The 122,703-nt window shown below is 45.5% G+C and overlaps 1 protein-coding gene across 1 annotated transcript; it reads left to right on the top strand.

Moving 5' to 3' along the window:
- The first annotated feature begins 53,317 nt into the window (after positions 1–53,317).
- On the top strand, positions 53,318–121,376 carry NIPAL4 (NIPA like domain containing 4). The gene is made up of 6 exons (XM_078653716.1): positions 53,318–53,773; positions 98,235–98,483; positions 111,920–111,976; positions 112,163–112,253; positions 117,587–117,747; positions 119,536–121,376. Exons 1-6 carry the CDS (start codon positions 53,737–53,739, stop codon positions 120,144–120,146), a joined length of 1,206 nt encoding a protein of 401 aa, XP_078509842.1. The 5' UTR covers positions 53,318–53,736; the 3' UTR covers positions 120,147–121,376.
- The last annotated feature ends 1,327 nt before the right edge of the window (positions 121,377–122,703 follow it).

Below are 122,703 nucleotides of genomic sequence, written 5' to 3' on the forward strand. Positions count from 1 at the left end.
CATCTCGTGAGAGTAATTCTGTGTAATCTGGCAGGATAAAGGAATTCCAAGAGGCGTCATTTTTGGGAAAGCGGCTGAGACAAAAGGAGACTGTCGAAGGAACCACCAGCTCCTCTGGAGATGTGATGAGGTTTAGAGGTGGCACCAAGAGACTGACAGGTTTGAGCTCCAGTTAAATTGTGTACGTTTATCGCGTGATGTACCCTACAAAAGACAACCACCACCACATAGGCCACTCAAACTATGCTTAGCAAATTGGGCCTGATTCATTCATGGCAACTCTCACTCCCACTCCAGATAGACTTCTCCCATTTCTCAGCAGCTCACCAAACCTATGCATACATAGATCATGTCTTAATTGACCGAAGACTGGCACGATTAACTCAAAATGTAAACCAAAGACCTCAAGCAATATCAGACCATGGCACAATACAACCTGTAATAGACTGGCTTGAAAAGGAGAGCAAAAAGACAGGGGGAATCTGGTGAATGCACAATGCTCTCTTGGGGGTGGTGTGGGGCATTCTTAAAGCAGAAGTGTGGGGGCACTTATTCAAGTGCCATGTTGCCTATGTTGCATACGGGAAATTTAACATGAATGACTTCATTGAGAGTTGGATCCCATTGAGACCCCAACTAGAAAAATTGGGAGCCAGCCGGCTTCAGTCAGGTGCCTAGCTCTCATTGTGGAATACAATAAAGCTAACTACATATGGCCAGAGTAGGCACGTGTTTTCATGAGGGAGGCAACACAGCTGTAGCCCTGCTCTCCACAATATCTTAGCAAAACAGGTACAGAATTATATTGTGGAGGTCAGGGAAGAGAGAGAGGTGAAATACAAGCAACAGACAAGGGCAAATTGCAAGCTTTTAGTGCATTCTACAAATGACTTTATATAGCAGCTTCAATAGATGAAAAGGCTATAAATTCATATTTGTACTCGGACACCCTTACCACTGTGCCTCTTCAGGAGGACACGCAATTGAACAACTCAATATCTGTAGCTGATGTCATTAAAGCAATCAAAAGCCTCAAAGTAGGCAAATCCAAGGCCCAGATGGCTACACAGCAGCATTCATTAACAATTTGCACCCCTGAAAGCACCAATACTAATGGAAGTCTACAATAGCATGTAACACTCCTATGATCTTATCCGCTCTTCAGCTGGTGCAACAATCTCCTTGTTAGCTAAACCCAGTGGAGAACCCCTTTGTGCGCATCATTACACTCCATCTTCTGGTTGAGTATGGATAGCAAAGTATTTGCTAAGGTACGGGTGAACCGCGTGGAGGAGGTATCGCCACTCCTGGTACACGCTGATCAGACAAGCTTAATCTGGGTGAGATCAACTAGCAACAGCACATCAGAAGGGCTCTCTAATTAACAGCTTTAGGGTGGAAACGCCCTAAAGAAGCAATACAATTATCACTAGATACAGAAATAGCATTTGACAGGGTAGATTGGGACATGATGATGGTGACACTGCATAGAGCAGGGACTAGTGACAGCCTTAGGGGTTGAACCAATGCACAATAAGCCATGCCATGGGCCAGAATCTGAGTAAATCACAAAAATACCTTGCACAAGGAGATACAAAGAGGCACATGATATGGTTGCCCTCTATCCCTTTATGTTTCTCACCCTCTGACTAGAACCACTATTTCAAAATATAAGAGAAACAGCAATGTTTTGACGGACTCGACTCACTCCAATATAATTAAAGGAATCATTTTTCACAGATGATATATAGCACTGTTGCTTACCACACCCGGACAATCCCTGTGGGAGTTGATCTCATTATTAGAAGAATATTGTGTGTCGGCTGACGTTCAAACTAACCTTCATAAATCAGGGGGGCTAAAATTGAGCTGCCAATATTGGTCAGAACGAAACTCCCTTTTGGTGACACTAGATAGATTCACTTGCACTGTGAAATGTTCTAACCAACCTATGTGATTGTGCCAGAAGCAAAATAAAAATATTTTTGAAGGGAATCTTTTGAATTCTTGGCGTAATCACACATTGTTGATGGCTGAGGAGAATAGCGTCCTCAAAATGACACTGCTGCCTAAAAGCCTTTACACTGGCCCTGCCTCTTTCCCTCTCTAGAGCTGAAATTACTCAGCTGCAGGATTTATGCAATACTTTCATCTGGGAGGGAAGAAGCACGGTCTGCCGAAGCATGAGTCTATGGCACTTCCTAGAAATAGGAGGGCTGGAGGTGTCGGATCTGGGCTACTACTACAAAGCCGCCCAGGTGTGTTATGTATAAAAGGGTATACAACCTTTACAACGCAACTTTTACAACGACCTACCATTACCACGCATTTTTTACAACGCAGGATCCATTACAACGCATACCATTACAACGCATGTATTTACAATGCAGGTACCTTTACAACGCATACCATTACAACGTAAGTATTGGTAAGTATATCATTTTATTAAAAATATTATAAGTTTGGGTTTTTGGGTAAAGGGGTATTTTTAGGGTTCAGGGTCAGTTTTCAGTTTTTGGGTAAAGGGGTATTTTTAGGGTTTAGGGTCAGTTTTCAGTTTTTGGGTAAAGGGGTATTTTTAGGGTTCAGGGTCAGTTTTCAGTTTTTGGGTAAAGGGATATTTTTAGGGTTCAGGGTCAGTTTTCAGTTTTTGGGTAAAGGGGTATTTTTAGGGTTCAGGGTCAGTTTTCAGTTTTTGGGTAAAGGGGTATTTTTAGGGTTCAGGGTCAGTTTTCAGTTTTTGGGTAAAAGGGTATTTTTAGGGTTCAGGGTCAGTTTTCAGTTTTTGGGTAAAGGGGTATTTTTAGGGTTCAGGGTCAGTTTTCAGTTTTTGGGTAAAAGGGTATTTTTAGAGTTCAGGGTCAGTTTTCAGTTTTTGGGTAAAGGGGTATTTTTAGGGTTCAGGGTCAGTTTTCAGTTTTTGGGTAAAGGGGTATTTTTAGGGTTCAGGGTCAGTTTTCAGTTTTTGGGTAAAGGAGTATTTTTAGGGTTCAGGGTCAGTTTTCAGTTTTTGGGTAAAGGGGTATTTTTAGGGTTCAGGGTCAGTTTTGGGTTTTTGGGTAAAGGGGTATTTTTAGGGTTTAGGGTCAGTTTTGGGTTTTTGGGTAAAGGGGTATTTTTAGGGTTCAGGGTCAGTTTTGGGTTTTTGGGTAAAGGGGTACAGGGTAAAAAGTAAATATAATTACATTTAAATTACATTAAATTAAATTGATTAAATTAAATTACATTAATTAAATTAAATTAAATTAAATTAAATTAATTACATTAAATTAAATTACATTATATTAATTTTAATTAAATTACATTTTAAAAAATATTATATACTTACCAATACTTACGTTGTAATGGTATGCGTTGTAAAGGTACCTGCGTTGTAAATACATGCGTTGTAATGGTATGCGTTGTAATGGATCCTGCGTTGTAAAAAATGCGTGGTAATGGTAGGCGTGGTAAAAGTATGCGTTGTAACGTCATACATCCGTATAAAAGGGTTCCGCGGAAAGACAGAATAATGCGGTGCTTCGTAGATGATAATCTAACAGCTCACACGCTGGGGGAAGTGTTTTGGGGTTCTGAAGAAGCGACGACTCTAAAATTTGAATATTCACCCATAACCAGAGCAACGCTAGAGACCTGGGATAATCTTGTAAAATGCAAAGATATCACCACATTTCCATTCCCCATGACACCAGGGGGCATATTTACAAGGTGTTAACACCACCAGAAAGTCACTTTTTGTGATATTCTGGCAGCGTAAAGGACTTAGAGTGGCTTAACGGTGCCTTGTAAATAATGCCTATTTACAAAGCACTTGGCGTGAAAGGGGCAGGCAATGGGTGTTGCAGTGGGCATTCTGCCGCAACACCCATTGCTTTTTGATGCTGCCCCATATTTACAAAACCAGAAAATACCTAGTCTTAAACAGGTGATACCATGAGAAATCTTTTATTTCTCCTCGTGTATTGGTCTTTCCATGTGTGCTGCATTCTGCAGCACACATGGATAGAGCAAATTGCATGTAAAAAATGTTTATGTGTCCCTTCCTGCACATAAACAATCCCCCTTGCAGCTCAGGCACACTAGCAAAATGGCGCTAGGGTGCCTACACTGGGGCTAGGCAGCTTCTTTAGCGCTAGGGGAAATGCAAGGGTGTGCCATATTTTTGTAAATATGGCACATCCCTGCATTTTGAAATTAAGAGCGGAGTAACCTATTTGGGCGTAACACCGTGTTCCGCCAGTTTCTCGTACGTATGCCCCCCAGTACTGGGAACTTACATTTTATCTCGGCTCAACTGAGTTCTCTTCTGGGCATGAAAGACTCAGGGCTAATTCAGGCTCTGGGACTACTACTCCAGTGGGGCTCTCTGCACATTTGATAATGTTAATACTATATATGGAATCCTGGAAGGAGAGAGAGATTACACATCCCCAGATAAGACACTGGATCACACAACCTACATGAGAGAGGGAGCAACAGTGTCACTTACAAGTTTAGAAAAATTCCCAAAATCGCTAACATCCATGCAACACTAAGGACCACTTGTAAGTAGATTTCATTTTGCAATTACCTAATAGCATTATTTGTTTGCGCTTCACTATTAGGTAATAGCAAACACCAATGTACTAATGTGTCTTTGACACATTTAGCAATTCCTATTGGGGTCGCAATTGACCTACCTCATTAATATTCATGAGGTAGGTCACAATTGGCGACCCATTGGGAATCGCTAAAAACACAGGGATGGTGGCTTGCTGAGGACAGCAGACCACCATGTGTGTTTGTGCTTTTAAATAAAGCAAGGTTTTGTGTTTTTTGAAATGCAGCTCATTTTCCTTATGGGAAAATGGGATGTGCTTCAAAAACAAAAATTAAAAGTTTGCTTTTGGACCCCTGCTTGATCTTAAAAAACATTTTTGCAACCATTCACAAAGGGTAAGGGGTCACTTGGGGACCCCTTCCTGTGCGAATAGGTAACCAAATACTTGAATTAGGCAGTAAAATGTGAATGTTTAGGACCACATTTCAGTTGCTAATCATTCTTACAGACCACTGTGGTTCAGTATTAGGAAGGGACTCCCTAAACCCGCCCCTTCCTAATACCGAATCAGTATGTATTCGTAATTCCAAGTTGCGATTCAGTAACATGTTACCGAATCACAATTTGGAAATGATATATACCAAAATGCATTTTTCGGATCGCAAACAGAAAAATGCTTGATATATCTGGCCCAAAATGCCTAAAAATATTATCCAAAATGCAGAAAGAACATCGAGGATCAGTGGCTATGCAGTGGGAGGCGAAACTCTCCCCCTGACGGGCCCTGAATCACTCCAGGTTACCCATGCAAGACAAGAATGGCCATGTTGAATATGCAAGTGAACTGCATGGGTGTAGGGACACATAAAAATGAGATTTCGTCCAGGAGACTTCTGAAAGCAAATGTCCTGATTGGAGTCTACTCAGAGCGTAAATACTGAAAACAGTCCTTTGTGGCGGCTATGAGCACTTATCAGAAGCCTCCTCCAAGAAGTGACATGTTCAGGTCATTAACATACATGCTAAATGGTGGGAGAAGGAACAACTTCTTTGTTTAAATGGATTAGACATCCCATCCTTTACCTCGTAGTATAGCACGAGTTACGCTATATAGACATTGCAAGGTGCCAATCAAATTTTTACTCGTACCTTCTACCATCAAGTAAGACCACTAAATAATAGTGTGAAAGAGATCAACCAATATTTAAGATTGAATTAACCGTGTAAACTTAGTAAGTATGGATTATGGAGAACAGGAGTACTCTACACTCAATACTCGTTTCCATAAGCCAGCTTGCACACTTCAAAGCTTTCTTCCTCTAACAACAGTTTAGTTCTATTAAAGGGAATTATGATGAACCTTTTGATTATCGCATCAAGCCATGAACGTGGACCACAGTTGTATGGGTTTTCTTTATCTCCCTTTTGTGGATTTGACTTGAATTGCAAACAGCATCAACAATGGCAAACACTAAGGCCTGGTTACGAGTTTAGGTGTTATTTACCATACATGATAAATAATGATACCACGGAGTACATTATTTTTCGTGTGCCATAATTAACACCTATCACAAGTTTGTGGGGAATAACGTGGATTTTGGTCTTTAACACACCAAAATCAGTGTGGTACGGTAAATACCATATAATTTCCCCAGTTAAATTTAGAAAGGTTTAACCTGCCGAAATTTCATGGCAGCTGAGGTATTTAACGCATCCGATAATTATCGGATGCGTTAAATACAGCAAAACTCATAATTCTGACTCGGGCATTAACAAAGGTTTAGGTACGGGTCGAAATTTACCGGCCCACTCGTAATCAGGGCCTATATGCCAGAACCCCTTTCAGAGGCCACGGGGCATTCAGGGGCTTCTTGGCCCCAATCGTGGGGCTTGAGGCCTGTTACCCTTGATGTCCTGGGGCCTGATCATCTATGGATCTTGAGCAACAGGCCAAGTACCCCTCCTGCTCTTGACTCTCAGTGGTAGCTGTAGACAAGCAGTCAAAGTCTCCCTAAGGGGGGTGGAGGTAGTGTAAATACAGATGTGTGAACACTATTCATAACTCAAAGTGCATAAAGTACTTACAATAAATCAAGGTCCAGCCAAATAGTGACTTTTATCAAAAAAATCTCCTCCTTGCATATGGTGTTACTGCAGTACTTTCAGTTGAGATGCAGACTCCTCTGGTGCATGCGTCCTACCCACGGTGGCCTCTCCTAGCATACAGGGTTGCCAATTAAGGCAGACACAAGTCTCAACACTCTGGCAACAAAGAGTTCAGCAGTGGCCCCCTCTGGCATGCACGGTCACTGCAACGAGGTGTGCGGACCTGGCGCCTCCTGCACAGCGCTCACTACACAGTTCAGGTCACAGTGCCCTCTCCTGCCATACGGGGGTCTTCTGATCGCTTTTGTACATGGGCAACAATCTGATTGGTGCACAGCTGTTCTCTCACACCTCTCTCTGGTAATCTTCTTGGTAGGGCTTCCTACTGGACCTCGCTTCCTCCTACGCTCGCCTCTTCCTCACAGGGCACACTTGTCTTGGCAAATAGGCAGGCGCTGGTGCTCCAGGCTCCAGGGCAGCTGATTTTGGATTTCCTGGGCGATGTCCCCCGCACCCAGCAGGGAGACTAGCAGGCATTTGCCCCAAATCCTGGTCATAGGCAGAAGTATTGCAGAGCTTCCCCTTCTCATATAGCCTATCGGCTGCCTTGCAGATGAAAATTTTAGGGACTCAACCTTCCCTTCTTATAGTCCATTTACGGACTGGGCCTGACTCTCTAAAGCTTTCTGTTGGGGGTTCTGCATCTTTTGAACTGTGCATTTTTCATATTCTTCTTCCCTGTTGAACGGCTGTCTGGCACAGCAGGAAAAACTCTGAAGTTGATAGACCAACAACAGAGTTCATGGGAGGGACCAGCGTTCACACCTGGATGTCAGCCACGGTGATATGTGCTTCAAAAGGTTAAACTTGAGCTCCCAACCCTACTCTGTATGAATCCCCTATCGGCCTCATTTCCTTCCTGAGATGTGTCCAGGTACCTTCCTTGTGATCTATCATTAAATAAAAGTGCAACATTTTAAAGTGTAAAGGGGGAGTCTCCTCCTCCCTTCCTCCTGTGTGTGGGCTGCTTGTGGTACACTCGGCAGCACTCAGTAGGTGCAGGCTTTCTCCCTCAAGCAGCGATCAGAGCTGCTCCAGCTCCACAAAGACAAGGTAAGTCACTCTTTCCCTCAAGGGGAGGGGTGGGATTCGATCCTCCAGCTCCTGACTGGAGTCCAGCAAGGATACAGGTCCTTTACAGGCCTCTGGGCAATCAGTCAGCTGCAGATCATGGTGTGCAGGCTTGAGCCACCGGCCACAGCTGCAATATTCCATCTGGGTAACAACCTGAACTGTCAATGTTGTTGCCAGCAACCTCTTCTGGCATACAGGACTAACACAGTACTTCCAATCGAGGAGCAGACTCCTCTGTGCTCTGGACCTCACCACGGCAGCCTCTCCTGGCATAAAAGGTTGCTGATTAAGTCAGACACAAATCTCGATGCTCTGGCAACAAAGAGTTCAACTGTGGCCCTCTCTGGCATACGGGGTCACCGCAACGAAGCCGTGCCTGCCTGGGGCCTTCCGGCACAGCACTCACTACTCGGCTCAGGTCACTGTAGTCCTCAACTAGCATACGGGGTTGTAGGATTGCTCTTGGGCACAGGCAACAACTCAACTGTGCACAGCTATTCCCTCACACCTTGCTCAGGGAGTCCTCTCAGATGGGCTCCCCACTGGACCTAGCTCCCTTCAGTGCTCTCCTCTTCCTCACAGGGCACACTATTCTTGGCAAGCAGGCAAGCGCCAGTGCTCTAGGCTCCAGGGCAGGTGATCTGGGTTTCTCTGGGTGATGATCCCTGACCTAGCAGGGAGAGTAGCAAGCCTTTGGCCCCAAGCCGTGGTCACAGGCTCAAATCTTGCAGAGCTTTCATTTCTCATACAGCCCGTCTAGCTGCTTTGCCGATGACAAATTCTGGGGACTCAGCCTTCCCTTCTTGTAGTCTATTTCCAGACACCAAAAGTGATTTAGGGTCTGAGTCTGTGAAGCTTTATGTTGGGGTTGTGCTCTTTTGAATCTTTTTCATTTTCACTTAACTCCCGAAAGGCTCTCTGTCACAGCAAGAAAGTATCTGAAGTTGATAGACCTACGACACAGTTCATGGGAGTGACTAGAGTTCACATCTATATGTTCGCCACAGTGATATATGCATAGAAAGGTTAATCTCAGGCTCCCAGCCCTACTCCTTATGATTCCCTTATCAGCCCCATATCCTTCCTGAGATGTGTCCATGCCCCTTCCTCGTGATCTATCACTGAATCAAAGTGCAACAATTTGGAATGTAAAGAGGGAGTCTCTTTCTCCCTTTCCTACAGTGTGTTTTCCTCCCAGCTCACAGGACTGCAGCAATACACAAATCTGCCTGGGTAATTCCTTTACTCCTCATGTCTTCAACAGGCAGGCCTTGGCATCCCAAAATGGAACCCAAGATCCTTCATGTAATGTACCATTGGAGGCATATTTGCAGTCAGTGTACGTTCACAGCGCACGCATTGTCCAGCACTGTTACCTCCATGCATTGTGCTATTACAGACACACATACATTCAGCACACACATTCGGTCTATGTGCACTGTTAAGTACTGCAGCTTTTTTGTATTGTACCAGGGTGTGCAAGTTGCAAACACACACACTCACATATATGTGCTGCACAACACTTAACCCTTCATGTATTGTACTTCACGCATGCACACATACACCCATATATCTCTATATACATAGGGAAGGGAAATGAATGGATATACTCTAAGAGTCACATAGGAATGGTAGAGAGTACAATGGTCTACTGCATATACTAGTGATTAGAGTTATCTCTATATACATAGGGAAGGGATATGAATGGATATACTCTAAGAGTCACATAGGAATGGTAGAGAGTACAAAGGTCTACTGCATATACTAGTGATTAGAGTTATCTCTATATACATAGGGAAGGGATATGAATGGATATACTCTAAGAGTCACATATGAATAGTAGAGTACAAAGGTCTACTGCATATACTAGTGATTAGAGTTATCTCTATATACATAGGGAAGGGATATGAATGGATATATTCTAAGAGTCTATGGAAATAAAATCTATAATTATGCCCCTTCGCTGCCCTCTGCGCGATCTAATTATGCCCCTTTGCGCGATCCCCTTTGCGCGATTAATAATTGCCCACATTAAAAGCCGGCACCATTTTGTTTTTAATTCACCCTTTGGTGTCCCAAGACCCCGAGCACGAGCACGACACCCCTGCACCTGGCCTTCCTCATTTTCACCATCTGTCTCTGTGGTTTCTGCCAAGTCCGGGAAACCAGTACATGAGTTCCTGCTCCCCCGCAGAGATGGTTCATGTTTCTGACATGAAGCACGAGCACAAACTCCCAAATGAGGAAGCCTCCCCCTTCCAACTGTCAGACTATTTCACATCGCAAGTCCCCTCACGAAGCTTAAGACACGCCCCCATTTCTTCACACTCTGCTCCTCTTGCTGATCTTTGTTCCTCTATCTGCCACGACCTGTTTGTTCCTCTATTTTGCCTCGTGACCAAGACTGTATAAATATTCTGCTGTTGAAAATAAAGACACCCCTACTTCAAGAGAGGGACTTAAGAGATTGCTCCTGTGCCCGCTTGGTGCTGGAAGCGCTCCCCTTAACTCGAGTTATTGGTCTTCTCCTCCTTCATTTGAGCACCACAGACTCCTCGCTTTGCTTTGACAAGAAATTATGATTTATTAAGCATAGAAATTCAGAAATGAGGTAATAAGTAAATTTAATTTACCACATTATTTGGCGCCCGGAACAGGGACATTCCCTTTCCCCCACGCGCCGGCGATATTGGACCCGGTACTGTCCCCTCCTGACCGTTGACGGACTTCAAAAGTGCACAACGCGGGGAATTCCCGCTAACTCCCTCGAGGCGAAGAGGGGGACCGACTGCGGCCCAGCATCCACACGAGGTAGTGAGGAAATAGCGGAACGTCCTGAACCAAAGCCCAACCTGCGAAGCAGACGAGTCCGAGGTTCTACAAATCCCACCTTGAAACTGCGCGCCGCGTTTTCCCAAAATCTTCAAGAGGCCTTCCAGTTATTTTTCGGTGAGTACTGCTGAAAAGTATAAAAACTAACCCACAGCTTTTGTGGGGGCGGTAAAGATACGCGTTTTGTTGGTTTCTCACCTATCTTTGGTGAGGACTACTAAAACTAGTCTTAAAGACGGACTCACTACCTTGTGGGCACGGTAAAGATACATGTTTTTTGTGGGTTTTTCACTTATTTTGTGAGGACTACTAAACTAGTATAAAAGACGGACTCACCTCTTTCGTGGGTACGGTAAAGATATTTGTTCTGTTTGTGTTTTTCTCACTTCTAAAATCTTTGAAAGTCTTGCCATCATGCCTATTTTCTCGAAAATACGTAAGATGGCAACCAAAAGGAGTATTCTTGAGAAGGAAATTCCCCTTCCTCCTCGGGATACTCCAGGACACTTCATGTATGCAAAACATGGTGTCGGTGCACTTATTTATTGTGATCTATGGGTAGAATATACTAAAGACCTAGAACTCAGATATAGATGGCCTGAAAATGGTAGTTTTGATACGGAGTGTATTATGAAATTAGAGGAACAGTTATGGAAGAAAAAGAGAGTCCGCCAGTCACAGAGTGACTCAGTAGAATTATGGAGAAAAGAAGCCCATAGGAGGCAACAGAAGGAATTGCATAAAGTTGAAAAGGGTAAGAGAATGTCAGAGCAGGCCAAGAAAGAACAGTTACAAGAAATAGGGAAAGAAGTAGTTAGTGAAAGGAATAAAAGGGAACAATCAGCCATTTCTACTGGTTTTTATCCTGTATTGCCATCTTCACCTGAAAACCTTAACATTGCATCAGCACAGCCTACAGCCCCACTACCAGAGGATACTTTTACTAATTTTCTCTTAGATACTTCATCACCCTATGAAGTTCCAGTCATTCAACACCCTCTGCCTCCGCCACCCCTTTCACAACATAACGCACCACCTCTCACTCCAGAAGGGGGTGCCGTAGGTCCAGACCCAGGTAAAACAATTCCCGACTGCCCCTATGACCCGACTCCGAGCAACACAGGGGGGGCGGGCCGAATAAGTAAAATACTTCATGACTCCTGGGAAGAAATAAGACATCTACCAGCAATTGACACGTTTCTTCAAGCGTCCTCTGAGTTTCTTCGTACTGGAGAGAACTCACGAGCCATTAACGCTATGACTACAAGAAGATCACACCCTGTAAAAATGCACATGTATAGGTTCCTCCTTTGCTGTTTCATAAAACACATACAAGCAGAGGAAAGAAATTTACTAGTTTCACTTTTTGACTTATTAGATTCCGCATCCGACCACACTAGTCTAGAACTTATAAATGATGCACTAGACAGGTTCACCCGTAATGTGACCCGTATTCTGCAAAACTTGCAAACAAATGAAGAGAATAAGAAACTTGAGGAGGAAATTACTGAACCTACTAAAAAAGTCCTACCCGTTCGTTCTTCCGCCCCTAATTCACGAACACCCCCGCCTACATTCCTCCAAGGTCACTCTGAACGGTCATCTCCAGATGAGTTATTTGAAAATACATCCAATGCATTAGAATACTGGTTAGACCAGGAACCTCCGCTTACACCGGAGGAGGAGGAAATAGCCAGAACTGCGACCCTATGGGTCTCTCAATATAAGATATATGACAATGATCTCATAGCCCAACTTTTTCTAGCATTACCTTGCTCACATCAAAGATTAGCAAGTCTCTACATGGTACAACATCTCATCACACTCAATGACACTCATTTCAAACATGATCCAAGACTCGAAGATTTTCTGTCTGACTGCGCTGATAACATGTTCCTCCACAATAGTTCAGTTTTTCTCAACACATTTAAAGATTTTAGACAGAAATACCAGAAAGTGACTGGATATAGATCTCCCCATAATACGTGTGGATCAACTAATAGACTTCCTCAAACACGCCAGTTCCCCATGAGAGAGGTCCACCCCAGAGCTGACACAAATGGAGCGCTACAACGCGTCTTCATTTATGTACCCTTGACAAAACTTGAGTTACTAAGGATGAAAGAGATGGTTCCCTCCCACTCAAAGTATCCTGCTGGATTCTTTAAGGAATTAGGAGATGTATTAATGATGGGAACATATACTCTTTCTGATATCACAGCAATTCTGAAATTATTGTTGCCATCAGGTATATATGACAAACTAAGAGAAAAAGATTGGGAAGTAGCAGGTGAACACATTAGATGGACTGAACTTCAGAATGACGAAAATACTAGAGTAGCAGGTCAAGGTATAGGAGACAGACTAAAAGCACTTCCTGGCACTATTTTAAAGGCGCTACCACAGTTACTAACAGTGAAAAAGGAGGACTGGGATGCCATTTCCTCCTGCAAACAGAAACATGGTGAAGACATAGGAGAATATTACACTAGACTTGAAAAGTGTTTTGCGGTAAATAGCGGCCTTACACCGACAAGTGAAGCTTACCCGCATCTGTTTGTTTCCAAATTAGTAGATAACGCCTTGCCAGCCATTAAGGACAGAGTACTAAAAGTAGAAAGTACCTGGCAAGCACATACACCTCAACAGGTGTTACAAATGCTACAATATCACCAGAATCGCATTAGGGATGAAGAAGAAAATGATAAGAAACGCATGAAAGACACAAAGATGAAAGCATTAGTAGCCCAAACTGCACCCCAGCGTCAACAGACACCAAGTAGCCAGACAAATATAAAAAGCACTTGTAATTATTGCAAAAAGATGGGACACTTCGTTAAAGATTGCCCTGTCTTAAAGCACAATTTGGCTACTGGTAAGACCCAGCCACGCCCATATCAGCCAAAACAGAATGGTTCCCTAGACAGTTCAACACCTTCAGTTCCACTGACAACACAAATGGCCCAAATGAATATTATAGACAGCGCCTACACTGAATATTACCCAGATTTCTCATGATGTTGCCCAGAGAGAGAAGATGACAAACTGCCCCTAATCCCCATTCCAGTAGATCAGACAGGTCCATTTATAGAGGTCTGACTTCTTGGGGAGGATAGGAAGTTTCTACTAGACACTAGGGCCAGTAAAACAACAATAAGCCATCAAGAGGTCCCAGAGGCTCCTCTCTCGGGTTCAAAAAGTATTTCTCTGGGTTTCTCGGGACAACCTGTGACAAACGTCACGTCAAAGCCACTGCCCTTGCAGGTTGGTCCCCTCATGACAACTACAGATCTTATATTGACAAAATCATGTCCAGAAAACTTGCTTGGTATAAAAACATTGAAAGAATTAGGAGCTGTCATTGTTTGCTCACCTACAGATGTCAGACTATTTCTGCGAGATTTCAAGGGCCACTACACAAGTGGAGAATTAGATGAGCGTTTGAAAGATTTGCCACACGCCCTGTGGGCCACTGATTCCACCACAGTAGGATGTATGGAAATAACACCTCACAAGGTTACACTGAAAGAGGGAGCCCAACTACCACGCATAAGGCAATACAAAATTCCACCTCAGGCTGAACAAGCATTAATGTTAATTATTCAGGACCTAATACAGTCAGGTGTGATTAAGGAAATAACTTCTAACATTTGCAATTCCCCTGTTTTACCAGTTCATAAAAAAGTGCAACCAGGAACACCACCTGTCTAGAGACTAGTGGTGGATTTGAGAGAGCTCAATAAATGTGTCGTTCCACAACACCCTGTGGTTCCAGACATCTCCACCCTACTCACAGCCATAGATGCGGACGCAACGCATTTTTCAGTCATTGACTTGAAAAACGCATTCTTTAGCATACCTATTCACCCAGACAGTCAATACCTTTTTAGCTTCTCCTTACAAGGACGAAGTTTCCAATTCACAAGAGCTCATCGAGGTTTCACAGAGAGTCCAAGCGTATATAGCCAAGCATTAAAAAGACAACTAGATACTGTTCAAATGCCCACGGATACAGCCGTACTACAATATGTTGATGATATCCTCATTACGGCCAGATCTGACGCAGCATGTGCTGAAGCATCACTACTAGTACTAGAATTCCTAGCTGCAAATGGCCATCAAGTTTCCCCTGGTAAGCTGCAATTTTGTTTACAGCAAGTGGCATACTTAGGGCACTTGCTGTCAAAGGAGGGTAGGCAGCTTACACAGGAACGCATCCAACTCATACAACAAATACCACAACCAACAACACAGAAACAAGTTCGAGCTTTTGTTGGTCTCACCTCATATTGTAGACAGTGGATCCCACAATTTGCACTCATTTCCAAACCGTTAGTGCAGCTGACAACACTCGAAGCTGGCGCTACTCCACAATTACCCTGGACAGATGAACACACGCAAGCCTTTCAGTCTCTTAAAAAAGCTATGTGTCAAGCCCCAGTGCTGGCAACACCTAATTACACCAACGATTTTACATTATTTGTAACAGAAAACTCAGGTACAGCACTATCAGTTCTGACCCAACTTCAAGCAGACAAACATAAACCATGTGGTTATTTTTCAAGCACATTAGATCCAGTAGCACAAGCATTGCCCGCATGTCTAAAATCAGTAGCAGCTACTGCACAAGCTATTAGACAAAGCGATTCTATTGTATTGGGACATCATTTGATAGTTCAGGTCCCACACGCTGTAGAACTTCTGGTAAACAGAACACAAACACAGCATCTGACAATAGCCAGACTCACCGGATATGAGATGACACTTTTTAAGCCACACATTGAGATTAGACGCTGCAACGTTTTAAACCCAGCAACACTGTTGCCACTGACCTCTCCTACTGAAGAAATTCACGATTGTATTGACATAATTGATTTAGTGACCAAACCAAGACCAGATTTACAAGATACTCCCCTTGCTAAGGCAGAAATGACACTCTTTGTTGATGGTTCATGTATGAGACTCCCCACAGGAGAATTATCAGCAGCCTATGCCGTCACAAATGGTACAGACACTTTAGAAGCACACAAGATAGAGATACTGTTGGCACAGGCAGCAGAACTCATAGCCCTAACACGAGCATGTCACTTAGCAAAAGGAAAGTCAGTTAACATCTACACTGATTCACAATATACCTTTGGAGTTGTACACAACTTCGGTACATTATGGAAAGAGAGAGGATTTCTCACATCACATGGGTCCAGAATACAGCATGCTACACTCATCACTGCCCTCTTAGAGGCCAGTCAGTTACCAGAGAAAATCGCAGTGCTAAAATGTAAAGCGCACACAAAAGGAACAGATGAAATATCAAAAGGGAATGATTCTGCAGACAGTGCAGCCAAGTTAGCAGCAAACACAGAATTAAGTATACCACACCGTCAATATACAATACGAGACCCCTTTTCTGACATCCAGGATGTCCAAAGTCACGCCACACCACAGGAACTGCTAGAATGGAAGGAAAAAGGAGGGGTCCTTACAGATCAAGGCTGGATGACACCTGAAAGAGCAGTATGGTTTTTACCGGATGCCATGGTACAGGTTATGGCAAACACCATACATGGACCAGCGCATCTGGGAGAAAAAGCAATGTTAGACAGCATACAGAATATATGGCACAACAAACATTTGAGAGCTGCAGCCAAACAAAAAGTTAAAACGTGCATGATTTGTAATCAGTTCAACCCCGGAAAAGGCACAAAGGTGGAACAGGGAGGATTCCAATCCCCTGACCATCCATTTGAAGTTCTCCAGATGGACTATATCCAGATGGAGAGATGTAGAGGTCACAAGTATGTGCTAGTTGTAGTGTGTGCTCTGACCAGATGGACAGAAGCCTATCCCGTCCCAGATTACACTGCAACGACAACTGCTAAACAATTAGTTAGAGAATTCTTCCTGAGGTATGGGTTGCCCGTGTCATCTACTCAGACAACGGTCAGCCCTTCTCCTCTGAACTCATGAAGCAAGTGTCTCTTCTGTTAGGGTACACTTGGAAGTTTCACTGTGTAAGACATCCTCAGGCAGCAGGTCTAGTAAAAAGGCACAACCAAACTTTGAAGACAAAATTGGCCAAGATATGACCTGACAAAGGCGTGGACTGGATGGTAGCCTTACCGGGTGCCCTCTTCTACATGCGTATGGTAGCACATTCCAGAACTGGCTTATCTCCATATGAAGTGGTCTTTGGCAGACCACCAAATATGTGGGGTACGCCAAGGCCTAAAAGAATAACTGATGTTGACAGTACTATGCTGACTGACTACCTGGCTTCCTTGATGTCTGCACTCCAATCTTGTCGTTCTCAGGTTGCTGCCACCTTCCCTGACAAAACCAACCCGGAAGAACACGCCATCTGACCCGGGGACTGGGTCCTCGTGAGGAACTTCGACCGGACCAGTCCCCTCCAGCCCAGGTGGAAGAAGCCAAGACTCGTACTACTAACAACACGGACAGCAGTGAAGGTCGAGGGCAGGAAGGGCTGGCTCCACGCAAGCCACTGCCGGAAACATTTTGGACAAAAAGACACTGTTGCTGATGGCCCTGCCAATCCCAATGACATTGTGACTGAACAATCTTTATTGCCTTTGGAACTAACCCCACAACAGGATTACAAATCAAAGTTAAGGTCTGCCATTTGGACTCTGGCTAATTAAGTCCATTGGGCGTCGGTCCAGTGGTGAAGCGGTTGGATCATGGGAAAGGATTTTAACACCTTGACTATGTGGGAGGAAAAAAAAATGGACTCTAGAAAAAGACATAATGGTCCTATTATATGTTTGACAGTATTATTTTTCCTCATGGCAGTTATGACGTGTCTTGGTTGGATTCTCCACACTGTTTTTCCTCCAACACAACACACCTCTCATACACCCAACAGCACTCAGGAACACACCTATCACGACCTACCCCCTCATGAACAAGCCCATAGACTAGCCTTGCGAAACAATACCTTCATACAGATGCTACACCACACTCAGCAGGCCAGTAATAGCACCAATTGTTGGATATGTGGCCGCATCCCACCTCATCAGAAAAAGGGAGGGATGCCTCTTTTTCCTTTCCCATTCTCTTATAATGGAACTTGTGAAGCCTGGTTCGCCCTAATAACAGCTGACGATACTACCCCCACCTCCTGCCCTGACGGAAATAATTCATGCAAGAATGGGTGGCCTTGGGGGGATTTAAACAAGGTACTCAATACTGCCTGTTACCCTAATAAGGAGGGAGATCCTCAGTCGACCGGTACAGTCCTAGAAAGTGAAGAATACAAGCAAGGGAACATGACCATGTCCTACAAGATGTTAAATACCAAACCTAAAAAGAAGGCTGGTCCCCCTTCCATCTCGGTCTCACCAGTAAAAGGACACCTGTGCATTCAGAAAAAATGGCTCTGTTCCATTAGGACACAGTGACTGTCATACCACTATAAGTTTTGAAGACAGAGGAAAGTCCTCATTTCTAGCATCTCGCCATACTTATTTCATCTGTGGCCAAACGGCCTATGTGCAGCTGCCCTTGAACTGGGGGGGAACTTGCTATATAGCATTCCTGTTACCCCCTGTCTTTGTGGCCCCATCCACTTACCACCGAGACCTCCTAGTGCCCCATGTACATCAAGAACCTGGCACTTGGACGTGGTCTAACTGGTTCTGGAAGATAATATCGTCCTGGGGATGGCAACTGCTGTCAGCAGCAGGTATAATATTCCTGATAATAACTGGATGCTGCCTTTGCATCCAATGTGGTCCTGCACTGTGCGGTCTATGCGCTGCAAAATGCATTCCTAAACCACTTGTCCAGCAGAGAGAAAGGGAAAGAATCATGTTACAAGAATGTATAAATGATCTCATGCAAATTGAGATATAATGTAGGTACACTCTGGGGCAAGGAGGGAATGGGGAAATAAAATCTATAATTATGCCCCTTCGCTGCCCTCTGCGCGATCTACTTATGCCCCTTTGCGCGATCCCCTTTGCGCGATTAATAATTGCCCACATTAAAAGCCGGCACCATTTTGTTTTTAATTCACCCTATGGTGTCCCAAGACCCCGAGCATGAGCATGACACCCCTGCACCTGGCCTTCCTCATTTTCACCATCTGTCTCTGTGGTTTCTGCCAAGTCCGGGAAAGCAGTACATGAGTTCCTGCTCCCCCGCAGAGATGGTTCATGTTTCTGACATGAAGCACGAGCACAAACCCCCAAATGAGGAAGCCTCCCCCTTCCAACTGTCAGACTATTTCACATCGCAAGTCCCCTCACGAAGCCTAAGACACCCCCCCATTTCTTCACACTCTGCTCCTCTTGCTGCTCTTTGTTCCTCTATCTGCCACGACCTGTTTGTTCCTCTATTTTGCCTCGTGACCAAGACTGTATAAATATTCTGCTGTTGAAAATAAAGACACCCCCACTTCAAGAGAGGGACTTGAGAGATTGCTCCTGTGCCCGCTTGGTGCTGGAAGCGCTCCCCTTAACTCGAGTTACTGGTCTTCTCCTCCTTCACTTGAGCACCACGGACTCCTCGCTTTGCATTGACAAGAAATTATGATTTATTAAGCATAGAAATTCAGAAATGAGGTAATAAGTAAATTTAATTTACCACAAGTCACATAGGAATGGTAGAGAGTACAAAGGTCTACTGCATATACTAGTGATTAGAGTTATCTCTATATACATAGGGAAGGGATATGAATGGATATACTAAAAGAGTCACATAGGAAAAGTAGAGCACAAAGGTCTACTGCATATACTAGTGATTAGAGTTATCTCTATATACATAGGGAAGGGATATGAATGGATATACTCTAAGAGTCACAAAGGAGTGGTAGAAAGTACAAAGGTCAACTGCATATACTAGGGATTAGAGTTATCTCTATATACAGAAAAGCAGAGTTCCATTTAGTGGGGTTAGAGGGGGATGCAGTCACAGCACCAAGGGAGGGGCAGAGAAGGGCAGGAAAGTGAGACAAACGAGAGAAGGAAGCAGATAGTAATGAGTAAGACAGTGAGGAGTGTGTCAGAGGCAACAGGAGAGACAATAGAAAGGTCTCTAAGACAAAGGGGGAGGTCAGAGATCGCTAAAATGGCGGAGGAGACAGGTAGAAGAAGAAGCGAGTCATAAAAATAAAATGGCGGGGAGCATAAATGTCCAAGTCCGAAAGGCCAGGAAGAGGGCTGCCATAGCCAGCAAGTCCGGGGGGAGAAAGGCAGTCCGCAGCAAAGTCACAGCCTCATCGTCCATGAGGAGCTGGGGCAGAGGTGTTCAATTCGGAGACCAGGGGTCAGGAAAGAAAGACCACAGGCGCCAAGGCAGCTGATCGCAGAACGGGAGGCAGCAAAGTCTAGAACAAAGTTTAAAGGGAAGGAGGAGGGGGCCTCTCACCAGAGCCCAGTTAAACACGTGTGGGTGGTGGCGTTGTGCGTGGGGGGCACAGTGCAGCTAAAAGCAGGCTCTTGGTGGTCCGATAGTCCCTTAGTCTGCCCCCAAACTGACCTGGTGAGCTTCGGAGCTTCCCTGCAGAAAATGGCACCGGCCCGGGTGCTGAGCTGTTGGTGGTGGAGGAGCACGGGGCCTGGAGAGGTGCAGGAGCGCTGGGCTCTCCGTGGCGGGTCGCTGGCTCGCCTGCATCATGGACGCGGTGAGGCCCTGGCGCGCACGGATATTAGCAGGTTGTGGTGTTGCCCACTGCTGAGCGCTGTCAGTGCTTGTTGGACCTTGGGGAGGGCACAGAACCCCTCCTTCCTTACATCTTTCTTGCTGGGCTGAGGTGTTTGGCATCGCCGAGACACTTACTTTGAATTCCCTCTAGTTTAGTCAATTTTATGCTGAGTGCCGGCTGCCATTTTAGGGTCAGGCACGATCAGGCAGGGCTTCGGTTCACTACTGTTTTCTATTCCTGGTCTAGTTGTCTGGTACTGAAATTGCTTCCCGCTGCCCTTTGATCACACTAGGCCGTATTATTGCGTCCCCGCCTCACCAGCTGGTAGTATTGCTCCCTTCAGTGGACCACGTGTCTGCGCCGATGGTCCCTGTTCATACACTCAGTACATGCACTAACCACACATATACTGCACAGCACTACTTCATCCTTGTACTGTACCATTCCTAGGCACACATATATCCAGCGCAGAGTCCCATCTAGATGATGTAGGCCAAGAGAGAGTCAGACACACAGCTGGGGACCTTTTAAAATGGTGAGTGAACCAGTATTATTGTGCATTTGCTGCCTGGACAAAGGATGCATAAACCTGAACTCACTGGAACATATAACACTTGGATCAATTGATGCATATGCTGCCGGGACCTTGCCTTCAATTAACTTTATATAGGGGCGACTGATGCATTTAATTTCCTGGCCCATATATGCACGTTGTTGTCAGGGGACACTGACACAATACTGTCTGGGAAAACTGATGCTCATTACTGTATGGAGCCATGAACCCATGCTGTGGGCACATTCAGATGCCCCTCTCTTCTTTGAGTCCATCTGTAAGGAATCTTCATAGACTCAAAGAAGTGAGGAACTGGTTGTCTAAAACTACGTAATGACTTTAGCGTACAAGCCCAGCCAACATGCTCACTGTTGTGGCCCTTCCTACATTAGTGCACCCCAAATTTCCCTTCAAATTGGTTCAGACCAGCTATGCCTTAAATATAATACAAACGCTGAAGGCCTGTGAATTACTACAAAAACATAAGAGGAGTACCATCAGAGACTGCTTAGAAAAAACAATCTGAGTGGGATGACTACAAAAGGAAGAGAGTTCTTCTTTTGTTTAAAAACCCCTCACTCACCAACCTGGTTGGTGACATGCTTCATCATCGGGGTCCACCCTGATAGCCGAGTGCCATCAGGGTGTGCTGCGACACCTGAATTACATTGGAGCTGGTATTTGTGTGTGTGAAGTGAACAAAAAAATGTTAAAAATTGCCCTGGTATACTTGTGTGAAAAAGAATTTTATTTGCAAGCTACTGGACAATATTAAAATCAAGTGTGTGGATACAGAAAGGTATATTATGACCATGTGTATCACTATGTGTAGGGTCTACATGTTTCAACCCGTTAGGTGGAAGTACCGGGTTTTTGTCAGGACCAAAAGGAAGGTGGGTGGTCAGGACACACTAACGTCCTGCCAGTCCTAAATTCCTTGTGACTACAGACAAAAATCTGTCGTAGTCAAATACTCACACCCAAATGGGCGGGAGAAAAGCAAAAAAGACTGCTGCTTCGGGTCTTTTGGGCTTCACGGGGTAGAGGGAAGGAAAAAACCTCGCAAAGTAACGTATTAGTTACTGCGTGGTTCAATGGCCAAGTACCTACTCGCCTCTCCGTGTCTCCCCGCCCATTTGGGTGTGAGTATTTGACTACGATAGATTTTTGTCTGTAGTCACAAGGAATTTAGGACTGGCAGGAGGTGATGATGGACGCTCACCCCCAGTCATATGCCAGAAACCGGTCCTGGGAAGCTTGATTCGTTGTATTGTCAACGCTCCGTCCATAACCACCTTTAATTTTTCTTTGTTCGCCCCGATTTGCATATGGCCATGTCTGAACTGGGGTGGCGGAGTGAGCTAAAGAACGGTGATGGATTAAACCCAGATCAGTTGACTGGGGGTGAGTGTTTGTATTGTCAACGCTCCGTCCATCACCACCTTTGGTTTTTCTTTGTTCGCCCTAAGTTGGCAGGGTATGCTCAGACGTGAGTCCCTTGCTCACTTTGCCACTGGAGTCAAGCAAACCCAGCTGAAGACGGCTGTAATGCCAGAAACCGGTCCTGGGAAGCTTGATTCCGGTCCAGGGAAGACATGGCTTGGCAGTTCGGACTGGACTGTTCCCATGAGGCACAGGGTCAGACTGATTTGCATATGGCCATGTCTGAACTGGGGTGGCGGAGTGAGCTAAAGAACGGTGATGGATTAAACCCAGATCAGTTGACTGGGGGTGAGTGTTTGTATTGTCAACGCTCTGTCCATCACCACCTTTGGTTTTTCTTTGTTCGCCCTAAGTTGGCAGGGTATGCTCAGACGTGAGTCCCTTGCTCACTTTGCCACTGGAGTCAAGCAAGCCCAGCTGAAGACGGCTGTAATGCCAGAAACCGGTCCTGGGAAGCTTGATTCCGGTCCAGGGAAGACATGGCTTGGCAGTTCGGGCTGGACTGTTCCCATGAGGCACAGGGTCAGACTGATTTGCATATGGCCATGTCTGAACTGGGGTGGCGGAGTGAGCTAAAGAACAGTGATGGATTAAACCCAGATCAGTTGACTGGGGGTGAGTGTTTGTATTGTCAACGCTCCGTCCATCACCACCTTTGGTTTTTCTTTATGCAAAAGCAACAGCATGTCCCGTCTATAACAGTGACCCCACCCCAATTTGCATGGCTTTTATAGGTTTTCTACATGCATTGCTTCAAATGAGAATACAGGTGACAGAAACTGATCAGATAAGCAGGTGTACAGTGTAAAAACTCCTTAAAAGGTATATTCATATACACTCATAAAGTGAAATGCTAAGATGTGAATATTGTTTTCTATTTGTTTGAAGCTTCCCATGGCACTGTATTACTTGCAAACCTTAGCTGGCCCAGAAATATATAATGCTCCATGTTCTACATTGCACAGTTTCTAGTAGAGTAATCTTGTTTTCAAACCTGGCAAGTGAAACAGGCTTTTGTGAGTGGAATGGAGCTAGTATTGAGTGTATGACATCTTCCCTTCAAGGCCCTCCATGTTTCCTAGAGGGAAAGATCCTGATACCTGCAATTTAGATACGTTTTTTGCTGAGAACAGCCAGTTTCTGCCATGCGGTCCTATTACACCAATTTGCATTGAGAGAAATTGTGTGCATGCTAGGTCGATTTTACATGCTTTTAGCTCTTAGCTCCAACTAACCATTTCTAATTAGAACCCTGGTCTGTTAAAATGACAATTGTCTTTTGATCTTTTGCTTTGCTCTCTGCTATTTTAAATTAATTGCTAGAAGGACATTAGTCTTCCTGATGCTCGGTGTTTTGTTTTTATGAACAGCTTTCTTGTGAGACGAACGAGAAAGGACCTTGTAAAAGATACAAAAAAGTAAACTACCAGTCTGAGCTAGTCGTTTCAGAATCCCCACTAAGCAGTGTCAAACAAGAGAATGAGGTTGAATGTATCGGAAGAGAGAAAACTGAGCAGGGCTATGTATAACCTGGACATAATATAAAAAAAGATGGCATCTTATGTGTTCGGCATGGTGTTAGCTAACCCTGGGCATTAAAATCCGCTCCGCTCGCGAAGTTTGTGGATTTTTGGCAACTCCACGTTCCGCGTAGAATGTGGAGTTACCGAAAACTCCGCGATCCGCGGCGTAGCGGAGTTGTTTACTTGCCCTCGCTTTCAAAATGCATTTTCGCACATGCTGTAGTGAATTACCAGGATCCCTGCGTTTGCCAACGAAATTTCCTATCCGTTCACATGCGCCACGAGATTCTGGTAGCCGGCCGCGCAATCCCACAAGTGTGCCATCGCAAACACGTCATTCGGACGCACCATCGGGCATCCTGCAGAAGTTTGGTGAAGCTTGCGATGCCGAACATGCAGAAATTGCAATCTAAAGAAGAATATCTCTCGAACAGCATAAAACCTTCTCGAAAATGATGATTTGGATGAAAAAAACTCCTCAGATTGACAGTTGGCTGTACTTTTTTGTGCAAGGAGTCCTACTTCTTTTTTTCATTTATTTGTTTAAGGGGAAGGAAGTGCCCCAGAGTCTCCAAGTTTTTGTTCCTGTCCAGCAGGCTCCTCTCAGTGCTTTGTCCATGTCCTGCTCACTTTTCATTTGGATTTGGAGCTTAAAGGATCACTCTTTGTGTCTGCTGAATCATATATCATTGGATTTGAGGACTTTTGGATGTGAGATTGTACAGTGGAGAATTGGTGTTGTTTGTTTGATTGGGGCATTGCAAGATGCAACTACAATTTGTTGTACTTGTACAGTTAAAAAAATATATAGTGGGTAGCCAGTAGGCCCAGAGCTAAACATGGGTGCAAGAAACAACTGTCTCTGTAGTGTATGTTGAATGTAAACACCATTTAGGGCATGGATGGCATTGGATTGACTTTTTTCAATATGTGTTTTTGGGGGTATTTCACTTTTTTGGAGTTTGTTAAACAAATGCCTTTGTTGGATGTGTGTGCGTGGTGTGGTTGTTGTGTAACTTGCAAACCTTGTTTAGCCCTGTGGAGTTTTGTTTTTGCATTTTTGCATTAAAGCTGTGTTGTTTGGCATGCCTCCTTTGCCTGGCCATTGTAGGCCTGCTTGAGTTAATTGTTTTCCAGGCCTCCTGCTTGTTGTGACTGTGAGTGACCATGTGGCTGGTGACCATTTTGTGATGGTAGTTTAGTAGTGTGCTGCTTTTGCCATATAGGCCTGCAAGTCTTTCCTTGTTCCTCTTGGCTTACTGCTTCCATCCCCGTAGCCAGCTGCAGCTCCCTAAATGACGTGATGCACAAATTAATGCCAAACAGGCTCCACCTCCATTGCATTTGTATTTTTGTTTTTGTTCTTCTTCTTTCCTATCCTTCCTGAGTGTACACAGGAACAGTATACCATGAAAGCCCTTGTTGTCAAAGTCTCACAAATGGCTACAGTGTTTGTTTTTGTCTTTTTTTAATAACTGAGTTAATAAAATGTAATAATATAACACTAATAAGTGTGACCACCATACACTAAGTTATATATTATATTTGTTTGTACTAGTAGTAATTGAACCACAACAACAAATGCAACATTTCACTGATGTGCTTCTTTGCTTTTAGGTGCACAAAAGACTGAGGAGGAGGTGTCATCATCACCCGTTGTACTGCCAGACAGAAGTCCTGCTGCACACAATGTCACATGACGTGTGACCACAGATATCTCTGCAACTTGTACAACTGCGTCCTGCAGACATCTGAAGAAGGTGGCCCCAAAGAAAGGTACCAGGTCCTCAAGTACCAAGAAAGTTGCCAGTGAGAAGAAGGAACAGAAGAAGGAAGTGGCACTTACCAAGACTGGTGTGCCGCCCAAGATGTTTTTTAGGAAACAAAAAATTACGCCTGCAGCAGCGGTGTCCGGGGCCTAAGCTGAGAGCAGCACCTCCACATCAGTGGGCCCACCCCCCCAACCTAGGCCCAAGACCATGAGTGTCGCAGACGCAGCCAGTCTAATTGCACAAACGCCAACGAGCAGTGATGTTAAAATTGACTTATTGTTATCACAAAGTAGTACCCAATCAACGCAGGAAGAAACTCAACAGTTAAACTGGCCACAGTAGCTGCAACAACTGCTGCAACAACAGCCATAACAACAGCCCCAACAACAGCCACAACCATCGCCAACAATAGTGGTTTTTCCTCCTGAAGTAGGGGCATTATAGGAAATCGAGCTTCCTGCAGTGGAAGAAGAAGAGCAAGCCACTCTTTCAGAAGATCCATCGTCTTCCAGATCCCCAGCAAGGAAAAGGAGGGTTAGTCCATCAACTTCTTCTTTAAGCCCCCCTTCTGATGATCTAGATGCCACAAGCTCAGTCTGAGAGTGAGGCACGCCACGTGACAAGGCTAGGGAAAAGGAAGGTTCCAGAAAGCCTTAGAGTTACGGAGGTAGATGTAGAAGAGTAAGAGGATAACGAGCCAGTCACCATGAACATCACTCCAGCCCCAGTGGAGATTGAGACCGACATTATTACCCCATCCCAAATTGCTGTGAGGGATGTGTCACGGATACCACCAACACAGGTAACACCAACACGACCACCAGCTTACATATTTCCATTTGCAAAGACCAAGCAGGGACCTACATCCAACACAACCTCCACCTTAGTAGGTAGTGGTACTGCCACTGCACAAAGTCAAATTCCAGGCACACCCTCCAGTTCATCCGGCATTGCAAGTGGCACCTCCAGCAGCGCAAGAAAGTTCACCTCCCCAGTTTGGGACTTCTTTTTGGTTAGCAGTAAGGAGGAGAACGTTGTTATATGCACAATTTGTCGACAAGGTGTTAGTCGGGGTAAGCTTGGTACAAACTATGGCACCGGAGGCCAAACAGCCCATCTAAAAAAACACCACTTGATCCAGTGGGAGGTGCACATTAGCGGCCAAAAAAGTAAAACTGCACCGATTATTGTTGGTGGAGATGAAGAAGTAGAAGAAGATATGATTGTGGTGGAAGGTGAACAAGAGGGAGACATGTTATGTGGTACACAAAGTAGCCCTGATCCCAGCTGTGCAGTGGTACCGCCCACATCCTCATCAGCCTCAGCAACATCTCAGTGGCAGCGTAGTAAGAGTCAGGCTGAGACAACAAGGCAACAGAGTACCGCAATGACAAAAAGTGCTTTGTTGAGCCTAACTGGGTTCAAGAAGTCACCTGCATCAGCGGCACAAGAAAGTAAAAAAATCCAGCCTACTTTTGTCAGCATCTTTAGGTCGGAGGGGGAGTACGAACGCAACTACCCAACGGCACGTTTGTACAATGCGAAGCTGGCGAAAATGTTGGCGCTGGACCTTCTTCATTTTTCTTTTGTGGAAGGGGTGGGTTTTCTGGAATTTGTGACAGCTGTCTACCCAAAATGGAAGGTTCCCAGCCGGTCCTATTTCGCCAGAGTTGCTGTTCCAGCACTAGATCACGACATGCTGGAATTGCTTGGACAAGCTTTGCAGCAGAGTACTGTTCACAATATCCACCTGACAACAGACATGTGGACCAGTTGCCAAGCCACTGATTATATGTACATCACTGCACACTGTATCTCTTTTGTGGGGGTTAGAGAAAAGACATCTGAAGTAGGTGTTGTTGACACTGCTGTGATTTTTAATGTCACTCGTAAACATGCAACTGTAGCCATTTTCGCCATGGAGAAATCTCATACTGCTGCAAACATTTTGGAAGAGTTTAACAGCAAGGTCTTTGAATGGCTGTACCCAAGAGGGCTTAACACTGGCTTTTTTGCAATGGACAATGGCAGTAATATAGTTAAGTCCATGTGCACTGGTAGCTATTTCAGAGTCTTGTGTTTGGCGCACTGCATTAACATCATTGTTCAAGACTTTCTGAAAAAAGAAGACCGGGTCAGCAACTTACTGACCACCTGCAGAAGAATATGCACACATTTCAGACATTCTTTTAAAGCCCAGAAGCAGCTGAGGATCATTCAACGTGAGCATAGAATGCCAATCAAAGCACTTATCCAGGAGGTGCCAACACGTTGGGACTCAACATATTACATGCTTGATTGTTTATTTGATCAGTACAGACCAATCACTGAATATGTCATGCAATGTCTAGGGGATGCTACTGTGACAGGCATAGAAGCATATGAGTTGGTGAAGAGCTTATCCCTTCGCTTAGCTGAAAATACAAGGGGACAAACTAGCATTGTTTCAGACAAACATTACATTTGTGCCACAATTCTGGATCCATGGTACAAACCAGCACTGAACACTAAGACATTAATTCATTTTTTGGAAGTGGATGTTGCCCAGTACAAAACTTGGATAGCTAAGGCAGTCAGTGACTTGGAAAATGAACGGCTATTAATTAAAGGCACGCTACTCCAACTTACAACAAGTACTGTAGCAGGGTATCCGACATCAAGTTCAACTTCAGAGCTTGAGGGCAGTGCGTTTGACTCACAGCAGTCACCAACAACAGCAAGAACAGTATCATCAGCCCCAGTAAAATTGGCAAAGGATTGGTATCTACAGCAAGGGCTTGTTAGGTCCAGTGCTGATGCAAAGGTAAAAGAGGCCCAGCACAGCTTAGCACCCCTGAGCATTGAGCGGATGGTCCAGGCCTATCTGGATGACCCAACAGAGGTCTTCATTGATCAAAACCCATTGGTGTATTGGTGTGGGAAAATGCGCCACTGGTCAGTGCTCAGCAGACTGGCGATAAACTATCTGGCTTGCCCCGTCGCAAGTGTCTCTTCTGAGCGTGTTTTCAGTGCTGCTGGTGCCATTGTAACAGTGAAAAGGACCAGTTTCTTGCCCAAAAACGTGGAGAGGTTATCCATGATCAAAACGAATCAGCACTTTATACCACCGAATTACAAACTACGTGAATCACAGCAGGAAGATGAGGACAGCGACTTAGGTGATGGAAGTAGTGTGTTAGATGATTACCTACTTCTGGTTGAACCACCAGAGTTTGAGGACAAGCTATACTTCCCTGAGAACTAGGATTTCAACTTGTTACTTTCTTTCTTCCTTATTTACTATTATTATTTGTGTTTGTCTCTGTCTTTCTGAATCGAAGCACAACAAATCCATCACCACCGTCTGATCTTTTTATTGCCATATTGGAGTTGAAGCTGTGTGCACTTCAGTCCACTCCTCCGAGTCCTATTCCATCCTCCTGACTCGCCCTAAATCTATTTCCCTCAAGCCAGACATTGGATGGAGAATAGCACAAGAAATGTTGCCTCGTGGAGTCCCTCCAACAGAAGTGGAATATGATGACTTATATAGCTATCCTCCTTTCCGAGCCGAGAGGGACTGCCCCTTAACTTAAGGTGAGAAGGAACAAGAAATGATGGCATGCATTGGACCCTGTCTCTGAGTGATTGGTGTTTGTGTTGTTGGTGTTGTGCATGAATGAAGTTGAAGTGTACTAGTATTTAATCTACACACTAAAAGTGACTCAAGTCAATGTTTCCATTCTTATTTAATAACAAATTTGTTCTTCTACTGCAGGCTGATACATTGCATTTTTGAATATGGAATCCGGATGAACTCACTCTGTACACTACACCATGATGCTGATGACCAGTACTCTTCGCAGTCAGTCAGTCAGATTGGAGATGATTGATTGAATAACTCGGGCCGCGTTTCATGAAGTGGCATAAAAGGTAAACAAGTCAAAAACAACCACAGCAGACCTACATGTCTGTGTAGTGGTGGAGTCAACTCAGTTGAGTTGAGTGTAGTTAAGTGGTTAATAACATGACTGACAGCTGTGCTTTGAATGATTTAGTTACTTCTTTTGGAAAATGCTATGCCGCTGTATATGTGTGCTTTGTCTGGCTCAGTCAAGAAAAATTGAAGCAAAATGGTGGTTGGGTGGGTGCTGTGATCCTGCTCTTCCTGTTGTTGTTTTTGTAGGTTAATGCTGGAAACAGAGTAGACATGATTTAGCCATACCGCCTATGAAAGTGTTCTTGCGTTGCACTCCTCCGTAATTTATGCATTTTTTTCTCCTTGGTTTTTCAATATCGCTTTTGTTTTTCCATCTAGACTTACAGGCCGGCCTTTATCTTGTGTTATACTGGGAAAAACAACTCAAACTTACCTTATCAATCCGCATCCACCAGGCAGGCAGTGGCACCCAAGATTGATGGATGGAGCGGCCATGAAAGGGAGGACCAAGAGGAATGCCGAGATGCAACTCCCCAATTTGACCAGGATAATGGTAACCTAGACAGTATCATTCATCATCTTTTAATTAATTTGATTTTCTCTTCAATCATTAAGACTGTGTGTTGTTATTTATGTTATGTTTGCTCTTTGCTTATAATTGATCCCTACAGCTATTTTAAAATTTTCTTTGCTAGATTTAAAAGGAAGCCCCGTACAACAGAACATAAACTGTAGGTAATTTGGGTCTCTCTGAGGGCAGACAGGCAAAATGCAATAGCATAATAATAATAATTGATAATATACTGCTGCCCTGTAGTGTCTACTAGTCTAGTACTACTTATTATTAACCATCAAGTCATCATCATGCATGCATTTCCTTTTTCTCTGTTAACAGATTTATGAATGTGATGGTCGTCTGCCAAGATTATGTTTTCTTTTGTCCATTTATAGTGTTTGTCTTTCTCAAACCTTTCCCTCAATTACCCCTTCCCAAGCATTCATCAAACCCTAACCCTCTTCCCCCGGGCTGTGTGATTTATATTGAGGTGTGACTTATTAAATTTACACCACTAATTAATCACACAGTTGCTGGGACGGCTGTGGTGAAAGCAACACTAATTCAATTTCAATCAAGGCAGGGCGAGAATCTTCTTCTGCTTGCCAATGCCCCCCATGCTCAAGATATTTGCAAGTGAATTTTTTTTCCAAAGGAACATAATGCATCATAAAGTAATTTTGTTTGTTTTCCAAAGGAACATAATGCATCATAATTAATTGCCGACATCGATTGGATTCATCATCCCCCTCCTATGCAACAGCACTAAAGTTTATGCTTCTGTCTAGTGACTCGAGTCAACAACAATTTGTAACTTATTGTACTAGACTTTCCCCGCCACCATTAGGTTTTATTTTACTTTAGTATTGCTAGTCACCATTATTAAGCTTTCTTGTTTGGCAGTCTTCTTGTGTACTGTACTTCGCTCTACTACTCCTTTGTTAATCTCTCTCTCTCAGACGACTGTCTGTCTCATTTTCTTTTTCTGCAAATGCTACTGCCAGTGTATACTGTACTACTACTACCACCACCACCACCATGGCATCTCGGGAAACCAAACCATCAGCATCATGCAGCCACCCCCATGCCTAAGTTTACTTTAAACATCAATCACAGGTAAGAGAAGATGTTTGGGGAGGCCTGATTAATAATGGAAATTAATTCATTAATTCACACATTCACACCCCTGAGTCCAGTTGCTGAATGCATAGACTAGGGGGAGAGACTGACAGTATTAGTAGGACAAGTCACTCAGTGAGGGTACTGCATCTATCTGTTCGTGTGTTACAGAATTGGCAGATTATTTAAATCAAAAACTGGCTGTTGCCCTGAAGCAGCAAAGGAAGGAAACTGTGTAACGTAAAAGAGTAACCCCCCCACAAAACATTTACATTGTATGAAAAGTTTAAGTATAAATAATGTAATCCCCTAACAAAATAAACTATTGTAAAAAATTCTACAACACCTTACCCCCCCCTCTCCCTAACCCCAACCAATGTCTAAAAAGATAGGGTCCAAACTATGTCTGTGGTGTTAAATAAAATTCCAAAATAAAATTGTCCAAAATAATATGAACCCCAACTTTTCCCCAATGTAGCCCAATGCCCACCCACCAAAAAAAAGAATAAAAAAGGGTCAATCCAATGGGATCTCATTCTATCGGCGGGCTCGGTGTCTCTTAAAGACCTCCTTTACCTGCTCCTTTAGGTGCGCCATCCGGAGGAGCATACAGTGCTTAAATGCTTTGCAATTGCATCCACGAGGGGCAGCATAGCTGGATGAAGTGGGCGGGCGGCTGCCAGACCGCGGTGCCGTACCACTCGAGGGGCCTGGCTGGGACCCGGAGCTTTGGAGGAGGCTGCAGCTGCTGCCTCCTCCTCCTCCGCCTCCTCCACCAGAGCCACCAGCAGCCTATATTCATTTTGGATGGCCTCAAGCTTCCGGCGCCGGGCCATGGCTGCCACCTCCTTCCTGTCTGGTTTTCCTGCTTTTGGTTGGGAAGGAGTAGCTATATCAAAAAAGAAAAAAGACCATTGCAACCAACACTGTTAGCAAAACAGTAACACTAAATTAATTCTACATATAGTGGCACAGTAGCACTAACAAGCACATGACATAACATTTGTGGCAGGGCCGGCGCTAGGCATGGGCAGCGTGGGCAGCTTCCCAGGGTCTCGTACTCAGCCCACCAGCATGGGGCCCTGAACTGATTATGTGTCCTGTTGTTTCTCTGTCTCCTTGCAATTAGGGTCCAGGGGAGGGCCCCCCTCCCTGGGCCTCTCAGGGATGGTGTCTGGGGGCCTAGTGGAGGGAGACGCTTCCCCTTGTCCCAATTGCAAGAAGACCCATTCAGAGACACTGCGGGAGGCCCATTGTACAGGATTTTAGCGCCCCTACAGTGTTAACTCTCAGCCCACAAGCAATTCTTACACCTATCAGTCTGGAGGTGTGAGAATTCTTGTGGGCTGAAAGTTAAAACTGTGGGGTTGCCGAAATCCTGTATGATGGGCCTCCTGCGGTGTCTCTGAATGATTTCCTTGCAAGGGGTCACTTAATTAAACTAGAGGGACCTTGCGCATTACCCTTTGGCCCAGGGCCTGGCAAATCATAGAACCGGCCCTGATTTGTGGTATCTATGGACTCGAGTACACCAGTTGTCTTCTTCTCTCTTGTTTAGCTAAATGAAGTAACCTTGTTGCAGCTGGCATGCCAGCTCAGTCAGCTTGCGCCCAAGACAAACATACTCATTGTGACGCAGACTCACGTTATTTTTATTTACAACTGTCTGCAGGTGGGGAAGCTGACTACGCAATCATCTTATTATGTGTGGCACTGGCCATACTCTGTTACATCAAGGCCAGGGCAACTGCTCAATTTCATTTTCTCCCTGACTATATATATATGTTTGGGACAACATTAAGTACTTTGTTTTGATTGATTGTGCAACCATGCAGCTGATAGGCCACCCATGGCAGGCTGAAACAGTCGAAACTAAATTAACATAGGTAGTGAGTGGGCCTTGGAGTCGCTTGCGTGTTATAGAAGCAGTCAGCTTCAGCAAAAGTGTAAGCTTCCTTCACGCCTACACAACATGTGCGGCACAGGCAGCACTATATTATCACACCAAACAAGCAGCGGCGGCTGCCGGCAATTAAAAATGGTAGCGGCAGGGCAAGGGGGTGAGGGAAAGGAGATGTTGGATAGTAAAAAAAATATAAACCACTTACCTGTCGCTCCTCTCTTCTCCCGCTGCCTGCCACCTTGGTCCTCCTGCTCCTCGTGTCCTGGAAGCCGGAAGTGGATGGTCCCCTAGGGCACAGGCTCCCCACTCAATCCAGAAGCTGCTCTCTAGCATGACAGCATCTCCAGGATTGGTCTGAGCAGCCTCGTTTGCCACTCAGATGGTGGCCGTGAGCCTATGGGGTTTCTCCAAAACGGTTGTGTAATACAGTCGGGTTGGAGAAACATAAGTGTGCATGTGTGTTTTCCGGCCTATGACAGCCGGCCAAACACATGTGCACTTATAAGTGCACAGAAATCCTACCTGCACTAGCCCGGCCCAGCCCCTCCTGCCTGATGTAATGAACTCCGACAGAGATAAATAAAATGATAATAACCGTGTTATTATTGTTTTATTTTTCATCTGCAGGCAGCGGGGCAATGCTCCTCCGCCATTACAGAGAGCCGTCCCTGCTCAGGTATCCCCAGGAAGGAGCAGTGCAAGCTTCTACTACACATAGGAAGGTGTCCCATATGAAAAGACAGTGCACGCTTTGACACACCCTCAGCAAACACAGCACAACCAGCAGCAGCAAAAAAGTATCTCATAATAATAAGAGTTGCTGCGGGAATAGGAGCAATGCATTCTTCTTCACAAAAAGGGACCAACACGCAACAGAAGTGAGAGCTACCTTCAAATACACCGCAGAAAAAAACAGTCGTGGCTGTCATGACTCCTTGGTGGAAGTGAGGGGGGTCGCACAGGGAGGCGGCTGTTAATTTAATAAAAAATAAAAAAATGTAAAACTTACCTTCACCTCAGGGCCCGGACCCCTGCGTCGCATTTCCTGCTCTCTCTCTACTCACAGGAAGCAGAAGCAGAAGCAGGAGGCCTCCCTCTCGTCCCCCAAGCCAATCACAATGCTGCAATGGCAGCATTGTGATTGGATAGGACACCGTCCGTCCAGGCGTCTATGGAGAGGCCGTTTTCTCCATGAAGGCTGCATGGAGCCTACATGGGGAAAACAGGAGAGTGCCCTGGGGCCGACCAGTCAGCGCCCATAACATTGGGCTAGCCACTCCTCCCGACCCGCCCGCCCCCACCAGGCATACCCTTCTTCTGCTTTCTTGCAGTGTGAGAAGTAGAAACATAAAATGGTATTTGTACCTTTTTACGTTGCTGCTTCTTGCACTCCAGTGCAGTGCAAGCAGTGGGGCGATGCTCCGAAGCCCATGTGGAGGAGCCGCCCCTGGTGACAACGCCCCTCACTCTCAGAAAAGATACAGCGTAGGAAGCAACACTGCAATATTCCACTACACTTACAACACAATGTGCTAGCTTTCCACATGCACATAACAAGTAGAGTTCCACAGAGGTGTGCAAACATCCTGCACTAAGATTGCACATTACAGGCAGTAGAGGCAACAGAACTGGCTGCATCAGTGAAAACCTCCCTCTTGTACTGAAGTACAAGTGGGGCGGTGCAAGCATCATTCACACACAAAGATAAGGTACAGCAAGGACACGAGTAGAAAAAGACACAGATGTATGTGCATGTGAACACAACTGCGGTACATTGCAGGCTAATATAATGTACACCCCGCACACACATACAACCACAATTGGCTTAGTACAGGGGGCAGCCGCAGTGCAAGCTTCTTTAAAACATAGACAACATATTCAGGGTAAACAGCATTACACCCCGCACACACAGGCACGCTGACAGTGCTTAATTTGAGTAGGTAGTTTAGGGTGCTCTGCACTGGCACTTAATTGCCAACACCGGCACATATGACAGCCTGCCACATGGTGGCGCTGTCTATCTAATTTACAGAACAACAGTTGTTTATCCATTCTATATGCATTAAAAAAATGACTTATACCAGTCCCCAAAACATTCTTAAATCTTTGGGGCACCTGGAATAGTCTGGATTGTCACACTTGTAACAGTGTGATGGTTAGCACTTAGCAGTTGTGTTGGTACTGTCCCTGGCAATGCTGTCAGGAGCAATGTGTGGTGCAAGCTAAAAAGACCTCCTGAGGAGAGCCTTATGATTTTTACAAATTAAGCACTGACACGTAAATCCACCTCCCACCCAAATAGGTACTGTACTGCACAGGCTGCAGCAGTACAATCAGGCAGACACAAAAAGAGTCAACAAAAACGGTGCACTTTTCCTCGAGTGTAATGGTGACTCTCAGTTTCAGTGAAATTCGGCTGTCAGCAGCAGTGGGGGCGGCCGAGAGGTCATTTGCATTTCTATCGCCTGCCCGCGCGCTGCTGCGCGAGCTCCGCAGAACCTGTAATACCGGTGTGGCTACATTACATCGTGAAAGTCCCAGAGACTTGATGGGCGGGAGAAAAGGTTTGAAATTCCTAGGAATACAGTGGGAACCACTCCCATAAAACAATTATGTTAATACAAATAATGAGAATTTAGTGCACGCACCTTAACTAGAATTGCTTCGTCAATTTTAATGGCAGCTAATAATACTCAGCTTCATGGTACTATATTTATAAATTACTGGCTCACATAGAGGTCATTGGCCATGCAATATTCACGCAAAAATCACGCCACAGAAAAACCAGGAATATTTTCCTAATACAAGACTAATGTAAATCAACCCTAAATAACCCTAAGTTTTAGACCAATTATTCTCCATGTATTTCAGCAAATCTCTGAAACAGGTGGTAATACTGTAAATCCCGTTCTTTAGGGGCATGGGGCAATCCAGGGTTACACAGCAGTATTTGTGGTGGGTGCATTTTTTTTTACCACTGGTGTCAGGATGCAGGTGTCATGCACTATTGCATTCCAGTTGGATAACGAAGTAACTCCCTTTGAACATTTATTTGTTTAAAGGTTTTATCTGCTTCCCAGGATTTTGCACTGTGCAAAAACATTGTGACATTAGGACTTTTGTAAAAAATACCGTGAATTTTACTAAAAGCCCAAGCAAAATCTTTAAATATAAAAAAAAGATTTGGAAGCGTATTTGGCCCTTCTCATATGGACCACGCGCTGCGGCGCTGGGTCAATAACAGGAGGATGGGCAGGAGAGAGGTGTTTTTATTTTCTCTCTCTCCTGCTCTGCAGTGCCACTAGAAGCTTCCTGCAGGCAGAGCCTGCCTCCAAGAACCTCAAAGCAAGCTGCGCCAGGTCTGCACAAAAATTAGAAAGATTTCTGGTGACTTGAACATTGCAAGTGTGTGAGCGTCCTGGCCTACTTTGCAATCTTTCTGATTTACTTTTCATAGCAGTGAAACACTTGAAGTTGGGAGGTGTTACAGTAGCCCTCTCCACCCACTTCACACTTTATACTAAGATGGGAGGAGCTGAGGACGCACGGGGCACAGTAACAGTTCCTTCCAGCAGCATCTATATCACTCTGGGACCTAACCAGATGGTGCCAGAGAGGGGGCAGGGTTTAAACCGTACTCTCTCTAGCATCAGAAATTCCATTCCACGACTTGCTGCACGCGGTTCTGGTTTGCAGGCTGAGTCACAATATTTTTGTGACAGGCACATTTTGTTCCTGTCACCATAGCAACAACATGTTTGCTTTTTTTGCTGCAATTTTCATGTTTTGAGGCTGCAAAATTTGGCAAATAAGGCCTCGATGTTCTGCAGGGGTCTTTTTTCATAGAACTTTGCCTGTCAGAAGAGAGCTCCTTCAGATTATCCGGCGTGTAAATTTGAGTTAAATGGCAAGAGGGTGTAGGAGCAATTTAACCAAAAGTTGGGCATGGCAACTAACTGGTATTCAGCATTCCCTGCCACATATTTTAAGGTTCAGTTAAATGCCAATATGCACAAATTAGGGCCCACTTACCCAAATCAAAATATACATGCAGGGATCTCCACACACATAGATTTCTACCTATGCCTCAGCATCATTTTTCATTTCAACCTAGATGCAATTCAGCAACTTGGGTGAAGATTTATGCCTAGTAGCATGAGTAAAGTAACTTTATGAGTTTATTTTAGGCGTATGCCGGATAGTCTTACTTTTTACATGTGAACATCGTCTCCTATGCTATGTAGAACTATATATTAAAAGTAATAGTAAAACAGCTATCATCTGAAAACAATCCCACCCAGCTGACAAACATTACAATGGAACCACTTAAATACATCCCAGAAACTGGGCTCCATCCTCTACCCCTTGCACTGTAAGACAGTGTGGAGCCAGACATTACCTACAGCCACCATGGGCCAGACTATTCCCCTCAAGAGAAAGAGGAACTCCATTGAGGAGACAAGACTTCTAGTTTATTTTGCAGTGGATCACTACAGAGAACTGCATGGTCTGCCTTCACACACATTAAGTGGTGTTGAAAAGGCTGCCATCTGGCAGGAGGTCATTGAGTGAATGCATCGGCAGTGGAGGTAAGCATCGGGGGCTATTTTAAAACTAAATGGCAGTACAAGAGGAGGCAGGTAAAGGATAGGTTTGTCAAGAAGAGCTCTGTATGATGGTGGATCTAGATCCCAGCTCAGTTTCTTATCCCTTGAATGAGTGTGCAGGCGTGCAGAAAAGTGATTACTGTTTCTCATCCGATTAATCTTTGTAGTTGATTCAGAGGCTAAGGGAGTCAGCATTAGTAAGACAATGCAACTTCCATGTAGCCCATATTGCCACACAAAGAGGACCAGGAATCATTAAATGAAGTTTAGTTGGTTTATTACAAGTTGATAATCAATCCAATGTACATGCAAATCAAAAACATATTATAAAGGTACAGAATTACAATGGGCAAGCTAAAACGTTGGAAGAGATTAAGATTCAATATCATAAGACATGCAATGGACGCAGTCACAGCAATACAGATACTGAGAAATAGAAATTTGTGTGAATTAAAGAAACTCAGATCCTCCTTCCTAAACAAGAATTGATTCTAAAGTCATCTAACCCAAGTTCTAAGTCTAAGATGCAAATGTGTAATTGGGGAAATGTCTCAGAAGAATTCAGAAGTGCAAGAAGTTGTCAGCAGAGTGAAAACTCCAGTAGAAGTCTTCTTTTTTTTTCAGTTTAATAAATTTTTATTGAATTCATTTTTAAAATAGTCACAATACATACCTTATGAGGACATAAACATCAGATAAACTACTATAAGTATATATGAAAATTACATAACATATGTATAAGAAACTAAAACAGTATGAGGAGAAAGGCAAAAAGGAAGGAGAGAAAAAGAACATAGGAAGGAGAAAGAGAAGAACCAGAAGGAGAGAGGAAAGAGAAGAAAAGAAAAAGGAAAAGAAACGGGGAAAAGAATGTGGGATCAAATCGAAGACATTCAAGAAGGAGCATTGGAGGAAAGATAAGATGTGAAAGGAAGCCATAAAAGATCAGATTTAATTTTTAGGGGAAGAAGAGGCAGAAATAGAGATCCTATGTTCATCGCATACAAAATTCCACCAAGTATGAACAGAAAGCTTAGAATTATCTTTCCAACACGATAAAATGACTTTGAATGCAATAGAGATTAACAGGTCTAACAATTTGACAGAAGAAGATGTAATAACAATATCATCAGATAAGGAACCGAGAAAAATGTTCAATAAAGATAAAAGAGCAGAACATGAAAATATACGCATACATGTTTTCCAAACATTCTTCCAAAATTCAAGGACCAAGGGACATGCATATAATAAATGAATAAGTGTTCCAGTCTCTGTAGAACATGACCAACACAGTGCGGAAGATGTCTGTGAAAACTTATGAACTGTAACAGGTGTAATAACTACTCTATGATAAATAAAAAACAAAGATTGAGTAATTCGGGCAGTAACAGATGTTTTAAACAATTTGGACCAAATACGGTCCCACAACAAAACAGGGAACTCAGTATCCAGGTCACATTCCCATGCAATCTCAACAGAAGATTTGGGACGTGTACCAATAGTCGAAGACAAAATTGTATAAACCTGAGCAGCCTTAGGTTGATGGCAAGAGAATAAAGGATACAAAGGGGAAACAGGTACAAAGGAAGGAAAGATGTCAGGAGGAGAGTAGGAGGCTAAATGGGACAAAATAGCAGACGTAATAATGTTGTATTCAGTCTCAGATGACGCGGGTAAGTCAAATAAGGATTGCAAATCAGGATACGGAAGGAGAGCCATCAACAAAAAACTGATGAACAAATACAATATTCTTTTCCTTCCAATGTTTAAAATAAAATGACTTCCCTTTGTAACGAAGGAATTTGTTATACCACACAACAGAGGCTAGAAAACATTGCAATGGGGAAAGTTGAGAAAGAAACATATCTGATAATACAGTGTGAGAGTACTTTAAAATAGGGAATTTAGACAAAAAAGAGGAATTAGACATAAAAACAGTATGCTGAAAAGAAAAATCCTTCAACAGAGAGCGTTCAAGGATAACCCATGCAGGTATGGGTGTATCATTAAAAACATAAGCCAAAGAAAAAGCTTGTCGAATCAAGAAGGCTAAATGGTACATCTTAAAATTGGGAAAGCGAACGCCTCCTTCTGACTTAGGGCGTATCAATTTACACATAGCTATACGAGGATGTTTATCATTCCATAGGAATTTAGAGCAAATAGAGGTTAAACGGGAAAAATAGGAAACAGGGATTTTAAAGGGGAGCATAGATACAGTATATAAAACATGAGGAGAAATCATCATTTTAATTGTATCCAAAAGTCCCCACCATGTGAGAAACAAAGGAGACCAAGTCTGAAGGAGGGATTGGAGTTTTAGTATGAGAGAATCAAAAGTAAACTTAAGGGTGTTTTTTAAGGAAGGAGTAAACCAAATACCAAGATATTTAATTTTGGTTGGACACCAAGCAAAATCAGTGTTACTAAACATGTATTGATAGCATAGCGAGTTAAGTGGCAAGACTTCAGTCTTGGAGAGGTTTAGCTTATATCCCGAAACAGAGGAATACAAACGGACCTCTTCCAGAAAAGGTGGGAGAGAGGATTCAGGGTTAGACATATATACCAATACATCCTCCGCATACGCTGACAATTTAGTGTCGGTATCAGATATTTTAAAACCAGAAATCTTGGGATTAGACCGAATTCTTTCTAAAAAAGGTTCAAGACACAGAATAAATAATAAGGGGGATAAGGGGCAACCTTGTCTAGTACCTCTCGTAAGGGAAAAAAACTTTGAAAATTTATTGTTAACAAAAATGCTAGCACGGGGAGAGGAATATAGGAGTTTGACCATAGATATAAAGGACGGACCAAAGCCAAACCACTTTAAGGTATGGAACAAAAATTGCCAGTTGATGCGGTCAAACGCCTTTTCTGCGTCTAAGGAAAGAGCTGCCATAGGGATGCGAAGTTTTGTACTGTGGGAAATGACATCTGAAAACATACGGGCATTATCAGAGGCCAGTCTACCTTTTACAAAGCCTACCTGATCGGTTTTAATTAGACATGGGATAAGAGAATCAAGACGTGAAGCCAAAATCTTTGCAAAAATTTTGCAATCATAATTAATTAGAGATATAGGGCGAACATTTTTGCATTGTGAATGATCTTTGTCAGGTTTGGGAATGATAATAATTAATGCTTCCAGAAAGGAACCCGACGCCTTTGCATCCGAAATAAACGAATTAAATAATTGTAAGAGTTTTGGGGTAAAAATGGCACGGAAAGTGGAATAAAATTCCACGGGAAGGCCATCTGGGCCTGGAGCTTTAGATTTTTTAAGTGAATTAATGGCTCGTGTTATCTCTTGGAGAGTGATCTCATTTTCCAGCAGAGCGAACTCATCAGGCAAGGAGGGGGGAGGAGGAAGGCCAGCAAAAAAGGACGTCAAAGTAATATTGGAGGGATGCGTATCATCAGTGTATAAGGACTTATCATAATTGTGGAAAACAGTAGCGATATCTTCATCCGATGAAACTAGTTTGTTTAGAGAGTCATTAAAGATTGGACCTATAGTTTTACGTTCCGATTTTACTTTCAAGTAATTCGCTAGCATTTTCCCAGCTTTATTTTGGCCACCATGGAATTTGGACTTGATTTTGAGTATAGTGTTACAAGCTTCATTCGTGATAATCTTGTTCAAGTCCGTTTTGGCTGAAATTAAATCTTGAAGAGAAGAAGGGGATTTAGAGGAAAAATATATGTGTTCCAGAGATTTGATTTTCTGGAGTTGCTCTACATATTTTTTCTTATGGAGTTTCTTTTTGTGTGCAACATACGAAATAGTAAACGCCCTAAAAGCAGATTTGAAGGCATCCCAATTGTTGGGAATAGAGGTGTCAGAGGGGATATTAAAGGAAAAAAATTCTTCAACGAACTCCTCACTTTTCTTCACAAAAACCGGGTCAGATAACAAAAAGGAGTTAAATTTCCAACGATTGGATTTGGAGGAAATGAGGGATAGGTCTAATGAGGAAAAAACAGGGGCATGGTCAGATATAAAGATGGAACCGATCTCAGAATGTTGGAGGGAGGGTAGTAAAGATTTGCTAATCATAATATAATCAATTCTAGAGCGAGTGTGATGAACATTAGAAAAAAATGTATACTCCAACACATCAGGATTACACAGTTTCCATGAATCAAATAAAGGACGTGAGGCAATGGCAGACTGAAAACTCTTATGGGTTTTATCGGGTTGAAATTTGCTGGAAGAAAGTCTGTCTGAAAAAGGGTCCAACCATTGGTTAAAATCACCGGCAATTATAAAGTCTGGGGAATCAATGGAGGAAATCAGTGTTTTAATATCAGTCCAGAATTTAGGGTCAGGACGTACCGGACCATAAATATTGAGTAACACCAGAGTCTTATTATGGAGAATCACCTTTGCCATTGCCCAACGTCCTGCATCATCAGTTTGAGTAGATATTATCTGAACATTTAAAGCTTTATGAAATAGAATAGCAATCCCCCCTTTCTTATTAACAGCAGGAGAAAATACAATTTGACCCACACATTGCCTTTTCAACTTTAAAGATTCCACATCAGAACAATGCGTTTCTTGAAGGAAAACAACTTGCGAATTGAGTTTAGATAAATGAGACAATACCTTTTGACGCTTGACAGGATGACCAAGACCACGCACGTTCCAGGAGACAAATTTACACACCATGGAGGGAGTAGGAGATGGGTGACAAGTGAAGGAAACACATGGTATGGGAGACGCTACGGGAGAAAGAATAACAGATACAAAAAACGCATGAGATGTAAATTCCCAGGAAACTCTCTGTGTAAAAACGTAACACACCATATTCCACAATATTCGACATAAAGGAAAACAAATGAGGAAAAGATCGCATAGGATTAAAGGTATAAGAAACGAATAAGAAGGGGAAATGGCCAACTAGAAAATAAGAATAAAGGAAAGATAGGGAAAGAAGAAAGAAAAGCGGAAAGCAAAAGGAGAAGAGAATAAAAAGGAAAGAAGAAGAAACAGATCAAGGCATAGAAGCCTGAACTGAGAGAGAAATGAGAAGCAAAACGACTGAGGCATGGAAGCACCAGACAGGGGACATGTCCCCACGAGCAACCACAAAAGGACACACAAAGAGAAAAAATCAGAATGTAAGAGCTCAAATCTCAAAAACGAGAATAAAGATCATAAGAAAGCGTAAAAGAGAGTAGGAAGCAGAAGAGAGTAGCTGCAGTATGGAGAAAAACAGCACACAAGAGAAAACTAGTAAGCGGAACATTAGATGGTACTATCCATATTCGAAGGCGTGATACTCTGAAGATATTCATGGAGCTTCTGCGGATCATCATATGACGAGGTGCGGCCATTATGTGTGATCTTGCAAAAGCATGGATGTAGAATGCCATATTGAACATTAAGCTGTCTCATGAGAGGACGGAGGTTGAGGAATTCCTTGCGTCGGGCATTCGTCGCTGATGAAAGATCCTGAGAAATGAAAATGTTATGACCAGACCATTGGAGGTGTCTCTTAAGTCTAGCGGCTTTTAAGACAGTCATCAACTCCGTGAATTCTAGGAAAAGCATAATAATGCCACGAGGCTTATTAGAGTTCGAGTTAATTCGGCCCAGGCGATGAGCCCTCTAGATATTAAGAGGGTGTGACGCAGGTTGGAGGTTCAATAGTTCCTGTAAAAATTTACGGATGAAAGCCACCATGTCAGGCCCTTCCAAATTTTCCGGAACACCATAAACACGAAGGTTATTTCGACGATTGCGATTTTCCAAATCCTCTGTGTGAAGCTTAAGTTTATGGATCTCCCACTCTAACATCGGAATTTTGACTGAAGCATCTTGGATATCACTCACTCTCTGCTCTAAATTTAAGACCTTGCCCTCCATAAGCACCCAACGATCCTCAATTTGCTTAAGGCGATCATTTGTAGCAGACATAAATGGCTGAAGACCACGTACCTCCTCAAGAATGGAATCTAACACCGGATTAGGTGAAGATTTTATGGGAGAAGGCGGGTCATTTTTGGGTCGTTTAGGCTTGGTACCTGATTGGGACATTTTCGAGGAATGAGAGTCTGTCGCCATGTTTGCCACGCTAGAAGAGAGCAACGAGAACTGTACAAGCAGGAGAGGCAAGTTAAACACAAGTCAGGTGTAATGCGGTAAGACTAAGAGCAAAGGACCACCACCACTGGCACCTCAGTCAAGTCGCAGGAACCATAGAGTGAAGGGCATGTGAAGAGCAGGAAATCTCAGAACATTGGCGCAGCAGAAATAGAATTAGGAGGAAGCGTCACAGAAAATGTTCAGGAATAGGCACTAAAATAACGCTACCACCATTATAGAAGAAAGGCACACTGTAGAGTCAATAAGTGACAGCACCAGGTTTAGAAAACATACTGATGAGAAAAGGAATATTCATAGGAAAGCTTCAAAAGCAGACTGTGAAGCATTCCTAAAATGGCGGCAGGCATTCCTGTGAGGTAGATTCCAAATATGAGGAAAAACGGCAAAAAAGAAAAAACATGCCGCGTTAGCATTTAATGAACTGTCAGAGAGATTCATTGCAGGACATCTCCGTGTAATATCGACAAGTTAGCATTCCCTTTCAACAGTAGGCAAGCATAAACGGTGGAAAAGTCATGCGCGAGGCCGGCCTCTAAAATGGCGGCTGCTCGCGTTACGGGGTGAGAGAATTACCGTAGATGTGCGAACTCAGCACCGCTATGCCAAAACGGTCGAAAAACAGCATCCACTTGGTCTCTGTGGGTTCCGCCGCATTAACAGCTGACTCAAGCCGAAAAAGATGATTTACAACCGCTCTCACGGCATCTTCAGTTCAGGTCCGCAGCGGAGCTCACGGAGCAGACGTCTTCTCCCGTCGGCGCGCAAGCCACGCCCCCAGTAGAAGTCTTCTAAAAAGAGAATAAGTGTTTAACATAAAGATGTACGCTTACACAGGAAATAGAGAGGTCTGTACCCCTCAGAGTCAGAAACGATCTGATCTGAACTCTAACGATGTGAGACTAATCAACCCAAGAAGTTTCAAGAGCAAACATATCTTTCCCTATGTAATCAGAAACCCAATTATTTCTCCTCCCCTCAGTAGGTATCGGCAACATCCTTTGCCTCTCCTATCCCACGAACTTGGGCCCTCTCTGCAACCTTGAGTATCACCTTGTTCCTATTACACGATGAATTCCTCGTGTCTCTTCGTAGGCCTCACTATCAATAATTCAAAAACACTCCTTTCTTTAGGTATGAAATCATGAGAACACACCTGCTAAAGTAAGAACACACAAGGCAAGAAAAATGCATGTCAAAGTAAAAGCCTTTAGTCAAGCTAACTTTAGTTAAGTAGGTCAATGTGAATTTTGAATATATGATTATATGACTACATGATTATACATGCACATCAATCAATCAATCAATCATGACACTTGTATAGCGCACTACTCACCCGGAAGGGTCTCAAGGCGCTTGGGGGGAGGGGGTCCGCTACTGCTCGAACAGCCAGGTCTTGAGTTGTCTCCTGAAGGCGAGGTGGTCCTGGGTCAGCCGAAGGTGGATGGGGAGGGAATTCCATTTCTTGGCCGCCAGGTAGGAGAAGGATCTGCCTCCGGCGGTGGCTCTTCGGATGCATGGTACGGCGGCGAGGGCGAGGCTAGTAGACCGTAGCTGGCGGGTGGGCGCGTAGAAGGTCAGGCGGTCGTTTAGGTACTTTGGGCCCAGGTTGTGGAGAGACTTGTGTGCGTGGGTGAGGAGCCTGAACGTGATCCTCTTGTTGACGGGGAGCCAGTGCAGGTCTCTCAAGTGGCCGGAGATGTGGCTGCGTCGGGGAATGTCCAGGATGAGTCGGGCGGAGGCGTTCTGGATGCGTTGGAGTATTTTCTGTAGCTTGGCTGTGGTTCCGGCATAGAGGGTGTTTCCGTAGTCCAGACGGCTGGTGACGAGGGCCTGGGTGACCGTCTTCCTGGTTTCGGTTGGGAATCCATCGAAAGATCTTGCGAAGGGTGTGAAAGCATGATGAGGAGACGGCGTTGACTTGTCTGGTCATCGAGAGGGAGGAGTCCAGGATGAAGCCCAGGTTGCGTGTGTGGTCTGTTGGCTTGGGAGCGGTGCCCAGGGCCACCAGGAGTCGTCCCAGGCAGAGGGCGATGGTCCCAGGATGAGGACTTCCGTCTTGTCTGAGTTCAGTGTCAGGCGGCTGTTCTTCATCCACTCGGCGACGTCTTTCATCCCTTCGTGAAGGCTGGTTCTGGCGGTGTCGGGGTCTCTGGTGAGGGAGAGGATCAGCTGGGTGTCGTCGGCGTAGGAGATGATGTTGAGGTTGTGTTGGCGTGCGATGGCAGCAAGAGGTCTCATGTAGACGTTGAAGAGGGTGGGGCTGAGTGATATCTTGCGGGACGCCGCAGATGACTTCGGTGGCCTCGGATCGAAACGGGGGGAGGCGGACTCTCTGTGTTCTTCCGGCGAGGAACGAGATGATCCACTCCAGTGCCTTCTCTTGGACGCCGATGTTGCTGAGGCGTTGGACTAGGGTGCGGTGGCAGACAGTGTTGAATGCTGCAGAGAGGTCCAGGAGGATGAGGGCCGTTGTTTCCCCATTGTCGAGCAGGGCTCGGATGTCGTCGGTGGCTGCGATGAGGGCGGTCTCGGTGCTGTGGTTGGCTCTGAAACCGGACTGCGAGGGGTCGAGGGATCCGTTCGTCTCGAGGAAGGTGGCAAGCTGTCTGTTGACGATCTTCTCGATGACCTTGGCAGGAAAAGGGAGGAGCAAGATGGGGCGGAAGTTTTTGAGGTCGGTGGGGTCCGCTGTTGGTTTCTTCAGTAGGGCGCTGAGCTCGGCATGCTTCCAGCTCTCCGGGAAGGTGGCGGTGTTGAAGGAGGTGTTGATGACGTCCCGGAGTTGGGGTGCGATGGTGGAGTCAGCCTTGTTGAAGACGTGGTGGGGGCAGGGGTCGGTTGGAGATCCGGAGTGGATGGTGTTCATCGTGCGGGCTGTGTCTTCGGTGGTCACCGTGGTCCAAGTGCGGAGGGTGGCGGTGGGGTGCGTTGGTTCGACGGTAGCGTGCGCGGATGGTGCGCCGAAACTGTTGTGGATGTCGGCAATCTTGCGGTGGAAGAACGAGGCGAGAGAGTCGCAGAGATCTTGTGAAGGAGTGATGTCGTTGTTGCCGGTGCTGGGGTTGGAGAACTCCTTGACGATGCAGAAGAGTTCCTTGCTGTCGTGGGCGTTGTTGTCCAGTCGTTCCTTCAGTGATTTCTTCTTGGTGGTGCGGATGAGCTGGTGGTGCTTGCGGGTGGTGTGTTTGAGGGCGGTCATGTTGTCAGTGGTCTGGTTGAGGAGCCAGGCTTTCTCGAGGGTGCGGCAGGTCCTCTTAATAAACGCAGCATAACTGGAAGCTAAGTGTTAATGTGAATGAGAATTACATGTCTTCACAGTTTGACTGAGTTTTAACCTACACACGTTTTATGAGTCTCTAGTTTCTTCAGGGACTACATATGTTTCATTTCATGTAAATAAAGCTAAAGCAATGATACTGTGTATCAATGACTGTTCTCGCAACCACAATTTGAGCATGCTAAAATACTCGGTGTGTGCTTCTCTCTCCAGAGCTGCAGAGACACAAAATCCCCTGGAGTCCACGCTGCAGATCACCCATCAGCCCACTTCAAGGAACATCCTACAAGCAGCAAGTCGCCCATCTGTGTCATCTGTCGGTCAAGTAAGTCTGTGGCTCTTTTCCATTTACTACAATGTATATCAATTTACACATCTTAGGCTCCCTTTTCTGAACACAGCCTGTCAATTTATCAATGTGTCTATGCAAAAAGAATATGCCATAGTCCCTATTGGCGTTTATTAGCAAGGACACAAGTTGCTTCACCTATCACAGTTGTCCTTAGTAACAGTGTCATTACTTACAATTTGACATTATTCTTTTATGCAGCTGCTTCATAGCCACCTTCAAGCAGCGCCGATGAGCAACTGAAATCACAGGGGTCCATCCAATCAGTAACTAGCCATGGAACTGCATGGTAGGACACCAGACTATTGCATGCCCCTGGGCCCAAGCAATCCCTAGAACCATACATGTCAATGTAATGTCCCTTCCTGCTTATGTTTCAGTGTCATCCTTGCCTTTACGCAACAGGCAATGTCTTGCTGTTTGATACAGTATGCCTCTCTTCCCTTGCAGTGTCAAACTATCATTTCTCCTAAACTGCAGAACCCGGGGACAATGAGCTTGACAATGATGATATTCCATCCATTGGCAGATCACAGCATGCAATCCTAGGAGAAACCACTAGCCAACTACAATGTGCCATGTCAGCGGCCTTTGTTCCCGACGCTTCCTGAAATTGTTGGGCCGTGCAGACTTGAGCTGCCAGAGAGAGAAGAATTCATTCCTTACCCGGCGGTGTATTTTTCTACCGAGTGGGCATTTGAAGTGAGCACCAACCTAGAGGTACCCCCCGTGGGGTGTACTCCTACCCTGGATGTTGCAACCACGGTGCACAGGGACCGTATAATTTCGTTGGATCCCTGTAATTTGGCCCTTCTGTCCTGAGGAAGCCCATAGATACGTGTGGCTGAAACACGACCGCGACTGCGTCGACAGACATTCTGTGGAGGAGTCTGTTTCAATTGTTAAATTTGTGCTATACTGTAGCATAAGCGCCAGTTGAAATAATCTTGTTGGGGTAATTAGTTGCCCTAGGCACTGATACATAGGACTACCTGGTAGTGTAGCATTGAAATTCAGAAATGCGCACATAGACATATAAGTGTGTTTTCGTGTATTTTTTGTTTTTTTGTCTTTTGTAGGGCTGTGTTCTTTGTGCAATTTGAGTGTAAATATATATATATGTGATGTATATGTTGTATATTGTATTATATGGAATGATTGAGTACAAGTGAAGGTACTCTCGTTGTATATATTCATCTGTTGCTTGGTTTATGTGCTCCACCTAGTTGTTTGATACAGCTATATATGTGACCATAATTTGTGTATTTATTACTTTATAAAATTCATTTTGGGATATATCAAGGCTTTTAATTTAACCTTGATTTCAAATAAATACTGAATCGATCCCTCTGTGCCTCTTTGTATTTATATACATCTTTTGATGTCATGTGCTCATGTACATGAGGGTAATTTGGGCACAACCCCCCTCTCTTTTTTCTAGTATGTCAGTGGCCTCCAGCACAGCAGAGGAAGAGGAGATTGTTGACCAGAGGGTGGAATCTCACAGAACATGCCACTGCAGGCCAGCTTGTCCCTTGTCAGGCAGTTTTCAGTATTTTAAGTCACAACGCTCAAGGAGAATGCAACAAATGTTAGTCCTGTTATGAAAGACTCATCCCCTCCCACTGCCAATCAGCGCACACCCAGTTGCATCCCATGGTTCACCATTCCACCCAGGTGCATCACCAGCCTTCGCTCCCTCTGTTCATGGAGAGGAAATACCAGGTAAAGCAAAGTTATCGCTCCCTGCACACACACCACTCTACAGCTTCCAAGGTGTCAACACTCACTGTGGAAGACAACAAAATGGCCTTGTCAGATGCCCTGAGCAAGAGTTACACTTCATACTTTCATGAAATGGGTGAACTCTGTATAATGTCACCCAACAGCAATACCTCTCATGGTTAATAGAGGGGCAGACTGGGGTCGTGGAGAACCCTTCACAAAAGCCACCAGGGCCTCATTGAGTTTTAGCAGGAATATCTTCATGTGTTGAGAGAGGCTAATGCAAGACCCCATGCAAAAATCATGAATTTCATACATGCCATCACATGGGCCCGCCTCAAGCTGCAGGGTCAAGTCAGGTGTTTCAGACAACTTGGACCAACAACAACCTGCAGAGGTACCACCAGCCCGCCTGCTCCCAACTTGGACCCTCAACCATTGTGGGCCCAGTGTTGTGTAGCTGGGGACTCTGATATCCATCCGGTTTGAGTGGATAGCAAACGTCACCCACATAAAAATTACAATCACCATTCACTCCACCATCTTCACACGTCACTACTCTACATGTGTGCAAACCCATCCCACTACTGTAACTTTATAATGATATCTTCCCTGTACTCACTTGAAAAATAAACACATTTTCCACCTACCTTTCTGTTGTGTCTTATCTTATGTGTACATGTGTCTCAATGTGGTAGCACATTATAGTTGTAATGTAATGTATGGACCAATCTTGGTCATGCACTGTGTTCGCTCATGTCATCACACGCAAATCTATCAATAGGCATGCTCACAGAGAGTGCACACAATGAAAACAGAATAAAACTGAATTAAGAAAATACTCTTTTTATCAGATAAAATAGAGAAAATGTTGTCATGAAGGACAATTTTGTCCAGGAATAGATGGCAGGAATAGGGTACAAACTGCCCACGACAAAGGAAATGCCTAACTAAAATAGTTATTGAGTCCAGGTAGGGGAACTAGCCTTGGAGTGGGTGAGCAAACAAATACAAATGTAAGATACAAGGTGACGTTTGCTATCCACTCAAACCGGATGGATATCAGAGTCCCCAGCTACACAACACTGGGCCCACAATGGTTGAGTGTCCAAGTTGGGAGCAGGCGGGCTGGTGGTACCTCTGCAGGTTGTTGTTGGCCCAAGTATGGGTGTACTCAGCTCCGCCCCCGCCCCCATCCTGCCAGCAGATGGCCCATTCAGGCACACCTAACTGTGCTACTGTGTGACTGTCTGGGAGGAACTTACAAAGTTTGTCAGCTATACACAGTCATGTGACCCATGACAGACAGCAAGCTCAAAGGGTTAAGTGCTTGAAAATTCCAATTTTCTAAAAGTGCATTTTCAAAATGTTAATGTGAATTCAAACTTTACCATTAAAAAGGGTTCATCATTACAATTTCATACATACCAAAAATGACATAGCTACCTGCTCCCAAATAAAAATCACAGTTTATTACCAACAAATCGACCCTCAGATGCTACCATCAGCAAATCAGAGGCACCAAGTGCACCGTGCTCACCAACCGCATTGAAAGCAGAGCCAACAAAATCTTTGCTATCGTAAAAAATTTCATATCTCCAGCAGCAAGCTCCACCAGCTTAACCACTTCTCAGAGCCTCTGCACTCAGCAATCAGTGTATTTTAGCAACAAGATCACCAGCATCTACGACAACTTTGAGCCCCAACTGGACACTTTCACCATCACAGCCCTCCTGCCAATCTTAACCAACACTCAGAGGACCACGTGACCTACCATCGCCATTCAAGAAACAGCAATGACCTTGCAGCCCATACAATCCGGAGCACCCTTTGCCCTCACCATGTCTTCATTAAAGGATTGGACCCTATCATTGCAGCTCTCACCCCAATCCTGAATGACTCAGTCATCACAGCCACCTACCTGGACATCTGGAAACATGCCACAGTACTCTCCTTCCTCAAGAAACCCTCACCAGACCTGAATACGCTAGATAACTATTGGCCATTCTCCCTACTACCTTTCCCAGCAAAAGTCACGGAAAAATGATAAACAAATGCCTAGCTACCCATCTCTATGAGGAACACTTCCTCGACACCACTCAGTTTGGATTCAGGTCCAACTACAGTACAGAGGCCACCGCCCTCATAGTCACAGAGGTAATGCGGTTGATCATAGGCAGAGGTGACACCAAAGCCGGTCTGGCTTATTTTAGGTGCATGTCCGTTACTGTGTGATATGTCTGGATGTAAGTAAGTAGAAAGCTCAGTGAGGCACCAAAATACTGGCAGGAGGCATGCTATACTGAGCACAGGTTCTTAGGTTAGATGTTTTAAGCCACACTATTAAATACATATGGCACTCCTCTTGGAAAGTATTCCTAGTTATATTTCTTAGACCACGCTTCTTTTAGAAACCTCTCTCTTTCTCATCCCACTTAAAGACCTGACAGAACCTGATGTCAGAAAACTGCAATACGTGCTTCATTATTTTAATAATCGATTACCCCAAGGAAAAGTATTGTGCTATAAACTAGTAATGGATGACACCATTGTCTGTATATTTTAATATGCGCCACATTTTTATGTATTATAATGCGCGTTTCCTGGGCTGTGAGTTGCTTTTATGGCTGGTTTTTAATAGTCGAATAAAGTTTTTGATGATGATGAGTACCTCATCCAAAACAGGTGGTTGATTTGCGTTCTGAAACCTGAAGTCCTGGTTTTTTTAAAGTGATAAACAGGAGTACAATCCCAGAATGCAAAGTGAAAGACTGTAGTGGACGAGCTACTCACGTGCCACTAGGGAAACTTCAATTCTTTGTATATGTTTTCTGTTAAAGAAAAATAAGGTTTGCAGTAGCAAAGAGAGATTTGTTTGCCCCTCCTGTGTCACAGCCCCCCTATCCACGTCCCTCCCCCCTACACAAACTTCAATATGCACAGGCTCCATACTTTAGCTTTCAGCACAGTGCCAACTTACATGTGGTGTTCTCTTGCCCACTAATTTGCCACATCACTTCCCTTCTTTCCCACAACTGTCCCACATATTTCACTCCTTCTGTGCTTCCTGCTATCACATACGCTTCCATACTTAATAACGCGCACTTACTTTCTTTAAGAAAAAACTACCTCAAATAAAAAACATTTTTAAAAACAGTGTTATTTATAACACCAATAGCTATATCTTTACAAATGCAAGACCTATTGCATTGCAAATGCTTGTTAAATGTCATGTGTTTTGTTTACTCTTACATGCTCTAAGACTGTCTACAGTATTATTTACAACAAAATCATTGTTGTTACTCTTATCTTTAAAAAAAAAACAATCATTGAAAAAGTCAATAGTTCTGGCTAGTTTTACGTGCATATCAATTGTTGTGTTTTATATATATGGAAGCAATGACGGAATGCTCAGAGAGGTATCAAAACACCAGTCCTTGAGGAAAGACATTTTAAGGCAGGGTCACAGTGGCAATTGCCCAGGGCCCCCCTGGGAAAGTGACCTCTCTATCTCTGTTTGACTATCTGTGTATTCTCTTCTCTATCCAAACCGGTCTGTCTGTCTGTCTCGGAGATTGTCTCCCCACTGCACTGTCTCTCTAAAAGGTTAGGTGTCATATTTAAACTGCTTTACTTACCTTCTTAACCTTTAACTCATAATGTAGTACTGTTTAGCTTCAGGGACTTGAGTTAACAAGAAACGTGTAATAAAGTAAAAATGTATCCCTTAGAGGAGTCCTTAAAATATGTCTTCCCCGGGGGCCCCCAAATCCTTCAGACGACGCTGTCGGTGAGAACACACACACGCGCGCGCGTTTTTCATCCCACTTAAAGCGCTGCTAAAAACTTTGAATCTTTACTTGTAAGAGGGGAAGGGAAGAAATGTCGGAGCCGGTTGATAGTTTGGCGGGTGGCGACGTGGGCAACCCTGGGAACATAATACTGATCGAGCGCGTATAGACAGTAGAGAGGATTAGGGCAGAAGAAATTCCCAGAGTAAACAGGTGGGAGAGAACAGCGAGTGGACGGGGCGAAGGGCAGGACGAGGAGTGTGAGGTCAGGAGGAGAAAGAAGAAGAATGTTTGTAGGGAATGAGGAGGGATCAGGTGGGGGCGGATGGACAGGAGGCGAGAAAAGTTGATTGGAAAAGATCGGGAAGAGCCGCGGAGAGGAGTGAGAGTGGCCGGAGCGAGGAGGATCAGAGAGGCACAGGGGTGGGCGTGGAGAGGAAGGGTGAAACGGATGGGAGGGTCAGCGTAGAGGTTTAGCCGGGAGGCGCTGCAGGGAAGGAGAACAGAGAGGGGCCCTTTAATGGCAGGGGAGGAGTTAAGGGAAGTTTGGCTTTTGCGTTTAGGGGAGGTAGTGCGTGCAGGTGCTCAGGAGGTTAAAGCGATACTGGGAGTGGAAGAAAGAGAGCGCTTCTCCGGGACTGACCTGCCTGCAGTGCAGCCCTCCACCTGGTTGGTGCACGACCCCATCTACAGAGTCATAGCGCTTCCTCCAGCCGCCCCCTTAAGCATCCTACCTGGACCCCCCTCCCAAAAAAAAGAAAAAAGTCACCGTCAGAGTGAAGCGCGAGAGCAACTGTAGGAACGGATGGAAGCGCTTTTAGCAAATCACAGCTGTGCGAACGGTGAGTTGTTTGCACTTTTGTTTTCGGGGGAGGGGGTGGTTTAAACCTGGAATGATGCACTAAAGAGGGGTAAATAGTGAGGGGGGGGGGGTACTAGAACCGGAAGCACAGGTTTTGTGGAGCGAAAAGTCTGCCTCATTGGGTATGTGGATAAGTACACCCTTCGGGGCAGGCAGGACGAATCATCAGGGGTTAGGTCCCACTATCCCCCCCCCCCCCAAAAAAAAAAAGTCTGCGTCATTTAGGGGGACAGTGCGAGTACAGACACTCGGGGGCAGGTGCTGGAAGAAAAAAATAAGCCTGGTGCCAGACAGAGCTTTGGGTAGGACCCACCTGTACGAGGTGGCAGGTTCTGAGAGAGCAAGGCAACTTAGGGGTAGGTAGCGTTTGTGGGGGGGGGAGGGGGTTAGTTGTGGCGCTCCCGCCTGTCACGCATTACTTCTGCGTCTTTCCTGGGCTGTGAGCTGTTCTCTGCCTCTCCATTGCCTGTCCACGGGACACTGGTGGCAGCACCGCCCGTTCTCGGAGGGCGCGCGAGTCTGCTTCCTCTCTGTGTCCTGTTTCTCAATGTTCCGATGCAAATGACTGCTTTTTTAGAACACTACCCCCCCCCCCTTTTTGGACACCCTCACACATTGTAGGGTTGGAGCGTATCTATCGGTAGTATAGCAGGTGCAGTGGCACCGGCGCGCTCCGAGGGCCATTACAGCCCAGACACAGGGGCGTACCTTCCACGGGTGCGGCACCACGGGGTGCCAGAGGCCTATTGAACCCCGATTATACCTCCCATTTTATAACCCAGACTGCAGCCATGGGCCCCATTTCCGTCCTTGCTCTAAAGCGCACAATACACTGACTGTATATTTCTGCCCAGATATAGCTGTTTTTGCATACAAACCTGGGACACACGGGCCACTTTCCTTGCTTGCATTTTGGTACGAACCTGGGGTGGGGGCGTGCGTCTCTCTCCCTCTGGAGTGAACTATGTGCATGGAGTGACCGTCTGTGCTCGAGTACATTTGCCATAAGCTCTGGGTGGCGTGTTTGTGTGTGCGCTCTCCTGATGGCCAGGGTGGTGTTTGAGTTCCCTGCTGTGGCATTTGATGACCTCCGGCCATCTCTCCGCCTCTTTGTTTAGAGTCATCCAGATATTTGCCCGTGAAGCCCCCGGTGCTGAGGGCGAGGGAGGGGCTTCTATTGTAATGTAGAATTGGGAGGGAAGCGGTGATCACAACAGAGCCAGGGGGTACGCGGAAGACCCGATAGATCGCTGGGTCAGAATGGCCGACTGCATAAGACTGAAAGAGGTGAAATTAATGGACGAATGAGTTTAGGGAGGGTGGAGGGCTGCCAACTCCCTCCAGGTGCACCTGACTGGGGCTTTCGAGAATTCAGGTTTGGCCCTGGACAGGGGAGGGGAGTTTCCCGCAGCCCGAGTAACTTCACTAGGGGGGAGGGTGGAGGCAAACGGGTTTCCCCTGGTACAAAGGATGTGAGGTAGCAGGGGCGGGCTCTTGTTATGCACGCCTATCGAGAGATGGGGTGAGAGAAGCCATCTAGAGCGCGTTGACCCCCTGCAGCGCGCACCGGGCCTGCTTGCTCAGCTGAGGCGCTGGGTCTGCGTGAGTTTGCCTTTCCTTCGTGACGTCTGTGATTCCTGCAGCTTGGGGCGGGGATTTTTTCTCACACACAATTAGGTTTGCTCGAGAACAAGGGCCCTTCACTGGGTGGTGATTGTTTTAGCTCAGTGGTTTGTTTGACGGTTGGCGGGTGTTCCTGGCTCAGGGCTAATCGCCCTCAGGTGTGCTCGTTGCAGTACCTGGTCTTATTATAGAGCTGATAATTCGTTCTAGCTCGAGGGCGTTATTTGGCGGTTGCTTTTTGTGGCTCGGGGTAGAATACAGTGGACAGCAGTGAGGTTGGTTCTGACTTGGACACTGAATCCGTCGGGATTGACTTGAGAATGTCCGTGGGCAGAGATAGAGTGGCTGCGCTATTGGTGCACGTGCCCAGCATCTTTAGCAGAGTGCACCAGCCGACCTTACCATTGAGACGAGTGGCTATTGGCTCTCCTCCTGCCAGCTCAGCAGGCCCACCGTCGTCCCTTGTCTCCGTTGGCTCTTTTCATCTCTGGCATATTTCAGGATTAAATCATATCACCAGTCTCCTAAATCTCTAGTTCACAACTCAACTTGCAGAGGCCGCCGCACCCCCCTGCAGGGGGGGGGGGAGGCTTGAAGGCCGGCGCCATAATCCTCGCGGTGCCACCAGTGGGGAAACTGGTTCTGGGCGCCCAAAAGCGCCCAGGAACCAGCGGAAGCGGGGTGCGCATCAGCCACCCCGACCGGAAGTGACATTTGACCCGGGCGCCCCCAAGGGCTGCCCAATGGTCAACTTGGCTTTATTTGAACCCCCCAATCGGTAGGGCTCACCTGAGGCCCTATGGGGGTTCAGGAGGATTTAAGCGCCGCCGCCCTCTCAGCAGAAGCACATCGCTTCGAGGAGCTGGGAAGAGCGGCGCGACAACAACAACGACTGAAGCCCACCCACCCACACCTAAGGAGCAGCAAAGTCGCAGTGCTGGAGAAGGGAAGGGGCGTTTACGGAAATCCTACACTGGTTGGCCAAGGAAACACACCGGCGGGCGGTGTGTAGGAGGATGGCCACTCACTTTTGAATGCCGCACGGCAGGGTGACGTGGCCGCACAAAGGAGGGGAGTAACAGGAGAAGACGGCACTCGCGGCCGGACGGCAGGGCGCAAATGGTAGCGAGCTGGGGACCTAACTCCGGACAGATAAGATCCCCTCCACGACACGCAGAAGGCGTGGGCAACCAACCACTGGAACACCAATAGACTGACAAGGAACTGGTTTTTGTGCAAGTGCCATTTTCGAACTGAGGAGTGCACAAAAGACTGACACCTGTTATCACAAGTTGGTGTCAGAATTTGTAATATGTCTTGTATGATTGATTGGTACAGTTCGCAAATGGAAGATTGCTTAACCAGTTATACTTTTAATATGTCTTTTATGATTAATAAACTGCGGCCAACAACGACCACCACTAAGAACAGTTATTGTTGGCTGACATTATTTCCCAGCTGTGGCAACAACAGGATGCGGGCCGGTAAGTGCCCGGTGTTTGGGGTACCCACGGAATAGGCACGTGCGAGGGTTATGGACCCCATGGAGTTCTTCTACGTTTCCAGCTGCAAGGCGCATGTATAATTCAGATGGTGACATAGGGTGGATATGGACTTCTCGGGGCTGACCATTTCCTCCGAGCTGTCATTCGGTAGATGCAGAGCAACCAGCATAAACGTACCTCCTCCCAAACCTGCATCCCAACCACTAGAGCACAGGAGAATTACAAACCAACAATAACCTGACATCAGGGGTTTGACCCGCGGCCATCAGTATGAACTTAAGTACGAAATCTGGGAGGAATTATGGATTCTAGTCTTTCCCTGATCTCTGAAGTGAATAAAGCCTCAAATCAAAAAGTTCTTTCTAAGCGACATCTATTGTTTGACACGCTTTCCCAACCTTAAGTTTCTGACAAGTTATAGCCCACCGCCACCCTCGTTGTGTCGACGCAAATGGTCTCCAGGGAGCAGCCTCCTCCCTGCTCTGACACTGCAAAGGAGCTGGCATTTGGATGCAGACCAGCTCCTGGTGCAATGGAATGCTTCACAGCAACCCTTCAAGCGCTTCTCTAGCTCTCAATGGCCAAATGGCCTTCAAGGCACTCTGCATTGTGTACAGATCCACCCAAACTACGGGCTTATGCTCCGTACAAGCACATTTCTAAAGCCTCTTGCATGAGACAACTCTCTGCTACATTTTGTTTGTGTTTTGTGTTCTGTAACGAGGACATAATGTTTGTTCTTGTTCCAAAGCAGCAGCTCAGTTAAAGGATGGTGGTTTTATTGGTTTTAACCACGTGGCAGTAGTTATGACCTTGTATTTGTCCTAGGTGCACTCTGGCTAGGGGCTGTGATGTAGTTCTAACTCCGAGTTGGCAGCATTGCAACTCTGGCTATAGATGTGTTCTCTACCTTGAGCAGCAGCTTTGCTAAAGGTCAGGATCTCTCCCGGTGTAAGATTAGAAAATACTATTAATGTGAAACTAATGAAGCAACCACTCTCTAAGGATGTTGGACGCATGCCGCTTACATTTATACAAATGCCTATAAGCATTTCTGTCCACTAGATATGACACATTGTGACGTACTGTATCTTAAAGCTAATCTGTATTTAGCATCTGATCCCCCCCCCCCCCTCCATCAATGATCAATGCTGGGACTGAAGGAACACACAGACCCTCAGAACCCCTTAGTTGACGTTTTTTTCCTGGTGGGTTTAACACAACTTGACTTCCCTGACAAAGATTTTCTAATAAGAGACATCGGTGTGTGCAGACAATGTGATCTCCTTTCACACTGGAGGAAAAACATCAGCTGTTTTACTTTTTGTCTTCTCAATTATCTTTTTGCCAGGACTTCTGTAGTGTAGGACCAATTAACGCTGTGTGTGCGCCACCACTGAGTTACAAAAAAGCACTAACTACTGTACACATTTAAAAATATTTTTGCTGTTTTCTTTATCTTAGACCAGATGTATTAGGCAATTTAAAGGTTGCAAACGCTCCAATTCGGGGCGTGCAACCCTTAAAATGCCTTTTTATTGATTTGCTAATTGAATTTTAGGAGGAAGTTTTCACAACTCTTAAAATGGGATTCCCAGTAGGGACCAATTTGGTATCTGAAATTGGCTTGTTAAGCGTCCCACATCCTATTTTGTTCCAATGTTTTGTGACCGAAATCCAGTTACAAAACTTTGTGTGTGTAAGTGTGTGTGTGTGTGTGTGTGTGTGTGTATATATATATATATATATATATATATATATATATATATATATATATATATTCACCTCAAATGAAGTGGTAATCCATTTATGAAAGGGAAGGGGTTTCCTTGAGGCACCTTACCCTCTGTTAATGTGCAAAATGAAAAAGGGCTGAGAAGGCGGTGGTCCAAAAGACCACTGCTTCCTCTTAAACAAATGTTTTTTAAAAAAAAACATTTCTTGTTAAGCTTAGTCCTTGAAGTAAAATGGGCTGCATTAAAAAAAAAAAAAGCATGCTTTTTTTTTAATAAAAAGCAATTTGGACATGTTGGTTGGCTGGCACCAGCAGGCCATCATCCCTGTTATGGGCTTCGGTTATAGTGAGTCAGAACTTGTTATGTGCCTCATTCTAGGGTGACCAGAATTTTAATGCAAAAAACCGGGACATTTCACAAAAATAGAAGAGAGACTATAACTTTACGTCAAGCGAGTGTACAGAATGACAGCGCTCCTCAACAGAGAATTACAAAACAGGCAGTAAGAACATACATAAGATGTAATTTTGAAACCCAGTAGCTTGCCTGTGAATTAAAATGCTTTCTAGGAACAGCTGCTAACTATCCCTGCTTTGTAAAACCTAAAAAGCCCCCCCCCCCCCGTTTTTAGTTGACCCTCTCCAAAAACTGGGACGTGAGCTGAATTTTTTTTAAATCTGCCCGGACACCTGGTGAAAAACGGGGACCGTCCTGGCAAATCCGGGACGCCTGGTCGCCCTACCTCATTAATATGCATGCAGTAGGTCAGATTCTGACCAACTCTAGTTTGGGGTTTTAAGAACAGACTTATTAGTACATAGGTTCTTAAAATTCTTTACGGATTGCAAAAAATACTCATCGCAACAAGTGTTTTGCAACCAGTAACTAGTGCATATGGCCCTTCTTTCCATAGACCAATTAGACTAACTAACAAGCATTGTCAAAGTCAAGAGGGATGGCCTCTGCAAGTGTCCAGTGTGTTATTAATTTTTGCAAGTATATGTATTTAAAAGGGGAAGGTTAAAGTCCTGCCATCTAAAGATGGGCGTATGCTTTCAAAGAAAAAAAAGTAAAACATGAAAATTGCTGGGCTTGCTCCTCCAGCTCTGATACACATACATGTTTTTAGGTGCGTATGTATATGCAGTCATGGCCGGCATGACTCACTGGTGGTGGGGTTGCGCGGGGTATATGATTTATTTATTTATTTAGAAACTTACCTTCCCAGGTTTTGCGATGTCGCGGCTCTTGGCCGGGTCCTGTTTTCCTTTGTTTCTGCTGAACAGGAAGCAGGCAGGCTACCTCCCCTAAGCCAATCAAAACGCTGCAAAGGCAGCGTTCTGATTGGTGGGGACGTCGCCCAGCCGGGCACCTACGGGGAGGCCATTTTCTCTATGTAGGCATAGCTAAAAATCGGAGTGCGCATGACTGGTTTGATCAGCCCCAGAGCGCTGACCAAACAGTCAGGGCCCACAGCATTGGGCAAGCCACTCCTCCCCGACCTGCCCCCAACCAGGCATATCCTTATGGTTTCTCGCAGTGCGAGAAGCAGAAACATAAAATGGTATTGAAAATACCATTTTATGTTTATGCTTCTCGCATTGCGAGAAAGCAGTGTGGCGACGCTCCTCCGCCCTAATAGAGGAGACGCCCAAATGGACTCCCGGAGCATCCACTGTAAAGCACTTCAACACCTCATCAGGACTCAGGAGTAGTACGTGTGAAATAAATAATTGCAATTAGAATACAATGTGATCCGGGAAAAATGCCGTCCCTCATATGGCGCCAGTGATTGAACCCGGCTGACCCATTGACACGTGTCTTATCCTGTGGTGGACAGAAGCAAAATGTCAATGTCATTTGCGCAGATTAATGGAAGACCCATACCCGTTTTTTATGTATGTGATTTTTATTTTTATTATTAGATTACACTGGTGCGACAGTAAAGCTGTAGATGTGCCACACGTGAAATTTCCTGGGCTAGAGACTGATGTACTCTTTATACTCCTCCCATACAACATGCTAGAAAGCAAAACGTCACGTTTTGGATTATGTTAGGGCACGAGTTGTGAGATTTGAATAGCATCGGGCCACCAGTTCCTCAATATGACTCTCTCCCCCGGTTTGTTTACACCCGTGGTAGGCAGGAAACGCAGGTCACCACCTTTTAATTATAGGCCGAGAATGAGATGGTCCAGAGATAATTGCAGGGTTCCTTAAAGGGCCACGGCTCATTGTTCACCGGGTGAAACTCCCCTGGACATGCGGCATTCCTCGCTCTGTAACCACGGAGCGCTCCCATACACAGCGCACTTCGAGTATCGGGTTGAGAGAGGGTTCTGCTAAACTAAAGCCATGGCAGGGTTTTTTTTGTTGCTTTCTGGTCCTTTTTCTATTACTACAGCCGCTGTCCACGCGTCTCTCCCTCTATCTCTCAATCTACGTGAGTTTTGATGTACCATGGACTGCATTTTTCTCCACTCTCCCTAAAAAGCCTGTGCCGGGACTATGAGCAGGGCATGGGTGTCTCTAATCCGCTTTCATTGCACAGGGCGTTCCAGTCCAGCCCGGAATGCCCACGTGTTGCAATGACAGCTACTGAAAGTCAACAAACCAGCCTGCATGATAACGCTGGGGAACATTTGGGCCGACCTGAAGGTTTAGGCGCCCTTTCATGGTCGTCCCACCCCCCCCTACGATGCGTGAAGGCCACTGGTGTGATGGGTTTGGGGGAGTCGGCGGCTGCATGTTCGTGATGAACCCTTAAAGTTTGAGCACTAATGATGGCTGCGCACGAAAGAACGGTTGGCTTTGTGTTCTCAATAAAAACTGTGCCCTTTTCATAAAGTCTGGGTCCAGTGAAGGGTGTGGTGGCAAGCGGTGCTCTTAGCAAGATACCAGAATGTTTGGGTTTGGGAGTCCCCTTGTCTGATACTTCACAGGTCCAGACAAATGCTTTTTACCGAAGAAAAGTCTCACTTGGTACCATATGTAGCTAACAGACAGACCAAAAAATGGTCACCAACTGTGCACCAGCTTTTTGCAACCTATGTATTAATTGGTGACAAACTCTTCAGTCACAGAGGACGGCTGAATAGTCTGCCTCATGGTGGCTCACAAGGAAAAGCCGACCACTCTCCCTGTATTTGCATTCCCAAACTGGAAACGAGTTTTTTTTAATGCAACCTGTGTTCTTCAAAGGAACTAGTGCAACTTTAATAACAAAAAAAGTTTCAGTTGCCAAACACGCAACGACAAGACAAGCCACGTCTAAAGAAAGGTGTGCAGTGCTATTAAAGTGAAATTACGGGTGCTTTTACAAAAAAAATCAGTAAGTAACAGATGCGTTTTTTTGGGTGTTTTTTTTGTTTTGTTGTCAAAGCACCCCATGCTGTGGTTTCACTTTAATGTCTGCTACGCCCTTTTTTTAGCTGTGGCTTGTCTAAAGAAAGGGACGCGACCTCCGTGAATGTGAAAGCGCCGCATGAGCGCTTGTCAACAAATATTTGCAATGCAATAGGTCTTGCATTTGCGAGAGTTTAAGCTATTGCATTACCTGGTTTGAACAAGGCACAAGATGGCTGCCAGGGACACCCAGTATGCAAGGGGGATTAGTTCCCCCTCTTCAAACATGCACGGGGGCTGCGTTGCAGAGAGGTGTAAAAAAGGGTGTGGCCTCATTACACCTCTATGCAATGCAGCCATCTGGCGCATACTGGAAGCTCCTGGTGGGCTAGTTGGCCCCCAGGGACCCCCATTATGCAAGGGGAATTAGTTCCCCCTCTGCAAACGCGCCAGGCGTCTGCGTTGCAGAGAGGTGTAACAAGGGGCATAGCCTCATTACACCTCTGCAATGCAGCCCCCTGGCGCATACTGGAGGTTCCAGGTGGGCTAGTTGGCCCCCAGGGGCCCCCAGTATGCAGGGGGAATGAGTTCCCCCTCTTCAAACATGCACGGGGGCTGTGTTGCAGAGAGGTGTAAAAAGGGCCGTGGCTTGATTACACCTCTCTGCAATGCAGTCCCGTGGTGCCTACTGGAGATTCCTGGTGGACTTTCAGGTCTTATATAGTTAGGAATTAGCATTTAAAAAACCTTTGAAATTCACTGAAAAAAACATAGGTTTCAGGCCTTATATAGTTAGGAATTAGCATTTAAAAAACCTTTTAAATTCACGGAAAAAACCATAGGTGTCAGGCCTTATATAGTTAGGAATTAGCATTTAAAAAAACTTTGAAATTCACTGAAAAAACCATAGGTTTCAGGCCTTATATAGTTAGGAATTAGCATTTTAAAAAACCTTGCAAATTCAATGAAAAAACCATAGGTTTCAGGCCTTGTATAGTTAGGAATTAGCATTTAAAAAACCTTGCAAATTCAATGAAAAAAACATAGGTTTCAGGCCTTATATAGTTAGGAATTGGGCACAAGGAAGCAGAAAAACAAACGTGTAGAACACAAAAAGGGGGCAGGGTAGGAACACCCTGACCCCCTAGGGCTGCTCAGGTGGTCCCACTAGGATATTAATATATTTAAACGTTATCCGCTAATAGAATTAGCATTTAAAAAACCTTTGAAATTCACTGAAAAACCACAGGTTTCAGGCCTTATATAGTTAGGAATTAGCATTTAAAAAACCTTTGAAATTCACTGAAAAAGCATAGGTTTCAGACCTTATATAGTTAGGAATTAGCATTTAAAAAAACCTTTGAAATTCACTGAAAAAACCATAGGTTTCAGGCCTTATATAGTTAGGAATTAGCATTTAAAAAAACCTTTGAAATTCACTGAAAAAACCATAGGTTTCAGGCCTTATATAGTTAGGAATTAGCATTTAAAAAAACCTTTGAAATTCACTGAAAAAACCATAGGTTTCAGGAGTTATATAGTTAGGAATTAGCTTTTACAAAACCTTTGAAATTCACTCAAAAAACTATAAGTTTTAGTGGTGTTATAATTAGCTGGATATTTTACTCATACAAAACCATTGAAATTGCTCCTATATAGTTAGTTGTACTAAGTATATATCGTGCACCCGCAATCCACTGCTGATGATGTCACATATTACATCATTCATGACATGGTCAGTGACATCACTGATGACATCTCAAATGACATCACTGATGACATCACTGATGACATCATCCACGTGACAATCACATACACCTTTTCATACACTATTACAATTTTTCATCACTCTTTGTAAAATACAGAGTATCATATTTTAATCCATTGTCACAGCAATACAAGTATCTAAAAATCCACTCAGTGATTCATACATGTATACACACATCTAATCCCTTACCTATGGATTCACTCATACATGTTGTCAATGAACAATAGAACACTATCAAAAATACTTATACATCTATTTCGACATTAAACAACAGCACGCATCCTATTCACATCTGAAGTCATCCTACTCACTTATGCAAACAATGGATCATACTTACATATTTACTTAGCAAAACACTTATACAAACACCACTTCTTCTATTCATTTAGATAGTAAGTCATACTTAGTGAATTATAAAATCATTATTACAAGTATACAGTTATCCATACAGTCACTCACACAATCATTGTGTCTTATGTATACTTATTTATATACAACAACTGACACATACACTGCCTTTTATTTTTCTAGTTTGTTGGACCTGTACCTTTGAGAAATATATTTGCTCATCACCACACCCATAAAGAGATTCCCTCACCCAAACTGTTAGAACATGTAGTTTTAACTTCATATATCTACTGAATAAACTATTCACACATCTTTGGACAGTCACACACCTTCCACCGAACCACACACACTTTCACACTCCCATACAAATACTCAGTTAACTAATCAATAACTAATATAGACTTTCACATAGCTAGTAACCAACTGTAGAATCAGTTTACACAACAACTGACAAAGTGATACAGATATTCACACAGTTTAGTCACTATCCACTATATTTAGTGAGACATTATAAATTGGTTGAGTAAACAGTCAATTACACTGCTACTAAATCCTCCATCCAAATATTTATTTATATATCCACTCATTCTTCAATGCAAATTGCTATATATATAATGCATATTTAAATAACGAGGCAAACCACATTCACTGGATGATGTCATCAGTGATGTCATTTGAGATGTCATCAGTGATGTCACTGACCATGTCATGAATGATGTAATATGTGACATCATCAGCAGTGGATTGCGGGTGCGCGATATATACTTAGTACAACTAACTATATAGGAGCAATTTCAATGGTTTTGTATGAGTAAAATGTCCAGCTAATTATAACACCACTAAAACTTATAGTTTTTTGAGTGAATTTCAAAGGTTTTGTAAAAGCTAATTCCTAACTATATAACTCCTGAAACCTATGGTTTTTTCAGTGAATTTCAAAGGTTTTTTTAAATGCTAATTCCTAACTATATAACTCCTGAAACCTATGGTTTTTTCAGTGAATTTCAAAGGTTTTTTAAATGCTAATTCCTAACTATATAAGGCCTGAAACCTATGGTTTTTTCAGTGAATATATATATATATATATATATATATATATATATATATATATATATATATATATATATATATATATATATAATTTTTTTTTTTTTTTTTTTTTTTTTTTTTTTATATATACATTTTTTTTTTTGCATTTTTTCTCCTCCTTCCCTATTAGAGATTTTGCAGCAAGGGTTTTTCTTTCTTTCACCCAGTCTTTAATCGTCTAACACTCGGAGATGCCCAGGAGGATTCCCACTGTCCAACTGGTCTGGCTATTCTTTTTGTTGATGAATCTGACAAGTTCTGGTCATAGTAATTTGAACCACTCCTGAATGTCCCCCTCTCACAAAAATACATACATTGAGCATTTTTATGATGTCTAGGAAAGTAATCTCCAACTGTTACTATTTTTTCAGTCTTTGCTTTGGTCGGTCTTAATATGTGTTGTACCAGGGGATGGGATCTGGTGATTCATGTCCAAATCCAAGGTCATGTACCCCACTCCAGTGTGACCAGTACCATTGTAGACAGTTGTGCAATTCTTCTGTAAAAGTTAGTTGTCTCTCTATGACTGGGGCGAGGTATAAGCTTTTATCTAGCTTAATTTTCAAAACGGGGACACTATTTCAGAATGTGCGCAGAATATTAATTCACATAAATATTGTAACCAAAATATCATGAGGTATCCAAGTATAGGTTGACTATTCCACATCCATGTAACTTGAGTATATGTACACATACATTACGTGTGTGTGTATGTATATGTGTATGTGTGTGTATATATATATATATATATATATATATATATATATATATATATATATATATAATAGATAGATAGATAGCTGATAAACCATACCCTTTTGTAAATAGACATCTAACATATACTCCATGACCTACAAATTGGAGGTATGGAAGATCATGTACATTAACATCAAGTATTAAAGTGTTGGGTTGGAAAGACATATATCCGGATATGTACTTCACAGAGAACTGAATGAATTGTTCATCTTGAAAACCGGACTATATGCAGGTACTGAACATGATCAATTTGAATGAGGGAGATTTGGACACTGAGAGATGAAGTAAGAACTTACAATTTTGGATAATGGGTGCAACAATCATATCAGAGTCATCATTGATTTGAGAAAAAGTTTCTTGCTTTCATCTTCATACAACTTTAATAGAGGTACAAGCAGAATGTTCTCTCATCCTACAATGCTCCATAATTAAGAGGTCAATGTCAATAGTGTTGTTTTGAAATGTACTTTATAAACATTTATAATCGATAAATTGGCAGGAATGACATACCACTTTAGGGTATCACCGAGGAGAGACAAAAAAATGATGTTGAACATCGCAAAAATCAATATGTGGTGACTTATCACCAACTATGTAAATTCGAAAAACATGTATATATAGTACCTGAATACTTATCATAAGTTGGATGTAAAGCATATGAATGTGATCAATGATGACTTGCATACCTCATGAAGATGTTTTGCCCAAATTCCTGACATCATATTATATATTTGCTCCTTGATGTACTTTACAATGAAAAAGGTAAAATGGTGACAAATTCTTGCCATGGAACTGTGCTGAGGTTAACAGTCTAGTGGTTTTTATAATTTAAAAAAAAAAGTTTTAAAAAAAAGCTGTAAACACAAACCAGGGAAATGCACTAAGCACTTTAAATACAGTCTAGACGTGGGGGGACTCTATGGTCCGGTCGAAGGCTAATGGTAGCCGAAACGTGTAGGCTGTCCTAATTCTTGTACATTTGCACATGGTGTATTAATAAATATAAATTGAAACTTACCCTACTGTGGTGCCGTGTCTTTTGCCAAGGAAGAAGGCGAGGGAATCTCATATAATATATATTGCTCCAGGCATTCTCTCAAAACTTCCACTCGAGGCGAAAAGAGAGAGATGGGCCACAAGGTTCTGGCAGGTAGGTATTTTATTTAGACCTCCTTTCTGCGATGCGTGTCGAGCACAAAGTGCTCTTGATCACACAGATTGGAATACAGCAAATGCCAATGTTTTTAAAGTTTGCTTGGTGTCGAGTCACGTGGCTTACAATACTAAACATAGAAGAAACACTTCGCAATTGCACAAGTGTATCTACATCATTGCGGTCAGTCAAAATAGTAATAAAGTTTTCTCAATGAGGTTATTATTGGATTTTGCGTTACCTTTGACAATTTTATAACAGCATAAATGCTGATATGTGCAAATGTAGCAAATCAGAATAAATATACTTAATATATAAATATATAAATAATGATAAAATCCTAACATGATTTGCATCTAATAACCTTGAAAATTGTATTTCCGACCTCCATACATTGATATTTCAGTAAATACACATGTAAACAGTTCACTGTGCAAAAATTAGCAATCTGTGTAAAATCTGCAATACTGGGTCAACATTAAAAAAAAATAAAAAAATACAATAACTCATTGTTGGTTTCTACGAACACTTGATGGGATAACTCCATAAATCTCCATCTGCATGAATGCATTGGCTCAACTTTTTTCAACTTATTCAACTCGTTTTGTTAAGTTATTCAAAAATGTGTTTGTATGGAAGCCTATAAATACTAAAAAAGTGATATATACGTATACAATGTGCTACAGTGCTCCAACATAAACCTACTGAAAACACCCTAATATTACATAATTTCATAGTGTGTGTGTGTATGTATGTATGTATGTGTATATATATATATATATATATATATATATATATATATATACACACCTCATCCATATTACTATCCAAATTCCCTTATTGCGCAAAGTTCAGCGGTTAACATTTTTTTTCATATTTTTTCAATAATGATGGAAAATACCAATTAACCTGTTATACTTTGTGTTAAAAACACTAAATCGTGATAAAAATAAATAAATTCATTAGTCCGAAGACCTGGATAATTCCATCCTAAACAATTAATTTACGTCAAAACAATTGAAGATCTACAATAATATTGTCACTTGCTCAACTTGAAAACAATAATACATATCAAGGTGAATAAATACGCCAGTAAAACCACAGATTGCTTACAAGCTCATAAATAATTGTCCAGATCTTCGGTATTATTCAACCCATTTGGACTTTTACTATCCAGCTCCAAAATCATGCGTGTCTCTAATTTTCTTAGGAGTTTCTCTCTCTTCCCTCCCCTTCTCAGGGAGGCCACCGCATTTATCACAAAGTACGTGAGTCATTTCAACTCGTTGTTGTGTTCAGTCTTGAAATGCCGGGCAACTGGATATGCAGTGTCATTGTTTACTATGGCCCTGAGATTCTGTAATATTCTGACGTGCACCTGCAGCTAGGTGCTACCGACATAGCGTGAACCACAGGTGCTAGTCAGAACATACACAGCATACTCTGACATCCTTATCTTCCTTTGATGGCCACACTGAATTCCGAAAAAGGGGTATTATAGTGGGTTGTGTTGATGCCGAACTTACATGCTCGGCATGATGAGCACTTATGGAAGCCTGCTTTAGGTTTAAGCCAGGAGCTCCCAATGCCAATTTCTGGGCTCATTTTAACCAGTTGACTCCTCATAGATCTAGATCTTCTATACGTGATGGTGGGTGTTTCAGGTAACCTACTGCCTAGCACCCCATCTGTAAGCATGATAGGCCAGTTCTTTTTAATGATTGATTTAATTTTTCTCTCTTGCTTACTAAATGTGGTGATTAATCTGGGGCTTTCTTCCTCCCTTTCACTAGGAATTGCTTTGGGGGCTAGCAAAGAGTGTCTTGTCCTGTCCTTAGCCTTACTTAAAGCTCGAGAAAGAACTGCTTTGGTATATCCCCTCGCTTGTAATCTTACCACCATCTCATTAGACCATTTATCAAATTCCATATGGCGAGCTACAAATAAGTTTGAGGCTCAGCAGTTCACCAAACTGAATACTTTCTATGTGGTGCTTTTGGATGACTACTGGTAGCATGTAATATGCTATTCCCTGCTGTTTCTTTCATGAACAGAGTTGTCACTAAACTGTTGTTAAGAACTGAGACTTGTACATCCAAAAATTCAACTTTGGTTTGCCTAATATTGGATGTAAAGTTAAGGTTACTGGAGTTGCTGTTCAGACTTTTGACAAACTCCTGTGCACTTTTTTCATCTCCCTCCCATACTACGAAGACATCATCAATAAACCTTAACCAGTGCTGGGCATTATATATGTTGGATATCTTGCTTAGGACCTGTTCCTCCCACCAGCCAACATGCAAGCATGCATAGCTGGGGGAGAAACAGGATCCCATAGCCACGCCCCTTTCTTGCTTCCAAGTCTCCTTACCAAACAAAAAGAAATTATTATTTAGACACCAGGCAGTCAATTTACGCTACATCTTGTTATGCCCATAGTATTCACAAGATCTTTTATTCAAAAAAGTTAACTGCTTTTAATCCTGTGTCGTGATACTGGTGTATAACGACTCGATGTCTAATGTAATCAGACACCATCCGTTTTCCCATTTGATGGTATTAAGTTTGTTCAAGAAATCTCCAGTGTCTTTCACGTAGCTGGGAAGACTTTACATAATCTTGAAGATAATAATCACTATAGTTGTGTTCTGCAATGCTGTTGATCGTGGAAATAATTGGTCTACCTGCTGTTGGAGAGACCATTTTGTGCACTTTTGGTATTAAATGTAAAATTGGAATTACCGGATTTTCAACATTAAGATATTTGAATTCTGTCGTGGTAATCAAGTCATCCCTTTTGTATTCGTGCAACAATTTTTTTATAGTTTCTTTCGCTTTTTATATTCTAGTCCATTCGATTTTTTTTTTTTTTGTATTTTTAATTTTTTTTTTCAGATTTTTTTTTTAATAGCATTGTACATTGTTTAATTGACTCATTGCCTCGTTGACCTAATCATTTTGCGGCCATAGGACAATATTTCCTCCCTTGTCCGATTTATTTATTATTACTTCCTGATTTTCTGACAATTTTCTCACCAAGTTCTCATGTTGTGTCAATTTGTAATTTTTCTTGAGATGTTTATGCACTGTCCGATAAATTTTTTTCCAAGTCTTCCACTACACACTCATGGAAAATGTCAATTGCATCTTTCGGCATAATTGGAGTAACGTTGCTTTTTGGCTTGAACAGGCTTTCTCCTGCTCCCTTTTGTGATATGTTTATTACTCGAAGTCAATTTTGTGTATTAGCAACATCTTCATTAGATGATTCAAGTTGATCTATGGATGATGCTCTTAGATCGTGAAGAGTCGGCAAGATTTCTGCATCTGATGCTGGAATTAATGGGGGTGGTATGCGTATGTTATGGTCTATGAACTGTCACCTCCTGCTTTGATAGAAAAAACTTTTTTAGTTTCGATTTTCTTATGAAACAAAAAATATTGACCCCGGTACTGGCATAATTAAATGAACTTTCCGGGAAAAAAATTGAGACCTAGAGCAAGGAGCTGCTTCTCTGCTATCGTCAACGTGATATCTGATAGATTTGTAATGGTCATATCTACTGCTGCTTTTTGTACCACTGTTTCTTCTTTTGCTGAGGCTTTTTGCCTTTTCCTTCTTGCTCTCCGCTTTGCATTTCTCCTTTTTCTATTCGGATATTCCAGGTTCTTGGGCGTAGCATTTGTCTCCGATCCTCTGCTAAAAATCAATTTCTTCACCAAAATTTAAAACCATATTGGTGCTGAGTCCTTCATGACTAAAGTCAGAGCCGGAAGCACTGGACAATGACTGAAATAAACAGAGGTTACAGGGACATTCGTGTTGGGCTCAGATTTCACTTGTAAAAAAACTGTGAAATTCAGCAGTTATAGTTATCTGAGCTAACTATAACTTACACCCCCGCAATGCACTGCTTATGACCTCACATATTACATCACTCATGACCTGGTCAGTGACACCACTGCCATCTCAAATGACATCAATGATGACTCATCAATTGATTGTGAGTGTTTTCTACAAGATTTGTTAAACTTATATACTAATGTACCACACAAGTTGAAAGAGTATACTTTGTACTACTGAGTGATACTTGTTTTTGGTTTTTTGCATAGTTTATCTGAGTCAACGTGTGAGTGGGTGTCTGAGTGACTGTACAGGTGAATGAGTGGCTCTGTGGGTGTATACATAGGTGTCTGAGTAGTTGTGTGGGTGACAGTGGTTGTATTGGTGAGTGGGTGTGTCATTGGCTGGGTGAGTGGGTGTCTTAATGGCTGTATGAGGGAATGATTGGGTGTGTGTGGCTGAATGAGTGGTTAGTGAATTGTTGTGAGAGTAGCTGTGTGGAAGAGTGAGTGTGTCTGGGATTGGTGGTATAGGTGAGGGTGGCTGTATAAGTGGTTGTATGGATGGGTATGCAAGTGAGTGTGGGGGTGTGAGTGGTTTTAAGGATGAGTGAGCAGTTCTGAGAGGCTGTCTGAGTGGGTGTAGGAGTGGCTGTATAGGTTAATAACTGGCTGTGTCAGCTGTATGGGTGAGTGTGTGGCTGTATGCGTGAGTGACTGGTTGTATGATCAGACTCCGAGTGAGTGGCTCTCTGGATGAGTGAGTGGTTGTGTAAGCACTTGTATGGGTGTGTGAGTGCTCGTATGAGAGGTTGTATGGGGGTGTGAGTGATTCTGTGTATGATGTCATCAGTAATACCACTGACTATGTCATGAGTGTTGTAATATGTGAGTTCATAGGCACTGCATTGCGGGGGCGTGATTAATAGTTAGGTCAGCTAACTATACCTTCTGAATTTCACTGGTTTTGTAGGAGTGAAATCTGAGCCTAACTAGAACGTCCCTGTAACCTTTGTTTTTTCAATGAGTTTCTGTGTTTTTTTTAAATTCAATTTTCTGACTATAATGTCCCTGTAACCTTTGTCTTTTAAGTGAATTTTTTATTTCCTAACTGTAACCACTAACCTTTGACATGAAGTGTGAGTGGGTGCATCAGTGGGTGTGAGAGAGTACAAGTGGGGTTCTAAGTGGGCATGTGAGGCTCAGATACAGGTGGGCGGTAAACTTGTCTCTGCCAGCAGAGTTTTGCTGCTCCGCACTCTGCTTGGAACACAGAGTTTGGCAAAAACTCCACCGACTGCCGGCAGAGCGGAGTTTACCGGTGCATTCACCTGTAACTTCATCCCCCAACCAGTAGTGCACCAGGAGGGCCCTTTGCAGAGAGGTTGAGAAAGGGGGTAGGGCCTCTGGTGTCTCACCAATCATGTTGTGGGGGACTTACTTGTGAGTTATTCAGCCCGGGACGTGGTGGTCCTCTGGAAACCAGGGTGGGTCATTGTGCCCTCCATTAATCTTTCCTTCGCCACATAGTGGTGGTGGACCCCGGAGCTCAACCATCCTCAGGAAGGGGGACCTGTGCACACCCCCTTCTTTAAATTTTCTATGAGCCTGCATGCTCCTGGCACAGGAGCCTGTGCTTTTATTTTTTCGTCAGGATCTGCGCGACTCCCACTGAAATGGTTTTTGCAAAAATGCTCTTTTGCCACCTTCTCAACTTTGTTTTTTTTTTTTTCTTTTAGAAAAGTCATCTTGGCTTTTCTAAAAAGCCAAGATGGCTGTCAACACTTCCTGGTTGAAGTGTTGGCAGCTAATCATTTCAGCATGGGACTGTTGGATCCTTGGATCCTGTGTTTATATTTTTATTTTTTTACAATTCTCAAAAACTGCTGAAAAAAGTTACGCAAATGGGGTTGTTTCTGGGCCAAGAGCTAGCTTTCTGGCAAATTTGGTGTAATTCCGTCCAGCAGTTCGGGCTGTAGTAGTGTCTAAATATCTCTACGGAAATTAACATTAGGAAAACACTCTTTTTAATCTCCCCCTTTTTTTTCTCGGCCCCCGCTTGATTCACTCTAAAAATTTCCATGCACAACAAGAATCACCGGGGCACGTTTTTTGGGAGGGAAATTTAGTAAAATTCGTCAGCTATGGTATGGGCGTGTTTAAAAAAAGCTTTTCATATGGAAACAAGGTACTAAGAATAACTACTTACTGGCGGTAACCAGTAGGTAATATATCAGGGTCCCTATGTGTAGTTAAAAATAGTAAACCTATATATACTACTTTACAGTATTTAGATTCTCCATGTTTATGCTACAATATTTTAGCAGATCAACATTTTTCTTTCTGATATTTTGGGAGAATACCACACCTGGTAGCCTGGGTTACAGTGGATATAGACCCCTCGTCTTATTTAGTTTTTGAATGGTTGTTTATGACTAAACTAAAATCTTGACTCTTGTGGCATCAAACCATGAGCTAAAATCTGCCACCAGAGTTTTTTTTTTTTTTTTTAATAATCATTGGAACATGGGACTGGTGTTAGCTGCCTTTCGGACAACACATTTGACACACATGTGCTTGTACCCTAGAGCGCTTGGAGCTGGTTTAATGCAATCTCTGGCTTTGTGCCATACCCTAGGTCACGGAACATCTCTCAGTGCTTAATTTGTACCCGTATTTTCCAGAGCTAGATACCAAAACTTAATTGTTAACACCAGCACTTACGAGCGCCCTGGCCATTATTTACTGCTAAGGGTGGCCTGGAATTGTCCAATCTGTCAAATTTATAACCGTGTGATGTTTGGGAGGGAGTGTTTATACTGCCATGGGACAGTGGTGGAAGTTCGCCAGTAGTGTAACATGCAGTGGCCTCCGGAGCAATACCGTAGGCTCTTGCACTTGTTTATTTACAAACTAAGCATTGCATGGTTACTAGATCTGCAAAGAATGGTCAGTAGGTTCCGGACCTTGGACATAGCAGACTAAACTGCGCCGCCTTCCCCAAACTAAGAAGCTCCCCAAGACTAGTTGCCTTCCCTGGCAGGTACCTAAATGAGTACTCTTGTTGGAAAGGTGGACATAAGCCAAGTTCAGTTCAACTCCTTCTGCGGTCCTTGGTGATGGTCAAACCAAATAAAACGAGAACAGCAAAATAGAAATGGCTGGGGCACGGTCAGGTGCATTTAGCTGGCACTTTCAGCCTTGCAGGCGGTGTCGTTTTAACGATATTTGGGGCCCCGGAAAGACATATTTTTAGTGCTCCTGTATTGTAAGTATACATTTGTACTTTATTACATGTTTCTTGTTATCTCAGTCCCTGAAGCTAAACTGTACTAAATTATAAGTTAAAGGTTACGAGTTTGAATGTGTCTTTCCAGTGACGCCAGAAAATGCAAAGATACAATGCAGTGAAGAGACAATGTGAGAGACAGACCGGTTTGGATAGAGAACATAATACACGGATAGTCAAATAGACAGAGTTCACTTTCCCAGGGAGGCTCTTGGAAAGTGAGGGCCTTGGGCAATTGCCCACTTTGCCACTGCCTTAAAACGTCTCTGCATGTAGTCCTAATATTTGTCCTCATCTTATTCGATGCCTATGGGGAATGTCCTCCCAAAGTATGCTTCCTTGGTACTTTGAAAGCACTTTCATATTGAAGTTTGCTTTACCTAAGCTTCAGCGGCAGCCATCTTGCCTCTTAGGTGGTACCAAATCGTTTGGTCTAAAACTGTAATCCAAGATCACTAGGATGGTAGGGGCAGTGACCGACCAGGTTTTGAGTGGTCTGAAAATGTTACTCCATCTTCAGGCAGTCTCAAGACATGAGGTGCAACTCTCTCTTTCCTATCTGCTCTACTGTTTTGAGTTTTCTCTGTATGCTTGAATGAAAGGTGTTCAGTAGTGTGGTGCTAACCCTTGCAGTATACTTACCCTCATGTTAAAAGCTTGTGGATGTAAATATAGGCTTATCCACTGAGTTGGCTGAATGATGGGTCTGTGTTGTTAATACATGAAAGGGGGTGTCAGGTGTTTAACTGTGTTGCTTGCAAACCTTGTGGCCTATGACTTCTTTCTTACATGAATTACTTTCTTATATAGCTTGTTATTCGTACTTGCTGCTCTAATTGTTAGAAATGGGGATCTCTAGTTGGTAATCGTTTGCACCCTTGCTACTAGTCAGGGTAAGAGAGTTATGCCCTTAGACAACACCTGCTCAGCCCCTTGGTAGCTTTGCATGAGCAGGCCTATCGCGGAGGCTGTGTGTAAAGCATTTCTGCACACATGCAGTAATACACTGAAAACACTACAAATGGACACCACACCAGTTTAGAAAAATAGGCAATCTTTATCTAAACCAAACAAGACCAAAACAGCACAAATCCACAATATATATACCAAGATATCCTCAAAAATAGGTTTTTCACTCAAATAAAGCTTGTATCAACACAACTCCACCTGGAGCAATTACGACGTTATGACAAATGAAAATTCTAAAGTGTGGTGCCGACCGCGAGGTGCACATCATCTGGCCCAGAGTCACACAGACCCCAAAGAACAGTACCTCGGCAAACGATGAAAGCAAAGCCGGTGCACTGCATCGGGAGGTGATGCTTTGGCGCCGGGCGGTGTTGGTTCCTTACGACCCCAGGGGAGGTGATGCGTCGGTTCCTTACTGCAATGCTGGGGAGGTGAGACATATGTTCGTTACTGTTGTCGGGGAGGTGAGGCGTCCGTTCCTCACTGTTGCCGGGGAGGTGGCGGCGATGTGTTGATTCCTTACGACAGTGGGGAGTCAATGGATTCAAGAAGTCACCCATGTCCAGTGTCGGCTCTGCGATGATTAAGCACCGGTGTCGATGAGGTCGGGGCTGCGGCGCGAGTTGGGGTGGTGCGTCGTGCGCTTCACGAGCTGTGACCTCTGCTCCAGTGTAGGCAGCGGCCTCTGTGGTGGCATCTGAGTCAATACAGTGCGGTGTCTGGTCTGCGGTGCAAGTCAGGGCGGTGCGTAGTGCACTTCACAGGCGGTGCCCACAGCTTTGTTGCAGGTCGTGGCATTGCTCACTGGTGTCTATGTTGCAATTTCCCTCTGTGGTAGCTGAAACAGCAGTTCCAGATGCAGGAGGACAGAGGAAGTTTAAGTTTTTGTGTCCCAAAGAATTCAGAACAGGAGGCAAGCTCTACTTCAAGTCCTTGGAGATCTTATTTAAGCAAGATACACAGCAAAGTCTTTGCCCTTTCCTTTGCAGAAACGGCCACTGCAGGCCAACCCCAGACAGCACACAGCAAAGGGACTGTACTTCTCCTTCAACTTTCCCAGCTCTTCTCCTTGGCAGAGGTTCCTCTTGAGTCCAGAAGTATTCTAAAGTTCTGGGGGCTGGGCCCCAATATTTATACTGCATTTATTTCTCTCTTGGCAGAAAGACTCTGTGCCCAGTTGTACCCTCTCTGGTACAGATTCCTGGCAGGAGGTGGAGACAGTATTGTGTAAGGCAGACGAGGCCCATTCAGATGAGAGGAAATCTCCTCCCCCTACTCTAAATGCAGCCCAGGTCTATTCAGCCCAGCCCAGACTCATCCAGGAAAGACAGGACACACCTCAACCCTCCCAGTGGCTGTCTACGTCTACAGTGAATGCACATTCCCAGCCCCTTTCACTCCAAAGCCAGACAGTCCATCCACAAACGAACAGAGGCACACAGGATTGCTAAGCAAGAAAATAGCCACTGAAATAGCCACTTTAAAAAAATGGTATTTCCAAACACACAATATAGAAATTATATTTACTAAAAGATACATTTTTATATTCTGAGTTCAGGCATACCGATTTCCATCTTTCTACCTTGTCCTAATGGGAGTAAGATGTTCTGAATAAACTCTCATTCTATCCTATGGGACAGATAGCCTTTCCATTGTGAAAAACAAAATGCACTGTATTTCACTATCGGGACATGTCACACACATTAGTACATGTCCTACCTTTCACATACACTGCACACTTCCCACAGAGGTACCTTGGGCATACCTTAGGGGTGACTCACATGTAGTAAATGGGAAGGTTAGTGCCTGGCAAGTGGGTGCACTTTCCAGGTCGACATGGCAGTAGACTGTGTGCAGGCCCTGCAGTGCCAAGTCTGAGACCCCTTTGAAAGGCTGCTTGTGTGGGTGGCACAATAAGTACTGCAGGTCCACTAGCAGCATTTGAATGACAGGCCCTGGGTGCACACAGTGCACTGTACTAAGGACTTAGTAGTAAGTCAAACAAGTCAATCCTGGAAACACCAATCCATAATAACAATTTATACAGAGCGCATATGCACTCTAGCACTGATCAGCAGCGGTAAAGTGCCCAGAGTCCTAAAACCAACAAAAACGGAGTCAAAAACAGGAGGGCCAAAAGCAAAATGTCTGGAGATAAACCCCCTGGAAAAGCCAGGTCTAACAGTGATTGTTTGTTGGGTTTTTTTTGGTTAAAGTTTTGGGGAATTTTGGGGCCAGTTGTGTACTGAAGTTACATTTAAAAGTCACTGCTGGTCACTCTCACTTGTGTATGGAAAGCTGCTGAGGACTAGGGGTAATTTGTGCAGTTGGTGTCAGCCTTCAACTCAAACTTTCTATAATACCCATTTCCTGACTCAACACTTTTTGCCCTCAGTGGGATGGGTATGCCCATACGTGGGTCCCTTGCTCATTGTGCCACTGGATTCAAGCTAGCCTACTTGATAAGAGGTGTTACCCTAAAACCGGTCCCAGGATGCTTGTTTCCTGTATAGGGAGAACCCAGCTTGGCAGCTCAGGCTGGACTGTTCCCATGTGAAGCAGAGTCCAGACTGATTTGCATATAGCTGGGTCCAAACTAGGGTGACGTAGTAAGTAAAAGAACAATGGGTTTAACTGGGGGTGAATGTTTGATTCATTCAGCATTCTGTCTATGTGTTGCTGCCATTTTCTGACCTAGCACATATTTCAGGTGTTTTAAGTTTTTTGCTTTCAGCAGCACTCTCAAGGCAGGATCCGGAATTGGAATGTGCAACAAACTTGCAACATTTAGATACTAATTATAACATTTGTGCAGTGTTAAACTTTTTCCAAATATTCTAGAACTTGGTTTGTAATAGTTAGAAAAGCGCTTCAGGGGAATGGGGTTACAAGCAATTGCACCTATCTTGAGTCCTATCTTATATTGTTTTTTAGGTGCCACTGACCGGAGATTCAAAATTCCCTAAATCTCCCAGGGCAAAAACTGTCCTTACTCTCAAACTTAGCACAAATAAATCGTTCCAGCACACTAGTTTCTGTAACAATTATTCAAAAAGCCATAGCCAACGCGTTACGGATGACACCACGCCATGGAGCCGGCCGAAATCTATATTGAATGACCCATCTATGAATGAAATAAATACGGTACAGGAGTGATTCACCAACGTCAGAGCGGCTCACCATTTACCTAGAAGGAAATAATATTATAAGAAAGAAAAAACCTTTTATGAGAGATTTATGATTCAAATCGTTTCTGATAGAGGACATACTGAAATTGGCATATGACTGTTATGATACAGACTCATTTGTTGCCCTGAAACGCGTTGGCTACAGTCTTTTAATGAAGAATTAATAAAGAATGAACTTCAACAAGACCACTGATTCTGTTATGAATGATTTGTATTTGTACTTAATTGCAGTTACTTTTTGAATAATTGTGACTGGAACTAGTGTGCTGGACCGATTTGTGCTAAGTTGGTTTGTAATAGTAAATGTCATCTCTATTTTTTTGAGGGGGTGAGGATTTCACTTTGCGAAAATAGTCTGACACTAGAGTAAAGAACTTTCCTTTCTATGTCTGCATAGCATATTCCCTCGGGAACATTTCAGTGTTTATGAACCATGCCTACCTTGGGGGACGAAATGGTGGACAGAGGAAATGGTGTCTACCTTCGTTACTTTGTGATGGGACCTAGATAACTCTGGTGTTCTTTACAGCAGAGCAACTGGAGGCGCATATTGGGAAAGGTGAGGGGGGAATGTTCAGCACTCACATATCCTAAGGATGGTGGGTCAGGAAACCTTCTCTGGATGCATCTCGGGTGAGGGCATGGGAAGCTCTAAACCTGGGGATTATAACTGGAGAGCCATGGATTTAGATTAGCCTGTGTCTTATTTATTTTTGCTGGAGCTCAGGACTGTATGGTGATGGAGGGAAATGTATGCAGTGATGTCAAATCATTCTGTGCCCCCACTAGTTGGCTGTGGCCTGTTGTACGTCATGTGCGCAAAGTGATATACCCCAGAGGTCAATTTGACATTCGTTTTCATTTTATTTTGTGACTTGACCGAACATTTGAACTTTTGTAAGACGCCTTTTTGAGGTGATCTTGAGGTGAATTTAGAAATGCAGAGCTTAGTTTTGCAACACGGCTATGTAGTCTCTATTTCTTTTTTTTTTTTTTTTTTTTAAGACCAACGGTCCCAAACTTTATTTATATTCACAGATAAGCCAGTAGTTAATCACATAGTGTCACAGTAACGGATTGTCACAAATAGTACCCAGCAAATAGCACATGTCAACATAGCAATTATACATGAGTGAAAATAAACAGTTGCTGGTGGAAGTGCATTAGTTCATAAGTGATGGTGCCAGGAAGTGACTCATGGTGCAGTGCCCGCAGTTCGCAGCACTGCAGAAAGGGACCAGCGTGTTCACAAAGAAAAGTCAACAGTCATTGCGTGAAATGGAGTTCCCCGTTCAATGCAGCAGAGGATAGAGGCAACAGCATATCCTCCGATGACCCAAGGATCGTTGGGTGCCCACTTCCTAGTCCTGGGTGCATCCAAGCAGCTTCATGTGAGATGTAGACGAGGAAGCGTGGTCGGGCATAATTAATGGCACAGTATGATTGGCCTCTGTGGTAACCAAAAGAATTAACTGGGTAGTCTGATACAGGGGGGAGGGAGAAACATTTCAATAACTGTTGGACTAACATTCGTGTGTATGGTAGCGTTCCTAGGATCCTAGCTGTGTGTGGTGCATCTTATGTGGGTCATGTAGGGGCGGGGACAAGTGAGGAGGCGGCGTCGCCGCCGCTGCAAGGCGAGGGAGGGGGGGGGGCAAGCGGCAGGAAGGCGAACGCGGCAGGATACGTCTCCGCTACATATGGTCTCAGTCGCCGGAGGAGGGGGGGGGTGGGCGCGCGGAGCGGGGGGGAGGTCAGGAGGGGGGGGAGGGCAAGGGGGGTGGGGGGGGGAAGGGGCGGCGGAGTCCGTGTCAGGTGTGGACAGCAATCAAGAGGGCCCTCTCTGTGCCGTGTCGGGACGGTACTCCACGCCAGCTTGTGTGCATGCGCGGTGATATGCAATCAGGGCAGCATCCCAGTCCTGGGCGATCGGGTATTTCCGGAGGCCTGCGGTTTCCTCCCTGTGGAGGGACACACTCTCCGCACAGGCCCAGGCGGCAAAAGAGCGACGCCAGTCCGCAGGGCGCGGTGGGTCGGCATTTTTCCAGCGTCGTGTGATAAGACGCTTGGCCGTGATGAGACCTAAATCCCAAAAGCGTGCCCTTAGCTTGGTCTGCTTGGTCCTCCTGTATAGTCCCAATAGGCACACTTCCCACGTCTTGGGGAGAGTTTCTCCAGTGGCCGCTGTCAACATGTCCGCGACCACAAACCAGTACGAGGCAAGATGTGTGCAGCTCCGGAGTGCATGCAGGAAGTCTGAGTCCTGGAGGCCGCATCTGGGACACGCCGATGAAGTGAGTCCGAAGTAGCGATTCAGTTTGTCCGGAGACAGATATGCACGGTGGATTATGGAATATTGGATAATCTTGAATCGTGCGTTGCGGGGGACGACCCTGGCGCCTGCTAAAATAGCGTTCCATTGGTTGTCCGTCCAGTCTGTGCCACGGTCGGTCACCCACTTCTCCCTCAATCTCTGAGAGGAAAATTGCGTGTGGCTGTGTAAGGCTTGTGCGAGCCAATGCACAAGGTGGGATCCATCTCCCATCACATGTAGGTATTGGATGAGTAGGTGAGTGGACGGCTCGTGACTGAGGTCACCCCATGCCTTTGTCAACTCACGGAGGAGTCTGGCATGTGTCAGAAATTGACCCACCGGCAGTTCAGTGTCCGCGGCCAAGGTCTCGAAGGGCAATAGCTCCCCGTCGCTGTACAGGCCGCCCAGGTCGTCCAAGTCTGCCGCAGTCCAGCTGCGCAGCTCGGTCGAGGACAATGTGCCTGCGCCCAGGGGTGTCCCCAGCAGAGGCAGGTTCGGGGCATAGGGTACTGTATGCTTGGTGAGCCGGAGGCTCCGCACGAGGCACCGCTTAGCCACCGCTACATGGACCTGCGTGGGTGGCCGGCCCCGTGTCAGTGGGTGGAAGAGTGTGAGCGCCTGTACGGGAGCTAGGATGGTATCGGCCGTGGCCGTGTCCACTAAGTTTTTACCGCTCAGCCAGTAGGCAACCCACTGCAGCTGTGCTGCCAAGTAATAGAGCTCCTGATTGGGAACCGCTAGGCCTCCAGCGTCGGCGGGTGCATACAGGGTCTTCAGCGCTACCCGGGGTCTCCCCTTATTCCAGATGAGGCGTCTGGTGAGGGAGTCCAGTTCTTTAAAGATGCGCGCCGGCACGTACACTGGCAGATTGGTATAGTAATAGAGAAGCCGAGGAAGCATTATCATCTTGGTTAGTGCCACTCTGGCTGGTACATTTAGCGGGAGGGAATTCCAGAACGTGACCTGGGCTGCAAGCGAGGAAATGGCTCTCACTAGATTTCCCTCCAGGAGGGCTACAGGGTCTCGATAAATGAAGATCCCTAGGTACCTAAATACCGTCGGGTGCCATCGGAGCGTCTCCCCCATCATGCGCACATCGCACTGTGGCATCTCGCCATCGAACGCATAGGCCCCTGACTTGGCCCAGTTGACATGGAGCCCCGACATGTCTCCAAACATCCGAAAGATGTCTGTGATCGCCGCTGGTATGTGCGTTAGGTCTCTGACATATAATAACAAATCGTCGGCATACAGAGACACCGAGTGAATGCCATCCGCCAGCGGGATGCCCCAGATGTCTCCGGAGGTGCGGAGCATCTCCGCCAACGGCTCCATCGCCAAGGCGAATAAGATGGGGGAGAGGGGGCAGCCCTGCCTTGTACCTCTCCCGATGCGAATCCTGTCCGAGAACAACCGCCCAGTCCGGACCCGGACCTCGGGTGTTTGATAGAGAAGTCCCACCATCTGTACGTAAGCGTCCCCCAGCTCGTACTTCTCGAGGACTCGGAGGAGATATGGCCACTCCACCGAGTCTAACGCCTTTTCCAAATCAAGCACAATGCATCCCGAGCGTGGCCAGGTTAGGGTCGCATAACGTTGGACCCTGAAAAAACGGCATAGATTGTAGGATGTACTCCGCGTGGGTACGAAGCCATTCTGATCAGTGTGCACCAGAGTGGGGACCAGCGGTGCAAGCCTCCGAGCCAGGGCCGCTGCAAGAATTTTGTAATCGGTATTGAGTAGCACTAACGGCCTGTAGGAGCCGAGGTCGCTCGCTTCTCTACCCGGTTTCAGCAGGGAGACCACGTTAGCTTCGTTCAGGGACGCCGGGAGTTCAGGGTCTTCCAGCGCCGCCTTGTACATTTTCAGCAGCTCCGGTATTAACACCAGGGAGTAGGCCTTGTAAAACTCCGCCGGGAGTCCATCGGGGCCCGGCGCCCTGCAATTGGAGAGGGAGAAAATCACCTCTCGTAGCTCCTCACCAGTGAGCGTGGCACCCAGTTCTGCCTGTTGGGCAGCAGTAGCGGTCGGGAGCTGCATTGTCGCCAGATAATCCGTGATCTCCACCACCGTGGCTCGCAATCGTGAGCTGTACAGGGATTTGTAATGCAATGTGAACGCGTCATGGATCTGTTTCTGGGTGTAGACCTCAACGCCCTGGGTTGTACGGATGGATAAGATCGATGCAGATTGCGTGTCCTGCCGTACCAACCATGACAGTAGCCTGCCAGGTTTGTCGCCTGCGTTGTGGGTGCGTGCGGAATGTGCTGCGAAGTTGATATTCTTTAGGCGCTCCAGCAGAGCAGCATGGTCTGCTCTGGCCGAGACAAGTTGGGCCTCATCGCCCCCCGTTGCCCCCTGTTCTTTACCCAGTAGTGCCTCTTCCGCCTGTAGCAGTTCTTTCTCCACCTGTCTACGCAAGCTTGCTTGGACACCGAGGCAGCTTCCCCGGGTCACTGCCTTAAAGGCGTCCCACTCAGTTCTCGGGGAGGAGGTCGAGTCATTATTGTCCTCGAAGTACTGTAAGATCTTCCCGGAGACTTCCTCCCGGAATGTGGTGTCAAGTAGGAGATCCGGTTGCAGGCGCCACGTTGGTACGGGCGGGCGTGGGCGTTTCCAACCATATACCAGCGTGTGCGGGTTATGGTCCGAGTGCGTCCGGCCTAGGTAGTCAGTGTCAGACACAGAGGGGAGCAGGTCACGGGACATCATGAATCTGTCCAACCTGACGTGTAGTGAGTGGGCTCCCGAGTAGTAAGAATACACCCGGGCGGTGGGGTTTCTGACGCGCCAGGCGTCCTGTAAGTTCCACTGTGTTGCCCAGTCAAGGAGGGCCCTGGAGGTCGCCTGCACCGGGGCGATCACTGCTGGGAGGGACGAGCGATCAAGGGAGACGTCTAACACGCAGTTGTAATCCCCGCCCATCATCAAGGGTACGGCCGGCCATGACGCTATCGCTGCCGACAAACGCGTGAAGAATTTCCCCTGTTCCACATTAGGTGCGTAGATGGAGGCTATGATGATCTGCTGCCCGTCAAGTCTGCCCTGTAGGAAGACGTAGCGTCCCTCAGTGCTATGTAGTCTTTATTTCGACGAATGAATGGAATTAGAAGTTTGAGACTGGTTTCACTTTGGTATCAGGTGAGGGCATACAGTAAGTTTTGAGCATTTTGGAGGCTACGGGAGTGATCGATAGCGAGGGGTTAATGGCTTTACTTCAGGTTGCATTGGGGAGAATGTATTTTTTTTCTTGTGAATGAAGTGGAAAAATTCAAACAAAAAAAAAATATGGACCCTGTCAAAACTAAAGAAAAGTTGGAATGTAAGAGTTGATGGTGACAATCTGATAATTTCCAGTTTTGTAAGTGGGATAATGTGCTGTGCCCAAAGACCACGCAGGTAGACTGAGGCAGCACAGAAGGTTAATGCCCAGCATCAGTGCACTGTATGCTCCTGTTGTGGCCAACAGGATATGTCTAGCTTTGTTCCAGTGTCATGATAGTAACTCTGGTGCTGAGGACGCTGTGAGCCACTAGTGGGGGCTGCGGATGAAGGAGGAAGCTGTCGTCTCCTTAAAGGGCCAGAGTTGGTCATCCACGCCTCAAGTATGTGACTGCTGCTTGTGGTATATAAATAAATAATACCGGATCTAGGTTTGACTAGGCATAGCAATAACAGATAGCTCAATAAATAAGAGTCAAGATTCGAGGTAGTAGGAGTTTGCAGGTTTATTACAGCATAAAGGACAGGAACAGGACAACCTGCATAGGAATAGGATGGCAGGGCCCGGCAGGGGGGCCGGATTGGACTAGCGTGGCCCGGCAGCTGCCGGGGCTGGATCTGGGATGAGCGCGCTCTGGGGAAAGGACTGGCGTAACATTTAATAACAATACACAGGCATATATATATATATGAAAACAGTTGCATTACAGTACATATGATAGGCGGAGCAGTGGGTGGAGCAAAGGGTGTGACGCGTAGCAGTCGCGAAAGATAAGGGTGAAAGTGGGTGTAACAGGGCGTATACATAGATATGTGATGCAAACGTAACAGAATATGTCATGAATGGGGCGGAAACATGGAGGGGGCTACCTAAGGAGCCGGGACCTCTAACCTGATGGTGCGCGCAAACTGGCAATGACGTATTACTAGGAGAAGCTGGGGGCTACGAACTCTGTGCTAGGAGCAGAGACTGAAGTCTGGAGAGTCAGGGCGACATGTACCTAAACAGTATCTAGTATCTGATGTTTAGAGAACATGTTGATAGAATCCAAAAGTTATCGGGGTAAAGGCTAACAGACTCTAAGACTGGAGCATGCATTATTCTACATGTAGTGCGTGATGAAGAATATTAAATGACCATTAAATACAGTATTTCTCTTACATGGAGACGTAAAGGCTAGACTATGACGGAAACTATTGATGCGATTCAGTAGCTTTAGGAATGCAGAGAAGGAGGGCTGGACTGATAACTAGAATCATAACATACTCTTGGCAGACTCAGAGGCAGAGCCAGGCTGAACCGGGCACTGCGAGGCAGGAAGTAAGTGAAGGGTCAGGGATACAGGTGGGGGCTGTATCGCTCCTCAGCGAGGGCTTCAGGAGACAGGAGCTGAATCTGGTGTCCGGGCCCTTTTGAGGCCTAGAAACGGGGACTTTACAATGGAATAACGTGCACACTGAGAAACGTGGCAACGTAACTTTACATAGGCCTGATATTCGTAGTATTCACGAGAACTGGAAACTGACATACTAGAGGTGGACACAACTGTAATTGCGTCATTAATCGAACATGGGGAATACATATGCATATTAATCATGCACACATAACATATGATGGAGAACGCGTAGGGACACAGAACATGGCAAAATTTACTTTTCCACATTCCCTCCTTGTCACTACGTTTCCATCAGGAAACATCAATATTCATGATACCATCTATCATTTCATACAGTACCATTTGCTCGTCTCGAATTTTCTTGGAACGGGATTTAGAACGGGGCTTGGGACTAGGAATACAAGAGGTAGCACAAATGCCGCAAATCGCAGGGCCACATTGTATACAGAGGCAGCAACTGAATATGATCGCTACTGTAATACCTAGAAAGGACAATACTTTCCATCCCCAGGCGGAAATTATATTCCAGAACCAACCGGACCATGTCCAGGTGCCTGGATCTTGGTGTAACAGATGGGCAATTTTATGGAGTCTAGTTATAGCTGAATAAACAGACGGCGCGTTATTTGGAATGAAAATGCAGCAACTAGATCCGATGACTCTACAGGCCCCGCCCCTATCGGCCAATATGACGTCAAGGACGAGACGATTCTGTAAAACGACAAATCTCATAGCAGATTGTTCTTCAGTCAAATTACCTAGGGCAGAGGCAGTCTCATTAACTACTGCTTCAAGGGTTCTGGTTAACCTACGAATTAGCTTGCTATTCTGGATAGGGCCTATAAAAAAGAAGAAACCTCTATTGAAATCTGTATACTGTTCTAGAGCAGTTTCAGTATAATCGACAATCGGGGACTCGATCTCCCTTCTATGTCTAATGTGTACTAGATGTGTATTTCTGTGATAATCAGATGGGGCTAGGAAAACTGGTGGCAGTAGGAAGGCAATGTAACAGGTTCCCTCCCAATCGAGGGGCAGACGAACATATGCGGTTTGACCACAAATAAAATAAGAATGACGTGAAGCTTTGAAAATAGATTTCCCACTGTCACTATACTTGACAATAGTAGTACAATACAAGTAAAATGCATAACTGGTGCAGGAAATCATAATGCTGAGAAATAATATGAAACTTAGAAAAACGATACATCGGATTGAGTTTTGACTAACTCTCTCACTATGGGGGTCTATTTTATACATGTCAGAAACCGGTCTAACCGTTTCACCTAGGGGAGGACTTAGACAATGAAACTGGCTGACTTATTTTACTAGACCGTAACTTTTTCTTATACTCCTGTTGCGGAGTTGTCTCTAACAGGGAGGGTGTAGTAACATTGTCTTTTGCGGGACAGTCCTTAAGAATAGTACTTTGGCAGTCCTTTAAATCCTCGGAAATGTTCTTTGAAACTGGTTTCAATCCATAAAACTTTTTGATATGCGAAAGATGCACCCAGCCTTTGCGTCCCTCCAACTTCACGGCTGTACGGGTGGCCAGGAGGACCTGTCGGGGCTCCTTCCAGCGAGGCTCCAGCGGACTTGAACGGTCAAAATTTTGCACTAGGACCATGGATCCGGGAACGATTTCATGCGGTGCCACCTCGGTATTGTCTGGAAAGGCGGCGGCAACCTGTGAACGACAAGAGTTGAGGGCAGACATCAAGGAAGCTAGGTAATCTGTCAGCATATTACTTGAAACATCGGTAATACTTCGGGGTCTAGGAGTACCCCACATGTTAGGGGGGCGGCCGAAAACGACCTCATACGGGGACAGACCTGATCTGGAATGTGCGACCATGCGCATATAAAACAAAGCGACTGGCAGAGCTACTAGCCAGTCTACACCTTTCTCTTTACATACTTTTGCAATTCGAATTTTCAGGGTCTGATTATGTCTCTCTACGAGACCGGCTGCTTCAGGATGGCGTACACAATGGAACTTCCACTGGTACCCTAACAATAGGGAAACATGTTTCATCAACTCAGATGAGAATGGCTGGCCGTTATCAGAATATACGACTCTAGGGAGTCCATAACGGGGGAAGAACTCACGAACCAACTGCTTAGCAGTGGTCGCGGCTGTGTAATCTGGGACTGGATATGCTTCTGTCCACCTGGACAAAGCGCATACAACTACAAGGACATACTTGAAACCTCGACATCGCTCCATCTGAATGTAATCCATCTGGAGGACTTCAAAAGGGTGGTCAGGGGGCTGGAATCCACCTTGTTCCACCGGGACACTTTTACCTGGATTAAACTGACAACATATCATACAGGTACGGACTTTCTGCTTGGCTGCAGCTCGTAAATGCTTGTTGAACCAAAGGTTCTGGATACTGTCTAACATTGCTTTTTCTCCTAGATGTGCTGGACTATGTGCGGTATTAATAATGACTTGAACCATAGAGTCGGGGAGAAACCATGTGGCTCTACCCTTCGTTACCCATCCCTGATCTGTCTGGACCCCTCCTTGTTCGGACCATTTCTTGATTTCATCGGGAGTAGCATGTAACTGGATATCTATGACATCTTGTGTAGGGATTTTAACTGTCATACATGTAGTCGGATCTGGAGTGAGTGTCTGTGTTAGCTTAACTGAAATGTCTGGAGCCTGTGCTGTAAGCTTGGCTGTGCGATCTGCTAGATCATTACCCTGGGAAATAATGTCAGTAACTTTCGTATGTGCTTTGCATTTCATGATAGCAATGGATGTCGGTAAATGTATTGCATCTAACAGAGCCTGAATAAGGAGACCATGCTGAATCTTGGTTCCATGAGAAGTCATGAAACCTCTCTCCTGCCAGAGCACTCCAAAGTCGTGTACGACTCCAAATGCGTAACGTGAATCGGTGTAAACATTAACTTTCAGGTTCTTGGCGTGTATGCAGGCTTGAGTCAGAGCAACTAGCTCTGCTGCTTGAGCAGACAGGGTGTCAATACGGTGTGTTTCAATAACTTCAGTGTCGGTAGTCACTGCATACGCGGCTACTAGTTCTCCTGTACTGGTTCTCATGCATGAACCATCCACATAAAGTGTCAGGTCGGGATCTGGTAATGGAATATCTGTCAGATCTTGTCTTGGCTTGGTCATGATGTTAACTACTTCCACACAATCGTGTGTGGCAGGATTTGGATTTACTGATGGTAACAGTGTAGCAGGATTCAGAACGTTGCAGCGTCTGATTTCTATGTGTGGCTGAAACAGTGTCAATTCATAACCTGTTAAACGTGCAATTGTCAAGTGCTGAGTTTGTGTTCGGTTTAAAAGAACTTCCACGGAGTGTGGAACTTGTACGGTCAGGGAGTGTCCTAAGACTATGGAATCACTTTGTCTGATAGCTAGTGCTGTGGCTGCAACTGACTTGAGACACGCAGGCAAAGCCTGGGCTACAGAATCTAATGTGCTCGAAAAATAAGCACAGGGCTTGTATTGTCCTGCTTGATCTTGTGTGAGAACAGATAATGCTGTACCTTCGCGTTCAGTGACGAAAAGTGTAAAAGGCTTACTGTAGTTTGGTGTAGCTAGGACTGGAGCTTGACATAGGGCTTTCTTTAACTCATTGAAACTAAGTGTGTGTTCAGATGTCCAAGGGAGGACAGTCGATACGGCTGCCTCCTGGGTCGTTAACTGTATCAGTGGCTTAGCTAGAAATGCATACTGAGGAATCCATTGTCTGCAATAAGAAGTAAGGCCGATAAAAGCACGTACCTCCTTCTGGGTCTTTGGCTGAGGAAGACTCGCTATTAACTGGATACGGTCAGGTGTCAACTGCCTACCCCACTTGGACAGCAAGTGGCCTAAGTAGATCACTTGCTGGACACAGAATTGAAGCTTCGAAGGGGACACCTTGTGCCCCATCTCGGCTAGGAAATACAATACTGTAAGTGAGGCTCGCTCGCAAGCACGTTCAGAACGGGCTGTGATCAGTAGATCATCGACATACTGGAGCAGGGCAGTGTCAGTTGGCATGTGAATATTGTCTAGTTGTCTCTTGAGTGCTTGACTGTAAATACTAGGACTTTCTGTGAAACCTTGAGGAGCGCGTGTGAACATATAGCTCCTTCCATTTAAACAAAATCCGAAAAGAAACTGGCTGTATGGATGAATGGGGACACTAAAAAATGCGTTCTTGAGGTCTATGACAGTGAAAAATGAGGCTTCAGAATCAATGGCTGTTAATAGGGAAGAGATATCTGGGACAACTGGGTACTGGGGAATAATACATTTATTAAGTTCTCGAAGGTCAATCACTAATCGATATACCGGGGGTGCATTTGGATCAGTACGTTTCATGACTGGAATGATCGGAGAATTACATACATTGGAGTCAGTTTCTACAACTACTCCTTGAGCCATGAGCTCGTCAATAATTTTGGATAAGGCTGCTACAGCCTCAGGTGGCAATCTGTACTGTCTGATTCGTGGCAGGACTACACCTGGCTTGAGAGTCACACGATGGGGTGTGATTTGCATATAACCAACATCAGTTGGACCTTGCGCCCATAGATGCTGCGGAACATTGGACAATCTCGGATCAAAATCTCGTAATACATAGTGACCCTTGAAGTCACGTAGGAACAATCGTATTCCCTCTGGGGAACAGCATATAACTGCACCTAACTCTTTCAGTGTTTTAATGCCTAATAGATTTTCTGGACATGACTTAGTAAGTAACAGATCAGTAGTGCGGGACAGTGGACCTACTTCTAGGGTAACTGGCTTTAAAATTTCATTTACGATAGGTTTTCCTGAAAATCCAAGGGAAACATTTCTAGAGCCTGAGAGCGGAGCCCCTGGAACTTCGGCGTGACTGATGGTGGTCCTACTTGCCCCTGTATCAATCAAAAACTTTCTGTCTTTCCCTAGTACTTGACTGTGAACATAGGGACCCTCTTGATCTACAGGTATCTCGATGAGAGGCAAGCCTACCTCCCTCTCTAGGCTGTTTCATGAATATGGCTGATACTCTGGATACTCTGACTGCGCATACTGATACATCTGCTGTGTAACATGCTGTGTTGCAGCGATGGGCTGCGGTACAGGAACTGTCTGTGGTGCATTCTGTGGCTGAGAAGTCTGTGAAACTTGCTCTTGTCTAGGCGGACGTGGTCTTTCTTTAGTCTTACCGGTAGCTATGTTGTGTTTCAGAACTGCACACTCGTTTATAAAATGACCTGGCTGTTTACAATAATTGCAGTTCCCTTTAACGGGAGCTGCAGGGTGACTGGCTTGATTCGGACCCCTCTTCTGACTGTCTTGAGGAACAGATTGTGCAACTAGTACTTTCATTTTCGTGTCTTTCATACGCTTTCTCTCGTGTTCTTGCTCTTCTCTGATTCTATTCTGGTGATATTGAAGCATCTGTAACATCTGGGACGGGGTATTAGCTTGCCAGGTACTTTCGACTTTCAAAACTCGATTCTTAACTTGTGGACTTGAATTCTCGACTAGTTTAGTAACAAAAAGATGAGGGTATGACTCGCTACTTGTCTTGAGGCCACTGTTTATAATAAAACATTTTTCAAATCTAGAATAAAAATCACTAGTGTCTTCGTCTTGTTTCTGTTTACAGGCTGAGATTGCATCCCAGTCTTCCTTTTTAGTTGCTAATAGTCTGGGCAAAACTTGTATTAACAGTTCAGGTAATTCTTTACATTTATCTCCAAGACCGGTACCTGGTACTCGTGCCTTATCTTCAGCTTCTAGAACTGCCCAATCGATCTTTTTCTCTCCCACCTCCCATTCCTTTTCCTTGAGTTTCTCATATACCCCTGTGGGCAACAAGACTTTTAACATTTTAATGATATCTGGATACGTGTATTCTCCCATACGGAGCATGTCTTTTAATTCTCGGTGGAACCCTGCTGGATCTTTATCATGACAGGGAATTAACTTTTTCATCTCTAAGAGTTCCATCTTTGTGATCGGGGTGTAAACAAACACTCGTTGCATTTCACCACCGTCTGTCTTAACTGGATGCACTTCTCGTAACGGATTCTGTCTGTCTATGTAAAACGGTTTACTTTCTGGGAGTGAAACATGAACAAAATGCGGGTTCAGAAACATACTATATTTGTGGCGCTGTTCTAGAATGACACTAATCAAATCGGTACCTAAACCTTTCCATCTATACTGGAGCAACTCGTTCAGGACATCGTGTAACGGACCTGGATCAGAATGTTGACCCTCATACAATGTAATGAGGTGCTGGATCATATACATACCCACCAGTCGCTGTTCGGCTGGGGGCAATTTCAGAAACATTTGTGCCACTATTTCGTCTGGAAAAGTGGTAGAATCAGTAATCCATCGGACTGCTGATCGGGCTAGTTCTTGTTCATGCATAGTACTTAATTCACTGTAACCGATTCGTGATTTCAGAATGTGATCGGTAGCTTGAAATACTTGTTCCAGAGAACCTTGTTCTGGTGCTGGATGATGTAAAACTGACTTGTGTTCTAGACGTAAATGGCGATCTGGAAATCTAGATTTTCCTACATACGCTATTCTGGCGGGATTCTCGTCCTCTACCTCTTCAGTATCTGAGTTACTTTCTTTCTCGCTTACTTGTGCTGCCTTACGTTGTTCGTGTAACTTTATTATTTCTTTACGGATTTTCTTGTACATACTCTCTATACTACTGATAGTCTTGTGTTTACCCTCGGCTATATTATCACTCCACTTTGTCAGGATTTTCATTTCGGCTTGATTTTTGGTCGGATAATCTTGTTCTCTTATTAGACAATTAATCAGAAACTTTAATAGCATGAGCTGGACTTCAACTTTTCTTTGGCACATGACGTCACTAATACTTTCTGGATCATTCCCTGTACGGATGAAACGATATATTCTGTCTAGATCTCCTTTCATATCTGGTAGGGTGACTAGATACTCGGTCACTTTTCTCACGCGTAATGAATATAAAACCATATTATCCTCGCCTGGGACTGGATCATAGCCACATTCGTTAAGGGCTTTTCTTATTTCTGCAACAGACTGATACCTGGGCGTACGCTGTGACGCTTGTGCATGTAATTCGGCTAACGTTAAACGCTTGTGTGGCGGCGGGGTTCCTGGAGGACCTCCCCCTGCGGCCCCTAAATTGGAATCGTCTACTGATGCTCTTCGTCCTGGCAGAGTGGGAAATGGAAATGCAGGCTGGACTTGTATGGCGGGCTGGACCGGGGGTACCGTAACAGGTACTCCGGTGTCTGGAGGAGCGGGAAGTGCCTGATTTACAGGGACTGGCGGAGCGGGATTTGCATATTCTGGGACTGTGTCGTCCAAATAGGACGAAATGAAAATATCAGCTGCGGTCGGTTTGTGACGTAGCTTGGTCGGAACTAAGGGTGGCGGAAAATTACTGAATGCCTCCGGGGTCGCTTTTGGCAAGCCCTCGGCAAGAAGAGGATACATACCCTTAATAAGAGCATGCCTCTGTCTGTCTGACTGTTCGGCTTTAACTCGTTCACCTATCTCGATTAATTCTTTTTCTTGTGCTCGCTCTAAGGATTCTCTACTTAATTCAGACTTTCTGATTTCTTTTTCGGTTCTTTTATGAGATTCTTTGCGCCATAACTCAATGGCATCTTTCTGTGACTGTCTGGCTTTCTTTTTCCATAATGCTTCTTCTACTCTCATGATGCACTCGGCATCCCACGTACCTGATACGGGCCATCTATACTTTTCTTCTAACTCTTTGGTATACTCTACCCATAAATCTAGATACAATATGGCACTTATGCCATGCTTCTGATACATAAAATGACCTGGACTGTCCCTAGGCGGGACAGGAACTGCTTCTTCTAGCAGACCCTTCCTAGTTTTTAACTGACGTAATCTCGAAAAGAGGGACATTGCAAACTTGAATCTGAACACAATACAATACACGAGGAACAATAACAATTGAGAAAACAATTCAGGCATACCACGACATTGAAAATACATTGAATAACCTTATGAAGCAACAGTTCGGACAGAATACTACCTGGAACACTGAGAACAGAAACACATGGATTTCTCGAGAACGGAACAGGCTAGAATTACTGGATGCGCTGCTGAAACAGCACGGAACATACCGGTCCCATAAAGGGACGCATCAAGACCCGTATCCACCTTGTGAACACTTCGTTTCAGATCTGCGTACCCAGACCCATCGGACCAGAGACAATTTAGATTGACCCTGTCTAGATACTACCCCAGCAACGGTACTCACCGGGCAGCAAGAACGGAAAGGCCTCGGACTGGACTGGACTGCTTCGACGCCGGACGGACGAACTTCGGACTTCTGTTACGGGTGGGCCTCCGGATACCTCGGACCTTGGACTCTCGGCTTGGGCTCTGGTCGGGACTCGCCGCGTTCCTCCACCGCCTCGTCTGGATGCTGGACCGCCACCTCCGTCTCCTCCGTGGGCCTGAGGGATACTTGAAGCAGAAATATCTGCACGTGCACGGTATGGTTCCGTCACGGCTGCAGAGGGTCAGGGGGCCGGCGTGGCTTCACCGGCGCGTGGGGAAAGGGCAAGTCCCTATTCGGGCGCCATTATGTGGTATATAAATAAATAATACCGGATCTAGGTTTGACTAGGCATAGCAATAACAGATAGCTCAATAAATAAGAGTCAAGATTCGAGGTAGTAGGAGTTTGCAGGTTTATTACAGCATAAAGGACAGGAACAGGACAACCTGCATAGGAATAGGATGGCAGGGCCCGGCAGGGGGGCCGGATTGGACTAGCGTGGCCCGGCAGCTGCCGGGGCTGGATCTGGGATGAGCGCGCTCTGGGGAAAGGACTGGCGTAACATTTAATAACAATACACAGGCATATATATATGAAAACAGTTGCATTACAGTACATATGATAGGCGGAGCAGTGGGTGGAGCAAAGGGTGTGACGCGTAGCAGTCGCGAAAGATAAGGGTGAAAGTGGGTGTAACAGGGCGTATACATAGATATGTGATGCAAACGTAACAGAATATGTCATGAATGGGGCGGAAACATGGAGGGGGCTACCTAAGGAGCCGGGACCTCTAACCTGATGGTGCGCGCAAACTGGCAATGACGTATTACTAGGAGAAGCTGGGGGCTACGAACTCTGTGCTAGGAGCAGAGACTGAAGTCTGGAGAGTCAGGGCGACATGTACCTAAACAGTATCTAGTATCTGATGTTTAGAGAACATGTTGATAGAATCCAAAAGTTATCGGGGTAAAGGCTAACAGACTCAAAGACTGGAGCATGCATTATTCTACATGTAGTGCGTGATGAAGAATATTAAATGACCATTAAATACAGTATTTCTCTTACATGGAGACGTAAAGGCTAGACTATGACGGAAACTATTGATGCGATTCAGTAGCTTTAGGAATGCAGAGAAGGAGGGCTGGACTGATAACTAGAATCATAACATACTCTTGGCAGACTCAGAGGCAGAGCCAGGCTGAACCGGGCACTGCGAGGCAGGAAGTAAGTGAAGGGTCAGGGATACAGGTGGGGGCTGTATCGCTCCTCAGCGAGGGCTTCAGGAGACAGGAGCTGAATCTGGTGTCCGGGCCCTTTTGAGGCCTAGAAACGGGGACTTTACAATGGAATAACGTGCACACTGAGAAACGTGGCAACGTAACTTTACATAGGCCTGATATTCGTAGTATTCACGAGAACTGGAAACTGACATACTAGAGGTGGACACAACTGTAATTGCGTCATTAATCGAACATGGGGAATACATATGCATATTAATCATGCACACATAACATATGATGGAGAACGCGTAGGGACACAGAACATGGCAAAATTTACTTTTCCACATGCTGACTCCCTCTGGTCGTAAAGGTCCTTGGAAACTCTTGCGGTACCCAACAGCCAATCCCTCTGTTGCAGGGCTCCTGGTTGGTTTGGTCTTAGCATGACTCTCCTGACTGCATGTGACCGGTAGTAATGAGATTGAAGCAGGTTTGGGACCTGTGGCCACAGTGGAGCACAGTTCTGAATATGGTCATGTCAAGTCCACTCGCCTTAAAAGCGCTTCGACTCCTCGTCGGGGAAGTAGGCGCTATATAAAAAAGACAAGGTGCTTTACATGGAGGAAGTCCAACTTCCCTCAGCAGCTTGTCCTCGCATGTATTTTCCCTGTTGCAATTTGTGTGCTAGTGCCAAAGCACACCGTTCCTGATCTCGATCAGCACTTTCTTAGAACATTAACCACAAAACAAAAATTCCTGAGTGTTCAAGGGAAGCCGTCAGTTGGACTCCTGAAATGCGGTAACTCTTTTCCGGCTCCCTCTGAGGTCCGCTTTGTGTGTTTTAACCATGTAGGGGGTCACTCTACCCGAGCCGCTCCCTTTCCAGCACTCTTACACCAGAGCCGAGGGGGTCCTGTCCACTGGGGCAGATGCCCAGGAGTGAATGGACCCTTGCGTGTGCTAATCAATGCTGGGTCCCGGGTCAGACCCCGAAACTCGTCTAGTCTACCGTGTCTCATTCAACACCCATAGCAGAAGATAGCAGGGTCAGGCCCTGGGTGCAGTTGTTGTGCACTGCATGCACTACACCTGTGTAGGCACAGTGCATTTAATGGTTAAATGTAGGTGGTGGTGTGTGTATACTACTACATTCTTGTTGCGTTGGGTGTAGCCCATGGTTCTTATAGTTTGGGTAGTACATGAAGTGGCTTTGTCTTTCTCACTAGACCTTCTTTCTGTCCTACTGATTTTCAGCAACTTTCAAGAATGCTTTTTCAGCAAAACTAGAGCCATGGATTTCTCGGAGCGCCCCTCCTGCATTAGGGGAAGCTTCAGATGGAACTGTTAGTATGTTAACCCCAGCTTGCTCTGCAGGAATATATTACCAACAATTCCACTGGTCGTGTAGCAGTGTGAAATGCACGCCTCACCTGCTGTTAGTCAGTGGTTGACATCACTGCCCTCTGCAGGTGTTTGCTGATGAAAAGATATACATAATTTGAAAGTGGATCACAGCGTGCAAAGGTCAGTCATTTATTTGTTGACATTTCTTTCTCGTGATTCCAGCTTAGTCCAATGCCACCAGGCGCTTTTCTCTGATTCAGGTCCAATGGCATGCGAAGTGATTTCCTGTCATGTCATCAGGACAGATTGTGGAATGTCATTTCCAGTGACCTCATTCTAGTCGTTTTAAAACTTGAAACTGCTACCTCTTTTCTTTGGGTATTGAATGTTAACAAGTATGACTCGATTTACTCAGTTAGTTCATAGTCCTTATGCACCTAGCCTCAAACTGCATCCATGAGGATCTGCATATTACTGCCTTGGGACAAATACTTCACTAGTGATGGCACCGTGTGTCTTGATTTGCAAGGCGTGATTTCCTTCTTAGACTGACAAGTGAGATAGGAGCCTTTTTTCCCTTTAAATGCCTTTTTTCACCAACAGAAGTGAGGTGAAGCAGATTTGGTAAATCTAACTACAGCTTTCCTAAAAAAAAGTATTAATATACGTTTGAAGCTGTCTTGCATTGTAACCAAAGGTGTGTTTTTTGGTATGAGAGTAGTCCACAGGCCTCTGGATTGATCGTTTGAGTGCTTAATTTCTGCCTGTGGATGTAGGTGGTTGGCATTGGAATTCCATTTTTCATAATTGGACTTTACCACGCAGCACGTGAGAGAGGCAGAAAAGTGAGTAAAAAGCCATAAATGAAAATTAGAAAAACAGTGACGAGGGAAATTACAGGAATGGGAAATAACCAGTAAGAGGGAGAGAAGGTGGTGGGAAATGTAGGGAGTTGGAATCCTATTTCAGCAGCACTAGCAGTGGGTTCTAAACGTTTGGTCCCTGCACATATATTTTTTTTACAGATTAAGCACAGTGTAGTTCTGGCTGCAAGTGCATACTCCCAGCTTTCTAAATTTTAGCTCCGAATGGCAGTCTTGGTCTAAATGGTGAGGTCCAATTGTAATCTTCGAAAGTTGAGATGCATTTAAAGGTGTGTTTGTGTTTTTTGTTGTTTTTTGCAAGTTCCAAACTAGAATAACTACACGCTTTCAATAGTAGACTAGAGTCGGTGCCACCTGAGATGCAAGTTAGTGCAGTGAGAAAGATGCTCTCTGCCATAATGTCTTCTCGGTGCTGAGAAGACAACTTGGGTAGGATGGTGGAAGTTGGATAACTGCTGCCTCCATTTCTCCTCTTCCCCTGATCATATTCGCGTGCCCCAAAGTTCCATTTATCTCTATTGGTTCAAATTTTGAAGGGCTGGAGTAATAGGTTATGGTAAGGCCAAATGATTTTCCACAAGCACACAGAAGATTTGTGGCAACGTTAAACTCTTATTCATAGAGTTTGGCTAAGAAGAGGAAAGGGCTTTGGGTTGCTCTGACTGGACTATTCAGCCATTTTCCAATGGAATGGGGCATAAACCAGTCTTGGCCTTGCTCTTACATTTACATTGTGCCACAACAGCTTTGGTAGAGTGTGGCAGAGATGTTTTGAGGGCTTGCTAGATTCAGTATACTCTAAGAATACTTCAGGGATATGTGCTGTTGAAGAGGCAGGATTTTTGGCATTGCCCCAAAAGTGTCTAAAACGGTTACAAAGCTTGAGTTGGGTACAGCTTCCAGACAATGCAAGAGGACAGAGGCTCTCTGGATGGCCTTTGATGTCTTTCTGCTGACCCGTGTCAGATCTGTTGCTTGAACAATACGATACCCTGCTCTTAAAACAATAACCAGCAAAATGCAATATTTTTATGCAGTCCGAGATTATAGCTTTCTTTGTGGCACGAGTTATAAGTTTTGTTGTACGGTGCTTCTCTTTCTAGCTCTGTTCTTCTATTTGACATTGTGGTGTTTTCTCAACATTTTAGGTACTCTGGTTGCGCTGCCCTGTCCATCTGGGCCAGTGGTCTGCCGAATTGTTGGGGGACATGAATGGCCCATCACCATCTATGGGAATGTGACCATTGGCACTACTTTGGCTAATGGTTTGTCAAGGAACTATGACTTCTTCATTGGCCTGGGACTGGCCATCTTGTCCAGCTTCCTCATCGGCAGTAGTGTCATCCTGAAGAAAAAGGGGCTGCTGAGACTGGTGGAGCATGGAAGCACCAGAGCAGGTAAGACAACAATTACTCGTCATGAATTCCTTTCTTCTTTGGGACCCTGCTGGATCGCGTGTATGCTATAAAGTACATAGCACATGTATGCCCTGAAGAATATTAACATTATTTGAGCCTGTGCATACTGTTGGAACTTTGCATCCTAAGGAACCCTGGTCATTGATAGCCACACAGCTCACACGCATAGTCCCTTCTTGATATACTTTCTTAGAAGCTGTGCATCACTGGCGCTTGTTGGTACCTATGCTGCGTCCTTTGAAACCTTGAGCACTGCTGCTGCCTTGTGATAATCACTAGGGCCTCTCCACCCTTTGCACCACAGGGTCTTGGTGACACAGCATGCCCTTCCTCCCTGTGATCCACTGGTCCAGGGAACACTAGTCTGTCTGTCTCTGAGCTGCTGCTGAGCATTGCATGCCCAGTGGCTGCTGGTTCCTGCTTGGATGCACACATCCGGTCTGAAATGAGCCCTCGCTGCCGTGCCAGAACTTACTTAGCTTGTTGCGTTTGGATTTCATAACCCAGGTAACATGAACTCCGCGGTGACCTCACCTGTAAACCGGTCCATTGTCTCCCAATTGCTGGCCTCGCGTGTTGCTCTCAGTGGTTTTTCTGAACAAGGAACAATCTGCTTTGTCCTTCGCACATCACTGACCTCATCACGGAGCCTAAACGCATACCAAGTGCAGGTGTGTACCCAGACACGCTTTAGCTCCAGTGATTCTGAGTGAAGACGCGGGCGGGCGCCCTCCTGTGAAGCGTCCTCCCTTTAAAATGAGCCTTCGTGAAATAAAGTTACAGTTTAGCAACCTCAGGGATACTTCCCTCTTTGGGACTCCCCAGTAGGATGCAATTGTAAGCGGCTGCCTTGTTTGTAGGGTGCTAATCAATAGCAGCAGAGAACCCCTACTCTGTGAGGTTACATGCCCTACAATACATCGTTCCTAGCCAGTCCAGGGCGAGGGCATTTCAAGCAAGAGAAAGGGGAGGCGGGAAACGTAGGCACACGAGGCCTTCCATGTTCTCTGAGCTTCCTCGCTTTAAAATGAGCCATCCTGAAATAAAGTTATAGTTCAACTTCCCTCTTTGGGACTCCCCAGTAGTATGCAATTGTAAGCGGCTGCCTTGTTTGTAGGGTGCTAATCCGTAGTATCAGAGAACCCCTACTCTGTGAAGCTACATCGCTCCTAGCCAGTCCAGGGCGAGGGCATTTCAAGCAAGAGAAAGGGGAGGCGGACACGTAGGCACACGGAGGCCTGTAATGTTCTCTGAGCTTCCTCGCTTTTTGTAAATCCTTTCTGAGGCTGGGTGGGCTGGTGCCGCCGCTGCTGCCTGCCCTTCTGTCGCTTATGCATGGCCGAGGGAGACAGGACTGGTCAGCCACGGCATATATGACGTTTTTGGAGCTCCGTGCGGCTTTTGCTAAATCCTCATTTACTACTTTTCCTCCCCTTTGCCCCCACCCTGGTCCCTTACACCTGCGAGTATCAAGGAGGGGGAGGGGGGTCAGTGGCTGAGCAGAGGTTCACCCAAGCTGGCATATCAGTGCTGCTTCTCGCGTGGCTGTCCATATATAGCGTCTTTCATGCTCGTGGCCTTGTATCGGTATGTTCAGGTTGTGTTTCGGCTCATTTAAATTTCTGTTTTCGAACAAACGGTATCCGAGCCCAGGCAATCAGTTGTCTAATATGGGTATCTTTTTTTCCTCTAGCCTTCCTAACCGGTAGCTAATGCGGATCAAGCCTGAGCTTTTCTGGCAAGAGAATTGGAACTAACAAATCACTAACTTCCGGCTAAAGAGGGTGAGGCGACTTTGCAGAACCATGAACTTCACCAGTCCTAGAAGCAGATGTCCCCTATCCAAAGCTATCCATGCCGTGCTGATGGGCCCCTCAGTGGCGTTACCAGTGTATATGGAGAGTTTACTCTGCACATCCAAGCCAAGTAGCGTAGGGGAGAAATCCGAAATATGTCTGCAGTACTAAACTGAAATTAATACGACCCATTGAAACTGTGTGTATAAACTTTAACTTAATTTAACCATACTCGACCTACCTGCCTACTCGTTATTCCAATCTTAATATCAGTGCACTCTGCATGCTGCAGTTCGCGGTCCCTGCCTGTGTATGGTAGCGGTTGCAATCGGATAAAGTGGTGGCATAGCACAGTAATGCACTTACCTGCCGCTTTGTCGGCTCGGTGCTCTTCTGCTGCTACTGTACAGGCTCCCAGACTCCTCTTACTCTCAATCCAGATGCTGCTATCATGCTAGTAATACTATTACCCAGCATGAGTGAAGCACCAGGATTGGCCTGAACGGGTTGGTTTTGCTTTCCCACTGTGACTGGGAGCCTGTGCCGGCCGTTCTTTCCACCATGCAATTGCTTGGAGAGATCTGTGTGCATGTCGGTTTGGCCGTCCTGAGACGTCCGGCCAAACAGATATGTGCACTTGCAGCAGTGTCCACCACTCCTTCAGTGCTGTCATCATGGCCCCGCCCCTATGACTCTGCTCCTGGGGAATTTTTTTTAAATAAAAAAATAGGTGTATTTTATTTTTTGTGTTTGCAGGTGTGTGACGCTTCTCTGCCATAATGGAGGAGCCACCACTGCCTGTGTACTGAGAGCCTTGAATGTGATCTTCATTGTTTGTAATAAATGTATGAGATCTAGTTAGCAGATGGTGTCCTGTTTGTAAATGTTACTAAATGTTACAGACTATGTTCTATTGTGCTCCTTATGTTCTTTCCTGTAGCATGGAGCTTATATGAATTATTATGAAGTCCATTTCCTCTGCCAAACGGAGTTGTCATTCTGAATGTTCTTGTTCTGCTGGATCCACAGATGGGCTGGCAGATCACCTTCAGGCCCACTTTCAAAGGCCCAGGACTGTGGTGGCCTCGCTTGGCAGGACTTACACTTAGCAAGAAATTAGTTCTTGGATTCACTCTGGTGGTCCTGTGTTCAGGTTACAGCTTCAGTCCTTCTCATCCAGGCAAGAGGACAGCAGGTCAGGGCAGCAGGCAGCAATCCTTGAGGTTAGCAGTCCAGCAGAGTAGCTGCACTTTCAGCAGCACAGCAGTCTTTCTTCCTGACAATCTTTCGCATGTACAGAAGTGTACTGAAGAGTTAGTGTCTGAGGTCCAATATTTATACCTGGCACCTCCTTTTGAAGTGAAACAAGATTCTGGAGGTTTCCCTTCGAAGTTCAATGGTTTCCTTCCTCTCCTGCCCTGGCTCAAGACTAACTAAAGGGGTATGTAATTTTTTTGTTTGAAGACAGGACACCGCTAATTCAATTGTAAGCATAGCTGTGCCAAGCTCCACCCTCCCGTCCTGCCAGAGATGGCCCATCTAGGCAAACCTAGGCTGTCTTGTGTCTAGGAGGAATTTGTAAAGCCCAACTGCCAACTACACCCAGGCATGTGACTCGTAGATAGCCTACAGGTAGTAAATGGTTATGGCAAGTCGCATTTATAAAACCGCAATTTAAAATCTAACTTTATCATAAGAGAAGATTTTTCATTACACCTCCAAAGACACCAAACAAGAACTGTATACCTTTTCCCATTTGGAAGTTACAGCTTATTAAATGTAATAAGGTAACTCCAATGTTAGGCCTTGCAGTTGTGTATCACTACCAGGATATGTAAAACATAAAATTGCATGTACTTCTTTTTCAATACGTTGCACCCTGCTCTGTGGGATGTTTTCGAGCCTTTCCAATGGTTGACTCATTTATTAAAATGGAAGGTTTGGGCCTGGCAAAAGGCTTATTTTGCCAAGTCGAAATGGAAGTTTAAAACTGCACACCCAGGCTGCAATAGCAGGCCTTGGAAGTTATTAAAGGCCTTCTTAAGTGGGTGGCACAATAAGGGCTGTATGATTTAATTTTCGAGACCCTGTGTACATGGGTTACCACTTTACTAGGGACTTATAAGTAAATTCAATCTGCCAATTGTTCGAGTCTCGGCAGGAGCACTCAACATCCTGTGATTCTGGGCAAATCACTTAATCTCCTCGTGCCTTACAATGAAATGTGTCCCTGTGTAACGCAGCTGGTGCTTTGTACCCCCCCCCCCCTCCCCCGAGTCAAGTTCGGGCGAAATAAAACTCGAAAGAAAAAAAACTTTTAGCACCAACAGTTCGAAAGGACAGGAGACTCGGCAGTCAAGTCAGTTAATGTCACTGTGTGCGTGATGCTCTTATACACCCTCCACCCCAAAATCTCACCCACCCTCTGTTATTAGGATGGCTTTGACTTCAGAAAGCTTGGTGTGGACAAATGCCTTCAAAGTTCAATTCTTGACGAGGCCTTCCACATAGTTTAACCCCACCAATAATGGAAGCCCCCATTAGGGGTATAACTAGCCATATGGGCCAGTGGGTTGATGGCAGTCTGCTACTCTAAAGTGTTCGTGGCCATGGTAGTGTCTCGGTTGTGGGCGCAGTCCCAAAGTAAATTTGCAAGAAAAGTACACGACTTTCTTATACATACGTAATTTGTTGTTTCTTTGAAAGGTTGCTGGCAGCAACTGTGCCAAACGCAAGAACTGGTGCATTTTACAAGTTTAGTTGTAACTGCTGTAAAACGTTTAGCTTATTAGCCAATATATTTTGAAAATCGTGCTGTAAAATGAATCGTGTGACCTCATTAGGTCTCGCCTGTCGATGCGCATCGAGCTTGCGAGACTATTGCGGCTTAAACAACCTTTAACTAACAAGCAAGGAATCGTGGCGATTCCTTGCAGTGCCCGTGACTTTTAAGCTCAATGCGCATGTGCATTGAGCTTAAAAGCGCGTGCACATCAGTTCCCTCAGCCGCAATCGCCGTCTGTTCCCTCAGCCGCATTCCTCCGACACCTTTTGAAGTGAAGCTTAGCTTCACTTCAAAGGCCCCGGCTTCTTCACACCCACATGCCGCTCTCCCCGCTCCGCCCCCTCCCGCGTCTTCACACGTCTCACGGCCGGCAGGCCGTCTCGTATTTCTCCTCCCTCCCTCGCCTCCCTCCCTCAGCACGGGTACAGTCGGGACCACTCTGTGCGCTTGCTTTTGGATTTCGCAGCACTTTCCCAGTTGCCTTATTAGCCACCCGGGGTGTCACCAAAGTGCCTTGATTAATGCCGTGGCAGTGGAGAGGGGTGCCCCTGCTGTCACAAAGTGAATCACATTTTTCAACTTCTCGCCCCAATAGTTCCGCTCCCCAGCCTCTCTCCTGCCCGTCACTTTCCACCCTCGTTGCACTAAAAGCGAAAGTAAGTAAAAGCACCTCGTTTAACAAAGCCCTTTACTTCCTGACCAAGAGAATGCCCGAAAATACAGGTATTTCAATGCAGGCTAGTCATGTCTTGCTCCCAGCACACAGTGTGCTCCTAAACATACATCTCTTCTTTGCTGCTCCTAAGTGTCTATCAGCGTCTATACCCTATGTCTTTGCACCCCTCCCTCCCCTGCACACCATCCCACACGGTCCCCAACTACCCCCAAAACATTTTAACCTCAGTCTGCCACACTTCCTCTCTCTCTGAGCCTGTCTCTTCTGCTATCCCAGAACTCGCGAACAGGCTCCTCTCCCCATGAGTCTTTCCCACTGCCCTCCCTACTTGAGGCCCTCAGTTCATCTCTTCCTCTCCTCCTGCAAAACTTTCAGGTGAGTTGTATCTCCCCCTGCCATTTGCTCTGGCCCCTCCCACCTGTCCATCAACCTTCCGGTGCCCTGGTGCTGCAGTCATAGCTAACTCTTGCATCGGCTCTTGCTGGCTATCGGCTTATTGCTAAATTAGCCACCTCTTTCTTCATTCAACCCTCAATTCCGTCATGATGTGGCCCTGTTTCACCCTCACACAATCTGCCCTCTCTTGCCCTCGGTGCCTTTCAGTTACTCTCAATGTCCCAGTCATTTAACTCCTTAACACATACGTAAAAATAATTGCCATTTATAACGCCAATAGCGCCAACAAATACAGACCTACGACATAAGTAAAACACATTGACCTTTACATGCACAGCCACTGAAAATGAATTTGCATTATTTCTGCAAGTGTTTTTTTTTATGCCGTTAGGAAATATTTATTTATATTTACGTTTCCAGGCAGTAGTTGGGTATAAGTTCCAGGAACCGAGCAGATACTAACTTTTAGTATTAACTTTCGATAAAGTACATCTGCTGCTTTGAAGTTTTTTTTTTTTTTTTTTTTTTTTTTTTTTTTTTTACCTGAGTCCAGTATTTTTTTTTAAGCTTTCTGGTCGTGTCTCATATCCTGAAGAATACCACATTTTTCCAGTTGGTAATTTTTATTTAATGCGGTGTGATGGGAAGAATCATTTGTCTCTTTAATGAGTAAAGAGTGCCAGACCCATTTAAAGAAGTTATTGCCGAGTAGATATATTAATCAATTGGCTGTGAGCCTACAAAAACATGACATCCACCGCATCCACCACCACCGCATCCACCACCACCACCACATCCACTACAACCACCACCGCATCCACTACAACCACCACCGCATCCACTACAACCACCACCGCATCCACCGCATCCACCACCGCATCCACCACCACATCCACCACATCCACCATCACATCCACCACCACCACCACATCCACCCTCACCTCCACATCCACCCTCACCTCCACATCCACCATGACATCCACCGCCACATCCACCACCGCCACATCCACCACCACCACATCCACCACCACTTCCACCGCATCCACCACCACCGCATCCACCACCACCACATCCACCACCACTTCCACCACCACATCCACCACCACATCCACCACAACCACCACCCCATCCACCACAACCACCACCACATCCACCACAACCACCACCCCATCCACCACATCCACCATCACATCCACCACCACCACCACATCCACCCTCACCTCCACATCCACCATGACATCCACCGCCACATCCACCGCCACATCCACCACCGCCACATCCACCACCACTTCCACCGCATCCACCACCACCGCATCCACCACCACCGCATCCACCACCACATCCACCATCACCTCCACATCCACCATGACATCCACCACCACATCCACCACCACCACATCCACCACTACATCCACCACCCCATCCACCACCCCATCCACCACCACATCCACCCCATCCACCACCCCATCCACCACCACATCCACCACCACATCCACCACCACATCCACCATCACCTCCACCACCATCACGTCCACCACCGCCACATCCACCACCGCATCCACCACCACCACCGCATCCACCACCACCACCGCATCCACCACCACCACCCCCACCACCACTACATCCACATCCACCACAACCACCATCCCATCCACCACCACAGCATCCACCACCACCACCGCATCCACCACCACATCCACCACCACCGCATCCACCATCACATACACCACTACCACCACATCCACCATCACCACCACATCCACCGCATCCACCACCACCGCATCCACCACCACCGCATCCACCACCACACCCACCACCACACCCACCACCACTACATCCACCATCACATCTACCACATCCACCATCACCTCCACATCCACCACCACCGCATCCACCACATCCACCACCACCACCACCCCCACCACCACTACATCCACCACCCCATCCACTACAACCACCACCCCATCCATCACCGCATCCACCGCATCCACCGCATCCACCGCATCCACCACATCCACCGCATCCACCGCATCCACCACATCCACCACATCCACCGTATCCACCACCACATCCACCGCATCCACCACCACATCAACCATCACCACCACATCCACCATCACATCCACCACCACCACCACATCCACCACCACATCCACCATCACCTTGACATCCACCGCCACTTCCATCCACTACATCCACCACCACTTCCATCCACTACATCCACCACCACTTCCACCACTACATCCACCACCACATCCACCACAACCACCACCCCATCCACCACCCCATCCACCACCGCATCCACCACCACATCCACCACCACCGCATCCACCACCACCGCATCCACCACCACATCCACCACCACATCCACCATCACCACCACATCCACATCCACCATCACCTCCACATCCACCATGACATCCACCACCACCACATCCAACACCACCGCATCCACCACCACCACCGCATCCACCACCACCACCGCATCCACCACCACCACCGCATCCACCACCACCACCGCATCCACCACCACCACCACACCCACCACCACATCCACCACACCCACCACCACATCCACCACCACAACCACCACCCCATCCACCACCACCACCACATCCACCATCACCTCCACATCCACCATCACCTCCACATCCACCACCACATCCACCACCATCACATCCACCACCGCCACATCCACCACCACCACCGCATCCACCACCACCACCGCATCCACCACCACCACCACTACATCCACCACCACATCCATCACCCTATCCACCACCACCACCGCATCCACCACCACATCCACCACCACCGCATCCACCACCACATCCACCATCACCACCACATCCACCATCACATCCACCACCACCACCACCACATCCACCATCACCTCCACCACCACTACCACCACCACATCCACCATCACCTCCACCACCACTACCACCACCACATCCACCATCACCTCCACATCCACCATGACATCCACCACCACCGCACCCACCACCACTACATCTACCACCACATCCACTACAACCACCACCCCATCCACCACCACCACATCCGCCGTATCCACCACCGCATCCACCACCACATCCGCCATCACCACCACATCCACCATCACATCCACCACCACCACCACATCCACCACCACATCCACCATCACCTCCACATCCACCATGACATCCACCACATCCACCACCACCACCACATCCACCACCACCGCCACATCCACCACCACCGCATCCACCACCACCGCATCCACCACCACCGCATCCACCACCACCACATCCACCACCACCGCATCCACCACCACTACATCCACCACATCCACCACCACATCCACCGCATCCACCACTTCCACCGCATCCACCACCACATCCACCACCGCATCCACCACCGCATCCACCACCTCATCCACCACGGCATCCACCACCACCACATCCACCATACCCAACACCATCACTTCCACCACCACATCCACAACCACCGCATCCACCACCACCACATCCACCACCACATCCACCACATCCACCACATCACCACCACATCCACCACATCACCACCACATCCACCACCTCCACCACCCCCACCACCCCCACATCCACCAACACATCCACCCCCACATCCACCACCATCACCACCACATCCACCATCACCACCACCACCACATCCACCACCACCATATCCCCCAGATCCACTCACCCTCAACACCTCACCCTCAACCACTCACCCTCACCCTCACTCATCCTCACTCACCCTCACCCTCACCCTCACCCTCACCCTCACCCTCACCCTCACCCTCACCCTCACCCTCACTCACCCTCACTCACCCTCACTCACCCTCACTCACCCTCACTCACCCTCACTCACCCTCACTCACCCTCACTCACCCTCACTCACCCTCACTCACCCTCAACCCCTCACCCTCAACCCCTCACCCTCAACCCCTCACCCTCAACCCCTCACCCTCAACCCCTCACCCTCAACCCCTCACCCTCAACCCCTCACCCTCAACCCCTCACCCTCAACCCCTCACCCTCAACCCCTCACCCTCAACCCCTCACCCTCAACCCCTCACCCTCAACCCCTCAACCCCTCACCCTCAACCCCTCAACCCCTCACCCTCAACCCCCTCACCCTCAACCCCTCACCCTCAACCACTCACCCTCACTCACCCTCACCCTCAACCCCTCACCCTCACTCACCCTCACAACACATATTGTGTTACAATAGGTGTCACATTTGCGAAAGATAAAACTATATAAAGATGTAGCATAACGACCAGAGCTGCCATATAAGTCACGTAAATACAAAACATGTTGCATTCCAAATGCTATAGGTGTCACTCATCCATTTGCAAAACGAAAAATGTCAAACTCTTCTATTGCGAGACCTATTGCATTTTCAATGCTTGTTTTTATATTGAAACCATGCTTGAGGAGAGGGAGAGAACCACTCCAGAATCGGTGCAAGGATTTTAGGCGCACCTGGCAAAATATTATTTTGCAGTGGCAGCTTTCCGCATTTATCTAGAAACTGCGTCTATGTCGGCTTTCTTTGTTATTTGGCACCATCTAGTGTTGGTTTCCTCATACTCCACGCGTGCCAGACTTTTAGGTCTCTGAGTCTAACCCTCTCTGCCTTTTATGCCCCTCGTTACTCTCATGAACAATGTGGGACTCCACTGTTTTACTCTCTTACTAAAATGTGGGGCATTATCAAAGCTCGTCACCGTTTCTTTTATCCACCAGTCCAGCCATGGCCAATTAGGAAGGATTATTGCTGAGCTCTGTGGCTTTGAAGAGAGAGAGGCAAAATCCGTTTCTCCCTTTTCAAATTCGAAATATTTCTAATTGGTTAAATTGCACTACTTACTAAGCGAGTAGTCGCTGGCCTTTATTGGTTAATTCAAATTTATTTATTTATCTTTGTGTGTAATTTAGTGAGGTGCTGGAACTAAAAGTAAGCATAAACTGCATGTCTCCAAAACTTGTTAAAATCGGTCTGGGTGGCTCCTTGACTTGTATGTTCGCGCCAATATTTACTTTGATCGGCAGATCTGACTAACGCAGACTTCCATCCTTCTGAGCACTGAAATAGCCCCAAAAAATAAATACCCCTCACTTGGATACGCATCCTGTATAACGGCGAGCGAGGCCTTTCTCTCTAAAACGGCTATCCTTTCATGTTTTCTATCTTTCTCTATTCACTCGCTTCTAGTAGCACTCCCTTCCTCTAATCTCCCCCTTTAAATCTCTCCTCCCCCATGCCATGTCTGCCATCTCATTTTCTCTTCCATTTACACCCCTTCCATCCTCCTTGTCTTACCTTCCGCTTCATTTACCTCCTTCATATTTACTAGTACTCCATCTCCCATCTCCCCCTACTTGTTTTACCCAGTTTCTCACTTCCATTCACACATTTGTTTCTCTCCTCATCTCTCATCCATCTTCCTATTCCGTTTTTTCTCACCTGTAACGCCTCTTTCTGGTTTGTCTTTCTCTCCATCACCCCCCACCCCCTCCATTTATACCGGTTTTTCCCTCTCATCCTCCTGCTTTTCTTTCTCTCTCTCTTCTTTCTGGTCAGTTGAAATAACAATAAATATGTTTATGCCAGAGTGGTACCCCTGATTTGTGCCACATGTTTACAAATTTGGACTGCAAAGTAATGCTGTTGGTTAAATAAAAGTCAGTTAGCCAAAATATTGACGTTTGGTATTTTTCCTCCATAAAGGGGAATAGTGATATAAATTGGAAATATGAAAAATGGGGTCTTGACGGATACAAATGAAGTTCCGACACTTTCGGCAGTGAGCTCTGTGCATTTCTGGTGTTATAAAAAAAGTGAGTGACATAGTTTCTGCAGTCCATTTCAAATTATTAATTACGTAAGATACTTTTAGGGCTTAGAAATAGCACAAATATATTTTGAGCTTAAGAAAACAGATTTGAAGTACATAGGTCAAGCTTCCCACATGGACAAAACTCTCCAGCTGTTGCGCATCATTAAAGGAGAGGAGGAAGAGAAAGGCATCCCAACTTCTTTCAAACAGTGGTGCTGGAAGAATTTTCAGAGTGGGAGTGCTGCCATCAATGTTACATTACTAAACGCATACAGATTGTGAAAAATTTGAGTGTCCCACAAAGACCATTTGTAGATAAGGAGCCACACCTATTCAGCTAAAGAGTGGTAGGGCCTGGGGTGTAGCTGGCGGTGTGTGTAGGATCACACTGTCAAACATATAATTCAATCATGGTGTAGTAGCCCACTGTCATTATAGAGCACACCCTCCATTGAAGTGACTACTTATTTGTACAGACATTTTACAGCTAGAACTATATATCGCACACATGATAATGTGTGGAACTGGGTCTTAGGAAATGTGTCATTTTAGCACCACCAAGTAATTGATTTGTTCTCAGCCTATTAATATCATTGTTTCAATCACATTTGGAATTTAAAGAACTGTTTTGTGCATTCATGACCTTTTTAAACATTTGTACAGTTCATTGACGGGTATTTACATTTTGTTATTTTTGAAAAAACATGACACCCTCAAGCCTTTCCTTTCACACCAGCAAGATTGCCAAATACTTCACTTTTCAAAATCCTCTTTCTTTGCACTCAAAGAAAAGTAAATGTCAAGCTGCATGTTCAAAGAATAAACACCAGTTTGTCCCAAATAGCCTGAAATTCGCCCTGTCTTTAAATGTACAGCAAACGTGACCGGATAAAACTAACCTTCAAAGGCTTGTTCATTGCTCATTCACCTTTAGGACTCCAGCATGGTTGTTTTAGGTATTCAACAGAATGGCCCACGCTCCTACTTCCAGCGCCTATGCCCTATCCTATTAAAACAAAGCAAGACTTTGGCCATGCAAGCTGAGACTGTGTTGGCTGTCCTGGGATTTGTGGATTTGTCTCGCTCTTTCTCTTGGGAGATGTGCGAGCACTTAGAGGCCCTCTGGGTGTTGTAGTTCTACACAGGCAAGCCAAGAAGAGGAACAAGCCTGTGTACTAGGACCCCAAAGACTTTACGCGGTATACAGCCTTTACAACGAAACTTTTACAATGAACTACCATTACAACGCAACTTTTACAACACAAACCATTACAACGCATAGCGCTGGGGGGCGCTCTAGGATAGGGAATTGGTTTAATGTACTATCCAACACCTTCCCTACTATCCACGGGGACTGGAGTTGGAATAGTAAATTAAACTATTCACTATCCAGCGCCCAAAAGCATTATGCGTTGTAATGGTATGCGTTGTAAAACTTGCGATGTAAAGGTAGGCATTGTAAAAGTATGCATTGTAACGTCATACATCCCTTTACGCAGTGCACAAGCGAACCGATCAGGAGCTTTCTGTTCGTTACAAGCTCTTCATTGTTCGGAGCAAAGTGCTCTGAGGGTCCAGTAGCATACACTCCTCCCCAGCTCAAGCTGCTGGAGTGGGGGGGTTCACGACGCCACTGCTTTCAAGGCCTGTACATTGAGTTCTTTAAGATTGGGTAATAGTTTTTTGGCACGGCATAAGTGCGAAGCACTATATAAAACATCTGGCTGTGTATTATTGTTAGTCTTTGCAGTTCAAGTGGAACTTGGATAATTCGGTAATGCGTTTGAGGATGGTATTAAAAATAACTTCTTGTAGGGAATTGGGTTGTGTGCCCCTATTCGCTGATGGACACCAGCTGGTGTGTGCGCTACAGGCTCTCGCAGCACGTGCTAACCATCTACTCTCTTTCTACAGGAGATGGGGGACACGGCTATCTAAAGGACTGGATGTGGTGGGCCGGCCTGTTAACAAGTAAGTAGGCATGTATGTAAGAGACACTTATGTTTCCACTCCCTGCTCCCACACACAACGTGCACTGAGACGACTGATTCTGTTGTGGCTGTTCCACACCCGCCTCAGTAGTCTTCGCCATAATGTTCTGACTGCAAGGAAGATAACGGGTTTCTGCATTCTGTTTGTGTTCCTCATTTTCCATAGTGGGAGGAGGGGAAGTGGCAAACTTTGCTGCCTACGCGTTTGCACCAGCGACAGTCGTCACCCCGCTAGGAGCCCTGAGCGTCCTCATCAGGTAACTATCTCACCATCTACACACTTAGACATGCACTTCTTCAGGAAGGAACATCCATTAAGGAATGCCCAATACATCATTTTATTACCGAGCATTCAAAATTAAATGCAAAAGTTGACTGAAATCGGAACCGGGATGGACATTAATGTGTATTTGGTTTTCGGATTGTGGGGAAAGGACAGTGACAAAAACTAGGCTATCCCACCTCACCCTTTTTCCCCAAAGAATTTTGGAGTCCATGAAGCCGGGTCCACTGAGTGCCTGCGTCTGGCCCCTGTTCTCCCCGAATCCAGTGCTAGTCAGAGTTGGCAGGAGAAGGGCTGTCTTGCAGTGCTTAACTTGAACCGGTGGTTTCCGGTGCTCAGCACTGGCACTTAATTGTCTACACCTGCGCTTGTGACAGCACCACCTTGTGGCAGACTAATTTATAGATGACCAAAACAACAGTTACTTATTCATTCAAAATGCATACAAAATTACTATTACCAGCCGCCCAAGCCATTATACTTTAGGGGCCAAAAATAGTCCTCATTGGCACACTTGTAGGAGTCTGATGGTCAGTAGTTGTGTTTTTACTCTCATTGACAGCATAGGTTGGGTAGTGTGTGGTGCCAGCTACAGTGGCTTCCTGCCGATAGCCCTGCCACTTATGTTTTTTTACAAATTAAGCACTGCAGGAAAGCCATTGAAACTAGCATATGCCTCCAGTGTTCTAGCGGGAAGATTGAAGGTGTGACCCAGAGCGGCCTAGATGCCTTAATTCTAGGCTGTGAAGCATAAGTTAATAGTGCTGTTTGACACCTGTCCGAGGCACCGGACCACCAAGGAGGTTTCTCTTCCTTATGGGCCAGTTCACCTCTTCCTCGAGGACAGATCTGCATTGTTAATCGCTGTTGATTTGAGAAGTTTTCAATGGCTCACAGATTTAACCACAGCTGCCATCTTTACTGGCCGGATCGGACTGAGAAAGAAAATAGGCCCGGGCATCAAAGTAAAAATGGACCCCCATAAGCGAAATAGATAGCTAAAAAAAAGTCTCACCATTTAAAATAAGGCAGTTTTGAACTTATAAAGCCATGCTGCACAGGTGTTATGCAAGGTATGGGAGACTGCATGCAATGGTGCTTGCTGCAGGCAACGTTTGTGGTAATATCAGGAAAATTGACAGTAAAAAGTAGCCCACCAGAAAAAATGGTCCACAAACCGTGAAAAAAACAGCCCAAGCAATGACCTATCTGCCCAGCCCCTTGGGCACTGCATGATTGCCGTACAGGCCAGTCTGACCATGGTGCAGCGTTGATGAAGTCAATAAGGGCGCCCGATAAACGTTGCATGGCCTCAGGATTCCAGGTGAACCGGAATAAGTCTATAGTTTCCCCACTGCACCCTGGTACACAGGGGAAACGTCGCAGGGGAAACTACCTGTCGTTTTTCGCATGCTAAGATTGCCCGGTCTCAGTTTATACATCTGGGTGTATGGATATCTCACACGGAAGCAGATCTCTCTGATGGAAATACAGGGCCTGAGATTTCAGCTAGGAGGATTGGGGTAGCTTTGAGAGGGCACCTGCAGCTTTCAGTTGTAGAAAGGGTATCACTATTTCTAAAGCAGTGGCTTTACTCTGACACCCATACTATTTTAAGACCCTACCCAACCTATATAAATCTCACACAATTCTTTTTAGGTTTTTTTTAACCTTTATTTTTTTTGTTGTTTCAACAGTGCAGCGTCAAGAAACAGTCACAGAATACAGTGTGCAGCTCAGAGAACAAACCCAAATTGAATATGGTAGTTCTAAGCAGACGGGGATCGATCATCCAGCCATGGCAGCCCCCTGATTCTCCCCCCCCCCCCCCCCCATCACATACACCTATTTTTTAGTTAGTGTCTGTTCCACTAGAGGTGGTGTCATTAGTAGCTATAAATATTTCTCCTTGGTCCCTCCAAATGGCTAAGTTGTCCTCCTAACTTGTTATCTCTTTGATTATTTTTTAGTTGAATTTCCTCTGCTAGATAGTTCATTCCACTACATCTTTATGCCAGTGTTGTTCTGAATTGGTGCGTTGACCCATCCAAGTGATAGCCAGTGCCACCCTATGGCTGACCAGCACCAATGGCAGCTGCAGAAACCTATATGCCATCTTGTGACCTTTAGACCTGCTATTGTTTCCCAGCAGCCAGAACTGCAGGGTAAGTGCGTCCCACAAGGACGTGGTGTGTGTGAGTTTATCCACCACCCGGACCCAGAATATTGCACCTGTGGCGCCTCCAGGCCATGTGCAGGAAGTCTGCTCCAGAAATTCTGCAGGGCGTCCGGACCGGGTACGAGTCAGCCAATTAAGCATCAGGGACGTCATAAGTGTGATGGAGGAAATTATAATGGATTAGTCCAAATCATACATTGCTAGATAGAATCTTGGTATGGGCTCGGACACAAGTCCAGTCTAGGGCAGCGCCCAGATGGGTATCCCAGATGGGTATCACAGGACGTGTAAGGAGTAACTTGTATCATCCACCATCATCGCTCTGTATAGTAGGGGCACTAGGTGGTGCCCAGACCTGTATTACTACAAGGTTTCCAGAGTGCCAGAGGCCATCAGCGTCGCTGGAATGGAGTCCAGGTTTGCTGGGCCAGCTCAGCCAGAAGGCATGATGTAGAAAATGTCCTCGCCACAGTGCAAAGCAGGCTGGGCATCGTTGAGTTAGATGAAGTGCTAGTACGGGTACAAGTCCCCCAGCAACTTACAGCCCCCCTCCCTCCATGCCTGAAGACCTGTTTTCCTCCATGCATGGAATCCAAATGAGAATCCACACTGGAAGTTCCCAGTGGAAAGGTGCACGCCGGTGAGCCACCGTCACAGGCCTCTGCCACACATGGGTGGTTTGTTTGACTACAAATGGCAAGGTGTTGGGTGCTCTGAGAGGTCGGTCCGTTGACCATGTCAGAGAGCAGACACTTCTACCAATTATTGCTTTCCTCTAGCCAGCAGATCGCATGCTGCATGAGGGAAGCATTGTAATAGAACTCTGTCTGCAGCACCTTCAAGCCACCTTCCTCCGAGCTCCATCACAGTGCGGCCAGGGCCACCCTGCTGCGTTTTCCAGCCCAAATTAATGAGGTTAGGATGGAGTCTAGCTGCCTGAACATCCTCGAGGGCAGCGATCACTGGGAGTTCTGAGCAGTGCTCAGACAGCGCTGCAGAAGCGCCATTTTATATGTCGCTATTCTGACAGGCTGCCCCGGGCCACCAAACGGGGCCACCTAAGACGGCGGCCACCCTTAGTGCCACAGGATGGCACAGACCTCAAAGAGCGGTCTAGTGTTTGGGACGATGAGTCCCCAGTGATGTCACTTCCGGCCGGGGAGGGGCAGGGCCGAAGGTATTTGGCCTGGGGTTGCGGGCCTGGTGCCCTCTTTGACCCCTGGCCGGCCGCGTGGATGGACCCTCTCCCGTCCTTGACCCAGACGAGCGGCGCTGCCCGGACGCTGTTTTGGGCTCGTCTGGTCTCGCGTCGGGTTTTCTTCGGGTCTTGCGGTGAGTGCAGGACAATTCCCAGATAGCAAAAAATGGTCCTGCTTCCACCACAGCCAGAATGTCAGGCAGGCTCTCCGCCTGGGGCTCCACCAACATCACCAGGGGAAACCGTAATTTCCTTTGATTCAAAGTCCAGACTCCGCCCCGATCTCTGCCCCTTACATCAATTCTTGGTCTTATTCTCTGTCCAGGCCAAAGCTGCTCAGCACCCCCAGCAGCCTGGGTAGGAATACCCTAGAGGCAAGGATGGAGGGCCCCCATGGCACCAAGTGCTCACAGCTGCTTGCTGCGCCTACTCCTCTCTGATTACTTGGGCACCCCTTTCCAGCCTCCCTGCAACAGTATCTAGGGTGTAAACCATTGTGCAATATCCATCTCAGCCAAGTCTCATGAGGGCCGTCATATCCCCTGGACCCAATCACGTGACCAGGTGCCCTCCTCCATGCCACCTCCAGGTGGGCCACCCCAAGGGGGAAGCTGTGAATAGATGGCAACACTACCAGTGGCCCTGTCCTCCGGCCCCAAGTTCCTGCTGGCCCGGCACCAGGGCAGGACCCACTTCCACACACATTGTGATTGTGCCACAAGGTCAGTGATCTCCAAGGCTGTTGCCTGCTGTCTGTTGTCGCCCCACCCACCGACTTCTCTCCAGTGAGGTCAGAAGTTTGGGGCAATACTGGGCTCGCTGCAGCCCTCCTGATCCAAGGCGAGGCGCCAGCCTCCTGTTCTCTGATCCTCTGGCGCAGGCTGGCCTCCACTGTTAAATTCACTGCCCGGGTCATCACACCCTGGTTTCTCCCAGCATGGAACAATGGACCTGCCCTTGCCGCCTCGTCTCCCAGCTGCCAGGCAGGCCACCAAGATTCAGATGGGGGTATGGGGGGGGGGGCGTAACAGGTTCACACTCTAATTCCTTCTGCCCATGCGGAGTCCGCCACAGCAGCCCACCTCATCACAGCATGGGTGCAGCGAACTCCCAGACCAAGCTGGCAGTGGACTCTGCAATGGTCGCAACTGTCTGTCCCCGGGATCTCCCTACATGCCACGGGGGCCTGCTGAAGGCTGCGCACTGCCAAAGATAGTGCGATGGCAGCTCTGCAGGGTCACCTGCAGCCTGCCATCTTTCTAGGCCACCCTTCCATTCTTTTCAGAGTTAAAGGTAATCTTGTTGGGCTCTGTGTGGCGCTCTGGGAGGGTGGCACTGTTTACTACAGATGCCCACGTCTGAGGGAGGGATCGGCGACCTGGACTTTGCGTTACATACTATATGGCAGCCCAATTGCAGTAGACAGCTTGGTGGTTGGGAGAGCAAAGATGGGTAGAACCATTGACTCCTTCCAAGATGGAGGAATTATTGGGCCTACTCCATAGGCTAAAAGACAGGGCAGATGCGGTGGCAGGGTTGTCTTGTGTTTTTTAACATTGCTGGACACAGGGACTGTAAAAGATACTTACACTGCACTCATGCGCCAGGAATGCCACGAATACTAATAGTGACTGAAAACTAGGGGTTGTTAAGTTTCGTTTTGATATTAATTAACCCGATAACCACTCTGCAAATTACGTAGCATGGACAAAACGAAACAGGAGGAAGCTGTTGAGAGGGGAGAATGTAATGTGCATAATTTAGAGCTGGAATGTGTGCATTGCTGTTGCTATTGCAATTATCTTATTGCCATTTACTGAAAATCAATGAAATGTGTTTGTTTAAACAAATAAAATAATGGTGCCTGATTGATATGCATACTGCGACTGCTACCTCCTGGGCTCTCTGCTCACTGTTGCCTCTTCTGCAGTGCTGTCCTCTCATCCTACTTGCTGGGGGAGCGCCTGAACCTGCTGGGGAAGCTGGGCTGCATGCTGAGCATCCTGGGCAGCACAGTGATGGTGATCCATGCCCCAGAGGAAGAGGAGGTCACCACCTTGGCAGACATGTCCTCCAAGCTCATGGAACCAGGTGAGCTCATGCGTCCCAGTGCACTGGAGAGGAGAGGAGTGGAGTGAGTGCACATGAGGAGCGTCGCTGTAATATACAGGGGACATTTGGGGAAGGGTGGGAGGGCATAAAGTGCTTCCTCTGTATCTGGACTGGAGTGAGTCCCCTGAGTGAGGGTGGGAGCTGAGGATGGAGGAACACCCGCTTTGTCAAGAGCACCTGAACGCTTAGGGCTGCCAGGCTGTGTCAGTCCTGTTTTCCAGTACAGACATTAGCTGATTCCTATTGTTCCCTTCCTGACTTCTTCATTTTCATTTTCCTTACTTCAACCCCCACAGTGCTCTTGCTGCGGCTAGTCCTTGTAAAAACTTAGATATCCAGCTATACCTCTGATGTAGCCGTTGTGTACAATTTGCAGCATAGCCCTTTTGCCTTGTGGATGCTGTTGGATGGTTCCTTGAGAATCTGGATGCTAGTCTGATCGGCGTGCCTGACAGCGGTGCTGCTCTGCTTTAATCTGCAGATCTTCCATCAAAGTTGCCAGCCTTCGAGACCACTCATGGCCTGGTGTTATTTCTTAGACTCTGGTTTACAAAAACATAGCTTCATGGGTTGAACTGTGCCGCGGGGGCAGTGTAGAAGCTGTAAGGGTCTGTTTGGGGAGGAGTGGGAAGGGGGTAGTAAAGCATATTATGGTTTCCAGACAACCAATTGAAAATCACTAATTGTATGTCCAGGTCTCATTGTGAGCCTGAAAGAGTGGTTTCAAGCTATACAATTACTTTTTGTTTGTGTAGTGATTGTGCAGTAAATTTAATATCATGGTCTAGGAAGGTTCTAAGGTGGTTTACGATCGACTGAGAAAGTGGGCTAGGTTTCAAAGATACTTTCTAGTCTTAGGTGATGTCTGCAGCATGAGGCATGTACTGTTTCTGAAGGGTGAAGACCTGCAAATTCAATTACATTTCTGCATATTGGTGTTGGGGGCAGACCTATTTTGCATTTAAATGATGTATCTGGGATAGTACTATACTTAATCCTGAAGGAAGTGATGTAATTGAGACCCATCTCACAGACTGGATTTGGATCAGACACGGGCACATCACATCACACCACACCACACCACCACCCTCAACCCCAATGGATAAAGGATCTGTGTTTACCTCTGCCACCTGAAGTCCGAGTATGTAAAATAATGAGGTGTATCCATAGTCTAATCCTGTGCTTGCAAGGCTTGTCATACTGAAGTAACGACGCTACTGACCAAGACTGGCGCCTGTACAATTTATGGAACTAGAGAAATAGTTTTCTTCTCTGAGATTGGTGTAATGGGAGGGATAACTGGGTCCGAAATCCGTTCAATGGATTCATACATTATTTTCTGCTGATTTCATTGCTAATTTATTACAACAGAACCTGCCCTCCTTCTGCTTTTCCCTAGTGGAGTGACTTGATCATTGCTGATAAGCCCTTGACTGCTGAAACCCCAGCAAATCAGTGTGGAGTGCAGTGACTCATGTGTACACTTCTTGGGCTTCTTCCAGTACATCCTATTAGGGCCCGAGATAGATGAATGCCGTATCACCATTTCACGTTAACTGAACTCAGTGTTCTTTGAGACTGGGATGCAACCAATATACGTAAACATCATATGTGACCTTTTAGCGAGGGAGTTAGTAGTTCTCTCAGCAAAAGTTGCCTTCAAGGCTTGGGTCTAGTATTTGATGGTGCCAGTATTGCTAAATGAATATTCTGATGTGTATGCCTCCTTTTTATGTTTTCTAAATCCATGTTTTTCTCTTTTTCCAGGGTTCCTAGTCTTTGTGTCTCTTCTATTTGTAGCTAGCTTGGTCCTCATTTTCTATCTTTCACCGCGCTACGGCAGCACCAATATCCTCATTTATATAGCCGTTTGCTCCATTATTGGTGCTTTCTCTGTCTCTTCGGTGAAGGGCCTGGGCATTGCCATAAAAGAGCTCCTGGCAGGGCAGCCGGTCTGGTGTGACCCCCTTTCCTGGATCCTCCTTGCTGCACTGGTGCTGTCTGTGGTCACCCAGGTAAACTACCTCAACAAGTCGCTGGATGTCTTCAATACCTCACTGGTCTTCCCCATCTATTACGTCTTCTTCACCAGCGTGGTCATCACTACCTCCATCATCCTCTTCAAAGAATGGCTTGCCATGTCTGCCATTGACATTGTGGGTTGCATCTGTGGGTTTCTCACCATAATCTTGGGGGTCTTTTTGCTCCATGCCTTCAAGGACCTGGATATCAGCTGGAAGGGCCTGCACCAGGCTCTTCAGGGCAAGAATCACACAACACACTTCAAGCTGGAGGACAAAACCAGCCTCGTGGACAACATGGAGTCTACAGGAATATTCGCGGATGAGAAGCCGAAGGTGTTTGTAATCTACAGCTAGAACCTAACGTTGTAGAACGGACCATGCACTTGGAAGTGCACTGCTATGAGAGTTAGGACTGATGTGCTGAGGTTTTTGTTGTTTCCATATATGAAGGACCATAGGAAGATCATTATTTTCCAAGTTCTCCTTTCCCAAAGGTGACTGCTACTGTTTTGCCTGTGGTTGTGAAGCTCCCAGATTCCCTGAATTCCAGACCTGAAGTGTTGACTCCTGGTTTGAATGTCTTCAAGGGCTTATGCCCACAGATGCACTATTGCACATCCAGACAGCATTCCTGAACCTCAGACCTGTGATTTTGTTTTTTGTGTGCATGTTTTCAGGGTTTGCATCCACCCCTCAAACATGGCATTTTCCCACACCATTCATGATTGCTACGTATGATGTGTTACGTATTGTCATGTGAGATTTTCTAGTCCAGGAAAATGTGTTGGCTTATATTTTGATGATGTGCAATTCATACACTGACCATTTCCCTTTGGACTCGGTACAACTCTTGTGGTCAGCCAGCTGTGGCTGGATTCATTAGTCTGACCTTCCAGAATTATGAAGAGTTTATCTTCTGGCATTTCACATTATCCTAGCATGTCACTTTTTAAAGAAGGTTTCCTCTGCTATTTTATAACCAGTATATTTTTTAGTTTTGGGGGGCAGAGCTCGAGAGATGCAATAATATTTTTATAAGCTTGAAAGTTTTTTTTGTTTTGTAAGTGTGTGATGTCAAATACAGCAGATCGGTATTCTTCTGGCACCTTGCAGGACTTATTGTACTGACCAATCACTTTTTGAAGAAAAAAAATGTTGCTGTTTTTTTTTTATTCATTTCCTTGTCTGGTCCCTGCCTGTGGGATACTCACTGGTAGCCGAGGGTATCCTGATGCGAGTGTCGCCATTAAGAACCGTGCATTCATCCTCTCTTCGTGGCTGTACCGTTAAGGAAAATGCTTTTTGTGCAACGGAAGGTAGACGTTCTTTAAGATATGCTTTTATGGAGGAAGTTATTTCTAACCTGCAGCCCCATGTTGGTTCTTCTGTGACCAACACAGTCTTCAGTATTGAAAGACACTTCTTTCCCCTGATTTCTTTTTAGGAATTGATCTGTTTGTTTGCACAAGGTATTCTGGTCTCTCCCCAGATCGCCTCTGTGAACTTTGTATATATTTGTGTCTGTGCTGCCCCAGGGCAAATAATGATGTTATGATTAAATAAAACTTTTTTATTTTTTTCTAATTTGTGTGAATGATCGTAGGGCGGACTTTGAGTTAAAGTGGGACCCCTTACATAGCTTATGGTTTCCCACCAGTCTCAGTAGAGGAGTCTCTCAATGAAAACCCACTCAAAATAGTGCTGTTCGGCAGATGTTGGGCATTCTTGTTTCTAGTGCTTGGAGGGGGGAGGGGGGAGGGGTGGAGGGAAGGCACGTGGCTTGCCTGGATCACAAAGTGGCGCATCCACTTTCTCCTCAAATGGGAAGAAGTATCTGAACTACATTCTGGGGCTTGATAGGTGTCCCAGGAACACTGAATGGAGAGGCCTCATTTGTGTGCTTTGAATCTATGCTTTGAGAGGGTGGCTGTTGCTATACAGCAAACGACTCTGCTATTCACAGCCCTCAGCGGTCTCCATGTGCGTATACTGGACAGGTCACTTGGTCACACCATTGTTTGGTACTTTGCCTCGGACGTTATATCTCCCCACTGTGCTTAGGAAACTGAGCTGCTCGCTAGACTTCAAAATCACTCTGCTAAATTTGAGCGGGTGGTTTCCAGTGCTCAGCACTGGCACTTAATTGTCACACCGGTATTTGTGACAGTCTGTCACATGGTGGCGTTTTGTTGTCTAATTTACAGACAAGCACAACAACAGTTGTTTATTAATTCAATGTGCATTAAAAATGATTGATATTTGCCGTCCAAGCTAATCTTATAGCTTTGAGGGCCTGCAATAGTCTCAATTGTCCCGCTTGAAAATGTTTAGCCCTTTCCGTGCTGACGACTTAACTGCTCCTTCATCAGCCGTGGTGGCACTGTGCTGATGATGGAGCTTTTCCGTTATGGCCCGCCCGACGCGCCTGCGCGGTGCTGATTTTGCGCCTGCGCGGCACGTTCTATTAAGCGGGCGGGGCCATGACGGAACGGCTCCGTCATGAGCACAGCTCAACCGCGGCTGGTGACGGAGCGGTTCCGTCACCAGCATGGGCACGCCGCGCGCCCCCCCCGCCCCCTTAGCGCTGCGGCAGAATAGCCGCCGCAGCGATGAGGTTAAGGACAAAAGTTGTGGTAGTAGTGTCATTGGCATCGCTCCAGGGGGACGTGGGTGGTGAAAGCTGCAGTGACCTCTTAACTAGGACCCCCAGCGCTTTATTATTTACATTTTTTATTATTCTTTTTATTGAAGCCACTAAAAGGAATCAAAGGTGTTTTAATAATAGTTTTACTTTCCAACAACATTGTAGCACTCAAAGGATTCAGTCTGCTTCAAAGAGAATATTCTTCCCTGGTGACAGCAATTTAGAAAGTAAAAATGTATAAATAATTGAAAATGGTGATGGTGTTCA

Source organism: Lissotriton helveticus, chromosome 7 (assembly GCF_964261635.1).
Source record: "Lissotriton helveticus chromosome 7, aLisHel1.1, whole genome shotgun sequence".
Taxonomy (NCBI): domain Eukaryota; kingdom Metazoa; phylum Chordata; class Amphibia; order Caudata; family Salamandridae; genus Lissotriton; species Lissotriton helveticus.

What these genes read in the sequence shown, in the direction of transcription:
- NIPAL4 (XM_078653716.1), top strand. Translation starts at nt 53,737, where the DNA reads ATGGAAGCGCTTTTAGCAAATCACAGCTGTGCGAACG. An exon ending in GTGGGCCGGCCTGTTAACAA is followed by an intron (nt 111,977 to 112,162) that starts GTAAGTAGGCAT and finishes CATTTTCCATAG; the next exon opens with TGGGAGGAGGGGAAGTGGCA. An exon ending in CTCCAAGCTCATGGAACCAG is followed by an intron (nt 117,748 to 119,535) that starts GTGAGCTCATGC and finishes CTCTTTTTCCAG; the next exon opens with GGTTCCTAGTCTTTGTGTCT.